A 118791-nucleotide genomic window follows, 5' to 3' on the forward strand; every position below is an offset into this window, starting at 1 on the left:
GATAAGAATGAGAAAATTTATTTGACAGATAATGAAATTGTAAGTGAATCGCATGGTGTATGTAATTTCTTTCGATATTGTTAACGATATCGGTACATCTCAAGTCGTGTACGATGATTGTATCGTGTATTCCATGCTTTTAACCTATAAAACTGCATACTCACATTTCGGTTATACCTCCACTTCCAAAATTTGCTCTGGGCTCTTAGACTATATTGTTTTTTGTCAAAGATACCAAAGATCACTTTCACATTCGCTTTCACTTTCGGTTTCCCAGTTGACACCAAAGAATTCCAATTAACAAAACTCACCAAATCGTAATCACACTCCAACCACCAACCAATAACAAAATTTGTCATAATTCATGAAAAATTAAATCCGAACGCTTACTTGAGTATTGAGTCAAGCTGCCTGATACGGGCTGTACAAAATAATATTTTCTTGAGTCGGGCTATACCCTTCCCCGTTTTCCACAAAATGTGATTTATTTGACACCACAATGATCAAACATTCATATTTTTCTACAGAAAAAAAAACAAAAAACATATAAAAAATGTTTCACAATAATAAAACACTTTGATTTTCAACAAAAAATTGCGATTAAAAAACATTGGTTGGTCTTAGAATGTTTAAAATTCAGAATTATATTTCGTTTTCAATAGTGAATTAGCTATAAAAGAATTAAAAAAAAATGTTTTCTCAGAAATAAAAAAAAAGTTTATGTTGAGCCGACCTTACCATTTATGTGTATGGAAAATAGATGTTGGCTGATTCTCAGACCGACCCGATATGTGTACAAAATTTCATATGAATCGGTCCAACCTAGGGCTGCCAGACGTCCCGATTTCGGCGGACAGTCCCGACATTTGGACCCTGTCCCGATATCTGTCCCGATTTACAAAATGTCCCGATTTTGTCCCGACAATCCGTTTTCATTCGAAAACTTTGGGGAAGAAAATTAAAGTCACTGCTATATGAATTTAAATGAATAACATTTGACATTTCCTTACTAAGAACATGTGTGAAAGTAAAATGATTGGTCCATTATTTTTTTTTTGACTTTCGTGTATTGAAATTTTAAACATAAAAAGCTTTTAGCTTAAATTTTTTCATTCTCAATTATTTATAAAGTCCACATTCAAAATAAAAAAAAAAATCTGTCAAATAGCATACAATTTTTAAAACTCCTTCTTTCAAAAGGGAACTTTAAATATAATGGAATTTGGTGCTTGGTACCTACAGCCAAGAGATCCATCACTTGATAGTTTTTAGTTATTATGGATGAAGACTTACATAGTTATTTTTCTTTAAGTTTAGTTTTCAAAACATGGAATTTTGGTCTATTACTTTTTTATTTCTTTTTATTTTTATAAATTTTCGATTTCATGTATTTTTTTGTCCCGACTTTTAAGACCTGTTGTCCCGACATTAATAAAATTTTATCTGACAGCCCTAATCCAGCCGTTTTGGAGGAGTTTGATAACAAACACTGCGACACCAGATTTTTATATATTAGATAATAATTAATTTCTTATCATTTTATCGTAGAAATCCTAAATCCGAGATATTTAAAAAAAAAAAAACGATTACTTTGGGTGTCATCGCAACTATTTTACTTGTGTTCATTTACAAATTGCTCGGACATCTTTGGTGGTAAAGAGTTGGTTTATTTCCTTAAAATTATAAGGAGCGCTACAAAATCAGTTACCTATAAAAATATTAATCATAATAATAGGGGTGTTTTTTTGGCAAAGCTATCCGCAGTAGGATTTCCCAAATATCAACATTGACCAAAAATTCATATGCACGCACCAAGAGAAAGGAAAACATAAATTTAAACACTTCATTAAATTTCTATCCGCAGCTTTGTTTAGCTTCTATTCCTATCGGCAGCTGCGTGTTATTTTTGAAATGCATGTAAACGCCAACTGCGGATACGGATAGCAATGCCAAAAAAAACTTTTCAAAATAATAACGAAAAGCGTTTTTTTTTTAAGAACTGACTGCCATTTTATATTTGATCACTTAAATACCAATAAATTACACGAAAAAGATAGAAAGTAAAGGAACACATTATTATCTTTATTTTTTGGTCTACATACTGTATATATTTATTTAATTCGTTAAATACTAACGTTACATTACATCTTAATATTAAATTTATATATGTACTAAAAAAAAAAAACATTAAAAGAAAAACATTAGATACAATATTACATATATGTACAATGTACATTAAAATTGTGCATTAAAGATATTTGAAATTCTTACTCTTAAAATTAAAATTAAATGAAGAAATTATAAGATAGTACCTATAAGTTGAAGACTGAAATGAGTTGATTTAAGGGACTATGTAAACCATAATTTGTTCTGCTAAATATTGGACGTAAGATAATTTGTCTACTTAAATTAGCTTGACTGTAGCTGAAATTTAGACGATCCAGAGCTGATGGAGATGTTATTGACCCATTTATTAATTTTAAAATAAAACATAACTGAAAATAGTGCCTATGGCACTTTAATAACGGAAGATTGATTAACCTTAATCTATTTGAGTACGGGGGAAGTGTATAACCTGGAGACCACGGAAGAAAGGGCAGACAAAAACGCATGAACCTTCTTTGGATGCTCTCAAGGCGGTCTATGTGAACTGAGCAGTATGGTGCCCATATTACACAGCCGTATTCTAGAACTCTCACAAAAGACACATAAAGTAATTTTACGACGTAAGGATCCTGGAACTCTCGAGCAAATCGTTTAATTTTTTCAGTAGAGATGTGTCCAACATATAATAGTCATATGTTATTAAGTTCTTTTTGCGTGAAAAACACATTATTTTACATTTCGACTGTTAAACTTCATAACCTCGTAAGTCGTTTTTGCAAGTTTTTCAGAAATCAAAAAACAATATGTTGTGTTTCTTGTTTTTGTATGGGATCTATCAATACGAGCTTTTGAATTTCGTCATTCCTGAAAAATGTTCAAAACAACATTGTTGAACTGAATTTACCAAAAGATAGCTCTGAATTTTCTGAATTGTTTGCTTTAATAATATTTTTTTCGAATTTTTCGACCTGCGAGGTTATCAAGTTTAACCGTCGATTTGTCTAAATTTAATAAAAGACTGTTTTCATTACACCATTCTCTGAATGAATGCAGATCACTTTGAAGATCTAAACAATCTCTTGTTGATGTTATTTTCTTAAAAATTTTTACATCGTCAGCATAGATAAGTATAGATGAAATTTTCAAACTTGAAGGCAAGTCATTAATATATAATATAAATAAGAATGGACCGAGGTGGCTGCCTTGGATAACACCAGAGTTAATAAAGAATTGATCAGAAAGTTAATTTCTGAAATTCACACTATAAGAGCTATTTCCTAAATAAGATGAAATCCATAATAAAAAACGATTCGTTAAAACCCAGAGCTCTTAGTTTAAATATAAGTGTTTTGTGACAAAGCTTATCGAATGCTTTGCTAAAATCGGTGACCACAACATCAACTTGTTTATGATCCTCAAAAGCATCGAGGCAAAACGTGGTTAAGGGGAACAAATTAGTAACTGTTGATTTATTTTGAATGAAACCATGTTGATTGTCACAGATAACACAGCCACACAAAAAAATATAAAAGTTCTGACCTGGGGTTGCGACTAGGTTTTTCATATAGTTTTTGGGTCACTGAAACCGAATCCGAAGTCCGTTTTACCCCATCACGTCAGGTTTTTGAGATAACCTCAAAAAAATGTCAAAACCAAAAAATCAAAAGTTCTTATCTGGGGTTGCGACTAAATTTTTCATATAGTTTTTGGGTCGCTGAAACCGAATCCGAACTCCGTTTTGCCCCAAAAATTAGTCGCAACCCCAGGTCAGAACTTTTATTTTTTTTTTGTATGGCTGTGTAATAGATCTACAGTTAAAAGACAAGACTTCACATATAATGGACTCGAAAATTTTTGGGATGACAGAAAGTTTTGCAATAGGACGATAGTTGGAAATTTCATTCTTAGACCTTTTGTTGTGAACTAGTGTTATAAATGCACTTTTCCGCAATATAGGAAATGTTGAGAATTTAATAGATACGTTGAAAAGAACACAAAGAGGATAGGTTAATTCAGACACAAACTTCTTCAAAACACAAGATGGAACACCATCAGGGCCCGGACTGAAACAGTTCTCAAGATCATGAATTTTTTGTGTTATTGAATTTTCTTGAATGCCAAAATTGATGGAACTAAGGTGCGAAAAACTTAAGTTTGGAGAAAGTGAATACGAGGGTTCTTGAGAACTATTAATAAAAATGCGTCTTTAAAGAAATGAGCAAACATATTTGAAATCTCTCGCGAATCCATGGCTTGAATTCATATTACAACAAAAACATTACTGTTAAAAAAAGAGCCAAGTTCTCCTATGTTGAAATTATGATGGCACAAAAAGTATTGAGATGTAAAAGTGTACCAAGTTCTAAAGTTTGGGTTCAAATTCGTATCAATAGAATTTTGATTGTTCTCTTGACAATTTTTCTTTTAATTACCGATTTTTAAAGTTATTTCAAAAATTTGCCAAGTAAACAATCAAAATTTTATTGATACAAATTTGAACCCAAACTTTAGAACTTGGTACACTTTTACATCTCAGTACTTTTTGTGCCAGCATAATTTCAACATAGGAGAACTTGGCTCTTTTTTTAACAGTAATGTTTTTGTTGTGATTTCACTACTTTTTGTAAGGTATGGCTGTAGAATTGAAAATCTCTATATTTGATGAAAATTCAGTGAAAATGGGCGGTTGCCAAGCCCCCTGGCTGAAATTCTCAAACTTTAAATTTTTTCCTTTGTATAAACTACCAGCTCTACTTTTTTACCAAATTTGAAGATTCTACGATAATCAGAAGTGCTCTATAATATTTGATGAAAATTCAGCGGAAATGGGCGGTTGCACCGCCCCTGGCTGAAATTCTCAAATTTTAAATGTTTTCCTTTTTATAAACTACTAGATCTACCATTCTACTAAATTTCAAGATTCTACGATAATCAGAAGTGCTCTATAATATTTTATGAAAATTTAGCGGAAATGGGCGGATGCTACGCTCCCTGAATGTAAATCTGAAATTTTCGATTTTTCCCTTTGTATACACCACAAGTTTTATCACCGTGTAATATTTCAAGTTTCTACGATATCGGGAAGTTCTCCATAATTTTGATGATCTGTCAGCGAGTCGTTACGGTTTTTGCGATTTCTGAAGCCCTATATCTCAGAATCTACTCATCGTAGGAGGCTGAAATTTTGTGAGGTGTTTGCTTTTTACCAGCTCAACAAATTTAGCGAGTTTGCAATTTCTAGCATCTTTGGTGTGGAAGTTAGAGGGTGGTCGAAAATAGCCTGAGTTGTTTCCTGTAAATAAGGGTTTAGTGCCGAAGTTACTAGAGAACTTGGCTAGGCTAGGCACAACCGTGCCTCTTGATTTAAGCTCATAGAGTTAGGGTATCCGTCAACATTCCGTTTACTACTCACAAAAGACCAAAAGTTTTTTGGGTTATGTTTTAACTCATTTTGAACTTTAAATATATAATTTGTATACAATTCTTTGGAATAGTCAATAAACCTAGTTTTCAGTTCAGAATACATCATAAAATCACCATAAGCTCAGTGCCGATCTGCCTCCCATCGGCAACGCACGCTGCGAAAGCTTCGTCTCGTCTAATTAAAGTTTTCTCGTTGTGTCTCTGTGTTTTTTTGTCAGTTGCTCTGTTTTTAATGTAATAATTTTATAAAAAAAAAAAAAAAAATAATAAACAATAGTCGCCCACCACTCCATCCATTTATTTTATTTAATTTACACAATAAAACCCAAAAAAAAAATCCGCGCCGTGAAATAAAACTAAATTAATAACCAAATGTGCTAGTGCACATACATATACATATACCTACATCGCCCGAGTGCTGCATGTTTATAAAAAAAAAAATAGAAAAACAATAAAAACAAATGCCTAACAACAACACAAACCACTGCATTGCATTAACAGCAACAAAAACCATACACCATCAACCGGTTTTAATGATAAAAAAAATTGTTTGTGTCGCGATAAATAAAATTGGCAATGAGCACAGTGAGTAATCCTTTCATTTCCCTTCCCATCTTCTTTCGCAATTAGTTTTGTATACCAACTGTGATATTGTGGGAAGAAACCCTTTGTACATATTCACAGTTGTTATCAATCTGACTCGGATAGATTATTAATTGTCTTAATAAATAGCCAACAGGGGCGGATCAGTTCAAATTGTCACTAAGGCATAACACTGGCATAGCCGTATTTAGGGGGGGGGGGGTTTTGGGTGTTTAACCCCCCCCCGAAATTTTTTTTCAGAAAATCAAAAGATGCCTATATTATAAACATATACAAGTCTAATATATGCAGCACTAAATAATTTGTTTTTGTATTTTAGTGATTTGATTACCTATACGAAAATCTCCCTTAAAATCACTACCAATTTTGCATCGTTGCAGAAGCTGTCGATGAAGTTTGTATAAAGGAAAACAAAAATTGTTTGGTCCATTACAAAGAGTTTTTATCTCTTTGACCATTTCCTTAAGCACTATGTTAACACCTTAAAATGATCTTTTAAGAACCCTTTAAATACCACAAGTACTTATGCAGGGTTTTTGGTGCCGGGACTAAACTATGCTTTTTCAAAGGGTTTCGGTTGCCGAACTCGAATTCAAAGACGGACTTATTCGATCACATCTCGTTTTTGAAATATTACCCTTAAATCTATTTAAATCTTTCAGACATCTTTTCTACTGTCCGAGATAGCTTCAGTTGCTTATTACCCACTTTTGTTCTATGTTAACCTTAAATCCAGTATGTAAGCGAAAATAAATGTATCGATTTATTCAGAGACTGAAGTACCTATACCAACGCTAGGAAATAACCTCGAAAACTAACTAACTAACCTCGATTTTCTAACGGGAATATCTCAAAAACGCGATGTGATAGAATTTTTCTGAGTTCGGATTCGGCACTGGTCAACAAGGTTTTTGTTACAGAAACCAGGGTATACTTTTCTATAGGCTGAGCTCGAAACCGAAGTCAGAAAAATTCGATCACATCACGTTTTGGAGAAACGTAAAAAGGATATTGGCAAATATTTCGCTTCTACACAGTTCAAATGACTATTTGATTTAGCGGGGTTTAGAATCGACTGCAGTTACATATAGTTGATACAAAGTATTGTGATTTCTAAAAAAAAAAATTTGTTTGGTCTGAGCTAACCCCCCCCGAAATGAAATCCTAGCTACGGCTATGAACACTGGTGACAATTTGTTTTGTGAAGTTTCAATTAGGATTTAGATAAGGGAATCATTATAGGTGTCCGAATAGGTTTTAGAAAGTTTTGAGTTTTTTAATGGTTTGTAAATTCAGGGTCGATTATGCCAACGTTCGTGGGCTAAGATCTAATTTCTGTGACGTGTATATTTACACTGTACAAAACAGGCCAGCTGTTTTGGCACTGAGTGAAACGCAAATAGGTGAAAATACAGATTGTTCTGAATTTAATCTATTTGGGTACAGCTTGGTGCCATTATTCTTTTCCCACCATGGTCTCGCCGTTTATATTAGAAACGATGTTGCATACCAACTTCAACCACAATACGGTCCATGTACAAACACATATTTTAATTTCATGCGGTTTAAATACACGGTTAATAAGCGCATCATACATACATGTTTTATTTATCGGAGCCTCAATCTGGACAGTAATTCAACTTCAAACGAACTTGATGCTCTGTCCGACTCCATTCAAAGGATTGTTACCCTTTATCCTCGCACTGAAATCGTTATTACGGGCGATTTCAATGTACACAATTCTTCGTGGCTTCACTATTCTGGCCAGACAACACCCGAAGGAAGGTATGCCGAGATCTTTGCGGAGTTAAACCATTTAACTCAGCTTGTCGACGAGCCGACTCGAATATCGGACGTTAATGGTCGAGCTGAAAACACTCTAGACTTTTTTCTACCCTATGACCCTGATAAATACACCGTTAGTGTATTATCGCCTCTAGGCACATCAGACCATTGTTTCATAACTGCAAATTTCTCGTGCCAATTAAACCCAGTTAAAGAAAAAGCACCAAAGACAACAGTCTGGCAATACGAGAAAGCCAACTGGGAGGGTCTCAACGATTTCTTTAAAAACTTTAACTGGTCGCTATGCTTCCTCGATAGTGACGTTGATTCCTGTACAGATATTTTTTTTTTTTTTTTTTTTTTTGTCCGTGGGTAGGTGTTGAAATCTTCAAAAGATTCTATGAGGACCGGAAAACGCGTGCTCATAGATATGTGGGACTCTTAACCACTAAAACCACCTCCTCCTCCCGATTGCAACTAAGTTCAGATGGAACTTATCTAGCAATTTATCTTTCTCGAAGTTAAGTTACGTGTTGTAGGTAACTTTCCGATGAAAGTTCCTACTGATGATATTTAAAAATAAATAAATAACTTTTGTTTTAAATTAAATCATTAAGTAATGGTTTAAATTTTTGTTATCAAAAAAATATTTTAAAGGAAGTTAAATAAATAAAATCTCTAAAACATTTAAATTTATATTAATCAATGCCGATATTTCGAAATAAAGGAATTAAATTGAAAAATTTCACTGTACCAAATCGGAAGGTTTAGTCCTTCGCAAACGTCGTACTAAGTTTGTCTCGTCGAGAATTTCTAGTATTGTTCTATTAGTATGTTCGACTAACCGTTTTCGATGTTTTTGGGCAAACGTTTTTATTTCTTCGCGAACCGTGGGGATTCCAAGATCCCTGTGAAGATCTTCGTTTCTTATATGCCACGGCGCATTTACAAATGATCTTAATAATTTATTTTCAAAAGTTTGTAATCTATTTAAATTTGTATCGCGTGTACAACCCCAGAGTTGAATACCGTATGTCCAGACAGGCTTTAGTACCTGCTTGTAAACTAATAATTTGTTTTCGATACTTAGTCTAGAATGTTGTCCTAGCAACCAGTACATTTCTCTCAATTTAATATTTAATTGATCACATTTATTTTTAACATGCGCTTTCCATTTTAATTTCGCGTCGAGAGTCATCCCGAGATATTTTGCCTCATTTGCAAATGGGACTTGAGTAGTATTAATAAAAACAGGTAGTCTATTTATTTTCTTATATGTAAAGTCCACGTGGACTGACTTAAATTCGTTAAGCGCTATTCGCCACGTTTTTGTCCATTCATTGCCATTGTTAAGGGCATTTTGCAATTTACTTGTCGACTCGTTGATTGTTTTGCCTACTGCAAGTATTGCGGTATCATCAGCAAAAGTAGCTACAATTGTGTTTTCTGTTTGAGGTATATCGCGTGTGAATAGAAGGTACAAAATAGGACCTAAAACACTACCTTGTGGTACCCCAGCCACTATTTCCCTAAAGTCTGAGTAATCATTTCCGTGTCTGACGCGGAAAATTCTGTTCTCTAGATATTCTCTAAGAATGGTAAAGAGTCCTTCAGGTAGGACTTGTCTTAACTTGAATTTGAGGCCCTCGTGCCATACTTTGTCAAAAGCTTGAGATACATCTAAAAAGACCGCTGAACAAATTTTCTTTTCTTCGAGAGCTCTCTCAATGACATCGGTGATTCTATGCACTTGATCTATCGTCGAGTGCTTGTTTCTAAAACCGAACTGGTGTTCAGGTATAAGACCTTTTTCTTCTATTATTGGCTGAAGTCGCTGCAAAAATATTCTCTCGAAAACCTTCGATACTACAGGAAGCAGTGAAATGGGTCTGTATGATTTCTTTTCGTGTGATGGTTTGCCAGGTTTCAAGACCATTATTACTTCTGCGACTTTCCATTGATTTGGAATGTATTCTAACCTTAAAGTGGCATTCATTATATAGAGGAGATTTATTAAACCTTTCCGTGGGAGCATTTTAAGAATTTCCGCTGTAATTAAGTCGTATCCGGGTGCTTTTTTTGGCTTTAGCTTCTTAATTTCTTTGTTTAATTCGGCGAGTGTAACATTTCTTGTGATAAAGCTTTCACTTGACGTTAAATTCATATTTATACTATCATTCAATGCTTGCCCATTGAATGGTTTGAATGTGTCCTCTAGGTAATCAGCGAAAACGTTTGCTTTCTCTTTGTCGCTTCTTGCCCATGCATTTTGGTCTTTCATAATCGGAGGTGCTGGAAGCTTAGGTTTTTTCGTGGCTTTTATAGCTTTCCATAGAGAGTAGTTAGATTCTTTACCTGCCGTCAAATTTTCAAGGTAATTTTTAGCTTCGCGGTTCTTGAAATCTGATAACATTTTTTTAAGCAAATTACTTAAGCGATTTGAATTAGATTTGTGTTGAGGAGCACGAGTTTGTTGCCATTTTTTACGCGCTTTTCGCTTTTCTTTAAGTACGTCTTTTATCTCTTGGGGATATTTAGCATCTTTGTACCCTGAAATTTCTCTTTGGCAAGGGGTATTGTTCCATGCGGCTTTTTGAACAACATGCACAAAATTATCTACCGCTTTCTCAAGCTCAAGAGGTGTCTGTAGTGATACCCTTAATTCAACATTATCCTCAATATCTTTCTTAAAGCCTTCCCAGTTAGTTTTACCGTTTGTTAGTCTAGGTGGCATTTCAACTTTAACAAGACTTTCGCTGATTGTGAGTATAACGGGAGAGTGGTCTGAAAAAAGATCAAAGCATTCCGTTATTTTAATTCGATTTGACGGTATTCCCCTGACTATAAAGTAATCAATCAGGTCAGGTATTTTGGAGGTATCTGCCGGCCAATAAGTTGGTTTCCCAGTAGAATGAAAGTCACAATTGTTCTCCATACCGGCTTCGTATAACGCTCGGCCTTTTTGAGATATACATCTAGAACCCCAAAACGTATGCTTTGCATTAAAGTCGCCGCCGATAATTAAAGTTGGTCTTGTACAGATATGATCACAAATTTAATTCTCTCTGGAATGAGAAATTTTATCCCGAACATGGTTAAAACTATCAAACCAAAAGAGAATGCATGGTTTGATTCGAGCTGTAAAGAGGTCATCGGAGTTAAAGAGGTAAGCTTTTGGTGTTACAAAGCCAACCCCACTGAGAAAAACCGTAAAAGGTTCAAGCAAGCTAGAAATGCCAGTAACGCCCAAATTCGACGAACCAAATTTTTACATGATCAAGAATAACGCAAAAAATACTACAATGTCCCAAAGGTAGTAAAAATTTTTGGTCATTTGTAAAAAATATACGTAATACTACCTCGTCGTCGGTTCCAACGCTCGTCTTCAATGACACTCCTTTTTGCAAGGCAGTTTACTGCCAACTTAACACTGTCTGATAGTGTCATGACTCCGCCAGTACTTGAGCGCGTAAACGGATTCATGGGACGAATCTTCTTTCGCACTCGTACAGTGGCAAGAGTTCTTAAAGATCTTGACATACACAAATCCGCTGGCCCGGATGGTATCCCCCCCATCGTTCTGAAGAGGTGTTCTTCTACGCTGGCAAAACCACTGCGTAAGCTTTTTCATCTGTCCTATTCTACTGGTCTCTTCCCGAGTGGATGGAAAACAGCATTTGTCCAACCTATAGCCTGGTACGCTGCTCGCGCTAAATTTTAGCCGAGATAAAATTCCCATACAAGTTATCGATAATTTGTATGGGATCCATTTTAGCTCAGATAAAATTTTTCGATAATTTGTATGGGAGCTAAAATGGGTTGGGGTCAAAATTCTGCCGGGGTCAAAATTCTTTTGTCAAAATTCTGCTTTCAAAATTCTGCTTTACAAAATTCTGCTTTCAAAATTCTGCTTTTCAAAATTCTGTTTTTCAAAATTCTGTTTTTCAAAATTCTGCTTTTCATAATTCTGCTTTTCAAAATTCTGCAAAAAATTAAAAAAGGGTTTGGAAAATGTTAAAAAGCGCGCGCTTTTTAACATTTTCCAAACCCTTTTTTAATTTTTTGCAGAATTCTGTAAAATCATCTTTTTGAAAAATTATCTGCTTATTTGATTACTTACCTACATAATTTGTCATTTTTTAAATGCGAATTAATTTTTGTTTTATAAATGAATAAATTTGAAAATATTAAGAAAAGGTTTTTAATATTAAACATTTCCGAAAATAACTAAAAATTTATTAATTTATCAAATAAAGATGAATATTCAAAAATTTGAATAAGAAAAGGAATACACAACATCGGTTCCAATTAGTATACATATTTTATTTGAAAGAAAGTCAGTATATGCATTTCAAAAAATATTTGCGACACTTAAATAAAAAAATTTAGGAAAGTACCAATGTTGAATTACATTAATGAGGTGTATTTTCCTTTAGCCAGCGCATATGCTATAAAAAAAAAAACAGAATTAGCAGAATTTTTTTGTTCAAATATAATGCTGGCAGAATTTTGAAAAGCAGAATTTTAAAAAGCAGAATTTTGAAAAACAGAATAGAAAAAAAGCAGAATTTTGAAAAACAGAATTTTCGCTGAAAAAGCAGAATTTTGAAAAGCAGAATTTTGAAGCCAGAATTTTGACCCGATCCCAGCTAAAATTTAGCGCGAGCAGCGTACCAGGCTTATCCCTAAAAAAGGCGAATCTTCCTCACCCTCAAACTACTGACCCATTGCACTTACGTCCCTTCTTCCCAAGGTCATGGAAACGTTGATTAACTTTCAACTTAAGAAATATCTTGAGGAACGGAAGCTTCTTAATGACCGGCAGTACGGCTTTCGTAGCAACAGGTCCACTGGTGATAGTTTATCTCACTTTCGTTTTGGAGAAAGTAAGATTGTTTCCCTTGATATTTCAAAGGCATTTGATAGAGTTTGGCATCAAGCTCTTCTTTCGAAAATGCGTGCTTTTGGCGTGGATGAATCTCTTCTTCGTTGGATTAGAAATTACCTTTCGAACCGTTCAATACAAGTCGTATTGGATGGATTCAAGTCTGAAACCCACAAAATAAATGCTGGTGTGCCACAGGGCTCCGTTCTGTCTCCGACACTCTTTCTCATTTTTTTAAATGATCTAATGTCTGAAACTTCTAATCCACTCAACTGTTTTGCTGATGATAGTACCCTCAGTTTATCATATTCGTTTCCTGATTCTTGCCCATGTTCTTCGGATGTGGATCTCGAAAGGCTTAATATAATTAACTCATTAAATTCTGATCTTGATAGCATTGTCGAATGGGGAATAAAAAATCGCGTGGAATTTAATGCGTCAAAAACACAATGCTGTTTACTTTCATTAAAGCGAAACCTTCCTCCCATGCCACTTTCCATGAGAGGTACTTGCATCGAGGAAACCGACCAGCTTTCAGTTCTCGGTATGTGCATTACAAACCACCTCCTGTGGAATGAACACATATTTGACACCGCTAAATCCGCTGCGAAATGTTTAGGTTTCCTCCGAAGATGCAAGAAATTTTTCTCCCCGTCTAATCTAATATAACTCCCACATATGGGCAGGTGCTCCAATAACCTCTTTGAGTTTCTTGGATAGAATACAAAATAGAGCTTTAAAAATGATAGGTGATAGATCAATAACAGATACAATTACGTCTCTCGAGCACCGTCGTAACGTCTCACGTCTCACGTTGTTCTATCGTTATTTTTATAAGCACCCTTCAAGCAAGAAAACGGAGTCCAGAAAAGACAGTCCGACCTCCGACCGAGAAAAGCGGGGTTGCACTCACACACTTTTTGTGTATGAACACAAAGTCTAAGAGAATCGTGGTGAAAACTGAGAAAAGGAAAAAAAAAGTAGACAGACATAGCCAACAAGAGCAAAAGCGTCATTTTGTTATTTTTTGTTGAAGTGTTTAGTCGCGTCGTGTCTCGTGTCGTTGTTAATAAAATATAAGTGTAATTATAAACAATTATATCAAACTATTAACAATATGGAAACAAAAAAAGGTATGTTGTATATATCGCTCAAAGTGTTTGGATTAAAATGATGTGTTTCTGTTTGTGTTGTAGATGTAATCTCTAATGATGAAGAAAAAGGCAGAAGGTGAAACATGCGATTGGGCATCTAAAGAAACACCAACAACAGCATCAACAACAAATAAAATAAAATGAAAAAAATGTATTCTATTTTATATTGTATATATTGTGAAAATTTCGTTTGCCAAAATTAAATAAAAAAAAACAGTTTTAGTGAAAAAAAAAAAAAATCTAGTTCTTTTTTTGGTCGCAAATGCGAAACGTCATCCCTTTTTGATTCCTCTTTCTGGTAGGTTTTTGCTGCTCCGACTCAGGTCCGCCTTCGGCTCCATTTTCTCGGAATGGAGATTTTCACCACACCAATACATATGCAATCGACTTCGCGGTGATTATAATTTCCATACTAATTTGAGCCGCCTTCGGACCAGTTTCTGATCCGAAGTCGGACTCAGCTCCGCCTCAGGCGGAGCGGATTCGGACCGAGGTCGGACCTGTTTGCTTGAAGGGCAATGCTCAGAAGAAATAGCTAGTTGCATTCCTCCCCTCAAACAGTTCACCCGTGATACTCGCACTTCAAGGAATGCTCATCAGTTTACCCTAGAGTCCAATTTCAGACGTACCGTCAGAGATTCTTTCTTCAGCCGCACTACACGAATGTGGAACGAGAGAGAGGGAGAAAGATAGAGAGAAGAATGTCATTTCATTCAGGTAATTGAAAATGATGGAGAAATCATCATAAAAAAAAAAATAGACCATGCCGAAATTTTGCTTACTTTTCTCGTAATGAGCGGAATGAAAAATCTGCCTCTTTGTTTATAAACAAACTATCTAAATTTTACCAATTATAAGACTGTAGAGTGTTCAGAGACGCTTTATTTGCGAAGTATTTTCGTTGATTAGTTCAAAAATGAGAGCTGTAATAGTGTTATAGCAAAAATTCAAAAAATTAAAAACTTCTTATCAAAATAGGGCCAGTAAGGGTTAGAGACAAAAATTTGAAAAAAATTAGAGCATTTTTTTGCCAGATTTAGAACCAACCTAGTGTGTATAGTATTTGTAGAAAAAATAATGTAAGTCCAGAATTTTATCGAAGCGATTTGTTATTCCATTGAATTGGCTGAGTTCGCACGAGGCTAAACCATCGATAATCAAAAATTCACTTGCGGATGAAGGGTATGGTGAAATACTGGAGCTTAGATATTCGCTTATAAGCAAAATATCCCAAACAATGCATTTTAGTGCATAAATCCATTAAAAAAAAATGGTCAGGTGGTGATAAATTGGATTTAAGCCTTTTAAATAGGGCCCTATCGATCTTTGGAATTAAAACTGACATTGGTTCGTACTAATGATCAAATTTAAAGTTCACTTTAAAATTTAACTAAATTCTACATATTTCACCATAAAAATAACCAATTTAATAGTCAGTTTGAAGGCATTGAATAATTAAAATTGTAATTTTTCAATGGTTTGAAGGCTAACGCTTGGTTAAATTTTAAAGTTTAGTTTCCCAACTATAAAATTTAACCGAGCGTTATCCTTTAAACTGACTATTAAATTGGTTTTTAGAATGGTGAAATATCGAGCCCTTCCCGCAAAATTTTCGTAAGCGCCAATTTTAATTATGAACTAAGCGACATGTCTTGGCGGGAAGGGGTAGATATGTAGAATTCAGATAAATATTAAAGCAAAGATAATAGAATATTTTTTCGATTTAAAGCTGCCAGACTTTTGAATTTGTTTTTAAAACGCATAAGGCTATAAAATTGCTTGCTCACATTTTGGTTATAACTCCACTCTCAAAATCTACTGTGGGCTCTTACGACTATCAACATTGAAGCCAAAAAAGTAAAAATCTGATAAAAAAGGAGCTTTTCTTCTTTTCAATTAAAACCTTTTTTTTTTCCAAACTGTTTTGGATGTAAAATTTAAAAAAAAAGTCCCGTAATTATTTTTACACTTTTAACCTGCTTTTTTACAGTTTTTTTGTCGTTGTTTTTCTTGGCATAGGTACTTAGCATTCGGGTTATATCTTGAGTAATAAACGACCAATCTGAACAAAAATACTAGCACCTAAAAGCTGAATAAAAAAGTGAGAAACACTAAGAATAACTTTTCTGTGTGAATAGTTTTTCTTAATTTTCTTACAGTAGGTATAGTTACTAATTTAAAACTTTTTCAAAAGGATCCATTTCTATAGGAAACTTAATTATCTACAAATAATTACATTAAACATTTCAAATTCGGCTTGCTTTTCAAGTTATAGACAAAAATCCGAAACTTAAAAAAAAAACAGTCGAAAATAGTCATATCTTTATAACTTAGCTATTGCCATAGGCCACAACATCGTCAATATATCTGTGTCGTATTCTCAATAATTTGTTATATCTACCAAACTATTACGTAATGGTATTTGTAACAAGTAGCCCTCCCTGGGTTTTAATAAAAGCTTTGTATTTTTTACTCTCACCATCTTCATCATTGGTATGGTAAGGTTATAGTCAATCTTATTCTACGACAGCAACTATTTAGGATTCAATAGAAGTTAAATTAAATTCCCATTGTGGAAAATTAACAATAAAAATTAGCTAAAATTCTTAAGCAATTAATCATTAAACGGCATAAACAAAATCGTTAGATATGTCGCATATACTCTGGTTTATAAGAAACAAAATAAAAATTAAAACAATTCTATAATGTTAGTAAGAATATATTTTGTTCTATTTTCTTAGGTTTATTTCACTGTCCTCAAAACAACTGCTTCATTTGGAAGCAAAATTATTTGGTCTGCATAAGCCCTATCTCCGACTCGACGAATTGATTTTGCTGTGACTATAACATATTCCATTTCGGTTGACAAATTATTAAAAACTGCATGCAAATCAAGCGTCTCAACAGTTTTATTTATATTCAACAATATGACGTAAGTTGGGTAATTTGCTAGTGACCTTTAAGAAACAAAAAAAAAATTAACATAATATTAATAAGACAACAAAGTTAATTAAATTAATTAGAAACGTACCTCTTAATAGCTAAAACATTTTCATTGATTGGCTTGACTTCGGAGTCACCATTTTTAATAGTCTTATCATGACGCAATGCTTGCATTTTTTTATAAACATTAAGATGACTGAGCTGTACTCCACGTTCCTTCTTTACATTTACATCGCGGTACAAGTCTGAAATAGGCAACCAAGTTTTGGAACCAGTTGTGAACCCTGCATTTTTTTCATCGCTCCATTGGAATGGTGAGCGACAAGGATCTCGCGACTTTTCTAAATACACTGATTCGTCAGCATTGCAAGCTTGTGGGTCAACGGTATCATTCCATGATATCCAAACATCGGTCATACCAATTTCTTCGCCTTGATAAGTTACACTACAGCCGGGTAAAGTTAAAAGTAACATGTTCAACAGATCAATTCGTTCGGCCCCCAAGCGAGTACCAACGCGATTTTTGTCGTGGTTTCCCAACTTAAAGATACAGAAAATTTTAAATAAAAAAACATTACTTTGCAAAATAATATGAAGTTAACTTACAACCCAGTTCGCTGTTCGACCTTTGGGCATTTTATCCATCCAGAGATTTATAGTTTCAGCATAGTAATAAGCATTCGAGTTACTATTCAATCGAGATATCATTTGGAAATTGAATGGCATTTGAGCACCTTCAGCAGTTTCATTGCCATAATACTGCATAACAATGTCGATTTCAGACCATGTTTCAATCATTAAAATCCTTAAGCATTTAAAGATTAATAAGTTGAATCATCTTAGAAATATGTAACTTACTTGTCATCTCCTCCATTCTCAGCTGTAAAATCATCTAATACCTTCCTCCACTCATAGACCAAATTTATTGTTTCCGGTTGATCACTAGTGTAGATGTGTTTTGTGTATCCATGATCATCTGGGTCAGTAGCCCCTTCGTTTACGGGCTCATCAGGATAATTACCTTCGGCATCTGGAGCAACTTCAAAAACGTTTGGTACAGCATCGCATCGAAAACCGGCAACTCCCTTTTTCAGCCAAAATCGTAAGATTTCCTACAAGAATATGTTTCCATGCAGTATAAAGATATAACTTTTTTCATCTATGAGCATTGAGCATGAGCAACTTACATTCATATAATGTCTGACAGTAGGATTACGGTAGTTGAAATCGGGTTGTTTATCCACAAATTGATGCAAATAATATTCTTGGCGTTTTTCGTTCCATTTCCATGCGCTTCCCCGGAAAATACTCACCCAGTTAGTTGGAGGTTTTCGAGTACCATTTACAATTTTTCCAGGATGCCAAACATAAAAATTTTCGAATACGGGATCACGATCAACAGACTTTTGGAACCATTCACATTCGTCACTGGAATGATTTGGAACAAAATCTAAGATAATCTTTACACCAACTTCATTAGCTTTCTTTATAAGCGCTTCAAAGTCTTCCATTGTTCCGAACATTGGATCGATTTCGTAAAAATTTGAGATGTCATAGCCAAAATCTGCCATAGGAGATGCGAAAATAGGAGACAACCATGTCGCTGTGATACCGATCTCCTTAAGGTATGGCAACTTTTCTGCGATACCTGCATTAAAATAAATTACGTTATATTATAAATAGGTGGTGCAGGGAACTTACTTCACGGGAACTACCTTCACATGGGAAATAATTTCACATTTTTCTAGTGAAGCTAATTCCCACTGATATGACCTAGATCAATTTATAAAAGCTATAAAAATAGGCATTTTTTACGGTCATTTAGTTGTACCACAATTTTATAACTCTGGGCGATAAGATTAAACTGAGACTTAGTTATTGAAGTTTAACAATCTGCAAAGTTACAGATTTGTTCATCAAACAGTTTTTCTGTGTTGAGGGTTTGAACTTTTGAGATGAAATTAAACACCACATTTTTATAGCTGTAAATGATTTACTTCTAATCACTTTTTATGAGCAAAATAAAATTCTTTTGAGTTTATTTGAACATTTTATTAATAATTAAACGGTATTAATTTTTAGATAAAAATAATAATAATAAATATGGTAGCAACAATGTCGCAATAATTTTATAAATTATGCTGATATGAGTTTAAAATAGATTTCTAAGCAATGGAATAGACATTCTTTGACTTGACTAATGAGATGTGATTCTTATTTACAATTCAATTCACACAAGTTATGTCTTTTGTAAAAAATGACCTTATCATTAGGGTGTCCATCTGAGACCTTTCTAAAAAGAGAACATTTTGTTCTCTAATAGTTTAAAAAAAGAGAACTTTGAAAAAAAGGGAACAAAAAAGAGAGCATTTGATTAAAAATAAAAAAACAAGCAAGCCAACAAACTTATGTTTTTTATAAAGGCAATATTTGTAGATAATTTTATGACGAACAGATTTTCCATAGACCCCTTTTGACCTCCGAGCAACAGGTCACGAGATATGAGCGAAAAACTGATTTTTGTGACCTTTTGACCTCTATAACTTCTAACGCGGACGCGAAACGAAGGTTTCGGAGGCGGTGGGAGCTGCCTTCCAGCAAGTGTACAAGGTTAATGCTAGCATTAACCTGAACCACGACCTGGAAAACAGAGCCCTCCTTCATCACTTCTATCTACGTAATTATATTACGCAATGGCGATCAGAGAATCGCGGTTTTACCGGGTTTAATGAAGAGCACTTGGCAAACGCCATCATCGCCGAGCATGCTGGGGCTAACACTCTGCTAGTTACGAAGGTAGAGCTCAAGCTCATCTTCGATTCATTAAGAGCGGGGCTGCTTATTACAAGCAGATACAAAATGTAAAAATAAATATGTATCTATATAAGAGCATGGGAAAGCATTCCACCATATAGAAAAAAAATTAAAATAAAGTTTTAAATAAGGTTAAAATTTAAAAATAAGTAAAAAATTAAAAAAGTGTAGAAAAAAAAAAAAACAATAAATAAAATAAAAAAGCATGCTTAAGCACTTGTTAGATCAGTAAAAAAACAAAAAATAAAAAGTCCAGTTTCAGTTTCTCTTTTACTATTTCACTATTTACTAATCTTTAGGTCCAAGAGGGCTATGAAATACCATATAGTAGGTTTTTTGTGTGATCTCGCTGTTATTGCAATCAAAAATATTACAATTTTTATTAACATTCCTTAACATTCTCGTAATCGGTTCATTTTTGCCATAATCAGTTCTATGAAGAGCTTGATGAAATTGCGGGGTCGTTCTGAGAGAATGGGAACTTACGTTAAAACTAATTTGCTCAAGGAGGGTGGAGTTTTCAATTACATTACATAAAATTGGGTGTATGAAAATAACATCGGCAACTTCGCGACGTTTTTCTTAAGATTGTAAGTTGATGAGTTGCAAACGTTCTTGATAAGGGGGCAAGTTGAAATTATCAACCCACGGAAGTCCTCTTAAGGCAAAACGGAGGAATTTACGCTGTACTGCTTCAATTCTCTTGATGTGGACTTGGTGATAAGGGGACCAGACTTGGCTAGCATATTCAAGTAAAGGCCTCACAAACGTGGTATAAAGTGATTTCGTAACGTAAGGATCAGAAAACTCTTTAGACCAGCGCTTGACGAAACCTAAAGCAGAATTAGCCCTAGATACAATATTGTCATAGTGGGATCTGAAGTTAAGTTTATCATCACAAATTACACCCAAATCCTTAATGGTTGTTACTCTTGAAACAATACATTCATTGATAAAATAGTCACGTGGTGGAGGACGGAGTCGTTTACGGGAATATGTGATTGCTTGGCATTTTTCAACATTAAGATCTAAGTTATTTTTCTGACACCAAACAAAGAAATTGTCTAAGGCCCATTTTCTTCACTATTGCTCAACTTGAAGCAAACTCCAAAGTTGGCGAACTTTAGAGTTGACTTCAACTCGAGAGTAGAAGCAAAAGTTGAACATTTGTTTTCTTCACTATTTTGTTCTCATCTCTCGAGTTTGAAAAACAAAAGTTGGCCAACTTTCAGTTAAACAAAATATCCCTGGGATATTTGTGACATTTTATTCAAATAAATTTAAAATAAATTTTAAATGTCATTTGTTTTGTTTAATTGTCTAATTTCTATCGAATTTGTTTTAAAACAAATTAAAAATCGGTGGATAAATTTGTTTTTTTATTTGGTGTTGATTTTTTTTTTCAAAAGATTCTATTTGGTAGCAATAATTTTGAAGCGATATAAAAAAAAATTTACGGGATGTGAAATGATCAATATATTCATAATTTACAACTGTCAGTGATTCGAAAATATATTATAATGTACATATGTTCATAAATTAACTAAAAAGTGCAACAATTGCTGAATTGAATGAAAAAGCGAATACAATTTAATATTTTTCTTTAAAAAAATAAAAAAAATTAGAGCCATTTTTTTACTAGATATCTTTTAGTTTAATTTTCCATTTTTAAAAAGAGGAATCATTACATTATCATACAATTTAAAAGAAAAAAAAATATATGATGTTTTCCTACAAAATCTCAAGTTTGCTAGCCCAACTTTAATTTTTCCGAGAGTTGAGAAAATCTCAAGTTGATAAACTCTAAAGTTGAGAATCGAAAGTTGGAACTGTCAACTTTGAGTGAAGAAAAACAAAATCTCAAGTTGAGAATAAAAATCCTCAAGTTGACTTCAACTTTTAGTGAAGAAAACGGCTCTAAATCAATTTGCAAAAGCAAAGGGTCGTTTGACGATGAAATTGTCCTAAAGATTTTCATATCATCTGCGTACGTAGAGACTTCACAATGCTGAATGACTGATTCTACGTCATTGATTGTCAAAATAAAAATTATGGGGCCTAAATGACTTCCTTGTGGGACGCCCGACTTTGCAATAAATGGATCTGAGATTGAAGATCTAAAAAGTACTTGATATTTACGATTATAAAGGTATGAATTCATCCATTGAATAAAACCGGGAGGAAATCCTAGAGCTTTAAGTTTAAACGATATAATTTTATGGGATATTCTATCAAACGCCTTGCTAAAGTCTGTAGCAATGACATCAACTTCGTTCTTATTTTCTAATGATTTCAAAGTGTACGATACAAACTCGGTTAAATTAATGTTCGTAGACTTGCCTTTCAGAAAACCGTGTTGTCTGGCTGAAAACAATGATTTACAATTAAAATAAAGTGTGTCGAAGATAATACTTTCAAAAAGTTTTGGGATGCACGATAATTTGGCAATTGGTCTATAGTTAGCAATATCACTTTTGCACCCCTTTTTGTGAATAGGGATGATGAATGAATCCTTCCAGATTGATGGAAAAAACCCTAGAGTTATGGATTTTTGAAACAGAGTGGCAATAGGTGAGGCTAAATGGGCTTCACATTTTTTTAGTACAATCACGGGCAAGCCATCAGGACCCGATGAGAAATCATTCTTAAGTTTATAAATTTTTTGTATCACGTCTTCAACAGTAATATTAGTTGATACTTAAGATGTTTGGTTACAGTTATTCATGTAGGTGAAGGCACAAAGTTACTATCAGAAAACGCAGGGCTGAAAAAATTGGCAAATAAATTAGTTATAACTTTAGAATCACTATAAGAGTGATTTAAATAATTTAAGGTATTAGGATAACCATCTGACTTTCTTTTTAGATTAATAAATTGCCAAAAACGCTTAGGGTTTGAAATTAAATCAAATTGCATTTGATTGATGTAGTCATCGTAGAGAAGTTTTGAAAGGCTCGAAAATTCATTGCTTACATCCATATAAACAGAAAAATCCATGTCTGATCTAGATCTTAAATATTTCTTCCATAGAGCGTTTCGGGAGTTGCGTAGAGAACGAAGCTCCTTTGAATACCATGGGGGGTGAAGAAGACATATTTTTCTTATGTGAATACGGTACTGACTGGTAAAAACATTCGAAAATGGCTACGTAAAAATTGGTGGTTAAACTATCGATACTATCGTTGACACTATTTAAAATAAGATCAAAATTTATATTAAAACAATATTGTTTTTCAGACAATATTGTTTTTATATGGTATACCTATCCAATATTGTACTATGACATCTACCGCAAGAAGCTATTGACATTTATGCCACCCTGTTCAACAACGCTCTGAATAATGCATTTTATCCAAAGCGTTGGGAAACAGCGGTGGTACATCCTCTACCGAAAAAGGGAAAGGACAACTCCAATCCGGCAAATCTCCGGTCGATAAGTCTCCTTCCAAGTATCATCAAAGTATTTGAAAAAGTTATCAATAGGGCTCTGTCTCAGTGGGCTGAGGACAACAATATCATACCGGATAATCAATTCGGGTTTAAGGCAGGGCATGACACTATTCATGCCGCGTCTAAACTTGTATCTGATATTCAGTGGAACAAATCTAAAAAACAGTGCACGGGTGCCTGTCTTGTTGATTTGGAAAAAGCTTTCGACACCGTTTGGTTAGAAGGTCTCTATCTCTATCTTAAATTAACAAGACTTGGTATAAGTAAACCACTCTTATATATGCTTTATGACATGCTCAATGGTAGAACGCTTGTTGTCAAAAGTGGCAATGTAACTTCTACTTCAGTTTTTAATATAAAAAATGGTCTTCAACAGGGAGCGATGAACTCACCGATTCTCTTTAGTATTTACACCAGCGATCTGATAGGAAGTCTAACTCAGGCAATTGCGTATGCTGACGATCTAATTGCGTACAGAACAGCTCCAAAAGTTGAGGTCATCAGAATTCTCTGGCAACGTGACTTTGACAAAATTCAGCGATATTGTGATGACTGGAAGTTGAAAATCAACTTTCAGAAATCAGAAACGATTCTATTTAGGACTCCCTTGGCTAGGGCCTCAGGGGATACGCGAAGGAACTGGCGGAAGCTGGCGATCACTGGACCACACGGACATCCACTGCCGAGTAAAAGTGTAGTAAAGTATCTTGGCATCTGGCTAGATCAATATCTATATTTCAATAGACATATGGATGCTGCTCTGGCCAGGGCTAGGGGAGCTTTTGCCCTGACGAAACGGCTGTTTTATAGCAGTCGGCTTGACACCAGGGCTAAGGTGATTTGCTACATGGCCCTCAACCGGCCGATGATTGTCTATGGAAGCCCTGTGTGGTTCAACGTTGCTCCATCTCAAATGGAAAAGTGTCGGGTGTTTGAGAGGCAGTGTCTTAGACGTTGCCTTGGTCTGCACAGAACACCCGAATCTGTACCTACGTTCTGTAACTCTCGCATCGAGAAATTTCTCGCATGAAACACGCAAATCGGAACAAAAATAATGTGAATCGACACAAAAATCATTTTCTCACATTCGTTTGTTTCTATAAACAAAATTTTCTCGCCTTGAAACATTTCTGAATCAAAATGCTTGACAGACTGGAAAAATGTGAATAAAACTGTGTCTGTAAGAAAATTATCGAGATAATTTTTCGATTGAACTGCCAAAATTACTCACAAGCAAAAAGGATGCGAGAAAGTAAGATATTTGAAAAAAAAAATTGATAATCATGCATTAAATGTGAGATTTTACTTCTGAAAAAGTGTTCACGGTAATTACATTTTGTATCACTTAAATTTTTAAAATAAAAAAAAAAAGAATATTAAAGAAAAAAAAAAGAAAAATTTACATGCCACAACTGTGACTTGAACTCGGTACCCTCGAACGAAGAACCGTGGACAGGCGACTGCTGTATGACGGGGACATCCTCGCACTAGATCGGACACAGTAGGACTGTGTCCGATCGGGACCGAAGAGATGGGGTAAGGCAGGAGAACCAGTTTTAGTGGCTTCATAATAGTGCAAATAGTTAAAGTGGTCTTTGTTTTTATGCCTTGGCCGGCTTACATAGTTTTAGGTGTTTAGTTTTAAGTAGGGACAGTCGGGACAGTAGGGACAAAAATACAAAAAATAAAAAAAAAAATAATAAATAAAAAAAAAAATAATAAATAAAAAAAAATACAAAAAATAAAAAATTGCTTGCTGTGGCTGTTCTAGTTTTTAAGTAGTTTTAAGTAGATTAAGTAGTTTTAATTAGTTTTTAAGTAGTTTTAATTAGTTTTTAAGTTTTAAAATAAACAAAAAAATTATCAGAATCCAATTTTTTTTTTTAGAAATTATTTCTTGGAAAAAATAAAACCTTGAAATACTATTTGAATTAAATTAGTTTTAAGGCCGAAAGGCATTAGTATTAAGAAAAGTGAAGAATAACTTAGAGTGCCCATATAGGGCCAGTAAGTTAGTTGTAAGTAATTGATAAGTAGGCTAGTTTTTAAGAATTTTTGTCTAGCTTTAAGATAGTTTTAAGATGATGAAAAATAAAAATGAATTAAAAAAAAAAATAATTAAAAAAAAAGGCACTCGCCTCGTAACCCAAGAGTTCTGGGTTCGATCCCCAGCGGCTGCCCATATTTTCTTTTTTTTAATAAATTGATGCTTTTTTTAAAGTTGAAACAACTTCGATTTAAAGATGTTTTATAACGGTAAACCACTTTAAACTAACGATGTTCTACTCTGATTTTAAAATTTTCGTCGTCAACGCAAAATCATTCCGAAAAATAGTTGAATCAAAGTGGTTTTCGTTGCTTTTAAGTTGTTTTTTTCCCTCAGTGTAGTCAAATGACTATTTAAAATAGTTATACCGGTTTTAACTATTAAAATAGTTATTTTTTTCTTTGTGTGTACCTATGTGCATCAACTACATCGGCTACATGAACGAATTTAAACTTCAATATGTCCGTCCCATCTAACCTCCCTCACGGATAACATCAGTCATCACACTTGGAGACCAGCTGCAATTCAAAATTAAGAGTAATCACCTATTCAACATGCTTCGAGCATGTTGAATAGGTGAAGTAATGTAACAGTAGTTTTAATCATATAATTAATATACATAATTTGTTTCCATTTTTATATAGAAAACTTCCGCTCTCGCCTAATTTAGCAGATCCGTGCGTCGGAAAAAGTATTTTGACAAAATGAACATTTTTCTAACTGATGAGAGTAATTTGTAACGGTTAAACATAAAATAAGAAAGTATTTTTTTTTTTCTTTCTTATAAGACCAGACGAGCACAGCTATTCAAAGTACATTATTCCAATAAAAAAACATCCTCTGGTCATTATTGGCTGTTGTACTATCTCAGGGAAAGGATGGAGTTCTTTTTATATTGTGGAAAACGCCATAACTCCAGACCAACACAAAAAGGAGCTTGGGAACGTTTTGACTCTACGATTTCGGAATAGGCTCGAGGCTCTAAGCTTCTATATTCATGCAAGATTGGGTCCTTGCCATAAAGTTAAGAATGTCACGTTATTCCTCGGTACAAGAAATTAAGTATTGGACCGGTCTGGTAATTATCCGGGCGTGAATTCCACAGGGTACGTTTTTTGGAGCTTATTCCCTTTTGTACGTTATTTTTATCAAAAAGTATTAATTTTTAAACTTTTTTCAAGTCAATCCGTATCTACATGATATGTGCAAGTAAATGGGACACAAAAATTCAAGATATTTCGACAAAAACTTTAAAAACTGAGCAAAAACTGAACCGAAAAATTGTATTTTTTTCGCTTCAGCCTAATAATATGGCAAGGTACTGTAATTTCTTAGAGTTAAATTTGATAAGAACAAATTTTTTTGAATTTCTTATCAAATTAAAAAGTTTTTATATTTTGAAATTTCAATGATTAAAAACGTCTTTTTCAAATTTTGTTATTGATTTAAAAATATTCAAACAAAAGCAAAATCCAATATAGTACAGGAAAGTTAGTAAAAAAACAGGCATATTTTGGAACGAAATATAGGACGGCTGAATTTTTCAAATCTAAAAGAGGGGTATTAGAAAAGCTTAAGTCCTGGTTTTCGGGACGCCACCCCCCTGGCGAAATCCGCCATTTTGAAAAACGTAAATCGCTCTATATCTCTAAAACTACACTTAGGAGCAAAAAAATGGAATCAAATTTTGCGTTCTGTAAAAACGATAATTGGTCGTGAAGTAATCGACACACATGAATGTTAATGGTACCATTGAAAAGCTTGAAACAAAAGCTTTAATGAAACAAAAGCAATGCTAAGAACTCAAAAATCCGTTCGTTGGTTCCATCCATCCAACATAAATGAAGTATGTAAGGAAAAAAAAAAACTGAAATTAAAACACAAATTATCTGGAAAATTTAACATTTAAAAAAAATTAAGTGCAATTCATTGACAGACAACACTAATATTATCGTTGCAAAAAAAAGACTGAAATTGAAACGGAGAGTATCTGGAAAATTTAATATTAAAACAAAAATTAAGTGCAATTTATTGACAGATAGCGGTAACACTATCGTATGCTTTTTTATGTTTTTACCAACAATTCAAAGTAAAAAATACAAGCTTTAAAATGAGACCATGAGACTTTGAATAAAAATATTTTATCCATGGCAATTTTTGTTTTTAATATAATATAATTTATTTGATTCCGTTTTTTTGCTCCTAAGTGTATGTGTCCTAGAGAAATGGTTATCAGACCAAAGATCTTGGAAATTTAATTATCCTTTTCTTTGTAGTACATTATTTTTCTGAGCGGGCAATAGTTTTTAGGTTATGTTGTTTTAAATTTTATTTTTTCGGTTTTTTTAATTTTTTATCATTCCCGGTAATAGTAATATAATTTTTGAAACAGGAAAAGTTATAGACCATCAAATTTCCAATAGTTTGGTATATTTTTGAAAGTCATGCGATGTATGAGTCGAAAGTTATTGGTCTGAAAACTATAGTCTAAGTACAGGAAAGTTAGTAAAAAAACAGGTATTTTGTGGAACGAAATATAGGGAGGCTGATTTTTTCAAATCTGAAAGAAGGGTATTAGAAAAGCTTAAGTCCTGGTTCTCGGGAAACCAACCCCATGACAAAATCCACCATTTTGAAAAACGTGAATTGGTCTATATCTGCTACACTATTGACTTGCCCGAATAAGTTACCCAATTAAAGTTGTAGGTAATATAAATATCTTTTCATGTGCATTCACTGTTTTTCAGAGAGGACAACACTTTTGAGGTTATGTTGTTTTATTTTATATTTTTTCGGCTTTTTAATTTTTCTCAGTCTCTATGAAAGAAACAAAATTTTTTAGTACCATAAAAGTTGGATGTTTGACTAAAAAACAAAATATGTGTATCACAATATTCAAAGTTTCATCTTATCTTATATATTTTTTGAAAATATTGAAATATTATTCCGTATCTTTGGTTTGAAAATTCATATAATCTTCAAAAGGATAACAAATTAATGGAAATTTGATGTTCTACAACTTTAATGATGCTAAAAATTACGTTTTATCATAGAGACTGAGAAAATTAAAAAAAAAAAAAAACGAAAAAATAAAACAACATAACCTCAAAAGTGTTGTCCACGCAGAAAAAAAGTGAATACAAAAGAAAAGATATTTATATTACTTTGGTTAAGTAACTTATTCGGTCAAGCCAATAGTTAAGTAGGAAGATATAGACCAATTCACGTTTTTCAAAATGGTGGATTTCGCCATGGGGTTAGTTTCCCGAGAACCAGGACTTAAGCTTTTCTAATACCCTTCTTTCAGATTTGAAAAAATCAGCCTCCCTATATTTCGTTCCACAAAATACCTGTTTTTTTTACTAACTTTCCTGTACTTAGACTATAGTTTTCAGACCAATAACTTTCGACTCATACATCGCATGACTTTCAAAAATATACCAAACTATTGGAAATTTGATGGTCTATAACTTTACTGTTTCAAAAATTATGTTACTATTACCGGGAATGATAGAAACTTAAAAAAAAACGAAAAAATAAAATTTAAAACAACATAACCTAAAAACTATTGCCCGCTCAGAAAAATAATGTACTACAAAGAAAAGGATAAATAAATTTCCAAGATCTTTGGTCTGATAACCATTTCTCTAGGACACATAGTTTTGGAGATATAGAGCGATTCGCGTTTTTCAAAATGGCGGATTTCGCCAGGGGGGTGGCGTCCCGAAAACCAGGACTTAAGCTTTTCTAACACCCCTCTTTCAGATTTGAAAAATTCAGCCGTCCTATATTTCGTTCCACGAAAAAGTCTATCTTTCCTGTACTAATACCAAGAAATCAAGCCAGAGTTATAAGAAAGATAAGTATAAAATTTAAATTATAATAGCAATTCTTAGAATTATTTTTCTTCCTGAGTCCTGAGTCGAAACATCGACGAAAAAGAAAAATTAAAACCAATACAAGACCTATAGCCAACGTAGAAGATAACATTTATTAAAAATTGCTTTTCCTCAGGAACTAAAGGAACTAAACAGACCTATTTGATATGAAACGAAACCCCTAATATTTAAGACCTTATAAAACATCCAACGTACAGAGAAAGGACTTCACCGTTCACCCATTATTATTTTGAACGCCTCATATGTGCAATTAGTTTCAAACGATTAAACAGTTTTCAGGGAGAAAAGTGGTAATCTCCTCGGTAGAGATATTACGAATGTTCTATTTTGTTGACAGTAAAATGGCAGTCGAATCCAAAAATGACATTTCACTGACATTCAACATGAACAACAACAAGTCCAGCGTACACATTTAACTGAGAGTTTGAACGAAAAGCATCTGTCAACAATTGAAAAAAAACGTGTTGGTCAACATAAATAAATAAAAAAATTAAATATTAGGAAGATGTTTTTTTTATTAAATTGAAATCTGAATAGGTGACAAGAAAAACTCTTATCAAAATATGATAGATAATCACTAAAAAAAAAAAAAGCCAAACCTATATCAAAATAAAAAAAAACGGCGGTTTTGCATTGATTTTCTTTAGACAGGTTACTAAAAAAAATGTATTGCCTTAGTTAAATACCTCTTAAATCACCAACACCATCACCACTACTGTCCTTAAAGGATCTTGGATAAATTTGATAAAATGAAGCAGTTTGCCACCAGTGGCTTTTGGTTTCATCAATTAAATTGTTTTGAACACTTGAGTTTGAAAGAGGAACAACAGCAGCATATGCAAATGTTGCAAGTAAATTTCCAATAACTAATATTCTACCGTACTGCATCATGGTAATGCAAACGAAAATAGAACCGTTCTTAACTTAAAATTAAAAACTACTAAAGAAACTTGCGAAATTTATAAGAAACTTTATTAACTGCAAACTGAATGCCAAACACAATTCTAAATTAATTATTTTATAACAAGTAATAAATTAATTTCAACTACTTATAATAAATAATTTTAGTATTATCTTGATTTATTGAACTTAATTCGAAAATACCATTTAAGTTGTTAATAAATTCTTAACCCTCTACTGCATGAATTAATATTAGCGGACGAAAAAATTAAAAAATGCTTTACATGGGTTCTATGGGTTGTTTCAAATTGGTTTACATTAAAAAAATTTGTTTAAATTAATTAATTTAAAAAATTTGTTTATAAGCCAAATTTGGCTTCGTATGCATTAAGGGGTAAGAAATTTTACTAATTTTATTTATTCAGATTAGGTAAAGAATAAAATTAAAATTATAAAAAGATAAATATTTATCATTTAAAAACAAAATAAAGTAAAATAAATACATTGCATTACAAAAGGTTAAGAATTACTTCAAATTTGGCTCATTTTAAGCCATGGAACCGAGAAAAGCAATTTGTTTTTTCAGTTACATATATTTTTTCTGGTTCACATTCTTTCCACTGTCGAAGTAAGTCTTGCTCCAACATTTTCACCCACTCCCAGATCTTAAAAAAACTAAAAAGTAATAAAATGATTGAAAAATATTATAGGTGAGCCTCCCTCCACCTAAATTTTTTGTGGTTACGCCCCTGGAAATGGGGTTAACATTAAAAAAATGTCTCTAAAAGCGAAGGGGCTCCATTTCTGAAGTAAAACATAGCTTCCAAGCAAAGTAAAAATGTAAAGGAACAAAATTTACAACAAAAAAAATTAACAAATTTTGTAGATTTAAAACCCCTTAATGCATACGAAGCCAAATATGGCTTCCGTACTTTTTGCCCTCCGTAGACCAGGCCAATCATTTTTTTTCAATAAAAATTGGTTCATAGCATACATAATAAGACAATCCATCAAAAATAAATTTTTAATTCCAGTTTTCTTTCCAAACAAACACAGTAATTAACACTTAAAGTATGAAAATATTCTACACTTTCGATTTCAATGCACACGACTGATCGACTCACCTGTGATCATAAAATACACCTTTATTTTGTGTCGGACACACGAAAAAACTATCTCTATGGGTTCTCAGAAACACAAAGAAGAGGATTGTATTGAATCTTTACCATTTTTTTGTGACAGAGAAGAGAAAAGTGCATACAAATAGACAAAACCATATTTGGCTTCGTATGCAGTAGAGGGTTAAGAATTAACCTACTAAAAAAAACACTCAAGGCAAAGATCAAGATCAGAAGGAAATATGGAAATAACAATATAACATGTATGTAAGTACATGCATATGTACATACATATATACAAGCATTATATTTCTTTATAAAATGCTTGTGATAACATTACAAGATTAGATTCAAAAAAATTAACTTATCGGGTAGTAAAACCTTAATTATGGGGGTTAAAAAAGGGCGCCTTGCACACGCTTAAAAATCCGATAGATAACACTTTGTATTTACAAAATAATAAAATTTTTTTGAACACCAAATGCCCTTATACTTTTCGTATAGATTTGAGCCCAGAAAGCTCGAAAACCTAATCTAAAATAAGTGTTTATGGATAAGTTTTCGAGTGTTCAAAGTTTTTTGTCTTTGTTTTCCCCAGCATAACTTAGTATACGGGCTGTATCTTGAGTAATGAACGATCAATCTGACCAGAAGAACCGGCCGGCACCTGAAAGCTAAAATTAATTCTGGGTAACTCTAGATGTTTAAGTGCAATGTATCAAAACATTAAAAAAATCGATTTTTTAAAGGAAATCTTTGACAAACTTAATAGCTCAGGGAAATTAGTCAAAATATGGGCGTGAAATCGCATTTTTCGCGGGACAAAATTTTGTTCATGGAATGTGTTCGGGTGGTTGTCCTTATCATAAAAGTCAATTTGTTGGAATGATTGGAGGTTGGGAACAGCTGCCATCTTGGAAAAGAGATTGGTATCGTTTTTATTGAATAGCTCCATTGTTATTCATTTTAACAAAAAATTACAAAGGTAAGACTAATTAACAATAAAATTATCTAAAAAATTATATACAAAACAATTCCGTGGGTTGATTAAATAAAATTTTATAGTTGGTTAAAGTGCGGGTTTGTGTCGCAAGGTTGGGGCAAAATGACATTTGTTCATATATCTGACGAACTTTTGATTTGTTTGGACAATTCTTCAAAAATGTATTTATCTATTGTATTTATAATTATCTATAAAATGAGCCCACAATCGATATTGTAACCATCATATTGTAGAAGTTATCCAACTCCGAAAGTCTCCATGTACTAGTGAAAAGTGAGAAAAAAGCTAGTTTTTTGCTAGTAGGCCGAGCAAATTTTGAGAGTAGAGTTATAACCAAAATATAAGTACGCAGTTTTGCAGCCATACGCGTCTTAATATCGATTTAAATGTCTGACAACTCTAATTTTGTGCTTTATACGGTTTTCGGGGGGTTAAATAACTTAAGTTTTCCACTTAATGTGAATGGGCTAAATTTATACTTTTTGAAATTATAAATATACAAGCTGGTGCTTTAATATTTTTCCTAAATCTAGACACCCCTATCTTGAGGATGTGGCCAATTGAACTCAAGATATAAGCCGTTGATGCGATTATGTTTTAGAGGCTTTTTTGTTTAGATTTTGTTTGTTTATTTGAATTGAAAAGCGTGATATGGTTAGTTAAAAAGCTTATATCGTGAGTTCTATTAACCCGATCGCAGAGATTGAGGTGTCCAGATTTAGGAAAAATGATAGAGCATCTGCTTTTATATTTATAATTGGAAATAACATAAATTTAGCCCATTCACATTAAGTGGAAAACTTAAGTTATTTAACCCCCCGAAAACCGTATAAAGCACAAAATTAGAGTTGTCAGACATTTGAAATCGATATTAAGACGCGTATATCTGCAAAATTAATTATAATTATAGTATAATTATATTTACATAATTATAAATACCTACTATAGTTCATTTTTGAAGAATTATTCAAACAAATCAAAAGTTCGTCAGATATATGAAAAATGTCAATGTCATTTTATTTAATCAACTCACGAAATTGTTTTGTATATAATTTTTTAGATAATTTTATTGTTAATAAGTCTTACCTTTGTCATTTTTTGTTAAAATGAATAACAATGGAGCTATTCAATAAAAACGATACCAATCTCTTTTCCAAGATGGCGGCTGTTTCCAACCTCCAATTATCCCAACAAATTGACTTTTATGATAAGGACAACCACCCGAACACATTCCATGAACAAAATTTTGTCCCGCGAAAAATGCGATTTGATTTACTAATTTCCCTGGGCTATAATTTCTTACTGAAAGAAAAAATCAAATTCTTTCGAATTCTCATAGTTTTAAGATATCAAATACGTCGGTTTTTCTCACTTTGTGAAAGTTTTTTACAATATTTTAGTTTAAAAATTTTTGAAAAGGGTACATGTCGATTGGAAATTCAATTATCTACAAAAAATTATTTAATAAAAATTTTTAAATTCAGCTCGCTTTTCAAATTATACCTAGACAAAAACTGAAAAAGTAACAAATTTTGTACTTTACAAAAATGGTCATATCTTTGTTACTTATCCAAAGATTTTGAAAAAAAGTATACGACACAGACAAAGACAAAGATTTTTTCTTTCAGTTCGAGATTTTGTTGTCAAAAATTTCCTTTAAAAATCGATTTTTTTAAAAATGTTTTGATGCATTGCACTTAAACATCTGGAGTTACCCAGAAAAGTTATTTTAGTCATTCTTGCTTATTTATTCAGCTATCAGGTGCCGGTTCATCTGTTCAGATTAGGAAAGACTGGGTACGGTTGAAATAACGCCAATATCTCGAGAACCGTTAGTGATACAAGGATGGTTGCAAGAGGGTGAAAGAAGAGGTAACAGGTTCCAATGCGATCCTCAGTCTTCTGTCTATAATAGCGCTCTTCAGTTCTTTAACCCCTTGTAACCCAACATCGTAAATTTTAAAATTACTAATGTAAATCGAAAGGGCTTTAGCTACATATAATAAAACACGTATTTTTTAAAAATTCAATAAATTCATTATTTGCTTAGTTATTTCGAAATTTACGCAGTAAAAAAAAAAGTTTAAATAATTTATTTTTGTATATAAATGCAAAAATTCAAACAAAAAGCTATCTAATATTTATTTTTAGGCGCATTCCTAAAATCCAAAAATAAAACCCCGTTAGTTTATGCACGAAAAATATTTTTTCTGAATTTCGTAGTTCTTACATAAATTTGCTTGTTTTCCAAAAAAGCCGAACTTTCAACATTAACTGCCAATTAAAAACTATTGGTGCTATTTATTAGAAATATGGCGCATTATTTCGATAAAGCAATTCTTAAAGATTATGTAAAAAGCTTTAAAAGAATAAAAATATGTTTTTTACAGCTTTTGAGCGATCTTTTTCGGTTTGTTACAGAAATGTCACATGGGGCTACAAGGGGTTAAGGGAGGCTCTATTATATTTTGACAGCCAAAAGTAAATATTTTTGTTCGGAAGTTTGGATATTTTTCTTCGAACTGCTCATATTATTCATGTGAGAGTATTAAAGGTATTTTTTTTTGTTTGAAGTAAAGAACGTATAATACAAAATGGTGTTAAGTTCTGATATTTCCTTATTAATTTTTAACTTTCGATTTTAAACTTGAGAGTTGGTCAACTTCCAGTTTTCTCAACTAGAAGTTTGCCGACCAAACTTGAGAGTTTGCTTCAGATTTTTTTTTTTCAATTTTTCTGTCAAAATTTTGTTGGCAGTTATTATGTTAACGATTTAGTACTCCAAAGCAAACGAAAATCGAAAAAGCAAACAAAAACCCAAAAATTAAACACAAAATAGAATACAATGCCATCGATATGACAAGTTCAAATTTAATTTAAATAAATGAAAGTTTTTATTTCATATTTCATAAATATCCAAGGATATTTTTCAAACTTGAAGTTGGCTAACTTCAACTGGAGAGTTGAGAAAATAATTAGTGAATAAAAAGAAATTACACGGTTAAAAATTCTGGAGTATTTTTTAATACAGCTCTTGTATTAAAGCAATTTTTAATACAAAAAAACATTACATTTTAATACTTCAAAAATATTAAAATTATGTTTAATCTTTTTTGTATTTAATTTCAATATTTAAGTATTAAGTTAATTACTTGTAACACAAAAATTATTAGAAAATAACCCCGTGGGTTAAATTCTAACCTTGTATTGAATTTTAATACCACTGTATTAGAGTTCAATATTTTTGTATTACATTTTAATATAATTGTATTACATTTTATTATAATTGTATTTAAATGTAATACAAATTTATTAAAAACTTATATAAAAATTATTACATTGCAATACAAGAACATTAAATTTTAATCAAACGACGCCAGCAGCCAAAGAAAAAAATCCAGTGTTTGAGGTACCTTTTCTAAAAAAAAAATTAAATCAGAAACTGTAAATTTGTACTAATTTGAAGGCGCTTTGTGTTTTTTCGATGCATTGCAGATGAATTTTGATCGGGAGTAAGATTTCACATGCCACAGTTTGTGAATACATTTTATTAACTTTAATAGCATTTGGTATTGAATTGAATTATTTTTGTAGTATCTTTTAATAAAATTGTTATTAGAAATTAATATAAAAAGATTAAATTTTAATATGCAATACTTGAAATATAATACATTTGTTATTAAATTCTAATATAAACTGTATTATTTTTTAATACAACTATATTAAATTTTAATACATTTTGTATTAACTAAAAAATTTTAATATTTGTCATGTATTAAATTTTAATACATTTCTGGTGTACCCTTTATGTAACACAAAAAATATTAAAAAAAAAAAATCTAGAATTTTTAACCGTGTACAACTTGCGTTTCAACTCTCGAGTTAAAGTTAACTCTCAAGTTGGCAAACTCGAGAGTTTGCTTCAAGTTGAGCATTAGTGAAAAAAATGGCCCTAAGTATGCTGGGAAAAACAACGACAAATCAAATCCACACGGTTAAAATTCTGGAGTATTTTTTCATACAGCTCTTGTATTAAAGCAATTTTCAATACAAGAAATATTACATTTTAATACTAAATAATAAAATACTAAATAAAAAAAATTTAGAAAATAAAATCCGTGGGTTATAAATTAATCTGCCGAAATTTCAATCTTGTATTAAATTTTAGTTCGATTTTAATATTTTGTATTACATTTTAATATATTGTATTACATTTTAATACAATTGTATTACATTTAAATATAATTGTATTACATTTTAATATAATTGTATTAACATATAATACAAATTTATTAAAAACTAATATAAAAGTATTAAATTCCAATACAAGAATATTAAATTTTAATCAAACGACAGCAGCAGCGATTTTAAAAAAAGAAAGAAGTCCATTGTTTGAGGTACCTTTTTTAAAAAAAATTAAATCAAAAATTGTAAATTTTTATTAATTTGAATTCGCTTTGTGTTTTTTCGAAGCAAAATTGCAGATGAAGTTTGATCGGCAATAAAATTTTACATGACAAAAATAGAGACAATAATATCACCTATAGTTAATTTAATAGACCCTTTCGAATGGAACAAATTCGTTCAAGAGTTTTTATTGCTGATTATGATTCCTTGGCATAAAAGAATACTCCAACCAAAAGTGCTACTAAATCCATTGGTGCATTTTTTAGAAAACGGTAACACTGGTCGGTTTTCAGTTTTTTTTATTTAATTCGAAAACCCAGCCTAATTTTGAAATGGTTCAAAGACACTTAGCATAGCAAATTAAATTTTCTGTCAAGTTAAGATGGTTAAAAAATTTTAAAAAATATTTTTGACTAAAATTCTAACCAAGGAAAAAAAAAGTTAAAAAATTGATGATTTTTTTTTTTTTACTAAATCAAGAGGCATATAGTGTATGAAGTCCAAACTTTGTACTAATAAAATAAAGTATAGGTAAAATCCTTTGATAATATACAATATACATTTTTAATTTTTTTGTCAAGAAACGACTTAAATGTACCTTTTCAAAAATTAGAACTTTTTCTACATTTTTTACTTTTGTAGTTAAAAGCAAGTAATGACAAAAAAATTTATTTGATCCTTATGGCCTTGTGTGTAATTTTGTGTATGCGTATTTAAACAAATACGGATCGAATGGATGGACGCACAGCCATTAGATTTGGTCTATTGCATAGAAAAACATTTAATACCAACTCTTTTACTGTTTTCAATGGATTGATAATTAAAAGTGCTATAATTCATTCTTAAAGAAAATCCCAAACAAATCAAACGTTCTTGAGATATTTGAAAAAATGTAATTTTGCCCTAAACTTGCGAGACAAACCAGGACTTTGACCGACTATAAAATTGAATTCAATTAACTCACGGAATTCATTTGTATATAATTTTTTAGATAATTTCATTGTGAATTAGTCTGTACTTAGACATTTTTGGTTTATATTAGTAAAAATCAAGCCCGGGTAGCCGGTTATCTTCATACGTTTTCAAGGCGCCCATAAGAACGTGTATCAAGCAATCGGCTATGCGGGCCGTTTACCTGGTTCCCGGCTATGTGTGAAATGGGCACAAGGGTGGTGGGAAAATTTATCGCCAAATCATTTTTTGTACGTACACAAGTGTATGTATTTAAAATCTGGCTAGCTCGACTAGACTAGACTTGACTAATATGCCGAGTCGGCAAATAAATCGCCAAATAATTTTTTTTTAACGTACATAAGTGTATTTAACATCTAGTTAGCACGTGTCGCGTCTTGTAATCATATTCGATTTGGCTTCCAAATTCTTCACATTCGAATTTTATCCTTTTCGTCTAGCATTTTGATAGAATAGAACCTACAAATGCGTTACATTAAGTAAAGAATTCTGAAAGAGAATTTACCATTCGAACCCTGAAAAGAATTTTGGATTTTGATTTTATCAGTTCCTTATATTTTTGCAAAAATGTCATTTTCCAAGTAAAAAATTTAATAGAAAATCTAAAAGTGTAAAATTACGGTTTTGATGCTTCATTGCTGATTCAAATCACAATAGAATCATTTCTACAAATAAACGATGATGACACTCAAATAAATGCATTTTCATTTGCTGAAAAATGAAATATTAGCCCTGAAAATGATTTTTTGAAACATCATAGAACTCGTCGGTTTCCAAAGAGAATTATTGATGAAAATCCTGAAACCTTTTGTTTTTAATTTGAAAACATTTTATAGGAAAAAGTTCAAAATGGTTCTTCAAACTTTTACATTCAAGCGTTGATGTTAATAATAACGGTCGATTTTTCTGTAATCGATTCCTAACAGTGTTTCTGTTAAAAAAAAAAATAATTTTTTTTAAAGATTTGTATGTGCTAAGCTCGAATTCAATGCTAGAAAAACATCAAGTTTTTGAAATATTACAATGCCAAAACATCAAAAAATTAGTGTTTTTCAAAGTCGTTAGAACCATTCTAATGCTAGATTCAAATTCAGAAGGTCAAAGACCATTAGAAAAGAATAATTTGGTTTCTATGGAAAAATATTTCTAGCCAATATCACTGTCATTCACGGATCGATCTTAAAAATCGTTTTTTTTTTCAATTTTTTTCATTTTTTTCTGAACTAAGCATAAGACTATGAAAAAAAGGTTTCTAAATAACGGCATTCCAAAGTTTTCAAAAATCAAACATTTTTCGGTAACGTTTTTGATTGAAAAACAGGATATTTTTTCAAATTAAATTCCTCAAAAATCTAAAAATTAATATTTTGTTCAAAAAACATTTAAAATACGTAAAAAATAAGGAAGAATTTAATACGTAAAAACGTTATAAAGTAATTTTTAACCATAAATAAGATAAAAATAAAAACCGAAAAATCGTATTTTTGCATTTTTCTCAATGTTTTTGAGGTTATATAAAAAAACGGTTTGATTAAAAGTTGTAGACTTTTTTGCTATATAAAACTTTTGCCTTTAACTTTTTTCGATAGGAGTTCTACTTTTTAAATAGTAAAAACCTTGATTTTTGACACCCGCCCCACTTTTTCTCCCACCCATCCCCTTTCCCCCAATTTGTTTGTGAGCAATTCATTTTTCCGCTTTCATATATAGTAGGAGAGCTAGTGGCACATTTGACTAAGGTAGCTCTTTTAAGGCTGAAAATTCGTACAGTGGTAGTTTTCAGCATGCTTAGTAAGAAAATCTTGGTCTGGCAGGCCTCAGCGGTGCACATCATATATATATTTGACCTTGAAAGTTTAATTTTCAACTTTTTTTGTCCAAAATATGACTTTGAAATCGATTATTTCAAAAAGTATTGATTAAAATAACTTGATTTAAAAACTAATATAAAGTGTAATATTCTGCCTTTTGAAAAATGTATCACTCATAACTGTAGGTGTTGCCGTCGTTTTCAAATAATTTTTTTTTTATTTTGAGCTACTTTTTTAGAAAATTGCCCCTCCCTCCTAAACGGGGGGAGATAGACCCCCCCTTCCCAAAGTAAAAAATGCTTGTAATTATCTCCTCTGCAAGAATCAGTTACTAATTTTCTCCGGTATTTTGTTGTTATGTTTTTGTTCATTATTACATTACATGCAAAAAATGTCACTTCAATGATGTCATTTTGACAACAAATGTAATAGATCTGGTAATAGAAGCACAATTAGTTAAACGCGTGTTTATTTTGATAATTAGTATACACCCAATTTAACGCGACGGTAAGATTTAACTCGACGATACTTAAACGTGCGTTTAGCGATTCATTATTGGTAAGGCCCAGTATATATAGGGATTTTGCGGATGTGGATTTTTTCACATCCGCGGATGCAGATGCGGATGCGGATGTTTATGATAAATATAAATTAATTAAAATAATGATACACTTATAAATTACAATTATTTTTATTTGTATTTAATGAGAGAAATTAATAAAAGGTGTATTAGACTTAATAAAAAGAAATACCGCCACCTTCTCTGCATCAAATCGGTTACACAGAGGTTGGTTAATTAAGCCCCACTTCTAAATAATTGTTCCTTAGGAAGACTGGCTTGTGGAGTGGGTAGAAACTGTCGTTTAGTTCTTTACTGGCACTTTTTGTTTTGTCCGGAAAGAAAGATCTTTATTAATAGCCTGTTTTCACCCCAAATTTTATAATTTCGCAAATGAGGTCAGTTCGAATTCTAAATTGTAAAAAATTCCTATACAATTTGAAATTTGACTTAAGACTCTAGTGAAAACGGACTACATTTAAGACTTTTGCATTTTTTCTGTGTTTTGCCTAAAAAAAACCAGTAATAGACGTATTACTCGGTGTGACTGCCACTAGTACGCGCCATTTACTGGCTCCACCCTTCTTTCTTGTCGTATCTTCTTTGCACCCGCATCCGCATAAAAATCCGCATTGATTATTGCGGATGCGGAAGCGGATGCGGGTGTCTTAAATCTTGCGGAAGTTCCGCATTTGCGGATGCAGGTGCGAATATTCGCAACATCCCTAGTAGGAGATCCCGCTATAAGACGACCTACCCTCATCGTTATACCAGTTGAGAGTTATATTTTCTGACAGGTAGTGTCTAAGGAAATAAATTGCACATGGGTTGCCCAGCGATATACTGTCGGGGCATAGGGTTGCCAAGCCTTTAAGTTAATTTTTCCGTATTTTAGAATACGCGACCCTGCTTATATGGGAAGATATCGTGGGCACAACGCCAAAACCACTAATCTGCAAAATTGTAGTTTCGAGAAAAACGGCTTCAAAGTTTTGGAAATGCATGCAATCTTATGAGTACTCGTGCTACGGAAATTGATATTTTAGGCTTTTAGGCAACAGATGGATGATTGGGGTCGAAACAGTGGATAAAGGGACCGATAACAAGTTAAATGACGCATTAAAGTGAAAATGTCCAAAAATGCAGATTCGCGGTTTCGGCTTTGTGCCGACGATATAATGTGTCGTCATAGGAAATTTAATTTAAAAATTTTAATTTTCAGGATATTTTGAAATTTGAAGTTTGAGTAGGTTAAACAAAGGTGAATTTAGAACAAGTTCTTATTTTCGTATTTCAATACCCAACTAACAATTTTACTTCCACTAGGGTCTAACGAAGCTGTTTCGATTTAAGAAATATTGCTTGTATACGACCATAGAGAAGCCCATCTGGCCCACCCGAGAAGCTTGATAGGCCTTAGAAGAGTCATATGCAAGTTGATTGGAGAGACTCATAACATGTCTTTAATGCCTTATAGAAACAACCAACATTTGAAGTTTGAAAATGTGTATTATTGTTGCAGGCTTTTATTTTTATTTAGAAGCTCTGAGTAGACTTGTCGAAGGATTGTGAAAGTCTAAACGAGGTATATCCCAATAATAATAATAAGAAAAAAAAATATTTTTTTTTCATTTTATTTTTTTTTTGTGTACCTATTACATTTTATTTTTTCATTTTCTTCTTTGTTTTCGATCCAGACAAGTTTTGCTTCTGAAGTTAAATTTCCAAACACAATTATATTGAGAAAAAAACTTCTCACTTACTTGACGCATTTTGCTGGATTTGAACCTCGTACATCCTGATTGATAGTCCGGTACCTTACCCATCGAGCTACTCAGGCATATAATAAAACAGTTTCAAATTTGGACTAGTTGAAACTAGAGCTTCCTAAGGGCTGCGATTTAACTTCCTGATGAGTTGCACTATCTTAAAGAATATGGTGACCAACCATTTGTGTTTTTTTTTTTTCAAAGTTATTATTTTTGGTTATTTTCTGTTATTTTTTTTATCTTGTAAAAAATTATTTAATAAAGACTAAATAATATTATATACTGATTGTCAAACCATGTCATTATTGAGAAGATGAAAGAGAATAACTTGTTACTCAAGAACAATTTTTTCTGGAATATCTGACAAATTCGTTTTTTTTTAGACTTTAGAGGTTTCACACGGATGCCGTCAAACCCCATTTTTCCGAAGCAGATAAAAAAATCTTTAATTTTTTTGGGCTTTTGGCTTTTTCTTAAAAATTAGAGAATTAACTTTGTTTTGAACTTAGATAAAAAATCTAAAATGTCTATCACTATTTTATATTTAAATAAGTGGAGAAGATTAAAATCTTGTTTTCCTTTCTTCTCCACTTACTTGAATATGAACTCCGAATTGGTCAGTAAACCATTTTTAATATCACTATTTTAAACCAATTACCGATATGAAAAGATTCACTTTTTCATTTATTTCTTTATAACAATGAATAAAAAAACCAAAAATGGCCACCATAATGGCACTAATCCAAATATTTCTTATTCTCATGAGTTTGCCTGACAGTTTAAAAAATTTAGCTGTGAAAGGGCTTCTAGAAATAAAATTAGGGAGCCTAACTTCGCTTAGGCAAACTTATAAAATCAAATGCTTTTTACAATGTTTTGCTTGTTCTTAAAGGACTTCTACAAATATAAATAAATATCCCCTAACTTCGCTAAGGCAAACTTATAAAACTAAAAGCTTTTTGCGCATGCGCCTGAAAATTGAACTTCTTTTTTTCTCATACAGAGATACAAAACATACATTTAAGTAAGTCGTTATATTTGAAAGTGATATTAAACATAATTTTCAATCAAAAACAATGATTCAACAATTTTTTAACTCAAATATTAGAATGGATTAACTAAAACACATTTATTTTGTGGAATATTTGTTAAAAAAAAAAACTTGTGTACTATGTACACGCGTTAAAAGTTTTAACTTTTTAAAGACACTTTTTTAAATGCACACATTTATTAGGTTTGTTTTATTTGTTATTAAAAATACTAGCCCTCGAAATTCGAGCGCCAATTTCTTTATTTTTTTTTATTTGCAACAACTTTAAACACAATTATACCAAAATAGTTTCATTATTTTGTATAGTATTTGTTGTTGCGATTAACTACACTTTTTGAAGACAAAATACACAGGTATATTATAATAAACCTGCTTAAGATATTGTTGAACTACGTTTTAACTGCACTCAACTACGTAAAAAAAAGTATCGAAAAAGAAAATGCAAAGTGTAATCGCCTTAATGCATTGTGTTTGCACCTTGCATTTTGCGATTCAATTCAACCTGTTTCATATTCCATTCATTCAAATTCCATCATTCAATCATTCAACTTCCACCAACTTCACTCAAATTTGTCATTCACATTGTAGGTTCTCGTCTTAGCTTAGCTTGTAGAAGTTTAAATTTCCGGAAGGGAGAGGGCGTTATTTATCGCACTTCCAGTTTGGAATGATATTTGTGGTAAGGTTTCCATTAAAATTTTAATGAATGCGTTCAGATACTTATTAATGATTAAAGATAGGTTTACATTTAATAAAGGTGCGTTCACAACAACGTCGCACAACCACAGTACACATAAAAAGTAGTATATTCCGAACTGACATTGGTCGCCAAATTGTCAAAACATGACAATTTGGCGACCAATGTCAGCTACCGAATTCTTAATTGTTTCAAATTACCGACGAGAAACACACAAAAACCGAAAAACCACGCACATCACTAATTTTTCAACAATTATTATGGACCATTTTCCGCGAAGAAACACGAAGAAAATTGTTTTTGCTTCAATTTATAATTTTTTCAAATGACATTTTATAAATTAAAACAAAAACAAATTTTCTGTTTACTGCGATTGAAATATAAAAATTAAAGGCCGACCTGACAGATTGGTGCCCATTTTTGACAAACAAATTTTGACAACGTTCGGAATATATTACCTTATTATGTGTACTGTGTCGCACAACAACGTTTTTTTCATGTTAAAGCCATAACTACAATGACCTAAAAAGTGGGAAATTTACAAAATTAATTTTTTTTTATTTCTTTCTAGCAATATTTGTTTTTTTTTTGGAAACCAAAAAATAAGCTTTTTGCATCATTATTTTTTATTTTGTCGTCGTAAAAACTGTCATAAAATGAGTTTGAAATCTATCACTTTTTGACTTTTTGCAAAAAGTTGCCGTTGTAGTTATACTTTTAAAGCTTTAAGGCTTAACTACAATGACCTAAACAGTAAAAAAGTGGGAAATTTACAAAAGTTAAAAAAAATTATTTCTTTCAAGCTCCATTTGTTTTTGAAAAAAACTACAAAAATTGTTTTCAAACCAAAAAATAAGTGAAAAAGTGGGAAATTTACAAAAGTAAAAAATTTTTATTTCTTTCTAGCGCTATTTTTTTTTTGGAAAAACTACAAAAATTGTTTTTTAAACCAAAAAATAAGCTTTCTGTTGGAAGGTATAAAGAAGAAAAAAGACGTTTTTGTTGGTTTTCCCTGAACCTCATAAGAAAAACGCTTTGCCATGCGGCGATAAAATATTAGTGACTTTTATTCAAAAATGTAAACGTCTAAAAGTGAAAACTTAATAAAATGGTAAAGGAACTGTCAAAGTCAGCTATTACATGAAGCCTCAAGAGGCTTGACTCTTTTTTCGAATTTTCTTTTGATACACAGCTACACAAAAAAAAATAAAAGTTCTGGCCTGGGGTTGCGATTAAGTTTTTCATATAATTTTTCAGTTTTTGGTTCGCTGAAACCGAATTAGGAGTCCGTTTTGCCCCATCACGTCAGGTTTCTGAGATATCCTCAAAAAAATGTCAAAACCAAAAAAACTAAATTTCTTATCTGGGGTTACGTTTAGGTTTTTCATATAGTTTTTGGGTTGCTAAAACCGAATTCGAACTCTATTTTTCCGTATCACGTCCGGTTTTTGAGATATCCTCAAAAAATGTCAGATAAGAGTTTAGACATTTTTTGAGAATATTTCAAAAACCTGACGTGATACGCCAAAATAGACTGGATTCGGTTTCAGCGACCCAAAAACTATATGAAAAATTTAGTCGCAACCCCAGATAAAAACTTTTGTTTTTTTTGGTTTTGACATTTTTTTGAGGATATCCCAGAAACCTGACGTGATAGGGCGAAATTGACTTCGAATCTGGATTCAGTGATCCAAAAACTATATGATTAACATCTTCGCACATCCAGATCAGAGAAAAAAATTTTTTGTTTTCGTGACATTTTATGAGGTTATCTCGAAAACCTGATGTGATTGAGCAAAACGGACTTCGGATTCGGTTTCAGCAACCCAAAAACTATATGAAAAAGTCGCAATCCCAGGTCAGAACTTTTATATTTTTTTGTGTGGCTGCCCAACTAACAATTTTGCTTCTATAATGCTTTAAAGAAGCAACAGTTGCATCTGTAAAGCTTTATAGAACCAAAATTGTTTGCCGGGTGTGTAATCATTCTGTGAGGCGCGTACTATTACAGGATGCCTCTTGAGTCAAGGACTCAAATTTGACATTTATTTTTTGAATTAAAATTTGTTGTTGTTGTATTGCACCAAGAAGCAAAAAGAAATGTGAGGGAATGTTGAAAAAAGAAAAAGTGGAAAAAGAAACGTCAAAAAAGATTCTCGGACTCACGACCCACGACTCTCCGGTCGGATAATTTTTTCTTTCATCTTTTTTATCTTTTGCACTCATTATGTTTAAAAAGAGTCGCGCCTCTTGAGGCTTCATGTAATTGCTGACAAATTCTTATGTTCTTTCAAGAGAGAAAAGGACGAAGATAGACTTCATTGGTATCAAAAGTGTTTACAAAAGATTGGACCTTAGTAATAGACTCGATTTTAATAGAATTCAATTTTAACAAAAAAATTCATGGCAATAAAACAAACATCTTACTTCTGAGCTTAGATTACTAAAACAATGAAAGTTAACCATAGTTAAAACAACACACCAATGTGAAACCACCTTAATGTTTTTTTATTTTCGCTGAATGCTTTCATTCATTCATTCAGTCATGAATGACATTTCATTCCAGTCGATTGGAAATTTTCCAATAGATATTCCAGTTGTTTTTTTTTTTTTTATGGAATGACATTTTGACGTCTGTTCTGTTACAGGGATGTGATGGAGTGTTATCACCTGAATTTAATGATGTTACTTTTTCCGCCTATTTCTGATTCGTAAAATATGAGTTTATGCGGTGCACTAAGTTTAGACTTTTCTTTTAAGTGTGTGAATTTATATTTATATTAAATTGTTCCCCAGCAAACCTTATGTGAACGTTCATGAAACATTCATTTTATGTAAGGAAAAGTTATTCAAAAAATATTATTTTGTGAATCAAATGTGAATGAATAATATTTTAACAATTATTAATATGATTCAGAAAAGAATCGTGAATTATTCATTAAGCTTCCTATCGACATTCACTTAAGTGAATGGAAAAAGAGTTCAAAATGGTTTAGAAAAGAATTCATAAATGAAGGTTTTGTTCACTTATCAGCAAACATTTCCCTTCAGAACTGAATCATAATTGGTTCACATAAGTGAACAAAACCTTCATTTATGAATTCAATTTTGAACCTTTTTGAGTCCTTTCTCCCGGGTAGCGTGGCAACACATTCGAATCATTTTTATGGTTCATAAATGATCAGGGAATTCTCCACTTAAGTGAACATAAATAGGACGTGTACACACCCAAGATATAACTTTTTTGAGGTTTTACTTGTGCGCATTCACATTATGTGAAGGAAAATTTAACCTTTGTTTAGAAATTCATATTTGATCCAGAAAAGTGAATGTTTTTCGAATAAATATTCTTCACATAAACTGGACGTTTAGTGAACATTCACAAAAATGTTTGCTTATGTTCATATGTGAACCAATTTTGAAAGTTCTGTGTCACACTATTATGAAGTTAGTTGGGAAGTGTTTTATTTTTATTCACACTCAAAAATTCTGAAGTGCGTTATTTTAATTATTTATTTTGTTTTAATCAATTAAAATAATATTAAAAGTTAAAATTGGTGTAAAATTTAAAATATTTATCTTTTTAACTATAATAGTATCAGCCTTGCTCCTCGGATAAAATTGATGGTTTGTAAAAATAAGTTTATATTACAATAAAAATTAATATAAATGCAAACCGATTTCATTTCTTTTTATATTTTTTTTTTCTCGTATATATAACATATACATTATGTATTTATTGAATAGCACTATAAGTATTCTTTGGTAGTCTTATAGGAGAGAATAACAATTTTGGTTTTCGATCAGAATATTTACCCGAATTTTACAGTGTACTTCTTTGAGGTTTAAAAGGAGTAAATAAAGGTAACCTAATTAATTCTTACGAGTCTTATATGAGTTTTTCACAAGTGACATCAAGAAGATTTTTGAAAACAATAAGGACCTAGCAAACATTTCCGTTCAGAACTTTCAAAATTGGCTCACATTAAGTAAAGAAAACCTCCATTTATGAACTCATTTCTGAACCGTTTTGAATTCTGTTTCCATTCACTTATTTGAATGTAAATAGGAAGCTTACTGAATAATTCACGATTCTTTTCTGAACCATATTTAACTGTAAAATATTAGCTTTGTTTTATTTTCCTCGTGATCCGGATCAGATCATTGTTTTTATTAGCTTTACAACAAAAGCAGGATTTTGTTTTGTTATTGTTTCGCAAATAAATAAATGATCTGATCCGGATCACGAAGAAAATAAAACACATCAGTTATTATTCATTCACATTTGATTCACAGAATAGTATTTTTGAATAATATTCTTCACATAAAATGAATGTTTCATGAACTTTCACATAAGGTTTGCTGGGGAACAATTTAATCGCGTACATTAGGTGTGCTTTTTATTAAGACCGGGCTTCCCGACTAACAAATTTACTTCTATAAAGCTTTATAGGTGGTAATATAACTCCTGTAAAGCTTTATAGAAGGGATATTGTTTGTTGGGTTAACTGGACAAAAAAAAACGCAGTCAGGAACTAGAGTGTTGTTGTATTTAACAGGCAAATAGCTTAGCCCAGACTGTTTTTTTTTTTTTTATCCATTTAAGACCGGCCGTAATGAAAAACACACCCATTATATTCTCTACTTCCAATATTTTATAATTTCACAAACTTAAAAGAATTGATTCAACTTGTTAGTTTGTGCTCCGCTTAAACTCATATTTAACGAATCAGAAAAAGGCGGAAAAAGTAACCTCATCAAATATCCTCCATCACATCCCTGTTGTAGAATCTTAATTCTGAGACGCAATTAGATAATCCCTTTGACATCCTTGTCAAAAAGTATTTTTTCATACCCATCGCGCCATAAAAAGTTAAAACTTTAAAAAGGCAAAACCGTTCAGCCGTTTCAATATTGAAATTTAAACGAAATGTTTTCATTAATGCTTGTAGAAATTTTTAAATTCCACTTGCACTAGGTTTCTAGGAGGCTTAACGAAAGTTAAGCCTCGGAAGTTCGAATTTTCGATTCACAAACTAAATACAAGCCCTGTAGAGATAATAGCTGCAAGAAATTAAAGATCCTAACCTTGTGGAAGTAAAATTGTTAGTTGGGTAGATTAATGATTAAATAAGAAAATCCATTTTAATCATAGGACGACCTATCCACGTCGTTATACCAGTTGAAAGCTATATTTTCCTTAGGGTAGTGTCTAAAGAAACAGATTTCACATGGGTTGCCTAGCGATATCCAGTCAAAGCATAGGGTTGCCAAGTCTTAAAGTTTATTTTTTTCAGTTTCTTGACTACGCGATCCTGTTTATGTGTAGTAGATTTTTTACATCTTTTTATTTGCATGTGTGGCTTTCATATATTTATAATATCTATCGATTGCAATTTCACTTTTATTTCTATCACGTTTTGTGCAGAAAATAGATTTTTGGCCTTTTTCTAAATTCACCTTTGTTTACTCTACTCAAACTTAAAATTTTAAAAAATCCTGAAAATTAATGATAATGGATTTAAAAACCTTCATGCAAATTTGGTTCCTCTACCATACTTTTAAAGGTTTTTCGGTAGTAAGATTGCAATTATTATAATAATATGGGTTGACAGATGAAAAACAGGTAACTTTTTTCACAGACGTTAGATTGCCTTGATTTTAGATCAGCATTACAAAATACCTTGAAATTATGTATCATATGTGTATATAATACCATCGTCTATTTTTGCTAATTTTGAAAATCCATTTCGTGCTTGAAATCATGTATCATATGTGTATATAATACCATCGTCTATTTTTGCTAATTTTGAAAATCCATTTCGCGCTTTGACCTTGAAAACCGCGACTTGCGGACATGAGATTTTTCTAGACTTTTGAGGTAGGTATGTTACAGAATGCCAAAACGAAGGTATTGAGCAAAAAAAATTTCTATTAGCAAGCACTCCGAGGCTTACCCCTTTTTTCACCTCATTTGACTGTATTATTATTTCTTATTTGATTAATCTCAATCCAAAATAGAATTAAAAAAAATAAATTTTTTAGTTTTACTAAGAAACAAACAAAAATAGGTCGCACTAAAACAACGACCAAAATTATCGTATTTTGTACTCTCTAAATTACAATTGCTCAAATTTAGAAATGATAAGGTCGAATATTTTAATTCTTGTTTATTAACTAAATAATAAATTTTTTTCTATTCAAGTATCTTTACAAATGCGAAAGTTATCTAGCAATTTATAAAAGTTGAGCCGTTTATGTGTATACAGTATATATAGTATAGTGTATATAGTATTGTACTGTATTTGGGTTTTACGTAATGAGTAATTATACGAATACATAGTATGCAAAAATACTATATTTTAATGAGAAGAACGAAATCAATAACAAAAATATACTTTATGTTGATTGCACTTCAATGCTTTATATTGTCCATGTATGTATCTGAACTCGCCTAAACCTAGCCTACTAAGGCCGTATGTCGATTGAGTTAGTATTTGGGTTAAAGTTTTAACCTTCGTAAAAATTTTAGCCTTCTCTCCAGGAGGATACATTTAAACCTATTTTATTGAACGCGCTAGTGTCAAAATTAAACCTAGGTTAAAACTGAAACCTAAATTTGCACGCAATTGAAACACTTTTTGTGGTTTTTCCTCAAAATACTATAATCGGCCCCGAAAATGTTGGGAACCCTACTTCAGACCCATGGAAAAGACAGAGTATCCCATTTTGCACTTAAAAGACTTATTAAAGTTACAACATTGAGACAATCTTTATAAAAGTTTTAAATGCAAAAATATTTACTACGTTTGTTAAAATAAAACTTCTACAAAAATATGTTAGACTTTATTACTTAAAAAGATGACCAGGGCTACGTGACGTCAACATTCCATACAAATTTGCTTAGGTATTTTCTTTTAAAAGGAAACTAAAATGATTTTTAAAAACAAATTTTTTTAATTACATATTTCAATTAACAGTTCGAAGTACAATCGATTCCTTAGGCAACAATGTTATATCATCAGCGAGTACTCTATCACCTTTTCTACTCTGGGATTTGTCAGTTACAACAACATACTCGAGCTCCAGTGGAATCTTATTAAAAACTATTTCCAAATTCACAGACTCAACTTCGTTGAATAAATTCATTAATGTTATATAAGTATAGTTCTTTTTCAAGGACCTCAAATAAAAAAAGTATGTATATTATTTGGTTCACTACAAAATTAAAAAAAAATTACCTCTTAACAGCTAAAACGGAAGGGTTTATAGCTTTCACTTCCACATCCCCACGTTGAAGTGTTTTTACAGATCTCAAGCTTTGTAATTGCTTGTAAATGTTAAGATGACTAAAAGAAATTGCTCGTTCCTTCTTCACATTGACTAGGGTATACAAATCGGATACTGGAAGCCAAGTTTTGTTTGCAGATGAGAATCCAGCATTTATTTCATCACTCCATTGAAATGGAGAGCGACAGACATCCCTAGAAAGTTTCTCATACATTTCTGGACTTGAATTACAAGCTTGAGGATCAACGGTATCATCCCATGAAATCCAAACATCAGTCATACCAATTTCGTCACCTTGATATGTAATGCTGCATCCGGGCAGTGTCATCAACAACATATGCAGCGTATCAATACTACTTACTCCGAAACGTGTACCCAATCGTGAATTGTCATGATTTCCAAGCTTTTTTTAAAGAGTTATATAAAAATAAATATTTAATATTCAAAAATAGGTACATAGGTATCAGCAAAAAAAAATTATCCAACTACTAATTTCAATTTTTCAATTTTAATTTTAATTTATTTCATTACTTACGACCCAATTAGCTGTGTTTCCTTCAGGCATTTTGTCTAACCAAGAACTGATAACCTGTACAAAATGATTTGCATCGGACTCGTGTGTTAAATAACTTAATAGTTGAAAATTGAAGGGAATTTGAGCACCCGGGTGAGTTATGTTCCCATAATATTGCATAACTATATCAATTGGAGACCATGTTTCGATCATAAGAATCCTGGGGAGTTAATATAAATATTATTTTATTTTTCAAGCTTTCTTCACATAGCACTATGAATAAATCGTGTGTTTGAAAAAAAAATGACTAGATTTACCTCTCGTCACCCCCGTTTTTGGCTTTGAAATCCTCCAACAGTTGCCTCCATTCAAGAACCAATTCAATAGTTTCTGGTTGGTCAACAGTGTAAATATGTTGAACATAATTATACGTTTCTGGATCATCGATGAGAAAATTGCGTGGCTCATCAGGATAGTTTCCATCAGCATCAGCAGCAATTTCAAAAACATTTGGAACAGCATCGCACCGAAAACCCGAAACACCTTTCTTAAGCCAAAATCTTAAAACGTCCTATTAAACAAAGCATAAAGTTAATTATGTTATTATCCTCATATAGGGACATCTTAGAAACATCTTAGTTCGAAAAAATAGCACTTTAGGTAGGTACTAATATTTTAAAATATTCTTTCTACAAATACCAGCAGTGGAAAATCAATTTTGCATCTTAAGCCTAGTACGCAGATCGGGAAAAAACTAATTTTATCTCTACAATTTTAATCTCCCCAAAACATTTTTTAATCCCGCGCATTTTGAAGTTGGAGAAATTACCTAAGTAAATTCTACTAATAGTTTTTTTCTTCTTTCAAATTAAATTTGAATTCTTTTTTTGTTTTTGATTTGATTCTGAGTTTTATTTATTTCGTCTTCACTTTCCAAGTATTTTATTAAAGAGTCCATCTTGTTATAGGAAAGCTAAAACATATTTGAGTTGTGCTGATTCTGTTTGTTCCAGGTCATTTTTTTGAGTAAGCATTCGTTGTTCGTAAACAATACTCGACTCGTTTGGTTCTCTGGTCTAGACTAGAAACTAGCAGTCATTTGCGTGTGGAAATACTTTCTTATTGTTACACGTATTCGAAAATGCTTCCAATATAACTATACCCAACGTTGAGAAAAAAATTTCTCCAACTATGACGACTTCATAATAATAAACGATAGCAAACACATAAGAAACATTTTGCTCTTTACAAAACTTAATACAGAATTTAAACTAATGACTTTTGTTTACATTTAATATACATTGAACCAAGAAAAAATATCATTACGTTCATATATTCCTTGACTTTTGGATTACGATAGTTTAAATCAGGTTGCTCAGCCAAAAACGGATGATAATAATATTCTTGACGTTTTTCGTTCCATTCCCAAGCGCTTCCTCGGAATGCGCTTCTCCAATTTGTTGGTGGTTGCCTTGTGCCATTCACAATTTTGCCAGGATGCCAAATATAAAAATCTTCGAATTCAGAGTCACGATCAATAGATTTTTGAAACCATATTGAATTGTTACTAGTGTGATTAGGAACGAAATCTAATATTATTTTAACGCCTACTTCAGTTGCTTTTCTTATAAGATCATCAAAGTCATTTAAAGTGCCAAAAATGGGATCAATTTCAGTGAAATTAGTTATATCGTAGCCAAAATCAACCATAGGTGAGAGAAAAATTGGCGAGATCCAAGCCGCTGTTATCCCGATTTCCTTTAAATATGGTAATTTTGCAGTGATACCTGAAAATAAATTTAATTTTAAATACTATTAGGTATATATATATTTTAAATATGGTTCAATATTATTTATTTAGTAGAACAATGTTGGAAAGCATTAGATAAAGTTCTTTTTGTTTTGTCCCGATTTATTTCCATTTTTAAGGTCTGTTGCATCGATTAGTTTGGTCCAAAAGAACATTTCTTCCATATTCGGTCGGGCCAGCTGCTATATTTGTTCCACTAACGTTTACACACCTACGTTTTGAAATTTCAAGTCACTATATCCTAAGAAGAAGAGGGTGCTGTGCTGATAACAGTTCAATTTTAAGGTTTCTTAGGTAAATCCAGATTAAAAAAAAATATATTTAAGTTATAATAAAATTGTCTTTATAAAACATATTAGTTAAATTATTTTTTTTTTATTGCCGAAACAAAAATATACTTTTCTGGAGGTTTTCGGTGTGTTCGACTAGAATCGGAAGTAAAAAAAAAAATAATCAGCTCCCGTTTTTGAAATATTACCGTTAGGAAAATTGTTTGAACATATTTAGTAACGGTTTCTATTTTCCATCTTTCAAGACCTGTTTTAATCTTTGCGATATCTTTTTTACTGTCCGAGATATCCTCAGTTGTTTGTCATATTATATCTATCACAGAAATTGTATAACGTCATTATCTCTTTTATGATATATGAAGCCAAACCCACTTTCTTCAGTTTAAGATATCTCGGGCCATAAAAAAGGTATTGAAAAGATTTAAACAGGTATTGAAAGATAGAAAACATTTCTTATAGAAATCGTTACTAAATATGATCAAACAATTAACCTTATATAAAAGAATAAGGTCCGAAGTAATATTTCAAAAACGGGAGCTTATTTAATTTAATGACTTCGGATTGAGTTCAGCACACCAAAAAAATTCAAAAAAAGTATATTTTTGTCTCGGCAACAAAACCCTTGTTAACCAGTGTAATTAATAAGCAAAAGTGCAAATTAAAAAGTCAGACGAAATTGACTTGGAAAAGGCGCTAGAAATTATTATTTCGATGAATTTTCAGAATGAGTATAACAACAACTTTCAAGCAATCCTTGTTAGCATTATCTACAACGCGACTACGCCAACGAACTAAAACAAATTTCCCAATCCCATACAATATTTTTCTTGTCTGAGTGCAACCCACACACACCAAATTACCAAGTAGGTATTAGTACCTTCGTCCCGTATAAAAATTTCCAATTTCAGTTTTTTGCCTTCAGATCAAAAACGATCTGTCAAATTTAAAAACCGTTAATAGAACAAACGAAGGTAATAAAAAGATCTACAACTTTTACTACGAACTAGTTTTCAAAAAAAGCTTAAATAAAAGAGATATGACAAAAATAAGAAAATCACCATTTGACGTGTTTCAAAAAAACCACCCTAACTCTCAATCCGAAGAGATAATCGAAAAATCGATAATCGAGAAGGAAATTAAATTATCTTCAAGTTTGCAATACATTTTTTATCTGTGTATTCAAAAATACGTGAGTCAGTGAAAAAGTAAAATTAAAAAAAAAAAAAAATGGCGACCAAATGATTCTATACTCTGTCCGATAAAAATTGGCAGTACAGGGAAGATAGGACATTTGCATCTCACTCTGCTTCACGCCATATGGATATGTCTATCACATCAAAAAGCTCATACAGCGATGCCGTATTATCCAGAAAAAATGTTTCAAAAAGAAACCAGCGTTGCCATCTTGGCGGTAAAATTTCACAAAAACGAAAAAAAAAATAAATTTTTCTTTTTACACCAAAATAACAAAACAAAAACTTCACTCTATTGAGACACATCCCGGCCCCATGCATCCGTAAGAAATTTTTCCTCTAAATGTTAAAATGCATGTTAAAATGTTGACATTAACTTGTTTCCTACACACAAAAAATAAAAAACGAACAGCCACCAACACCACGACAACACATATGATTTTTTTTTGTTCTAAAAGTTTGAAAAAGGCATTAGTCCTGAAAGCTCTGTCAGAAAAATAATAGAAAAGGGAGTAGTCTACGAAGGAAGTTTACCAATGGTAACTCTTATGTATTGTGAATACTTTTAATAAACAACATGGATGATTGAGTTTCATTCTGCCACCGATCGTGTGGCAGATCGGTGATAGGGAGATGTATGTCACTTGATAAAGAAATTACAACAACAATGCCACAGCGCGTCTGTGGTTTTTTTCTGTGTTTCAGGGGCATATTTTTCGTGAATTGCTTTTGGCCAACTGTTAGGTCCCACTGATTTTAAAAAAGCTCGCCTGTACTGCCAATTTTTATCGGACAGAGTATAGGTGCGATTGTGCAAAATGCGATTTTTGACTCGTGTCTTGATGCTCTTTAGAGTCCTGAAGCCGAAATACATGTTGGAATTTTTTCCCAGACCCCATATAATAAAATCTAACTTTCCCGTATTATGCCTACCTACTGTTAAGAATTACTGGTGGATAAAACTCTTCAAACTTTAGACTAGCTATCTAATTTTCCCTTCGATAAAAAGAGTTAATACCAAGGTTGCATTCTCAGGAGTAGAACCCACCCATTACGGTGTCGACAGATCGGCAATTAAAATATTTAAATCGTTTACAACATGGCAAATTGTTCTTTAACGAAATTGCTGATTATGGAGTTGATTCTATTATGTGCAATGCAATAATAGAATCAACTCGGCAAATGTTTCACGAGAAATGCATTGATGGTCCACACGGCTCTTTAAAATATTTACGAAAAATAGATCTTTCCAGGGGCGTACACTCCCTTGGGGAGAGCGGGGCGGCGCCCCGGGGCTCCCGACCGACCCCAGGGCCCCAACTGGAGACAATGCAGAGAAGGAAACTGTTAGCATAAATTGAGTTACGAAGTAAATTAAAATGTATTTGAATCACTTCGTATACAAGGGAGACAAATTATATCATTCAGTGTAATGTATAATGCATTGGTAGCCACACAATATATATTGATTTAATAAAAAGGTTACCCCAGGGGCCCCAAAAAAATAAACTGCTTTTTTAAAAGAAAAAATTATAATTTTATCTTAGGGCCCCAAAAAATATTACTTGAAAAATCTTTGCAACCACAAATAATACATTAGGGGCCCCAAAAACTTCACAAAACACAACTTCAGGCCAGGCAGTGCCGGTTTAACCACTACCGGCGCCCCTGGGCAAGATTTCAAGTGGCGCCTCACAAAAAAAAAAATTAATTTTAAAAAACAATTTTTTTTTAATCACGAAAAAAAGCAATAGCAGATTATGTCTTACCCCTCATATACTTATTAATGCATTTATGTAACAATGGGCAGTTTATTAAAGTACATTAGCTTAACTTAAAAAATATATATATTTATGTTATTTAGGTTCAATTGACAAGTCCACGTTTACCCCTGACTTTTTGTTTAAACACATAAAGAGTAGGTACAGTTGGTTTTATTTGAACAATAGTTTTTTAAAAACTTTTTCAACTAGGTACATTTACGTCGTTTTCGATTGGAAACACTCAATGATTCACTCATTCTGAAATCCAATAAAAAAGTTTGAATCGCTTACACCCAATTCTGAAATTTAATATCTGTATTAGCGAAAAATCAAATAATTTTTTTTTTGTTTTTTTCACTAGGAGAATAAAAAACTTGCAGTAGACTTCTGAATGATTCTGGCTCGCTCCGAATTCGTTGTCAAGCGTTTTTTGTAGCTCCTTTTTCAACCAGAGTTATTTCCTCTGTGTTCGATGTTCGCTCTGTACGCACCTTGAACAACTCTGGGTATTTTGTCAGAGCGGAGGAATTCAGAGTTATCAAAATGAAATCAGCTGTTTAAGAAAAAAAAAAAATTGTTTGGAGTGCGAAAAGTGATTTCTCGTTTGTGAATACAAAATTTGTGTGGTAAATTGTATTTATATAATTTAGTTACACGTTATTATATTAGGCCAGTCATTATATACATTTGGAAATGAAAAATGACCGAGAAAGCTAAATTTTGGATATGTTGTAGAGGATGCTTAAAAAAGCTTAACTTGAAGTTTTCGACCAAGATTTCCTATGAGCTTTTTCCGCCATTTTGAAAAAAAGGATAAATATACTCGACAATAACTCGGCTATCTGACGAGATGCGAACATTTTACAAGAAGCTTTTTTGTAGCTTTTAACGAGTTCTACAATTCATGCATACACATTTTTTGTGTATCATGAACCGTTTTCGAGATATCGATTAAAAAAGTCAAAAATTTAGGACATGCCATTTGTTTTTTGACAAAATCTATTTTTGGGTGATGAATATCGAAAAAATTATGAATATAAAATTTGTAGACCACATTCAGACCTACAATGTCGTATTTTTATATTTTTTTTGGACAAAAATTACGACTTCCAGCCGGCCGCAAAGTCGTTTAGGCCGCGCCCACCGCCAAGCAAGCCGCCCGCGCCCGTTCGGTTGTAAAAAAACAATCATTCATGTTTTTTTTAATGTTTATATTATTATATCAGTAACACATACATACAAATGTATGTATTTATTTAATAAATAATGAGAAGAAGATGGGAATGGTTTTTTTGTAACCGCAATTTTATTATCCAAAATTTTGTAAATACAGTATACCGGCTTTTTGTGTTGATTGTGCATTTTGTAATTTGCTTCAATCTCTATATTATTTAGTTCATCAAAATTGCAATTAGATCAGTGCCAATAATTTTTGAAAATAAAAAAATTATTAGCAGCATATGGGTGGTTGGAAAATTTAGGATAAATGGTATATGAAAGCGGAAAAATAAATTGCCCACAAACTAATTGGGCTAAAAAGAGTGGGTGAATGCCTTGTTCGATTTCACTAGTCAAAAAGTTTTTTTTTTATAGAAATCAAAGTATATTTTTTTAATGATTTTTTGTATGCTGAGCTTAAATCTTTAGTCAGAAAAATTCTATCACATCACGTTGAGATATTACCATGCCAATACATCACAAAAATAGTGTTTTGAACGTTCAAAATTTAATATCTCATAAACTTTGCACGTTAGAGCTATTCTAATGCTAGATTGAAATTAAGAAGGTCAAAGGCCATTAGAAAAGTATGATTTGGTTTCTATGGAAAATTATTTCTCGCCAATATTACTGTCATTTACGGAAAAATCGATCTTAAAAATCGTTTTTTTTGTTTTTTTTTTTCAATTTTTCTCAATATTTTCTAAATCAAAAGTAAAGTTTTTCCATACAATCTTAAATAAAAGGTTTAAATCTAAGTAACTGCATTCCAAGCTTTTCAAAAATCAAAAACTTTTTGGATTGAAAAATAGGTTTTTTTTTTAAATTAAATTCGTCAAAAATTCAAACATTAACTTTTTGCTCAAAAAACATTTACAAAAGATAGAAAACATAACAAAGTAATTTTTAACCAAGATTTATTAAAATCAAACCATTTTGGTAAAAGATAAAAATAAAAAATAAAAAAATCTTATTTTTTTGCATTTTTTCAATATTTTTGAGATTATATAAAAAAAAAGGTTTGAGTAAAAGTTATTATACTTTTATTATCAACAACTTTTGCATTTAACTTTTTTCGATAGGAGGTCTACTTTTGATACAAATCGTAAAAAACCACGATTTTTGACACCAACCCCACTTTTTCGCCCACCCAACCTTTTCCACCAATTAGTTTGTGGGCAATTTATTTTTCCGCTTTCATATACCTACCATTTATCCTAAATTTTCCAACCACTCATATGCTGCTAATAATTTTTTTATTTTCAAAAATGATTGGCACTGATCTAATTGCAATTTTGATGAACTAAATAATATAGAGATTGAAGCAAATTACAAAATGCACACGGGCGGCTTGCTTGGCGGTGGGCGCGGCCTAAACGACTTTGCGGCCGGCTGGAAGTCGTAATTTTTGTCCAAAAAAAATATAAAAATACGACATTGTAGGTCTGAATGTGGTCTACAAATTTTATATTCATAATTTTTTCGATATTCATCACCCAAAAATAGATTTTGTCAAAAAACAAATGGCATGTCCTAAATTTTTGACTTTTTTAATCGATATCTCGAAAACGGTTCATGATACACAAAAAATGTGTATGCATGAATTGTAGAACTCGTTAAAAGCTACAAAAAAGCTTCTTGTAAAATGTTCGCATCTCGTCAGATAGCCGAGTTATTGTCGAGTATATTTATCCTTTTTTTCAAAATGGCGGAAAAAGCTCATAGGAAATCTTGGTCGAAAACTTCAAGTTAAGCTTTTTTAAGCATCCTCTACAACATATCCAAAATTTAGCTTTCTCGGTCATTTTGCATTTCTAAGCCGTTTTTTCCGACATAAGGACTGGCCTATATGACTTCATTTGAGTCGATACACATTTGTATAAATTTAATTTTATAAAAAAATACTACATTTAACGCAAACGATATAAACAAACACGAAACTACTTGAATGCATTTCAGAGCGGGATTTTGGCTATATAGGGGCGCCTTTGCAAAAATTTAATTAGTTGGAGGAATATTAGGATTGCTTGTTCTTGAAAGATGAACGAAGATTTTGGACATCATTGTCCTTCCAGAAGCCAAACAAATTAACACAGAATTCGGGGCGCCTTCATTCTTCAAAAAGTTTAGGACAAATAATACGAGCGCCGTTGAAAAAGTAAAATAGAAAAAAAATTGGGGCGCCTTTGTGAAAGTAAAAATAAATGAAACATCGATTGGCAAAACTTCGTTATTTATTTAACTTTTGTAAAAGTTTTTGCACCCCTGGGCGACGGCCCAGGCTTCCCCCCCCCCCCCCCCCTAAAACCGGTTCTGAGGCCAGGGGCCCCAAAAGCCTTTACTTCGGAGCGTCAATTAAAAATTAAATTAAAAAAAATTGCTTTTTAAATTAAATTACATTTGTTGATGGATTACTAAATATTACTTAAGGAGCCCCAAAAAATATGACTTCGGTCCACAGGAGATGTCTCTGACAGTTTTAAGAAAAGTGTAATACTACCAATTTAAAAAAAGGAGATCCAAAAAACCCCAGTAACTACAGAGGTGTATCGTTTTTAAACACTGCACTGTCACGAAAATCTTCACAGGCATCTTACTACAACGTTTAACAGACTGGATACTCAACAGTAGATGATATCTTCTCTCTAACAAGTATTGCTCGTATGTATTTGGAAAAAGGAAAAAAATTGTAGATATGCATTCTTCGTAGACTAAATTATTCCTTACTTCTTTCAAAAACTCTACGAAGAAAATCAGTCATATACACATGCATGTACCTACAGTTAAAACTATTATGTTCTCACCTTTCAAATCTCCTATACCATCGCCGTTACTGTCTTTAAAAGACCTTGGATAGATTTGATAAAACGACGCTGTTTGCCACCATTTTCCAGGAATTTTACTATCATCAATCTCCCTGTTGACATGCAATTTAACTTCGCGACCAGACCGGATATAAGAAAAAATTTCTACACTTGAAACCACATTTAATAGAAGTACCAATAAACAAGCACTTCTTAAATTCATTAAAGTAAACAAACTCATCGAACCTTTTTAAATTTAATTTTAGAACATAATAAAAGAATTCTGTAGCGTATTGGGAGTTTTATAGGAATTGCGATGTTGTTGGCAGATATTTTGTTGTTTTCGACGAATTCTTAATTAATTTAACAAGTACCAAGATCAAATCATCATGAAATACGCGATAATGCAAACTAAAATTGCTATCGTTATTAAAAAAATATCTATGTACTCGTATATATACATATTTTTATTTTGATAAAAGAGAACGGGGAGAGTACGATAACTTAGGCCCTTAGGCGACGAGAATTGATAACCGTATTTTGTAGAGTAGTCAATACAATCATTTTTTACTATGGGAGGGGGGGGGGGGCTTGTTCTATCTCCCCCCCGTTTACCCCGTTTAGGCGGGAGTTGCAATTTTCTGAAATATCATGTAAAATACAAAAAAAAATATAAAAAAAGGGCAACACAACATAACTTTACAGTTATGAATGATACCTTGTTAAAAAGCCAGAATTGTACACTAATTTCTAGTTTTTAAATCAAATTATTTCAATTAATTGTTCTCGAAATAATCAACTTAAAAGTCAAAATTTGGGAAAAAAAAAGTTAAAAATAAACACATTAAATACTATTTTTACCAATAAGACTGTGAATTTTAATATGAAATTAATCGATGAAATGAATGTCTTATCAAATTCTGAAAACCATATGCTTTTATGCCTTCTAGTTTTTAAGAAAATTGAAAATAAAAAAGTACCTTTTTATCAGATTTGTATTTTTTAGCTGTTTTCGTGTTTACATAAAAATAATGCATGCAAGCAGTATGCCGCTTGCAACCTCCCTGCCTGAGCTCACTATTATAGAATTTGGGGTGTGTGCGAGTTTAGGTGTAGGCAAATTTTCTTTTTCCTTGTTCGAGAAATCTTAAATTGAAATCAACGTGTTTGGTACATGTTCATTTGCTATTAATAATTAATATCAAATCTCGCTCTTTACCTATCGCTTTCAAATTTTGACACAACGTTTCATTTATATTTTCTTGTTGGGAGACGGACAGAAACCCGAAATCCAAAATCCAGAAAGCCCAAAATCCAGAAAACCCTAAATTCCGAAAACCCAAAATCCCGAAAATCCCGAAAACCCAAAATCCCGAAAACCCAGAATCCTGAAAACCCAAAATCCAGAAAGGCTAAAATTCCAAAAATAAAGTAGAAAAATAAAAAATAATACAATTTAAACTTACATTTATTACAACTTAAATATTAAAACTCTTATAATTGTATTGGCCTTGGTAATAGACTGAATTTAGCGAAAGCAAGATTTCAATAAAAAATAAAACATAAATTGCACTTTAAAAAAAAGTGCTGTGATTTTAAGAACGACTTAGTTATGGGTGAACTGCCCCTAAGCCAATTCTTTGTTTAGAAGGCGTGCATATGTTTTTTTTATCATGAATTTTTCGAATCGAGTTTTGTTGGATTCGGGTCCATTACTTAAGTTCAACGTTTTTTCCCATTTAACTCAATCACTACACAAAACTACTGGAAAGCACATTATGAATTCTAAATCATGTTTAAAGACATATTAACGGAATTATAGTATTATACAGTTAGATATATTATATAATCCGTGTTTATACTTATTAACTTAAGATTATTTTTCGAAATCGAAATCCCGAAAAATTTTTCAAAATTTCGGGAATCTGGGTTTTCGCGATTTTGAGTTTTCGGGATCTTGGGTTTTTGGGATTTTGAGTTTTCGAGATTCTGGGTTTTCGGGATTCTGGATTTTCGGGATTCTGGGTTTTCGGGATTTTGGATTTTCGGGATTTCGTTTTTTGGGGTTTTGACCCCAATCCTTTCTTGTTTTCTGACTTTCTCCTAAACCAGTAAAGTAATTTCAACGAAAATGTTTTAAGTAAGCAATTTGAAATTAAGAGAAAGTTTATAAATTTTAATTGCATAATTTTTTTTTAATATTACAGTTATTTTTTCTTAATCAATTTTATCAAAACGGATAAACGAATGTTCTTGAAATTTTGTTTAAATATTAAAAAAAAAATATATTTTCAAAACTACTTCTAATAGATTCAAATGTTCTAAATTCAAATCCGAAGTCGAAAAAAATCTACGACGTCACGTTTTTGAGATATAAGTAGTTCAAATTTAATTTTGAATTTAGAACATTAAAATCTATTAGAAAAGTATATTTTTAATCACAGAAAAAATAGGTTCTCAGTTTTATTGAACATTGAAACTTTTCATTTTATCATGTTTTCTATAATATTTACTTAAAAACATAGTTGGCAACCATATAACCGCAATATTTTTAATTTTCATATGAAACATAAATAGAAGAGATCTCAAAATTGTGCTAATTAAAAAAAAAAAACAATCCATGAAATAGCGTAATAAGGGGTCTTAAAGTGTGTTTTACTAATTTGGCATTTTTTGGACTTTGATTTCAAAATTTTTGATTTTTTTTAAAGAATATGAATCTATGAATCCTAAATCTAAGATCTGACACCTTTTTGTTATGAATTTCGCCCAATTTCTAGCTTCTATACTGTTTTGAAAATAAGAATTCTATTTTAACGCCCATTCTTTCCACCATTTTCGAGCCGCCATTTTGAATAAAAAAAAGTTGGCAGTTATTTCTGATTCTCCATACAATTATCATTCAGTGTATTAAATTTCATAACTTTTCGTCCACAAATGGCCGTGCAAATGAATTTTGACGCCAAAAACGACCAATGGCACCACTGTGCGACAGTGGGTTCATCAGTTAGATCTGTCGTATACTTATTAAGACGCCGTATTTTGGTCGATAATTACGATAAAATTATACAGGGTGTCCCAAAAGTAATGGATCAAATGAAATATGGTGATTGGGGAACTTAAGGGCCCTCAGAATTTGGTAACTTGTTCACCCCAAATCCTTCCGGTTTTCGATTTAATGCAATTATTGTGAAATTTCTAAAAACTCTACTTTGCAACAGTATTTTGCTTCCTGCGCCCATTATTGATTTTTGTTTTTTTTTTTTAATTCTTTTACAAAAACGTTGCCAAATAATTAGGAACAATTAATTAATCAAAATATTTTTTAATCTTTGAACAACAACAACATGTTGAAGGTGCTACCACCAAGTGTTTTATGGCTAGAGTTACAGTACTGTTTCACGGATGCCAATCCGATCATCAGACTCCTTTTATTCCATTTTATGTGTGGTGCTTGGTCTAGTAATTTTTTCATTTGATTTGAAAAACTTCTTCCGTCACACTTGAGTATTGAACCTAGACCAAGCGAGTTCAGAAGCCAGTACACTACGCACTGCGCTACCTCGCCCACGTGATTAGCTTCACCCAATTGCAGGTTTTCTTAGTTTATCAACATGCAAATGAATAGACTTAGCATTTTTACTAGCTCCTTCAAGTATGATTATTGTTGTTCGGCTCTTTCATGTTTTTCTCCATAGTCTTAAGCATAGCAACAATTCGTTTGCATATACGAAAGTAGGAAAGTGATTAGAAAGATGTTAGGCGCGGGCCCTGATTATTTTTCATCATATTATGTTTACAGTTTTTTCGTATGTTTCCATACTTTGCAGTGACTGCTTTTTGTTCCGTCAATTCCATTATAATCTTTGAACAACAACAACATGTTGAAGGTGCTACCACCAAGTGTTTTATGGCTAGAGTTACAGTACTGTTTCACGGATGCCAATCCGATCATCAGACTCCTTTTATTCCATTTTATGTGTGGTGCTTGGTCTAGTAATTTTTTCATTTGATTTGAAAAACTTCTTCCGTCACACTTGAGTATTGAACCTAGACCAAGCGAGTTCAGAAGCCAGTACACTACGCACTGCGCTACCTCGCCCACGTGATTAGCTTCACCCAATTGCAGGTTTTTTTAGTTTATCAACATGCAAATGAATAGACTTAGCATTTTTACTAGCTCCTTCAAGTATGATTATTGTTGTTCGGCTCTTTCATGTTTTTCTCCATAGTCTTAAGCATAGCAACAATTCGTTTGCATATACGAAAGTAGGAAAGTGATTAGAAAGATGTTAGGCGCGGGCCCTGATTATTTTTCATTATATTATGTTTACAGTTTTTTCGTATGTTTCCATACTTTGCAGTGACTGCTTTTTGTTCCGTCAATTCCATTATAATCTTTGAACAACAACAACATGTTGAAGGTGCTACCACCAAGTGTTTTATGGCTAGAGTTACATACGAAAAAACTGTAAACATAATATGATGAAAAATAATCAGGGCCCGCGCCTAACATCTTTCTAATCACTTTCCTACTTTCGTATATGCAAACGAATTGTTGCTATGCTTAAGACTATGGAGAAAAACATGAAAGAGCCGAACAACAATAATCATACTTGAAGGAGCTAGTAAAAATGCTAAGTCTATTCATTTGCATGTTGATAAACTAAGAAAACCTGCAATTGGGTGAAGCTAATCACGTGGGCGAGGTAGCGCAGTGCGTAGTGTACTGGCTTCTGAACTCGCTTGGTCTAGGTTCAATACTCAAGTGTGACGGAAGAAGTTTTTCAAATCAAATGAAAAAATTACTAGACCAAGCACCACACATAAAATGGAATAAAAGGAGTCTGATGATCGGATTGGCATCCGTGAAACAGTACTGTAACTCTAGCCATAAAACACTTGGTGGTAGCACCTTCAACATGTTGTTGTTGTTCAAAGATTATAATGGAATTGACGGAACAAAAAGCAGTCACTGCAAAGTATGGAAACATACGAAAAAACTGTAAACAAAATATTTTTTATTCCATACGCCATTTCGCTGCAAGTTTCAAGTTGCAGTTTCAAGTTTTATAAAAAATCAATTTCTAACTTTTATTTGTAGTTTTCAAAAAAGTATAAAAGTTTCCAAAGTTGCAGTTAGATCGCAAAATATTACAATTTGAATTCAACAAAACAGGGTTTTTCAGAACAAAAACAACCATTTGCTTTAAGTTTAATCCAAAACTAAAACAACTATAAATGTGTTGCTCCTGAAGGTTTCAGTAATAATATCTTTGTCAAATAAGATTATTAGAGAAATAGTCTGAGAGCCCGGTCGATTTTGATATCCTGCACGTGATTGTAATTTTTTTTTTCGGAAATTGAATTTTCAAAAGTTGTTCCGGGTTTTAAAAGTTGTTCCTTACAATGTTCAAAGTTTTTGGACTTCTAAGTTCAATATTTCGAAAGAAAGGGGCTAAAAACAAAAAATTCTAGCCCACCTTTTTTCTATTTTTAAGTTTTTATATTTATTTTTTTAACTTTTAAAAAGTTTTCTAAGTATTGTTCCAAAAAATTGATGTCATAAATTTGTATTTTCAAAGATATAGCGTTCAAAACTTTTTTTCAAAAAATCAAAAAAATTTTTATTTTCCAAAATTTTTTTTCTGAAATTGAATATGCACATATACATATTTTGAATGAGTTTCAGTGTTTTACAGTAAGAGTTATTTAGATTCATTCTAAATTCAAAAATGTACTTATGATTGAAATAAAATCTATTTTCTAATCTAATCTAATCAGTAAGAGTTATGGTTCCCAACTTTCCCGCTTTTGGGAGGACAGTCCTCCTTTTCACTTGTTTGTCCTTCTGTCCTCTTGAGCTTTAACATGTTCTCTTTTTTTCAAAATGAATACATTACATTCATTAAAATTTCTCTATTAATTTTGTTTATTTAATGTAAAAGTATGCTACTTTTGGTCTCAAAAATATTTGAGAATTTGCATTTAAAAACAAATCATACCTTCACGTTCGCAAAACTATCCTTCTTGTTACTTACTAAACGTGCAGTTTTTAAACTGAAATACCTACCTATGAATTCTGTGATTTTATTTAAATCTTTTTTTATTATAGCTAGAAGTGGTAGTTTTTGGTTATGTTTTTTTAAGCCTAGTACGCAGCTGAAGCGATATGTTCCATACAAAAATATCACAACGAAATCTTGAACCAATTTTTTGTTTTTTGTTTATGTTTTAAAACTTGTTTTCTTATTCTTTTTTTCTTGAATATTTGTATTATTTTTATTTTGACTTGACATGTCTAATACTCGATGGTATTTTTTCGTTTCGCTGTTGGCTTTGGAAATTAAAATAAAATTCGTTTCGCTTCAGCTGCGTACTTGGCTTTAAATTATTATTATCAATAATAAAAACTTAGAGCTTCTTAGGCTACGGCCACGTCCTGAGCGTCTGAGCGGCTGAGCGTCAATCCTGAGCGACGAGGTGGCCACGTCCTGAGCGGCGATCCTGAGCGTCGTGTTCGTTAAACATCGATAGTTTAAGATTTCGATAGTATCGATAGTTTTACCAAATTTCCTTAGAAGCGAAAAAAATACAATTTTTTGCTTCATGTTGCTGAATCTTTAAAGTTTTTGTCGAAATATCCTGAATTTTTTGTTGTCTCATTTACTTACTCTTATCATGTAGATACGGATTGACTTAAAAAAATTTAAAGAATTCAAAAATTTTGATAAAAAATAACGTGCAAGAGGGAATAAGCTCCAAAAGAGGTTTTCTATGGAATTTATGACCGGAATATTTCCAGGCGGGTCCAATACTTAAATTTTTGTATCGAGGAATAACGTGACATTCTTAACTTTATGACAAAAGCCCCATCTTGCATAAATAGTGAAGCTCTGATCGTCTGGTTATTACGTAAGATTCTTAGATTTTTGGTAGTTTATTCTTTCGTAGAAGACCAGACGAGCAGACGTTCACAGTATGTTATTCCAACTTTTTTTAAGTCAATCCGTATCTACATGATAAGTGTAAGTAAATGAGACAACAAAATTTAAGATATTTCGACAAAAACTTTAAAAACTGAGCAACATGAAAATTTGTAGTTTTTTTGCTTGGGCCTAGAATATGGCAAGGAACTGTATTAGGTGCATGTATAAATACTAAAAAAGGCCTCAAAAATAAAGTTTAGATGTTACATAAGTAACATTTTACAAACATGGTCGTGTTTTCACCGACCGGCTTGAAAAAAATACTAAGCAAGCAGATGATTTTTTATTTGGTGTTGTCATAACGAACCAAACTATTGCCTTGAATGTATTTATGAAATGATAAAGCTAAAAACAAAATACAATAAAATAAAATTTATTGAAACAAATCGCGCAGTACCGAGAGTAAACAAAATGCAACAGTGACATAGTATGACAAGGTTAACAATTAGTATTATAATTCGGTGGTTTGCCAAACAAAAACTCATTCATTAATAATTGAAATGATAAGAAATGAAGATTTCAATGAAACAAAATCTTCACATATAAACTTTACAAATAAAAAGATAAACAATATTCCAATATTCATTAATAATCAAGCTGTACCTTACGCCAATACGGCCAAATACCTTGGAATGACTTTGGATGCAAAGCTAAAGTGGAAAGAGCACATCAAAAAGAAAAGAGAAGAACTAAACTTGAAATATAGAAAAATGTACTGGTTACTTGGTAACAACTCTGATTTATCAACCCAAAACAAAATAATGCTGTATAATGAAGTACTAAAGCCTGTTTGGACCTATGGTATCCAATTATGGGGCTGTACAAAGAAAACAAATACCAAAATCATCCAAAAATTCCAAAACAAAGTCCTTCGTGGAATAGTTAATGCACCTTGGTACATAAGAAATAGCGATCTACATCGTGACTTACAAATAGAAACGGTTACAGAAGTTGTTAAAAAATACGCTGTATCCCATAATCAGAGACTGCAATGTCATACCAATTCTGAAATGGTATCCGTCTTGAATACTAGAAACCATGTTCGGAGATTAAGAAGAACCAAGCCTCATGAGCTTATGGTCTAAAAAAACATGGGAAAGTATTAAAAGTTTAAACTTCCCCCAAAGTGATTTTACAAAGTTATAAGAAAGAAAAATCTGATGTCGATCTCTCAAGATTGGTCCTGATAAAGAGGTGGTTTTAGTGGTTAAGAGTCCCACACTACTTGGTGTCGAATACTGCCAAGTGTCTTTTAAAGATTTCCTCCCGTAAAAAAAAAAAAAAAAAAAAAAAAAAAAAAACTAAATTTTCAAAAGTTTTTCAGTGTTTTAAGCCTGAACTACCTCAAAACACAAAGTCAGAAAAGTACAAAAAAGTAAACACGATTTTCTTGTTCCCCCTAGTAACTTATTTGTATATCTCTCTTTCATTTTTAAAAAGTATTCGAGTCAAAAAGCTTGAACATGACCAAGCTTTCAATTTTCACAAAGTTTCAAAAACAAATACACTCAAACAATATTTTATATCCTTTCCGTAAGGTCGCTCTGCGATCACATAGTTCCTGTCATTTTCGAAGAAAAGCTCTTTTGACAAATAAATATTTTTTTTTCAAATAGAGTCGATTCCCTCTAAATTGAAGTTCATCCAGGTCAAATTTCCGTCTAAATCGAACTTTTTCATCATTTTTAATGAAACCGCCTGTAGCAAAAAGATTGAATAGATGCCCCTTACTCGAATTTCCTATAAACTCGAACCAATTTTCGTGTCCTGTGAAAATTCGACTTAGATAGAGTCGACTGTATTTTGTTTACTTTTTCAAATTTTTTTTTATTTGAATTTTAAAACTTCAAAAAACAAAAGAGCTTTTTTAGTTATTGTTTTTCCAATAGATGTTAGGTAGATATACATGTGATTTCTATATTTTGTGCTTTGTTTACTTTTTTGTACTTTTTCGACTTCGTGTTTTGATGTAGTTCAGGCTTTAGGAGTTCAAAATTAAAAAGCTGGTGCGTTTCGATCGAAAAGCTTGGGTTAAACTGTTAAACTTAAAACTATCGATAGTTTTGTCGATAGTTTTTTAGAACTATCGATGTACGCGATAGTTTTTTACTATCGATAATATAGATAGACTATCGATGTTTAACGAACACTACCTGAGCGGCAATTTCAAAACCCTACAAGTGCAAAATATTCGATGAGTATTCGGCTCGCACGCGGGAGTCCCAGGTTCAATTCCCAGAAGTGCCTATTTTTTTTATTTTATAATTCTAAATAAAATGAAGTTGGTATGCCATATTGTAGTTAATATAGATCAAAGCATTAAATCTAAATTTCAACAGAATCTAATGACCTGTTTTAAAAAAATTGATTTTTCAAAAAAAAAAGTTCAACATTTTTTCAAAAATGCATTTCTTCAATATTTAATTTTTGATTTACACTAAGACTATATAAATTCTTTTGTATAAAAAATTTTAATAAAATTTAATAAGTTGTTTGAGAGAAATTCAAAGTTTAAAAAAACGGTTCTATGGCAGATATCATTAATAATGACTTTCGAAAAAATCTTTTTTTGTTAAAAGATAGGCCTTGTCCAAAAACCCACACTTAATTTATTTTATTTTAATCGCTAAAAGTGTTTCTGAGAAAAGTGTACTTTTCTAGGATTGGTGCATCACAAGTGTAGATAAGGTTGTAAAAAAATTAATTCCATAGAATTATCTGCACAATCTCCAAAAACTTCTACATACCAATTTTGAAGAGAATTGATCCATCCGTTTAGGCTGTAGCTTCTTAAACAGACAAAGATTCGAGTCCCAGGTTCGATTCCTATTTTTTTTTTTTTTTTATTTTAACGAACAACATTATTTTTTTTAATATTTTTCTTCAAAAGAAACCATAATTTTCACCATTTACTAAAATGTTCGTGGTAATTTAGAATATAATGTAGTTGGTCGCTCAGGAGCGACGTCGCTCAGACGTTCAGATTGACGCTCAGCCGCTCAGGATTGCCACTCAGCCGCTCAGGGTGTATGTGGCCACCCCCATACATTTTCATACGTTCTAATTTAGTTGTGCCGGTCAGGATTGACGCTCAGCCGCTCAGGACGTGGCCGTACCCTTAGGGTAGATTGACGCTCAGCCGCTCAGGACCCTAAGGGTACGGCCACGTCCTGAGCGGCAATCCTGAGCGACGAGGTGGCCACGTCCTGAGCGGCGATCCTGAGCGGCAATTTCAAAACCCTACAAGTGCAAAATATTCGATGAGTATTCGGCTCACACGCGGGAGTCCCAGGTTCGATCCCTAGAAGTGCCTATTTTTTTTTATTTTATAATTACAAATAAAATAAAGTTGGTATGCCATATTGTAGTTAATATAGATCTATACCTAAAACCAAAATTTCAAAAGAATCCAATGACCCGTTTTCGAAAATTTGATTAAAAAAAAAAAAAATTCAACATTTTTTCAAAAATCCAAAAATTCATTTCTTTAAAATTTTATTTTTGATTTATACTAAGACTATATAAATGCTTTTGTATAAAAAAATTTTGATAAAATTTAATAAGTCGTTTGAGAGAAATTCAAAGTTTAAAAAAACGGTTCTATGGCAGATACCGTTAATAATGACTTTCGAAAAAATATTTTTTTGTTAAAAGATAGGTCTTGTCCAAAAACCCACACTTATTTTTTTTTAATTTTAATCGTTAAAAGAGTTTTTGAGAAAATGATACTTTTCTAGGATTGGTGCATCACAGGTGTCATTAGATAAGGTTCTAAAAAAATTAATTCCATAGAATCATCTGCACAATCTCCAAAAAATGCTACATACAAAGTTTGAAGAGAATTGATCCATCCGTTAAGGCTATAGCTTCTTAAAGAGACAAAGATTAGAGTCCCAGGTTGGATTCCTGTCGGGTCCTATTTTTTTTTTATTTTAACGAATAAAAATAATATTTTTTAATATTTTTCTTCACAAGAAACCATAATTTTCACCATTTACTAAAGTGTTCGTGGTAATTTAGAATATAATGTGGTTCGCCCAGGATTAAAAAAAAAATAGAACAGAGCTGAGCGGCTGGGCGACGTCGCTCAGGACTTATAGGACATGTAGGTTTTGGCTTTATGCATACTTGTGCAAAAACTTGAAATCGTTTAGTGAGTTTTGACTGAATAACGGAAGAAACAAGTTGTTAAAAAACACGTTTTTTGACCCTTTTTTAACCGATTTTCATCGTTTTTTATTTTTATCTTTTTTTCTTTAATAGATACAGGAATAAAGTATATTGAGTAATGATAGACCATGACCAAATGTGTGCGAAGTTTTAATCATTTTCGTAAACACAATTTTGAGATAACGGTAAAATAAAATTTTAGAATTCAACAGATTAGAACTTTTGACAAAGAGCAGATAGAAATTTTATTAAACTAATATGAGCATCCTGATACAATTAACTTTCATTTGGTATATCACACATAACGATAGACTAACTACAAGCTTCACAATGTTAAATCAAGAAACTTGCGAAAACCTCAAAACACCAGTGGAGATCTGTTGCCCCCCGAACAGCCACCAGTGTGGGAAATACGAAGTACCGTAATCTCAGTCTGGAAATTCGACATGGTTGACTTTAAAAAATTCTAACTTCTCTTGTAGGCATCTTTGAAATGAGATTGATACGTCATTTGAAAGGTGAAATAATAAGCTTTCACATGGTATTTTTTTTATAGGTTGTCAAGCAAAAAAATTGATTCCATAGCCTGAGAACATAAAAATAAATGTTTTTTTGCTTTTTTTAATGAAATTTGATCGAGTTAAAAAAATTTTAGCTCTTTTTGTAGATGTCTCATAGACCTGATCGATATATATATATACATATTTTGAGCTAAGACAACAAGCTTTCAGGTGATATAAAATTTTGTATAGGTGGTAGGGAAAAAAATGGAATTACTGACGTGAGAAGATAAAAATTCATGTTTTCTTTGCTTTTTTTGATGAAAATGATTGTTTTCAATAAATTATTTTTATACTTTTTGCGCATTGTAAAAATTCAAAAATGGTTTTATTCTTAAGAAGAAATACAAATTAAAATGCATAAGCTTTTAAAATAAAAAAATTAATATAATGAGATAATAAAAAATGTATTTTTTTTAGCTTTTTCTTGTAAATTACGATTGTTTGAAAAAAGTAAACGCTTCAATTGACTCATTTTAAACAAAAGCACATAACCTATTTTCTGACGAAGTTATCACGTAAAATCATCGTCCGTAAACCGGCTTTACAGACAACCTCTTTTTTTCAAAGCTTTTGAAACGGAAACCTAAAGCCGTATACACAAAAACAGATACGACGTAAGTATTTTTGATAGCATATTTTTTGGAGTGATTTCACTTTCATAATTAAGGGCACAATTATCTGATGCTTTGCGGAGCATAGTTAAAGTTAAACAGGAATGCCTAAATCTGCTGCGGGAACATCTACAGGATCTCCAGTTTTTCCAACTATTCCCTTCAATGAAATCAAACAAAACGTTACATACGATTCTTTTTTATTCAAAAGTTTGTATAGTTCCGATTTGTTTCAAATATTGTTAGTTTTTCGTCGTTCGTAGAACAACCGCTTCTTTTGGCAGTAATACTATTTGGTCAGCATAAGCCTTGTCACCTCTTTGACGTTCCGATTTATCAGTAACTACAACATACTCCAAAACATTGGAAATATTGTTGAATACCGAATTCAAATTCACTATTTCAACGTCGTCCATGATATTCGCCAAAGTGATAAAAGTAAAATCGTTTCGCAATGATCTATTAAAGAAAATCAACTTAAACAAAGACTTTGAAACATAGAAATCATCATACCTTTTTACAGCTAAAACTGTTTCACTAACTGCTTTAACTTCAGTGTCACCTTCTCGTAACGTTCTTTCAGTTCGTAAACTTTTCAATTGTTTGTAAATATTAAAGTGACTAAATGCAATACCACGTTCTCTCTTTACATTAACAATAGGATACAAATCTGAAACTGGGAGCCAAGTTTTCGAACCATTTGAAAATCCGGCATTCTTTTCATCACTCCATTGAAACGGCGTACGACATGCATCTCTAGACAGTGGAAGATAGATATCTGGATTCGAGTTGCAAGCTTGTGGATCAACAGTATCATTCCACGATATCCAAACATCAGTCATACCAGTTTCTTCACCCTGATAAGTAACACTGCATCCTGGTAGAGTTAAAGCCAACATGTTCATCATATCGATCCGATCAGTTCCCATGCGCGATCCAACACGAGATCTGTCATGGTTACCAAGCTGGAATATTGTAAAAACAAATGTTATCTACGCATTGACTTAGATAAAAGTTGTGTTCTTTATAAGCTTACAACCCAGTTAGCTGTTTTACCCTCAGGCATTTTATGTAACCACAGATTTATAATTTCAGAGTAGTAATAAGCATCTGAATGTTCCTTTAGATAAGTAATTAATTGGAAGTTGAAAGGAATCTGAGCTCCATCGTGTGTTTTGTTGCCATAATATTCCAAAACAGTTTCAATTGGTGAATAACTTTCAATCATGAGAATTCTACACAATTAAATAAAAAAAAATTTCTTCTTTAATTGCATTGTTGTTTTTCGTTTTGAATCAGAAATTTCATTAAATTTAAATACATAAGTTAGGTAGCCACCATTTGCTTTTGTCATTCAAAGCTGTTTTATATTATGCGTATAGAGTTAAAGATTTTACGTTCTGGTTAATTAAATAAAATTCAAAAGAAAAAAACATATATGTAGTTGTAGGTACATATATAACGCCTTTTTGGTTGCACTCCAGAAACAATTTTCAAAAAAGCTGCTTTAGTAAAAATAACATTTTTGAACCAATATAATATTTTACTCCACCTGTGATTATAATGCAATATTACCTATCCTCCCCACCGTTCACTGCCTTAAAATCATCTAGAAGCTTCCTCCATTCATAAACTAGTTGCACAGTCTCTGGCTGGTCGGAAGTATAAATATGTTGGACATAATTATAAGCTTCTGGGTCATCTACTGAACTATTACGTGGCTCATCTGGATAGTTGCCATTAGCGTCAGGAGCACTTTCAAAAACATTTGGGACAGCATCACAACGGAATCCCGCAACTCCCTTCTTAAGCCAAAACTTTAAAACTTCCTACAAAAAAAGTTACGAATTTTGATTATCCTATTAAAATGGAATAACTAAACAAAGTATTACGTTCATATATTCCTTTACTTTAGGATTACGATAATTTAAATCAGGTTGCTTTGAAACAAATTGATGGTAGTAGTATTCCTGACGTTGCTCATTCCATTCCCATGCATTACCACGGAATGCACTCATCCAATTTGTGGGTGGTTGTCTTTTTCCATTGACCATCTTTCCTGGATGCCACACATAAAAATCTTTAAATTCAGGATCACGTGCGACTGATTTTTGAAACCATATAGATTCATCACTTGAATGATTTGGAACGAAATCCATTATTATTTTAATTCCTATTTCGTTGGCTTTTACCATTAGAGCATCAAAATCTTCCATGTTACCGTAAATTTGATCAATATCAGTAAAATTGGAGATGTCGTAGCCGAAATCAGCCATAGGAGAAGGATAAATCGGTGAAAGCCATGCTGCTGTGATTCCTATTTCTTTCAAGTATGGTAACTTTTCAGTTATGCCTTTCAAAAAACAAATTTAAACATTAATAAATTAATATTCAATCAACCCCGTTCAAGTAGGTATACATAATATTAAGCTCGATACTCAAATTTTAATTTATTTCCATTTAACAGGATTGGATTTAAGTTTTGACTTATGTATTGAATATTATGGATTTGGATTAATTTTTTGGATTAAAATTTCTTTACATCCAGATGTATATTTAAGGGGGGAAATCGCTCTGGATGACGGGTTTTTCAAGAATTTTTTTTGGAAAACTGAAAGCATTAATTAAAATTTAGAAAAATACATGGTGTTATATAAAAAACAAAATGGCGGCTCTACAGCCGTTTAAAATTGATGCCTCGCGTTTGCGCCGTGCAATGCTAAGGTCCAGTTAATTATTATTTATAATATAATCAAAAGAGGAACTTTTTTTCCATTTAAATATATTTATACGCATATGAACCTAAATTTAGCAAAAAAAAAGTGTAAAGTAAAAATTAGAGACCAAAAAAAACGAAAAAACACAAAATTTTTTTTTATTAACAAATTGTTAAAAAAAATATTTATTGTGAAAATTATATTGAACTAAAGGTTCATGCAATGACCAATACATTAAAGAGTAATTTGCAATTTATTTCAAGTCGATAGCTTCATTAGTTTTTGAGTTACATTGCACGGCGCGGAAAAAAACGTGTTTCGAGAAAAATTCGTTTAAAGTATTCATTTTTGTACTGTGGTAGGCTCAGAACCATAGCCGTAGCTAGGATTTCGTTTCGGGGGGGGGGGGGGGGGGGGGTTAGCTCAGACCAAACAAAATTTTGTTTTTAGAAATCACAATACTTTGTATCAACTATATGTAACTGCAGTCGATTCTAAATCCCGCTAAATCAAATAGTCATTTGAACTGTGTAGAAGCGAAAAATTTGCCAATATCCTTTTTAAGTATTTTTTAGGAGAGGAATTCGTAGTTAAAAGTTTAAAAAAGCCCTGCTTACGGTAAACGAATTTAAAAATGGCCGAATATTCAGCGGCATCTCTAGTTTTGTAGGTACAAAGAGTGATAAGTTGGTTGATATAAATTGCGAGCGTTAGCGAGCAAGAAAATTTTTTTTAAGAAACAAATTTTGACCATAATATACAGGGTGTCCCAAAAGTTAACGTCGAAACGAAAACGGTAGATAGGGTAGGTAGTGACAGTTATCAGAAAAATAATAAAAAAAATCGCAGCCATATATTTTGAAAAAAAGTCGAAAAAATGGTCACCCTGTGACGGTTTTTCATGTGCCGTGACTACAAATCTTAATTTTTCTCATTTTTTTCTTTTGTTACGGAACCTTGAATAACCCTGCTATCAAATGCATTCAAAAATTTTAACTCAGCTGTATCAGTTTTAAAGAAAATATTACTTTTTACCCAACTTAGTACTAAAAATTTTTACATGACTCTAATTCAATGAGCCGTAGTGTAAAAAAAAATGCACTACAATGTTTCGGCAAGTTGCCTTAAAAGTTGGTGTGTTCAATTCTCTTTTCAAAATGGTATAACATTGTTGGGAATATTCCATAAATAACCGACTTTTTTATGAGGTAATTTTTCCATGTTATTCAAGTTTTGTACCCTTTCAGAACCTTTCAGAATATTTTTTCGATTTTCTCATCATATAAAAATGCTATTTATATAAAACCGAGTATTGCAGCGACACCCTACTATTTTTTATTAAAGGGGATCAAAAAACAAGAATATTGAGAAGAACAAAATGTCCCGTTACTTTCTCTTATAATTTTTAGAAATAAAAACAAGTTTTTCTTCCATTGCAAAAGTATAATCGCATTTTTTTTATTTTGAGTATGGCCAACAAGGTTTTTGTTACAGAAACCAAGATATACTTTTCTAAAGGTTTTTTATATGCTGAGCTCGAATCCGAACTCAGAAAAATTCTATCACATCGCGTTTTTGAGATATTCCCGTTAGAAAATCGAAAATCCCGCTTTTTACCAGCTTTCGAGGTTATTTCCTATCGTTGGTAGGTACTACAGTCTCTGAATAAATCGATACATTTATTTTCGCTTACATACTGGATTTAAGGTTAACATAGAACAAAAGTGGGTAATAAGCAATAAGCAATAAGTACTTGTGGTATTTAAAGGGTTCTTAAAAGAGCATTTTAAGGTGTTAATATAGTGCTTAAGGAAATGGTCAAAGAGATAAAAACTCTTTGTAATGGACCAAACAATTTTTGTTTTCCTTTATACAAACTTCATCGACAGCTTCTGCAACGATGCAAAATTGGTAGTGATTTTAAGGGAGATTTTCATATAGGTAATCAAATCACTAAAATACAAAAACAAATCATTTAGTGCTGCACATATTAGACTTGTATATGTTTATAATATAGGTATCTTTTGATTTTCTGAAAAAAATTTCGGGGGGGGGTTAAACACCCAAAACCCCCCCCTAAATACGGCTATGCTCAGAACGCATGGTTTTCAGGACTATCTGGGGACTTTTGAGGATTCATTTAAGGCTAAGAGCACTAAAATAGTTTCTTCAGTTGATAAATGATTTTTTTAGGCAAAAAATTTATAATGCAAAAATAAAATAATTCCAGAGAGCCCCCTTAAATTAGTAAAGGTTGAAGAATATTGCCGCCAGAAATGAATTGCCCTGGTTAACACCAAATTTTACCGGGAGAAATATCCGACCAAAAACTATCTTACAAAAACCGTACCCGTACGAAATATCTAAATTTCGTTTTACTCTAAGAACTTAACTTCTAAATACTGTTTTATAGAAATAGGTCAACATGGACGGCGATATTATTAGGTACATTATGTAATTGACAGTTTTTTTTAATTTTTGGCTCTTCAATGTAAATTAATTGAGTATTTTCAAAAGTAAAAGTACCTAATGGAGAACAACTAATAGAAACCTACGTTTTAATTTTAGTTGCTTATTTATTGATTGATTTGTTGAATACATTATGCATGGAGGTTTATATAAATAAATGTTATATGTTATAAATGTTATGGAATTCCTTTTTCTTTTTGTTTCACCATGTTGGTTACATATATGACTACCTACCTTCTAATATTTTATTTTTAAAGCCTGGTCGCAGCTCGCGCTAAATTTAAGCTCCCATACAAATTTATCGAAAAATTTTATCCGAGCTAAAATGAGTCCCATACAAATTATCGATAACCGATCTGTGAAACTGTGAAGTGATAAAAATAATATCTTTTCAATTTTCACAGCGTTTTTTCATTTTATCACTTCACAGGCAACCCTTAATGCGATTCTCAAACTCAATGTGATAAGATGTGTAGTAAAAAGTACTAAATGAAAAAAAAATTTAATTTTTGAGAAAAGTTTTCGTAATAAAAAAATTCGTATTAGCCCAGTGAGTAGGGCGGTTGCCTTTTACTCTATAGGCCTAGGTTCGAATCCGGGTGTAATTGAGATTGTTTATTTTTTTTTAATTGTGTTTTTTATTTGTTTATTATTTTTCACAAGAATATTGGGTTGTGATAAATAATTTATCATGTGAAAAGATTTAGACATTTGTTTTATTTCTTTCACAAATCAAGAATCAAAATTATTATGAAAACGTGATAAAACTTATCACTTCACATTTTCACAGATCGGGAATTGACCCCCAGGCTTAAAGAAGTGCAATTGCATCTGAGAATTCTTTCTGGTCAAGAACGCTTTTATACTTTTAACTTCAATGACTTGAAGTATACAAAAACAGATTCTCTTCTTTATTTTCGCGGAAAGAAGTTTTGCTTTAAACGATTTATTTTTGATCGTACACAAGGCCATCTCTATGCTAGGTTTTGTAAAGCGTTCATGTGACTTTCCCTCTACAATTGTTTAGTACGCCTCCAGCTTGAGTACGCATCTGGCATCTCCAGCCTGGACTCCTTTTTACGAAGTCCATAATATAAGAATGGAATGGAACAACGCAAATTCATTCGATTCGCCTTAAAAAGACTGTTATGGTCCGATCCTTATAATCTTCCTCCTTATGAGCATCGGATTAATCTTCTTCAGATTCCATCTTTGGCTCAAAGGAGGGTAAACAATAGGGTGTGTCACTTTTGTATGGCCAAAAAAAAGTACTCTTATTTTGCAATGTAATAGTGGTCAAGGGTCTAAGGTTTAGTATAATGTTAAAAAAAATCATATAATTACAGTACCTTGCCATATTATTAGGCCCAAGCGAAAAAAATACAATTTTTCGGTTCAGTTTTTGCTCAGTTTTTAAAGTTTTTGTCGAAATATCTTGAATTTTTTTTGTCCCATTACTTGCACATATCATGTAGATATTGTAGATACGGATTGACTTGAAAAAAGTTTAAAAATTCATACTTTTTGATAAAAATAACGTACAAAAGGGGATAAGCTCCAAAAAACGTACCCTATGGAATTCACGCCCGGATAATTACCAGACCGGTCCAATACTTAATTTCTTGTACCGAGGAATAACGTGATATTCTTAACTTTATGACAAGGATCGCAACTTGCATAAATATAGAAGCCCTGATCGTCTGGAAAGTAAAACATGTTCTTAGATTTGGGGTAGTTTTTTTCTTTTTTATAAGACCAGACGAGCACAGCTATTCAAAGTACATTATTCCAATAAAAAAACATCCTCTCGTTATTATTGGCTGTTGTACTATCTCAGGGAAAGGATGAGGTTCTTTTTATATTGTGGAAAACGCCATAACTCCAGACCAACACAAAAAGGAGCTTGGGAACGTTTTGATTCTACGATTTCGGAATAGGCTGGAGGCTCGAAGCTGCTATATTTATGCAAGTTGCGATCCTTGTCATAAAGTTAAGAATGTCACGTTATTCCTCGGTACAAGAAATTAAGTATTGGACCGGTCTGGTAATTATCCGGGCTTGAATTCCATAGGGTACGTTTTTTGGAGCTTATCCCTTTTTGTACGTTATTTTTATCAAAAAGTATGAATTTTTAAACTTTTTTCAAGTCAATCCGTATCTACATGATATGTGCAAGTAATGGGACAAAAAAAATTCAAGATATTTCGACAAAAACTTTAAAAACTGAGCAAAAACTGAACCGAAAAATTGTATTTTTTTCGCTTGGGCCTAATAATATGGCAAGGTACTGTAATTATTAAATTCGTCTTTGGGTCGCTCAAATCGGTTGAGGTTGTTAGGAAAAATACGATTTTATATGAAAAAACTATTTTTTTTTCTTCGCATATTTTTTCGCAACTTCTTTACTAAGTGTTCAATTCCATCAAATACAACCTTAACAGTTTTTTTCTATGTATACATATACCTATTTAATTTATTTGTTTTTGTATTCAAACGGCGCAATTAAAAAAAACATATAGGTATTTCAAAATTTTTTATAAAATCCAAATTTCTTCGACTTCTTATATTTTCCTATATTTTGAGCGAGCCAAAGATATTATTTAAAATGAAAATTGTAAACGCAGGATTTATTTCTGATAAGTAATGCAACTTTTAAAAGCTATTGCATTTGAAAATTCCATACTTTAGCATTTTGACACACCCTAGTAAACAATAAGGTGCAGGGAACTAACTTCATGGGAACTACCTTCACATGGGAAATAACTTCACCTCTAGTGGGAAATAATTTCACATTTTCCTAGTGAAGCTAACTCCCACTCAGTGTGAGAACCAATTTTACTTTTTCGTGGGAACGAAATTCACTTTTGGGTTGAGTTATTACCCACGGAGTGTGGGAAATAATTTCACTTTTTAATACAGTATAGGGTGTTGTAATATACTGAAAGATTAATTTAGATAATAACATTAAGTTACAAAAGGTTTTTATGGTAAACTAAACTCGTTCCAAGTTTCCACATTTCATTTAAAATTTTTTTTTTTTGAAAATCTATAAATTCAAAGCTCCCGAATATTTTTTTCTCTGAATCTTTTCATAAACGTTCGCTTTAAAAATTCAATTCACAGATGTAAAATCTATTTGATAAAAATTGTTGTGAACCAATCCAAATCTAGTGCCAATTTCTACACGGGGGTAAACTTTATTATTTATTTATTTCTCCAAAATTGACTTTTTGTGACTCGGTTCAGTACAGCTGGGAGCACTACATACTTTTTTAATATAAACAATTTTTACAGTTTTCTTAATTTTATGATAAGTTTCAAAATGTTTAACATAATTTGTTTGCAATGTGCTCAAATTTCTTATATTCTTCAAATCCAATTGTAAGCGGGAAATTTCTTCACATAATTTCTCGATTAACTTATTTCTCACTTTAAGTGGGACATAACTCCACCTGGTAAAAATGAAAGTATTTCCCACAAGAGGTGAAGTTATTTCCCATGTGAAGGTAGTTTCCGTGAAGTTAGTTCCCTGCACCAAACAATGACATAACTTTCATTCAGCAATTAATCACAGGTGTTATTGATGCACCGAATTTACTTAATCCCGTTGGTTTCAACAATCGAGGGGGTGGTTATAGCCTTTGATGTTATGGATTTCATGAACCTTTAACACACATTTGCAAACTTTTAACCCTCTACTGCATACGAAGCCAAATATGGTTTTGTCAGTTTGAAAGCACTTTTCTCTTCTCTGTCACAAAAAAATGGTAAAGATTCAATACAATCCTCTTCTTTGTGTTTCTGAGAACCCATAGAGATAGTTTTTTCGTGTGTCCGACACAAAATATAGGTGTATTTTATGATCACAGGTGAGTCGATCAGTCGTTTGCATTGAAATCGAAAGTGTAGAATATATTCATACTTTAAGTGTTAATTACTGCGTTTCTTTGGAAAGTAAAGTGGAATTAAAAATTTATTTAGGATCGATTGTCTAATTGTGTATGTTATGAACCAATTTTTAGTGAAAAAAAGTTATTGGTCTGGTCTTGGGAGGGCAAAAAGTAGGGAAGCCATATTTGGCTTCGTATGCATTCAGGGGTTGTAAATCTACACAATATGTAAAACTTTTTTGTTGGAAAATTCTGTTCCTTTGCATTGTTATTTTGCTTGGAAGCTATGTTTTATTCAGAAATGGAGTCCCTTCGCTTTTAGAGACATTTTTCACATGTTAACCCCATTTCCGGCGGCGTAACCACACAAATTTCAGGGAAAGGGGCGCTCACCTATAATATTTTTCAATAATTTTATTACTTCTTAGCTTTTGTAAGATCTGGGAGTGGGTGAAAATGTTGGAGCAAGACTTACTTCGACAGTGGAAAGAATGTGAACCAGAAAAAAATATATTTAACGGAAAAAACAAATTGCTTTTCTCGGTTCCATGGCTTAAAATGAGCCAAATTTGAATTAATTCTTAACTTTTTGTAATGCAATGTATTTATTTTACATTATTTTGTTTTTAAATGATAAATATTTATCTTTTGATATTTTTAATTGTATTCTTTACATAATCTGAATGAATAAAATTAGTAAAATTTCTTACCCCTTAATGCATACGAAGCCAAATTTGGCTTATAAACAAATTTTTTAAACAAATTAATTAAAAAAAATTTTTTTAATGAAAACCGTTTTGAAACAACCCAAAGAACCCATGTAAAGCATTTTTTAATTTTTTCGTCCGCTAATAATAATTCATGCAGTAGAGGGTTAAATCAATACTCAAACCTGTTTTATTAAGAATTGATTGAAAACTGTCTTACACGGAAAAAATGATCTTTTGAAAACAACGTAAACTCGTGTAAAATTAACAGAGAAGATTGTTAATATAGCACCTGCAAACTAACCCCGGTTAAAATAACACTAGTCAACTCGGTTATTCAAAATTGTTTAAACTTACCTACTGTCTCGGTTAAATATAACTAAAATCTCAAATTTTAACCGAGTTTCTTGACCAATAACCTTCTAAAATGGTAATTTTAAACAATTTAACTTAACCGAGGCGACTACGTTGATTTTAGTAATTTTTAACCAAGACTACTTTATTTTTAATACATTTTCATTAACCCACCACTCTTCAGGTCCATTATTTTTCTGCGTGTAAAAGTTAATGTACCACGCAAATGATTTTTTGTTTTAATTTTCAGTATTTTGTACCTATTTATTTTTTAGTTTTTTTTTACTTCAAACAAATTATTTCGTTTGTATTTCTTTAGTGTATGTTTCAATTTATATACAAGGTAGGTGCTTTGCTTTCACAAAAATTAAATCCTGGAGTAAATTTTCAAAAAGGAAGTTAAATTCGGATATCAATTGATAGATACATAAGAGAAATGTCTATCAAATATGAGATTTGCAAATATTTTAGTATTGATTGTCACTTGAATTTCAAACTATGCAAAAAGATCTTTGTATACAAAATTATAGAATTCATACAAACAATTATGCTAAGCTAGGTGAAATAATAAAATTTACCCTCTTTGTTGTACCTACACCAACTCCATGTTGGTAGGGTGGGTCAAAAAATCGAAATTCTTTTTTTTAATTTGCTAGACACCTCTAGACCTCAAATATCTTTAGAATGGTTAGATAAATGAAAACAGTTAGCAAAACCTTTTTTGTAGAGCAATGAATTTCCTACAAGAAAAGGTCTTGCGCGTTTGATTATTATAATTTTTCAATTTGTTACAAAATTAAGAACAAAAAACGAATTCTTAAAGATTTTCTCGATTTTTGAACCTCAAATATCTATTAATCGGTTAGATAAACGAAAGTGTAGAAGGCCTTTTTGTAGGGCGTTCAATTTCTTACAAGAATATGAAAAGAAATTTGCTAGAAAGTCAATTAATAAGAAAATGATTTTTTTTAGTAGAAGCTTGATGTAAAAATGGAAAATTGAAAAGCGAAGGACCTTCCCATTAATATAAAGAGCTCATATTTGGTGTGTATATTCTAGACGTGTCTAGCAATCGATTTTTCGAAGTACAAAATGACCCACCCTAATGTACAGTTACTCACGAAATTATTGGGCCAAAACTTTGAGTTAAATGTCGAAAAAATGAAAAATAAAAACTGTTTTGAAAAGTGCATAGAAATTTGTATATTCTTCAAACCATTAGTTCTACAAGCGAAATGAAGCAAAATATACTATTTCCTTAAAGAAATAATTGTAAAACGCAGTCGTTGACACCACATAATTACTGGGCCAAACGTTCAAAATCGAGTTTGGGGCACTGTTGTAAGTGGGGAAGTGTTTAACTTCTGTTTCAGTATCTTATTAAATAACTATTGTATATTGTACTGTTTTTAGTCCTCTTCATAAAGTTTAAACCAGGTTTTGCGAGCAATATATTTTATTTTATTCGATTTTCTTTATAGAATAGTATTAAGTGTATTTGTAAAAATAAGTTTTAATTTGTGAAATTTGTAAGCCTAAATGTAAGCCAAAATATAACCACAAAACTGAATTCATCGAAAAAAAAAATAGCTTAATAGGTAACATCTATATTAGCTACCAGTATATTATTGTAAATATTTGTTTTTTTATTAGCATTTGGCCCAATATTTATGTGTTGAGTTAGTTTAAAAAAATTGTTTTGCTTTTTTTTACTGCTAGTCCTTTAAGCTGCGCTGTTTTAATTGATAAGTAAAAAGTATATTTCTATGATTTTAATTTTGTTTGCATATTAAAAATTTACTACGGTAGGTATATTGCAATCTACTTCACTTTTTATTGAAATATACTGCGATCAATCGTCTTTGAAGTCATAAAGTTATTATAAAATACAATAAACTATTTTTTTGTTACCGTCTCACATATTTTGATTACTAAAATATGGTTAATTTTATTTGTTATATTCATATATACCTTTTAAATCCCCTACTCCATCTCCGTCACTGTCCTTAAAAGATCTGGGATAAATCTGATAAAATGAAGCAGTTTTCCACCATGTATCCTTGATAGTTTTTGTTTCAATGTTTGGTGGAATAATAGGGAATGTGTCCCCACTTACAAAAACTATGAGTAAGCTTACTAAAACAAGAATTTTCAACCTCATCGTTAAAAAGAAAACGCACGTAACCACACCAAATTGTAGTTGAAGTCTAATTTCGACACATTAGACACCACTGCTTTTATTTGAATTTTAATCTGGTTGGTTATTTTTAAGATTTTTTTTTACAAAAGCTCAATTGTTTATTTTATTTTCTATAAGATTAAATCAATTTCACGTCAGTAGAAGAACTATCTTGTTTAAAGATAGCATAGAATCAGATACTAAAAACACATTCTTCGTTTGTTTTTGATACCTAAAAATGGTATCATTCTATTTAAAGAGTATATCAAAAAAAAAAAAAAACAGGGGAATAAGGAACTAAGACCTCAATGGTTTTTTTTTTCAGGAATCTTTCAATGGGCTATAAAATTTACAAAAACAATTAAATAAACGTCAATTGATCGATCAATTTAAACATTTAAAAGCAATTAAATAATAGCCGGCTCCAGAAACCAAGAATGTAGCAAGCAAGTGATTTAGTGAAAAAAAAAATCCTCAAGTTTTTAACTTTAAGTTAAGTTAAATTTAACGTTAATCAAAGTGTCCTTGAACCTTTTTAAATTAACGGCCATATTATACACTAGTTTAAAAAACACATCTGGATGTAAAGAAATTGAAATGTCAAAAATAAATCCAAATCATAAAAATATTCACTATCACACAGAAAAACAAATAGTCATTTTTAACTATTTTTTAACTATTATCATATAGTACAGGTAAAATAGTACATAAAATCAAGAAATAAAAAAAAAATTGTTACACCCATGAAACTTGGCAAAAAGTTTTCTTTTGGGATAAGAACCAAGTACAAAAAAGTCTATACAAAAAAGTTGGGTGGAAGGGTGATTTTTCGCGGACAAGAGGGAGGGGGTGAAGGTCAAAAATATACTGAAAAAAAATTTTTGTTGAATATCATCATATGACACATGTTTTCAAAGTATTTTTTGCTGAATCTAATGACATAAAAAATTCTAATAATTAAAAACCAGGGTTGTTGTTTTTTGACCTCAACAGGTAAAATATAACCGAAACCCATGTGAAAAACATGCTACACTGACAAAATTTGGGATGAAGGTTTGAGACAAAACAGGGACAAAGGATTCATTAAGTTTTTAAAAATATTTTGGGTGAAAGGGTGTTTTTTTGATAGGTTAAGTTGTGTGTGAGAAAGGTATCATAACAGCTAACTTATATTTTATTAATTTTTAAAACTTGGTGAAATAGTTTTCGTTGGTATAAGAATTAAGAATCTATAAAAAGTAAAAAAATATTTTGAGTAAAAGGGTGTTTTTTTTTTCAAGAAATGATGAAATTCGGAATTAGTACCACAAAAACTGGGAAAAAATTGTTACACCAATGAAAATTGGTAAAAGTGTTTCATTTATAACAGAAAGCAAGAACTCAAGAAGTCTATACAAAAATTTTAGGTTAAAGGGTGTTTTTTTGGGAAATAGGGAAAAATCCGCGATAAGTCCCATAAAATCGATGGTATAAATGGTACAATTACGAAATTCATTAAATATGTTCTCTTTTCCATGGGAATTACCTACGAATAATGTAAGTCTATAAATTTTTTTTTATCTGAAAGGGTGTTTTTTTATAAGTAAAGAAAATATGGGTATATTTGAATATTTGTGTAATACTAGAGTAATATTAGTGGTACCCTATTGAAATTTAGCAATTATGTTACTTTTAAGATAAGAAACAAGAATATAAAGTGTCTATAAAAATATCATGGTTATGAGGGTGTTTTTTTGAGTGAAAACAGAAATGATGGGTCATCCTAATGAAATTTGGTAAAAACATTTATTTTGGTATAGAAAGCAAGAATAAAGAGTTTTCATAAAAAATTTTAATGAAAGGGTGTTTTTTTCGAAGAGACAGTAAAATCTGCAATCCAAAAAGCCAATGATTCGCGTCAAACGTGTAAGAACTTATTTATAAATTTTAATTTGTCATAAAAACCATAAATAAAATGAATCATTGGCTTTTTGGGACCAATTACAGATTTTACTGTCTCTTCGAAAAAAAAAACACCCTTTCACCAAAATTTTTTTATGAAAACTCTTTATTCTTGCTTTCTATCCCAAAATCAATGTTTTTACCAAATTTCATTAGGGTGACCCATCATTTTTGTTTTCTCTCAAAAAACCATGATATTTTTAAAGACACTTAAGATTCTTGTTTCTTATCTTAAAAGTAACATAATTGCTAAATTTCAATAGGGTACCACTAATATTACTCTAGTATTTCACACTTTCTCAAATATACCCATATTTTCTTTACTTCTAAAAAAAAAACACCCTTTCACATAAAAAAATTTATAGACTTACATTATTCGTAGTTCCCATGGGAAAGAGAACATATTTAATGAATTTCGTAAGGGTACCATTTATATCATTGATTTTATCGGACTTATCGCGGATTTTTCCCTATTTCCCAAAAAAATACCCTTTAACATAAAATAGTTGTAAATAATTCTGTAACAATTTTTTCCCAGTTTTTGTGGTAGGGGAGAGTGGGGCCAAATGTAACACTTTTTTCTAAAATCGATGGTTCTCCTACAAATTTGAAAGTGGGTCAACCAGACCTTTTTTAAATTAAAGACCCATGTTTTAGCTCCAAGATCCATCATAAAAATTTAGCAAAACATAACGGTAATGTTGAAAAATAAAGCTTCCAAAAAAAAAATCGTGTTGTTTCAACTTACCCCACATACGGGGCAAAGTGTAACACATACCGGGGTAGGTTGTACCAAGAACTAAAAATAAGAGAAAAATACCTTTATTTGTTTATATTTATTTATTTTTAATTAATAACAATAAAAACAAACCTCAGTCATGAAATTTTGGTGCAAATTTGTAAAAAGTGGAGCAAATCCAAGATTTCCAGAGAAAATTTGACAGTAGTCTTAAATAAAAGTTATTCGAATTCATAAATTGTTTTATAAGCTTTATGAATTCAAGTGGTGGTTCAAAAATTTGTTTCCAATTTCAAAATAAATACAAATTCAATTACAAGCATTCATATTCAGGGTTGTTAATTATATTAGGTAAACAATTTTTCAGTATAGGTAGGTTTTTACATGGTACAACTTGCCCCGGAAAAATGTTACAACTAGCCCCAGCATGAAATTTGGCACATAAAATCAATTTAAAAAAAAAGCGAAATTGATATAGACATAACATATACACGCAATTTGAGCCAAAACACAGTTGCATATAACAAAAAAACACTTAGCACTCTATCTTTTTCGGGTAAAGAGGTAGACCAAAAATAAAATTAAAAAAAAAAGTTACAAACATGCATTTTTTGGGCACCACTAGTGTAACTTCTCACCCTGTCGTCTAATCTTCATCTTAAGAAAATGTGCCGGTAGATATGCAAAAATTGAGCATTTTTCTCCTTTACGCGTTTCTTAATATTGAAAGGAACATCGCTTTTTTTAGCTGTTAATTCTTACCCCTGTTACATTTAGCCCCACTCTCCCCTACTAATTCCGAATTTCATCATTTCTTGAAAAAAACACCCTTTTACTCAAGATAATTTTGTACACTTTATAGAGTCTTAATTCTTATACCAACCAAAACATTTACACCAAGTTTTAAAAATTAGTAAAATTTAAGTCAGCTGTTATGATACCTTTCTCACACACAACTTAACCCATCAAAAAAACACCCTTTCACCAAAAATAATTTTAAGAACTTTATGAATCCTTTGTCCCTGCTTTATCTAAAACCTTCATCCCGAATTTTATCAGTGTAGCATGTTTTTCACATGGGTTTCGGTTATATTTTACTTGTTAGAGTCAAAAAACAAGCACCCTTGTTTTTAATCGGCAATAACTTTTCTTTGAGCAATCGTATTGACTTTATTTGTTACCGACTTCCAAAAAGGAGGAGGTATTCAATTCGTCTGTATGTTTTTTTTTTTTTTTTTATGTTTTTAACCTCATAACTTTGGACTGAGTGAACCAATTTTGATAATTCTTTTTGTATTGGAAAGCTGGTGGTGCAGTGTGGTCCCATTTCAATTTCGTTTATTTCTAGCCATAGGAACTATTTTAAAAACCATAAAACCCAGTTTTGATCTATGCAAGTCGGTTTTTGTTTTTTGATAAAAATGATTATTATGTAATTAGATTCAGCATCAAAAAATACCATAAAACCCAGTTTTGATCCATGGAAGTCGGTTTTTGTTTTTTGATAAAAATGATTATTATGTCATTAGATTCAGCATCAAAAAATACATTGAAAACATGTGTCATATGATGATATTCGACAAACAATTTTTTTCCGTATATTTTTGACCTTCACCCCCTCCCTCTTGTCCGCGAAAAAACACCCTTTCACTCAACTTTTTTCCCAAAAGCAAACTTTTTGCCAAGTTTTATGAGTGTTACAATTTTTTTTTAAATAGATACCTATTTTACCTGTACTTATTACCAAATTTTTTGTTTTCCCTTATAAAAACTTCATCGACAGCTTCTTTAACGATACAAAATTGGTAGAGACTTTAAGGAAGATTTTCAGATAGGTGATTAAATTATTAAAATACACAAACAAACCATTTAGTGCTGCACATTTTAGACTTGTATTTGTTTATACTATATCTTTTGATTTTCTCAAAAAAAAAAATTCGGGGGGGGGGGGGGGTTAAACCCCATAACCCCTCCCCTAAATACGGCTATGATTATAATGTTGATTACGACAACATAATGTTACTTTTAAAACGGGAACTTTAACCTGGCAACACTATTTAAATAAAAAGATAACACATCACTATATTCGTCTTAACATTGTTGTTTTGTTGTGTTGGAATATATTTTATAACTCATACGAAAGCTAACATACAGCCCTATTCTGCTATCCATCAGGGGGAATAATCTCTAAATATTCACTAATTACTATTCTGCTATTCATCGGGGGGAATCCAAACTCACTATTCACGTGAATGAGCTTGCTCCATACTGTTTCTATCCGCATTAAAAATGTTGCGGATCTGTTACTTTTGGTTGTAAAAATAAATTCACCATCGTTTAAATTAAACAAAATTCCACTTCTTCCAACTTTTTAAGTATTTATTAGCATGTAATGTGTTGTTTTTGTTTTTTTCTATGCAAACAAAAAAAAAAAAACAAAACAAACAGAAAAAATGTTTTCTTTAAATTTACTTCGTCGGCATTTTTTTTTTTTCAAGTTGACGTTCATGACATCAAACAAAGGTAAGATAATACAGTTCACCCGATAGATGGCAGAATGGCAAGGTAGAGTTAAAGTGAACCGAATTTGTGAATCGGATCTGAGATTCGCGTGGATAGCAGAATAGGCCTGATAATAAACAAAAATTATATATAAAAAATTTAGATACAAAACTAATTAATCAAAACTACTAATCAAGTGAAAAAAATAATACTAAAAAATTCATTTTTAAAACAAAAATGTACCACTTTTGAAGAATATAAAAGCAACATGGTTTTTCGGCAGGATATGACCGCACGAAAAGGCAAAGAAACTTAATTTCATATAGGTAGAAACATTTGGCAACGTAAAAATAAGAATCGTCTAGCCGTTCAAAACATAAAAATCGACTGGACTCTTGGACTATAAGCCAAATTCAATACGATTAATTTTAATTACCCAAATAGCCTAATATATATTTTAATTGAATGTTAAGTTTCATTAAAATTGGGCACGTATTCTTATCAGTGCAATTTTTTGCTTGAACTTATCTTTTGCTAACAACGAAAATTTAAAAAAAAAATATTAAAGCCGTTATTAAAATTTGGCCAAAAAGAATATGACGCCAAATCAAATTAAAGAAGACTTCTATTAGACATTGGGGGAATCTGCCCCTTCATATTCCACGGTCAAAAAGTTGACAGCCTTATTTAAACATGGCATACAGAAAACGTCGATAAAGTCCATAAAATGGTGAAGGTTAAAATTGCGAAAAATAAGCAAGACCATGGGGATCTCTTCTGAGCGGGTTTACAACATTTTGACCGAAGAATTGATATTGAAAAAACGTTCCGCAATGTGGCTGCAGCGTTTGCTTAAAAAAGAACAAAAATTCAATCGAGTTGAAATCTCTAGAGAGTATCTAAACTCCATGAACTTCGATTTGGAGTACTGAACCAACCACTTATTCAGCTGATTTGGAATCATCAGACTACTACCTCTTTCCAAACTTAAAAAAAAAATTGGCTGGACGCTAATTCTTCACCAACGAGGGGGTGATTGCTAAGTCGGAGCGGTTTTTTGAAGAGTTGGAGGAATCGGCCAATAAAAAGGGAATAGAAGCACCAGAAAAGAGATGAAATTAGTGTATTGGCATAAGAAGAGCATTTGTAGAAAAGGATTAAAAAAAAGTTTTAAAATTTATTGCGTTTTATTGATCAGGCCGAGAACTTTTCAAACTGCCCTCGTAAAGTCCTTTTTATGAAAATCGGTTTAGAATTGACTGAACAAAATTTAAACCATTTAAACCCTATGCAAGAATGCAGAAATTTCATATAAAACTAGGGAATAGAATGAAGCTTATCCCTTTGTTTTGTTCCCAAATGTTCGAATTTCCGCCTGGGTTGAAACCTTTACAATGTTTTTTTTAGCCAATTCTCAGTTCTCACCAATTTCCTTAAAAATTAGGCTCTATATTTTAAAAAGGTCTAAATTTATTCTTTCTAAGATTGGTGAAAACGTTTTTTGTAGGTGAAATGATATTTGTACATACCATTTTGTAATCAATGCGATAAGTCCTACAAAACATAGTAGGTCCCTAAAAAAGTATTTTTTAAAATAGTTTTTTTTTGTCACATATATCCATACCTACTACCTACCCGAGTAAAAATGGAATTCCGCCGCACCACCGCTGCACCACGTCCGCAGCACTTTTTCACCGCCGCACCTACGCTTCAGCACGCCCGCACTATGATCAAAAATTTCTAAACCGCCGCACCACCGCTGCAGCACGTCCGCACCGTTTCATTTTGAAAAAAATGAAAAATATGAAATAAATTCGCTGTACCAACGCCGCCGCACCATGACTGCAGCACATCCGCACTATTTCATTTTGAATGAAAAATTCGGTGCACGACCGCCGCACCACGACTGCAGCACGTCCGCACTATTTTATTTTGAATGAAAAATTCGGTGCACGACTGCCGCACCACGACTGCAGCACGTCCGCACTATTTAATTTTGTATGAAATAAATTCTATTCTGGTACTTATACAAATGTTTAAGTCGTCTTCAATGTTATTTTTTCTTAAGTAACAACTTGCCAGTTCATGCAAACATGACTTGGTGGTCGAGTGGTTAAAGCGTTGGACTTCTAATTGAAAGTGCTCGAGTTCGAATCTCCTTCTCGTCGGTATTTTTTTTTTTTTAATTTTCCAAATTCTAAAATTATGTATCATGGTGCGGCGAATTTTGCATACAAAATGAAAAAGTGCGGACGTGCTGCAGTCGTGGTGCGGCGGTGGGTGCGGCGAGAATTCCTGCAAACGGCGGTGGTGCAGCGGTGGTGCGGCGCTCAAGATTTTTTTCTTTAAAAATTCAATTTCTATTTTTACTGGGGTACTTTTAATCAAAATATATCTATTAAGATACTTTTTATGTATCTTTAAGTTTCTTCTTAAGTTGAAAGTCATGCACATTGAACCTTATGACGCACTTAAAAGAAATATTATCGTGTTTTAAAATTATAGAAAATTATTATCAGCTTTGAACTTGTTTTTTTTTTTAAGACTTCTTTATTTACGTACTTGGGGGTATAAGTGTTAAATTTAATTGCTTGTTTTTGTTTTTTTACTAAGTGTTTTTCCACTTAAGTTAATAATAGGTAGATATTGGGCACTCATACTAAACGTGCTTATTGTTTATATAATACATATCTATATCTACTTCTATTGGTAGAACAGAGTACCAAAGTTGAAAAATGGCGTCAACATTGACATTGACTCAACAATTGTTTTTATCAATCTATTACTATCAGATTATCAAATCAATTCCGATAAGTTGATTTGTGTATGGCACGTAGCATTACATTTTTTTTTTTTTTTTTGTTTTTCGATCTTATAAAGTGGGCCAGTTAAAACTGAAGAAAATAAGAAAAGGCTACACGAAGAAAAATAATTTTTAACCTAGCGCTTTTTTGGGTGGATAAAAAAAAATGTGTTAAAAATATCGTAGTCTTGGTTAAAAACTACGTACCTACACAGCATATTAGCTTTCAGAGAGAGACTATACGAAAAAATCGTGTGTTTTGTCTTTTATTTTCGAAATTTAACCTTGAATTACTTTTTATGCCCACATGGGATTTTTAAGGATTTTTGACATTTTACTTTTATCGATGTTTCAATACTCTGTACAAGTTTTCAGCTCTATGCGAATTTTTTCCAGGTTTAACGATAGACTAAACTCCTTAATAATAAAATACAAAATACGTGATTTTTTCGTATAGTCCTCTCTCTGAAAGCTAATATGCTGTGTACTAGTGGCTAATATTAATGATTGCTCTGTTCTAAACGATGGCAGCTAAGAAAAAGTACATCTTAATCTTTTTTATGAAAAACATCATGGGCTATGAAATAAATTTAAAATATTTTTCAAAAATTGCATTTTAGAAGAGTTGAGTTAAAAAACTGATATTTTTAATTTTTTTTTGTCCAAATAAAAAAATTATTTTTTTTAAATTACAGCTCTGGGGGGATAAATGAAATAAGTAAAAAACACATAATCTATACATGCAATGAAAATCTGTTTAGATAACACTGACCATTTGACGAAAATAGACAAAAAAACGATATTTCTATATATACCACTCTTTTGAGCGCACTACCTTTAAAACAATAAGTGTTACTGAAGCATATCTTCAGCTATTTTGTAAAAAACGTTATAGTATATGATACGAGTTAAAAATATATGTCAAAAAACTCATATTTTAGGAGCTATGCACAGTGGTAACCGGTTTCTAATAAGGGCGGCCATAGGGGATTATGGTTAGGATAGCAACAAAATATACTTGAATATGTGTGAGAATATATTTTTTTAGCAATAAAAAATGAATTAATTTAAAAACAATTGTTTTATAAAGAAATCTTGTATATATTTAATAACAAAATGTTAAAAGAAGCCTTGAATCTACATACAAACAAATGATAAGCTATTTTTTAAAATTATTTATTTTTTTTTTTTCAATTTCAGTCATAATTTTTATGTTACATTTCAGATTTAAAGCTTGCTTAATATCATATATTTTTATAAAAATATGTGCAAAAACTTAAAGAAAACATAAAAACTTAAAAAAAAAAAGTTTTGAAAAAGTTTTTAATATGAGAAATATGGGTAAAATTGAAACAATGAGTGTGAAAGAGTCAGTCGTAGCCCGTCGCACTTATTCGCAGACAGATTCAATTGTTTAAGAAACTACACGTGCTAGAGAAAATTTATGTATATGAATCATGTATTTATATTGATGACAACATAGTTAAAAGTTTCGGTAAAGTGAGAAGAAAAACAAAAGTATGGAATTTGAACCTGTCCTTTTCTAGTCTGTTTTTTATTGAAAATTTTAAATAAAATAGAATTGTAAACTCTTTAAATAAAGTACATACCTTCAACTTTAAGTTACATAAGAAAAAAAAAACTTTAAAAATAATTTTAACCGAAAAAGTTTAAGTTGATTCGGGACCAAAAATAAAGCATTGAAATCAGAATTTTTTCGACAACTTTTCATGGTCGATATGAAAAGTTCCGTTATTTTCTCAAAATGTCTGTTATGCTATCTTAAAGAATAGGCTTTTTATAACAAATATAACGAAAAACGACGTCATTATATTGACATCGATATTTCGGCCTATGGCCTACTACGGAACCACTGTGCTATGTAGGGGAAAGTGGCCTAAAATGGCACCCCAAGGTAAAATGGCCCCCTTGCTAGAAATCGTAGAATCGAACATAATTAGAAAGTTTTATGAACGCGATTCTTATGTTTATCTGGCAAAACCGACACTTACGTAGTTTTAGCAACTTCAAGTCATTATTTAAAATTCGACAGGTCAAACACTGTCTCTAACCACCTCAAAAAGTACACTCGTTATAATTTTATGAAATTTTTTTTTGCAAAAAAAAGCATAAAAAACATTGCATTTTGGAAAAAGAAGATAATATACGTATGTATGAAGTATTTCTTAATAATTTAATGTAATAAGTTGGCTTAGAACGATTTCAGATTTTTCGGTATAAAACTTAAATTAAAAAAACCCAAAATGGGCAAAATGGCCTACTTAGTACTCGGGTAAAATGGCATACTTACTTTAACATGGCATTTTATACTGACTATCACATTTTCATTTTTTTATTGTGAAAATGGTTGCTAAACATAAACGATCTACAGAGAGGAAGCCCTGGACTGAGGAAAGTCCTTGATTCCGTCCAAAATCTGGAAAAAAGCATCCAAATTATTCGAAGTTCCAAAAACTACAGTAAGGAGATGAGAAACCAACAGGAACAGGGTTTTGAATGTCTAACAGAAATTTTGGGGGGGGGGGGGGATTAAGCACCACTTGTTCCAAGAAAATGGAAAAGGAGCCTTTTGACTCGATTTTTCATTTAAAATCACGTATATTTGGACAGTGTGCCTTTTACCCGGGTAAATTTGATCAGTTAAATTTGTAGACGTCTTGAAAATTAAAAAATTTAAATACTTTTTGGAATTTTTTTAACTCGCAAAGCACAAAAATGTGAGAGTAAAGCTAGAACTACATCGAAACATAAAGTCAAAAAAAGTATAAAAAGTGCCTAAACAAAAGTACAAAATAACAAAAACAATTTTATTGATGTGACATTTAAAAATTTAAATTATTTGAAAAATTATAAACTTTTTGTACTTTTTTCACTTTGTGTTTCTATGTAGTTCAGACTTAATATATTAAACTTTGTAAAAGATATAGCATTTAAGTTTGAATGTTACTTTTTTTCGAGATATGGGACATTTCCCTTAGGGGGGCCATTTAAGGCCACCTTCCCCTACATAAATTCGCAGTTTTTGAATTTTCACCAAATCAAAATTTTTTTTTCTTTTTGAAAGACTACTTTAACAAAAAATAAAAAATGTAGTAATATAAACGAGCACAATATCTACCAGTTTTCAAAGACAACTTTTTGATGGGACTCATAGTTTAAGAGTAAAGCAAAAAACATTTGACACGTTTTAAAACCACTATATCTTCTAAACGATATCTCGTAGAAAACTCTTTTACAACTTTATTTTAGGGAATTACAAAACCTACAAGTCATCCATATACTTTTTTTTGATAGCTTCTCCCGTTTCAATGTTATATATGAAAAACCTAAATTTTCGACATTAAAACATGAATTACTTTTTATGCCCACATGGGATTTTTGGGGACTTTTCACATTTTACTTCAATCGTTCTGTACCGATTTTCAGCCCTATGCGAATTATTTCAGGGTTGGATGTCTAATTTGTCTGGACCTCTGGACTATTAGTTTTAGCATTTTTTAAATTAATGAGACGATGGTTATACCAAGGAGGGTGGGCATCCCTTTTTTACGCCCAAGAGCAACAATTTGATTGACTTTTAACTTAAAAATTGAAGAAAACTTTGAAGAAATCTCACTTCCTGATAGATCCCGGAGTTCACTGATCCAATTTACATTATAAAAAGCACATTAAGTTCATTCATATAGTTTTCACTAAATTTATAAATCAGATTTTTTTAATTTACGAATGAATTGAAATTATTCAAATTATAAGATCTGATTGTAAACTTTGTAGCAAGATGATGAATTGAACTTTTTGAAAAAGGCAAACATTTTTCCAAAACTACATTTACGTTATCTGAAATAAAAATAAAATCAAGTAACCTGTTCAAAGAATAAAAACTATTGTTTTTTTGTACTAAATTTAAAGAAAATAAAAAATCATTGTCATCTCATAAGCTTTGATATCAGATAATAAATTTAATGGTAACATTTTAAAATCATCTTTCTTGTCACATTTTCTTTGCACCCGCATAAAAATCCGCATTGATTATTGCGGGTGCGGATGTCCTAATTCATGCGGAAGTTCCGCCTTTGTGGATGCGAATGCGAATATTCGCAGCATCCCTAACCTACTACTTCCAGTAAATTGATTTCAACTTTCTAAAAAAATAGGGGAGGGAAATTGTGTTCATTTAGTCTAGTTTATTTGGCATACGAGAGCCATTTGAGTTAAAGTAATGATACGATATTTTACAATTATATATTTTACATTATTTTCTGTGGTCTGTGTTGTTGCTTTAACATGTAAATTTCTTAGCTCCGACTGCGTTTTGTTTTGACCACTAATAGCAGTTATAAAAAATACACCTTCTATAGACTTTAATTGCACTGTTATAAATAAATGAATTGTGATAAATTTTCAAGTGCGAAGTGCTTACTCCTTAAGCAACTTCCGATTAGGTATTAGTCGTTGTTCTTCTATTTTAAGCTTTTCCAATAGTGATTTTCCAAATAGCATAACATTAAAGTGGCATTCTTTATTCTTATCGCGGAAACATTTTTAATTTGTTCAATCTTCAATACTTGTAATTTGTTTTAACTAGTTAAATTTAACTCGGTTAAAATCATACGATGTGTTTGATAATAGAAGTGGAATTTAATCAAAAATAAACAACTCTTAAAGGTACTTGTTATTTTTCTAATATTATCTAACCTCGAAGTGATACGAAAATATCAAAGTACTTGACATTGATAGGAAAGAACGTTGTTTTTGATTATATCTGAAGTACATAACAATTCAATAAAAAAAACAATGAATTGAATATGATTTATCAATCTCAAATAAAAAAATAATAAGCATTATATATATGTATATACGGTTTTTCTTATAAAATTATTGGCTTACTGAAGGTTGGTCTAAAACCCTGAAATCTGCCCCTAACAAAATATTTAATTATGACCAGTTTATCATTGAAATGTATCAGCTAGCAATTTAATTGGTGTTTAATCATACACTGATAAATTTATTTTTATTTATTTATTTCCTTGAAAGGGATTATTAATATTTAAAACAATATCAATGATCGCAAACCGACTTTCAATGAAACTTTTCTTCGAAAGATTGCTATTAGAAAAACTTAGTTGTGAATTAACAAAAAAAAGGGGGGGGGGGGGGCAAACTTGGGCCTTTACATATCCAAAATGGGGGAATAGTAAAAATTGTAAGAATTTCAACTTTTTTTTAAAAAAAAATATTTTATGCACACATTTTGCATTGAATCAGTGGCGTAGCAACCGCTGTATCAGCTGTATTCACCATGTAATCACTTTTTCCAATTCGAAGACACGCAAATCTGAACAAAAGTGGGTCTCGCAAGTTCGTCTGTCAGTCTGTATAAGGAACTAAAGTTCAAAAAAAATTATTATCAACATAAGAGTGGTGGTATATGGAACGGAAAAAATAAATTGCCCAAAACAAATTGGGGGATAATAAAAAGATCTAAAACTTTTACCTTTTTTAAATAACCTCAAAAATATTGAGAAAAATGAAAAAATGAGATTTATTGGGTTTCGATTTTTATCTTTTACAAAAATGGTTTGATTTTTTTACCTATTTAAATGTTGTTTTATCAAAATATTATTTTTCAATAAAAGAGTTATCGAAAAAAGTTTTGATTTTTGAAGTATTTGAAATTCCGTTATTTAGATTAAAACTTTTTTTTAGGCTATGTAGAAAAATTTCACTTTTATTTCAGAAAATACTGAGAAAAATTGAAAAAAACAAAAATACGATTTTTAAGATCGATTTTTGCAATAACTCAATTAGGTATACTTTTCTAATGGTCTTTGACATTTTGAATTTGAATCTAGCACTAGAATGCCTCTATCGTGCCAAGTTTTTGAGATATCGATTTTTTTTATTTTCAATGGTCTACAAACCACTAATTCAATTTCAATGAAGTTTTTTTATTAAAAAAGCATTATAGTAAATAATTCCACTTGGGCCACTTGGGCCACTTATTTCACCTATGAGGATGTTTATAACGATGAACAAAAAGCAAATTTGTGATTATTTGATGGCTCATGTACATCCTCATAGGTGAAATATTAAGTAGCTCAATATCTTATAATGAGCGTTACATATTGTACTAACAATCCTATTAATTTGATCCTTTTATCACAAACTGCACAATTATTTTTCATACTTTTACTTTTGCACCTCACTCCTTCAAAATATTAATTTGCATGAAAATTTAATAAAAAATAAAAGCAAGCAATTTAAGTTTTGCATAAAAATTCAATATTCCATGATAAATATAATTCATTTTTTGATTATTTTTGATTCTCATACGATGTATAAAATATATATGCGGTTTAAAAAAATGCAAAAAATTCCCATGTGCTGCAATGGTACCATTTCAAAAGTGTTCTTTCTCGCTAAAAAAAAACACCCTTTGACCGGAAATTTTTTGATGGACATATTTTATTATTTTTTTTTCTATGGTATATGAAACGTCCACACGAAATTTTATCAACCTACCACTTTTTTTCAAGGAGTACTTGGTAATATTCTGACTCTTGCTCTTTGAGTAAAAGACAATTCATAAAGAGTCCAATAACTTTTTACATGATGGTCGAGACATTTTGGTATTGATTTTATTCGATCGGGCGTCAGAAAATACCTAGAAATCATGTATCATATTAATACAAATGTTTCATTGCCTATACTATGATATGCAACAAATCGAGTGCAACACAGAAAAACTCTTGTATCTACCCTCCTGGATGGAATACAAGGTGGCCCAATATCTCAAAATAACTCTTATATTGAGTACTACCAATTATATAAAGTTCATGCTTTTATCAAAAAGTGCACGATTGAACTCTTTTTTAATGCTAAGCCGCCTCACTAAATCAAAACAAATTTTTTGAACTATGAAATTTTTGAAAAAGGGATATTATTTTTATTATTACTTTTTTATTCCAAAAAATTATATAAGGAGGGGAGGGGCCCCCAAAATAATTTAGATACAGGGCCCCCACAGGGCTAGCTACGCCACTTATTGAATTCTTTTGTTTTCAGTGCAGAAAAATTTGTATTTGAAATTCATTTTTTTTAATGCAAATTTTTGTTCACTTTTTCACAATAAACATTTTTTTTCAATGCTTTTTTTTATTTGCAATAAATGTTTTTTTAATCAGTAACGGAAAACAAATGCATTTAGGAAACTGATTTTCCACAACCGAGATCCAGCTGTGAAAATTTGAATCGGGAACGTCCAGTTCTGGGCTGGTGAGGGTATAAACAAACGTTTTTTTTTTCTTAAAAATAGCTTTTTAGTTGTAATTATTATTTGAAAAAATGTTTGTTTACATCCTCACGGAAGCAGATTGACCAATTAGAAAGAAGTGAAAAGCCCCATAGCTATGATGCGTGTATTTAGAACTGGAAAATGTTCTTAAGAAGAAAAAATATTGCTGTAATAAATAAATAAACAATAAATAAATTACATATGCTTACATTACATTTCGTCCCTCTTTCACATTTTCCGTAATTGGATGTAGTTCAGTCAATGAGGAGTCAAATGCAGGGGATTCGAACAAAATTGTGACGTCAGCTAAGTTTGGATGCAGTATTGAAGAGGGGTTTATCCTGAGTATAACTCTCGGTTTGCGTATTGATGGGTCTTGTAGGGCGTCCGCCATTTTGAAAAGCGCATTAGTCTCAATATCTCGAGAACGACTGGTCGGACAGAAATTTGCAAGAACTTTTTAGTCTTGAAATATAATTATCTTTCTTTCTTTACTACATCAATTTTCTCTAGGAGTTATACTTTCAGAGTAAGAGAATCGCAAAGTATCTCATTTTCAATTATTTCCCTCTTAACTCTAGAGAAACATAATGTAGTATAGAAAGAAAGATAATTATATTTCCAGGCAAAAAAGTTCCGGTTTTTTCCCCATTGACTGAACTAATGTAAATGTAGTTCTTGACATGTTAATAAAGGATAGGCTTCCCAAAAGGGGGACGAATGGTAACCCTACACGTTATTTCATTTCGCAATGAATTTCCTCAACGGACATTTGGTAATATTGGCGTTTTATAAACTGTGCACAAAAAGCCGACATTTTTAGAAATCTATGTTTTTTAATAAAAAAAATAATATCATGTAAGCTAATGTATCACCATTGTATATATATTTCTATAGTACTATCATGAAGTCAAATTTAGTATTAGTTCATGTCGCCACTTTTTTGGGTTGGCGGGCGCTCAGTGTGTTTTTTTTTAAACAAATTCTGCTTTTTCAAGTCACCACTAGAGTTCCTAAGATCGTTTCACTTCATGATAATACTATGGAAGTATATATACAATGGGCGCATTCACAAACCTAGGTGCTACGTAGTCGAGTTTCAACTAGCTTTTGGAATGCGAATTTGCACTACAAAGCTAGGTGACAGATGCAATAAAAAAAAAAAATGTGTTTTGAGTGGTTTAAATGGCTTTTTTTCTTTCAAATTCCTCAATTTCCTGATTTATATTCACATACTACACAATTAATTTTATTTTATATGCTTTTTTCATCAATTCCACCAAATTTAAAATTCAAATAGAATTTGTTTCCATCAAACAGCTGACTGAGAAATGTCAGCTAGCTTTGAAGCTGAAAATTTTTCACCTACGTCGGAGGGGAAATTTCAACTAATTTCTTAGCTATTTTCAGCCAATCAGAACGAGTCGCTACGTAGCACCTAGGTTTGTGAATGCGCCCAATGTGTTTCATCCCCTTTTTGTTATACAGGTTGTCCCAAGGTAAATGCTCTTGAACTCTGCCTCAGAGAAAACTTAAACAGAGCTGTAATAAACAAAAAAATTTATATTCTCTCTGACAGCAAGGCCGCACTCCAAGCTCTTAGGAGCAGTGAAGTCACCTCAAAGCTGGTATGGGACTGTATACAACTTCTACACCAGCTTGCCAGTACAAACAGAGTTCAACTCATTTGGATACCTGGTCACAGCGGTCACGTTGGGAATGAAATAGCAGACACACTAGCCAGAAAAGGTTCCGCATCTACATTCATGATGCCAAGACCATTCTGTGGCATACCAACAAGCACTGCAAAACATTACATTAATAAATGGCTAAGAGATATGGCTAATCATTACTGGACGCATACGGAAGGTAACAGACAAGCCAAAAAATTTATACCAAACATCTCCCACGCCAGAACGAAACAACTCCTCACACTCACCAGGAGTCAGATTCGCATAACCACAGGCTTCCTTACTGGACACTGCTCAGTAAAAAAACATCTCAAGACCATGGGCATTACACAAGACGATACCTGCAGAATGTGTAACGAAGACGAAGAAACAGCAGAACACATATTGTGTCACTGTAATTGCTTAATCAATACACGTCGACGTCACCTCGGAGGGTATTATCTCGAAGCGGAAAACATTGCCGCTAGTTCACCCAAAAACATACTAAGTTTTCTAAACTCAGGATTTCTACGTGAACTCTAAAAAGAGGACATCACAATAGGCCCATCAGAGGCCGCAGTGATAAGGCGAATTATTCCCACCTCTCACCCTAATCTTAATCTTAATCTTATACAGGTTGTCCGGTAAAAAATTGATAAGCCTGAAATGGCTGATATCTAAACTTATGACTGTACTAAAACCAAAAAGAAAAAATTTCTATCGCAACCAGTTAAGAAAATATTAGCTTTCTTTCGTTCAGTGTATTTTAAATTTCATCATCTTACGTTTTCGTTCACCACAACCACGAATTAATGAATTTTATAAATTTCTTTTTTTATAATTTTCTACAATAATTGACTAAAACCATGAGCATGAGCATAGCTGTTGCACTTTTTCTTTGAAAAAATATTGAAATTCGTTTTTCGATGCAAAATGTAAAAAACTAAATATTTTATGAAAAATTTTCAACACCTATGGCATAAAAAAAATTTATAGGATCGTTGTAGGTGGCCAACTTTTTTAAAAGTATGGGGATTGCAGAATGGTAATAGTTTTTATCAAATCTAGAGTCACTAGGATATTATTGGTACCAAAGTACAAAAAAAGCTTATTAATTTAATAAATTATTTTAACTGTATAATCTTAAGTGTTTCACATTGCTGCCACAATTGCATGGATTCCAAAGTTGGCCACCTACGATCCTATAGATTTTTTTATACCTCAGGTGTTTAAAATTTTTCATAAAATACTTTTTTTAACATTTTGCATCGAAAAACGAATTTCAATATTTTTTCAAAGAAAAAGTGCAACAGCTATGAAAATTTTTAAATGCTCATGGTTTTAGTCAATTATTGTAGAAAATTATAAAAAAAAAAGAAATTTATAAAATTCATTCGTGGTTGTGGTGAACGAAAACGTAAGATGATGAAATTTAAAATACACTGAACGAAAGAAAGCTAATATTTTCTAAACTGGTTGCGATAGAAATTTTTTCTTTTTGGTTTTAGTACAGTCATAAGTTTAGCTATCAGCCATTTCAGGCTTATCAATTTTTTACCGGACACCCTGTACATATATCTCCACATAACCTTTCATTTATCCTCATCTCAGGGTTGCCATACATCCTGGTTTTCACGGACATGTACTCTTTTTTGTGTTTTTGCTATTACTTAATGAATTTTCTACAGTCTATAGAATATGTTAATAATATTTTTTTTACATATGTAGTTCGAAGATTAACTTTTCTAATTTTATTATAATCTGTCCAACAAAAATTGTCAGTACCAGCGTTACCATCGCCAAGGTACAGTTGCACAATAACAGTTTTTTAAAAGGAAGAAAAATTGTAATATCTTTTTCCACACCATTAAAGCCTAGTACGCTGCTGATGCGAAACCAAATTTTTCGTCGGTCTCCGAGAGGACAACGAAATGCTTGCGAAATATTGACGAAAAAATATTCACAAATTACATAACATATAAAATAAAAAAAAGCATCTCAGAAAGGCACGTAATGACAAAATGAACAACATAAACAAACAAAAAACTCATATGTCGGAGACTCTTCAATTTCGCTGTTTCGAACAGCGTACTACAGAACGTTCAAAGTTGAACGAAATTTTTCGTTTACGATTTCTTTGTGTCATTTTTGTATGGGATTTTTCGTTTCGCATCAGCAGCGTACTAGGCTACCTAATCACTTCACTATTGGCACTTCACTTTTCGAAGACACACCCAGCCGCGATTCGAGAAATTTCCTGAAAGCGCATGTTAAAATGTTGACATTCATGCCTATTACCGAAGACGCAGATGCACTGCGGCGGGAGTGAGAGTCACTTTCACAAGATTTCTCATTACTGAAGCCGCCGCACATAGGAGTATTTGCAATAAAAACCTGGTCATAAGTCGATTTTCTGAAAATCAAAATTGACACCAAAAAGTTTGGCAAAGTGGGTGCAAAATAAACATGTGTCAATATGCTGCACTCATTTTTTTGTTTTTCGATCGTGTCTGGTTAAAAAAGGAGTTCAAAGTTAACTGTTACATCTACCTCATTTTTATTTGGATTCGAAGTATTTTGTTATGTGTTATTCTATATGCGATATCGAAGTGTTGTGATAGAAATCTAAAAAAATTTAAATGGAGAATTCTTCTTCAGTTATTTATTAACGGTATTAATAAAGTTTTGAAAATGTTAGATGGTTTTTTCTATTTTAATTCGGGCTTAGAACTAGTATCTAAAAACTTGATATTTTTGGTAAGTTATTATTTGAACTTAAATGATTTTGTTTTAGTATACCCCGTTATTCTGCGATGAATTGAAACTTATGAGTTAGTTTATATATTCTTTAACACAATGCAACAAAAATTGGGTGCTCTGAGGTGCTCTTTAGAGAATCGAGGGTCAATTAGTTTTTCACTTTCTGATAAAAAATACTCCTTACTTTATGCAACGTTTTTTATTTTTAAATTAAATTTACTGATGTTATTAGTGCATTTTATTTTGGGTGATCTTAATTAAGGTTGGGGAAGAGAGAAAAGAAACTGAGAATTGAGTATTAGGGATGAAGAAAAAATTTTGAGAAAAATAATGTCGACAGGCGGAGTACAGGCCATTAATCAATTTTTTAGTTTTTGGTAAAAAAATAAAAATAACAAAAACTATGTTTATATTGTATTTTCTTGTAGGAATACTCATTTTAAACAGAAATAATAACAAAAACCACGAAAAATAATTATGGCCAGGTTTTTGATGACAATACTCCTATGTGCGCCGGTGCGGAAGTGATAGAATGACATTTGGCTATGTAAGTGTCACCAATGACATATGTCGGTAAGCAGTTTAGTGTGTTTTCGTGGATCGATAATACAGTTCATCCCGGGGAGTTCACAGATTGAAATTTGATTCGTTTGCGGATCGAGTAGATTCCCGGGGACTGAGTCACTGCGTCTTCTGTAATAGGCATGATTAACTCTTTTCCAAAACACACAAAAAACCAAATATCCACCAAACAACACAACAACACTTATGTAATTAAAATTGCTAAAGCTTGAAAAAAGCATTAGGGTAAGGTGCTACAGAGTGCGCATTTTAGACAAAACACCAAATAATACAATAACAAAAAGAATTTAACTACTTTTTTAATATATTATATATATTTTTTAGTTTATAATCAAAGCAACGAAAAAAACTTAAAACTGGTAACAAAAATGTATTAATTCAATAGTTATAAACAAAATACCACACTAGGTCATTTGCGCACTCTTATACATACTATTGTGTAAAGGTGCGCGGCTTAGTTTGTAAGAGTGCGCAGCTGCGCACAGGTGTAAGTTCGCACAAAAGTCGCAAATAAAACTGCCTATCTTTAAATAAACAGAGTATTTTTCGACCTATCACTCCTTGCAGGAGGAACATTCTATTTAGTCTTCGATTACTGGTTCCCATAAAATTTCAACATTTCCTAGTTACTTCCATTGGCTTGTTTTCTGCAAAGCTTGTATTTGGTTTCTTTTTGGTAGTAATTACTTTTTCTAGCTGCTGCTTGCTGGTATATGGACAAATCAGAGCCGGTTTTAGGGGGGGGGGGGCAGCCTGGGCCGTCGCCCAGGGGTGCAAGAATTGAGGGGCGCCGCAGGCGCCCCGAACTTTTACAAAAGTTATATAAATAACGAAGTCTTTCCAATCGATGTTTTATTTTTTTTTACATTCACAAAGGCGCCCCAATTTGTTTCTATTTTACATTTTCAACGGCGCTCGTATTGTTTGTCCTAAACTTTTTGAAGAATGAAGGCGCCCCCCAATTTTGGGTTAATTTATTTGGCTTTCGGAAGGACAATGGTGTCCAAAATCTTCGTTCATCTTTGAAGAACAAGGTGCCCCAATTTCTTTTGAAAGACTAAAGCAATCCTAATATTCCTCCTACCAATTTAATTTTTACAAAGGTGCCCCTATAGTAATGAATAAGGAAAGAGAAGGGAGACGGACAGAATCCCGAAATTAAAAGTCCAGAAAGCCCAAAATCCAGAAAACCCTAAATTCCGAAAACCCAAAAACACAAAATCCCGAAAACCCACAATCCCAAAATCCCGAAATCCCGAAAACCCAAAATCCAGAAATGCCAAAAATTGACAGCTTCTCCATTTCTCATAAGAACTACGTTTGTGTGTGAGAATAAAAAAATAGGTCTGTTCGTTGTTCCCCCCTCCAGGGCACTCTAAGTCATTTCAATTAACTGTGAAAAAATCAGAGTTTCTCGGGTTTTCATTTTACATCGAACACCTCAGAGCTTTAGTTTCATCAGCGAACATCGAACACAGAGGAAATAACTCTGGTTGAAAAAGGAGCTACAAAAAACGCTTGACAACGAATTCGGAGCGACCCAGAGTGCCCTAGAGCTCACAACGAACAAACCTTATACTTATAAAGGTATGTTGTTTTCGATTAGCCGTCCGGAAGCGCCTGGAATCATTAAGAAGCGTGCTGCAAGTTTTTTATTCTCCTAGTGAAAAAACAAAACACAATATTTGATTTTTCACCAATACAGATATTAAATTTTAGAATTGGGTGGAAGCTATTCAAAGTTTTTTATTGGATTTCAGAATGAGTGAATCATTGAGTGATTCCAATCGAAAACGACATTAATGTACCTAGTTGAAAAAGTTTTTGAAAAAATATTGTTCAAATAAGACCAACTGTACCTAATCTTTAAATGTGTTTAGACAAAAAAGTCAGAGATAAAGGTAGTCTTGTCAATTGAGCCTAAATGACATGAATAATTAATTTTTTTTTTAAGTTAACCTTTTTAAGTTAATACACTGCACATTTTTAATAAATGCATTAACAAGTATATGAGAGGTAAGACATAATCTGCTATTGCTTTTTTTCGTGATTTTAAAAAATTGTTTTTAGATGAATTTTTTTTTTAGAGGCGCCACTTGCAATCTTGCCCAGGGGCGCCGGTAGTGCTTAAACCGGCACTGGGACAAATGCCAGTTATTTTGAAGCTTTGGATAGCATTTACTGCTCTTATAACCCGCGCACTCTTATACTTCATCATGGTGCGCACTCTTACACAATGCACTTTCTGACAAGTCTTCCGTGTTCCTCAAATGTTTTCTTTTTGTCGACTTTTCAGTATCCCATACTTTGTTTATTGTAATTTTTTGTTGTTTTGCGGAAAATTTAATTTGTTAGACAAGAAAAGTTAGAAAAAAAAGAGCTACAAAACTTAAACTCTACTAGCACCTCTGTTTACAAACACATTTGCATGAATTTTTGACAGCAGATCAATCTCACTTAGATCTTTCCAAATTTAGTGCATTCAGTCTAATATTTCCTTTAAAATCGCAGAAAATCGCTTTGCGCACTCTTATCGACCGCGCACTCTTATACCATCCTACCCTACTGCTGGAACACAATGGTGTCGGAGCCGGATTCGGAGTCATAACTGGAATAGCTGTCAAAGTATTCAATGTAAGCAAATGCAAATGTACGAACACAACGCGACGCAACTGGAGTCGGAGCCGCAGCCGGAGTCGGAAGAGTTGACCAACTTTTAACTTTTACGTACGACACATGTGAGGTTTGCATTTTTGACGTGAATAACATGGTGATTATATTTATTTTTAATTGTTTTACAATAAAAAAGTGGATAAATATGTATTTAAGAAATAAAAGTGAACAAAAAAATATTTTTTGAGAAATTTAATGTGGTTGTAAACTACAAATATACCAAATAACATCAAAAAGCCGTACGACACATTGTGTGCGTACTTTTTGTGAGACGTACGACTACTTTTGACAGCTTTTCCGATTCCAGTTACGGCTCCGGCTCCGATTTTGCATTGTGTTCCAGCAGTTAAGCCAGCCAGAACTATAATTGTCGGAAGCGTCGGACGAAACGGATGGGAACAGCACTCGTCAAGTAGCACAAAAGTCTAAAATACACCAAAATATTTGCACTTTCGTGATATACATCATAAACAAAAAATACCAAGACTGCACTCAAAAAATTTATTAGTAAAACAGCTACGAATGGCATTCGTAGGAAAAATATTCGTGCTTGTACGCATATTCATAAAATACACGCAGTATTCGTGCAGTGGAATATTTACGAATGCATTAGTGAAATTTTACGAATAACTGTAGTATTATCCACGAATTTATTCGTTCAATCTACTAATTTTATTCGTAAACAAAAAAAAAACAACTTTTATTAGTACATTGTACGAATTATTGCGTACATATATAATAACATTTGTAAATTCTTCGTACGAATACATTCGTAATTTCTTGCATTGTATTCGTAGTATTTAATAATAAATTCGTACTATTTACTAAGTAAATACTAATATTCGTAGAGAAATTTATTCGTAGGGTGCCTGTACGCATTATTCGTAGAATATACGAATAATTCGTTGAGTGGTACCAAATTTGAACCAAAAAGCCGTTATTTCCGTTATTTGTTAATCGTTTTCCATTCCTAAATAGCATCAAAAAAGTTAGTTGCTATACGCGTGTCGTCGCTTGTAGAACGTTTATATTTCACGTTTATATTTCACTTATTATATAAGTTAAAATAAATATAATTTAGAAACATAAAGTTTGTAAAAATAGTGATTGAAGTGATTACAGAACCGAGGATCGACTGAACAACCAGAATCGCAACAAAAATCAGGTGAGTAATCTATGTTTAAATTTAAATCATTGTCCTTTATAGCTTATTTCATTAATCCTAATTTATTTTTTGACTTTTTACTTTCATTTTGAAATATTCTTTTAGGGTTGGCATCAAGAATTCATCAACAATCAGCTTTACCACTTGGCAAATGGCGGACCATATCAAAACCTCTCTGGTTAATAGTACTTTTCTAAAATATTTATTGTAAGTATAGACATTCTTTCGAGCGATTTTCAATGTTAAATGGTTATATATTTTCAGTGGTCTTCCAAGAAAAAGAATATGAACACCGGGGAATACATATTACATATGGGGTCCAAAAACTTATAAATTCAAAAAATGATGCAATAAATTTTTATAGTTTTGAAGTACAGTTATGTATATGCTTGGGTAATTATTTCAACAATTAATATTTCAGGAAATTTCAGGAAAAAAATCAATGGCGGAAAGTTCTACAATAAATAACATTCGTACATTATACGAATAGCACTGTATAATGTACGAATTATTAGTGAAGCCATTCGTAAATATTACAATGCTATTCGTACAATATACGAATAGTGCTGTACAATGTACGAATGAATGAGAAAAGCATTAGTAAATACTACAAATTATTCGTGCAATGTACGAATGGGAATGTAAATCTACTAATAGTATTTGTACAATGTACGCTTGATTTTCTACGAATACTAATAAAATATTCGTAAAAGTACTAATAAACGTCCATTTTACGAATAACATTCGTGGCTGAAAAACACGAATAAAATTCGTAGAATGTACGCAGTCATTAGTACTATTTACATATGAAATTTTTTGAGTGTGGAAACTTTCGTACGTCTTTCCCCCCGAAACCCTTTTGTGTACAATGCTGTCTGTGAATATATGTGAAAGCCACCACGTTGGTAAATGACGTTAACACGCACACATTTATAGATTCACGACATTCACCACACATTTGACACGAACACAACGATAGGTTCACGACATTCACCACACCTTGCAGCTTGTAGGCAAACGTCAGTTGACCGCCGAGTTTCCAGTCTTGGTATTTTTTGTTTATGATATACATTTTGAATATAGAAAATACACCATTATATATAATAAACTCCGGTGGTTAAAAAAATATACCGATTTTGGTGTATAAATGGCGCTAGTGGTATATTAAATGATCTGGTTTTTGGTGAAAATTATCCCTTTGAAATTGAAAAATACACAATAAATCTGTGGATAAAATACACCATTTAAATTATTCTGATTTAAAATTTGAGCCTCAACCTCAAACAGTTTGATGAATTCTAATTCACACCATTTTTTTATTTTTTATTCACTTTCATAATATTGCCATAAGAAACTAATGGTTAAATATGAATTTGTTTGCCTAATTTAAAAACGAAACACATTCTGTCTACTAATTTTAGATAATACTCCCTCTTAAAATCAAGCGCCTCAAAAATGTCAGTGAATTAATGATTTTTTTGTTCGATTTTAAAAATCAGTTTTTTCAAAAATTATAATTTTGTTGTTGTTTTTACATTTTTTTAGAAGAGTTCTTTTATAATATAATATACCGAATCGAAAAAACCAAGAATGCGGGATAATTAGGTCAATAAAAAATATACTATTATAGTAAAAAAATTAATGGCGGCCATTGAAAAATATGGCGTCTCCCACTTATGCATTCTGGTGAATTTTATGTCCACAGGGTGTGCTTCCTACACCGAAGAGAGTGTACAAAATATACCGTTTTGGTTGATTTCAGGATCGAATAATTGTATGCACCATTAATGGTATATTATAAAAACAACTGAATATCGGTGTATTTTTTGCACAGAATCTTAAAAAAATGTTGAAATTTTTTACAGAAAAGACAGTGGTATAATTTTTATACCACTAATCTTGAGAAATACACCATATTTTTTCAATTTCCTCAATTTTACACCAAAATTAATGGATTCACACCAATTTATACACTAGTGTGCGCACTAGACGGATGAAAATTTATCAAAAAGTCAAAAAAACAACAAGAAAAACCTAGGATTTGACATTAGCTTCCGAATGCGTCCCCTAACCATAGTTCTGGATTTGATCAGCTCCTTCACAAAAACAATAGAAAAAGGAGTAGTTTATGATTGAGGTTTACCAATACTAGGTAACTCTTAGACGGTGTGCACATTGGCCAACAGTTGTATAACTTTGAATAAAATATAAGTTTTAAATATACGTACTACGCTTATTTGTGAATATGTATGGTTTTTAATTTTTTGGCATTAAACGTGTAAAAAGCAATTTTTGAAGAAGTCTGAAAAAAATTATTTACTTTACCAAGCTAAATCTCTAAAATTATAACAATTAAAAATGGTTTGGCTGGAATTTAAAATTGATTGAACTAGGTCTAAGAAACCCCATGTTATTCCCATAAGAAACTTCAACCGCTATTTTTTTTAGTTTATTTCCAACCATATAAGATCTTAGGAGCATTCAAATTATAATTATTTTAAAATAACGAACACCCTATTGTGCACCTTGCAATTCACATCATGATTTGCCATATTTCCTAGTTACGAAAAAGTAGCATACACTGAACCAAATCCTTACGTAAATAAAACGAAAAAATTCGTTGAGCCAACGAAAATTTAATTAATTTTCAGCCGATGAAAGTTATAATTGGCTCAACGAAATGGCTTTCATACGTTAATGAAGAACTTCATCAATTAAAGAAAACTGTCGTATTTTAATGAAATTTTTCATAAAAATTTTTGATCGAGAATTAATGAATTTTTACATAAATTTACGAAATTTTGTCATCGATTAACGTAAAATTTAACTGACCACGGTGATATTTTTCGTTAGTCAATGTATTTCTTGATTAGTTTATGTAAGGAACTTTCGTAAGCTAACGAATTTTTTCGTTCATTTTATGAAAATTCGTTAGCTAACGAAACTTTTCGTTATGTAAGTTAATCTTTTAGTAAATTGACGAAATTTTCCGTCCATTTTTACTTGCGATATAGGTACTATATATCAAGTTATGCATTCGTACAAAAAAAAAAAGTTGAGATAACATTTTTTTATGACATTACGATGGTAGACAATGCCAAAAAAGTGGGTCCCGGAAGTCCGTCTGTCTGTCTGTCTGTCTGTCTGTCAGTCAGTCTGTCTGTCAGTCTGTCTGTCTGTCTGTATAAGGAGCTACAGCCTAAACGGATGGACCGATTAATGTCAAACTTGGTATGTAGCGTTATTTGGCGACTTTCCAGAGGGGTTTTTGGAATTAATTTTTTTGGACCAAAAATAACGGTACTTGTCATATACCGATTTTAGTAAAATTGAAATATCTCGAAAACGGCTCTAATGATTTTGTTTAAAAAATTAAGCTAAGGTCTATCTTTCAATGAAAAATTTTTTTTTGAGAATCATTATTAACGGTACCTGCCATAGAACCGTTTTTTTCAAATCCGATTATCTCCGAAACTGCTTATTCGATTTCAACGAAACTTTTTGTGAAGAAGCTTTTATATAATTTAAATATAAGCCAAAAATAAGATTTTGAAAAAAATAATTTTTGGATTTTTAAAAAAATTTTGAAATTTTTTTTTTGAAAAATCAAATTTTCGAAAACGGGACATTGAATTTTTTTGAAATTTTGTTTTAAGATGTTGATTAGTGATTTCTAAAGAATGGCATACCAATTTTATTTTTTAACTTTTTTTCCAAAAAATTATTTATAAAAAATTAGTTTTTTAAAAAACGGCTCTAACGATTTTGAAAATTTTTTTTCTAAAAATGCATCTTAATATATCAATCAAAACTGCATACTTGTTTTGGAGGGCAATTCAATTCCAGATTTTATTTTATTTTTTTTTTAACGAATTCTATTTTTTTTTTCAAATTTCTATATAAAAAGTCTTAAAAATTTTAAGCAACTTTAACTCTAAGAGCAAGTTCGTGCGACCCAGTCGTGCATTTTATTTTTCCTTGATTTAAGAATAAAACCTGAAATTCAAAAAAGTGGAGCGGAGCAAAAATATTTTCCCATTAAAAACAAAAACATTTCTTATTTTGAATTTGAATTTTTATTTTGAATTAAATACATGTTATAAAAGAAATTAATAAATTAGGTATCTACATACAATACAATTTTGAATACTATATATCTACTCCTCATAAGAAGGAGGTAAATGATCTGCTTTTGGCTGGGTGATCAGCGTTTGAGGTGTTCCAGCTTCCCGGGAGTCTTTGATGACGTACTTTATCGTAGACATTTTTCCGTTATTTTCCTTAAGTCAGAATTTAGTACCCATGCATAAGGTTCGTTACGATGAAAGCTTTAGATTCTGAAAGAAAACAGAAATAGAAAAACAAAAAAAAAGTAAGAATATTTTAAGAGACAAAAATATTTTCTTTTTATAAAATACAGAAAGCAATAATTGAATGGTGCTTACTTTTTTCTATGAGATGAAATATTATCAAAATTATTCTGGGTTTACAAAATATCTTACCTATATACAAGTAATGCTCGAATAATGACCCAGGTTTCAGCTAAAAAGAAGTTTTTTTAACTCCACTTGCTTAGAATCAGCTTCTCGAGCTTTGTTTGCTTTTATTGTTTTTAAACACTTTGATAATTTCTTTTGTTTTTTAATCAATTTAATTGCTTTAAACTTTATCAGAAAACAATATACATACATATGTATTTATTCCGCTTGATAGGTTTCGTACTTTCGGAGTATAAACTGTGACTTCGACAGAAACGAAAATACAAAGTGCTCTGTATGCTTCTTTTTAGTGGGTACATATATGATTTTTTGCGTAAGGCAACGATTTATTTTCGTTAACTGACGTATTTTTTCATAAGCCGATGTAGAATTTCATTAGTCTATGAAAAAATTTCATAAACTGATGAAGATTTTCGTTAGTTAATGTTGAATTTCATAAGTTATTAAATTTTTTCGTTACTTAATTAAAACTTTGATAAAGTAAGGAAAAAATTCGTATTTTTATTCTTTAAAATGAGTATGAAATTTTTCGTTAAGTGATGAATCTTTTCATTAAATTGGAATTTTTGGCACTAAAAAGGGAGAAAAAGTGTATGAAACGTTTTCATTAATTGATGAAGGTTTTCATATTACGAAAAATTACATATTTTCGTTGAGCCAACGAAAGTTTCGTTGGGCCAACGAAAATGTAGTGTATGAAACGATTTTCGTAATTTTACGAAATTTATTATTTTCAGTGTAGATTCTTCAGTTTTGGTCAAATTCAATAAAACAATACACCAATTTGTGCCTAACCAAATATTCTTTCAGAATATAACCTAACTTTATTTTTTTTAGACTTATATGTATATGTAGGTACCTACATCATTCGAAAGGTCTGAAAATCCTCTTTCCCAAACCATATAACATATTGAGAATTGTTAAAAAATTACTGAGATATTGATAGATTAAATCGTAAAATCTGTAAAAATGGTTTTTTTGTAAATAAAAATAAAATGGAGGGTTCCAAAAATATAACAAAAATATTTGTATGCATTATTCGACCATACGAACAGCCTACACTATGTAAATTGTCGGGTGTATTTTCAGTGTCGCAACATGTAATGTTTTATTTCCTTCTCAATTTCCATTCTTTATTTTCAGTTTTTCATTATTTATTTAAAAAAATTGCTAATCCTTCTGTGAAAAAGCTTACCTCTGAAGATAAAAATTTAACCGTGTTCCAGAGCCCATTATATTTTTGACACCCGAAAATTTTTGTATTCATCTCAATAGTGTCTAAAATTAAACAGAGGCTAAATATTTAACCCAATTCATAGACGGCCTTAATAACGAAATAACAATAACAATTCTACGGCAAGGCTGTGGTTTTCTTATGTATTTCAAAGGCATTTTTTTTAGGGAATGCTTTAGGGCAATAGTTACATAGGTCCCACTGATTTAAAAAAAAGCTTTCCCATGAGTCATCTCTGTTGTCATCTTTGTTGGACAGACTACCTATACTTAGTAATTTAATACCATTCTTATAAAACACATTGGAATGGCAATTTTTAATTTAAAATTAAATTTTCATTCAATTATCTTCAGAAATGTGAAAGTTATCCACCAATTTGTAAACTTTGAGCCGTTTTTGTCGTGGTACACTCATCCTTAATATCTGAGGGCAAGTGTCTTTCAATTTTAATGGGAAAAAGGGAAAATAGAACAAGGCAGAATATAGAAGAGTTTCATGCAAAGTCAGAACAGAAAACAACAACAAACACATATTACAATTTTTCCAAAATCTGTTCAAAGCTGCTCCGACTCAAAATCAAGTATACAGAAAAACTTGGTCTGAAGTGAGAAGGGAGCGCGAATAGACCATCAAATCAAACGGCAAGATGTGTTTTGCCATTATTTGGGTTTGCATAAGAATTCGGTCACAGTTGCCGGATCTCATATTCTACATACTCAACAACCTCTATAGGCCAGTCATTATGTCGGAAAAAAACGGAAAATGACCGAGAAAGCTAAATTTTGGATATTTTGTAGAGGATGCTTAAAAAAGCTTATCTTTTCGACCAAGATTTCCTATGAGCTTTTTCCGCCATTTTGAAAAAAGGATAAAATTGGTTTTTAACAATAACTCGGCTATCTGACGAGATGCGAAAGTTTTACAAGGAGCTTTTTTGTAGCTTTTAACGAGTTCTACAATTCATGCATACACATTTTTTGTATATCATGAACCGTTTTCAAGATATCGATTAAAAAAGTCAAAAATTTAGGACATGCCATTTGTTTTTTGACATAATCTATTTTTGGGTGATGAATATCGAAAAAATTATTATAATAAAATTTGTAGACCACATTCAGACCTACAATTTCGTATTTTTATATTTTTTTTTGACAAAAATTACGACTTCCAGCCGGCCGCAAAGTCGTTTAGTCTTACGCCTTTGTATATAAAGTTCGTTGAAATAGGGTAACGAGATATTCAGAAACCAAAAAAATTGTTATATGGCAGACACAAAATAATTTATCCCAGCTATACCTGTGATTAAAGAGAACCCTCGTTACGTGCACATGCAATAATGACGTCATTGATAACACGTGTTAATATGTGTTAATGTGTTATATGTTTAACTTTTAAATGAAGTATAGAAGTCTATTGTTTAAACAAACTAAGTGTATGTTTTTTATCTCGAAAAAGTGATTTTTTTCATCAATTTTTTCAACAAGCCACATCCACAAATTGGTGCATTGTTTTATTAAATGTGACCAAAACTTCGGTATCTATGCTACTTTTTCGTAACTAGAAAATATGGCAAATCATGATGTGCATTGCAAGATAGACAATAGGGTGCTCGTTATTTTATAATAATTTAAACTTAATTTGTTTAAACAATAAACTTCTATACATCATTTAAAAGGTCTGAGAACCCTCTTTCCAAAAACACATTGAATTGTTAAAAAAATGACTGAGATATTGATAGATTACTTCGTAAAGTCAGTAAAAACGGTTTTTTGTGAATAAAAAAAATGGAGGGATCCAAAAATATAACAAAAATATTTTTATGCATTATTCGACCATACGAACAGCCTACATTTTGTTACTTGTCGGGTGTATTTATTTTTTTTTATTTTGTAGCAAAGTGTAATTATTATAATAGGTATTGCAGCATACAAAAAACGCTGGAAAAATTATAATTTGTCTGCCTTAAGACTATCTCACTACTGTTTTGCAAGGTTTATTCTACAATAATTCCAATCGAATTTTCGGAAGCCTCTGCATGCATGTAACACGACACACATAATAGTGGATACACAAGATAGAAATCGGTCAAATTATTCAAAACATTATGGACGCTTTCATAAATGCATGGTTGCGCAAGTCTGACGAATGCAAAGCTTTCATTAAGAGGCATTTAATTATATAAACATAAAGAATACACATCCATACAGTAAATTTAATGTATAAAAGAATTCGCTGTGTATTTAAAAAAATATTGGGTTCCGTTATTTTTTTAGTAGATCTCCTGGACGACCTAAAAAAAAGGTGTCTGGCGGTGAGCAAGATATCTCTGATCCAAGTCACTTAAAATTAAAAAAAAACAAAAAGATTCATTTTCAGGATAGACGAATTTAGGTAATGAACGAAGGAATAGTCAAAATTTTGATTTTTGACAAAATGGCGGCTTCCCAAATAAAAAAAAATTGTTTGTTTCACGAAAATTTACACTTTAAAGTGACTTAAAAAATCGAATTATTGTCAAAAACCTTTTTTCTTCGTACATTACTTTACAACAAAAGTATCTAAGAAAATTGTGTACAAATTTCAAGCCGATTACTTCGGCCGTTTCGGAGAAATTTTGCTCACCGCCAGACACTTTTTTTTAGGTCGTCCAGGAGATCTACTACAAAAATAACGGAACCTAATATTTTTTTAAATACACAGCGAATTCATTTAATAAATTAAATTTGCTATATGGACATGTTTTCTTTATGTTTATATAATTAAATGCCTCTTCACAAAAAATCCACAAAAAAGAAGGTTTTTTTTTGCACTTACAACTAGATATAACCCCAATGCAAATGACAAATCGTCGCCCTAGTATTGAAGTGCCGTATACGCCATTTTTACATTTTTGGGAAATCGCATTTAAATATTCGGAAGATAATTGCGAAAGAACTAACCGTTGGTATTTTTTGATATTTTAGTATGATATATAATTAAAATGTGTCTTTTATATGCATGTTATTGGACATCTGCAATTCGTTTAGTTTTCAAAATATTTAAATTTTTGTTCAAAATGAGTTTGCTGTATACGCCATGAAAATCAGAAGTTTCTTTTATTCATATACAGATACACGTACGTCAAAAAAAAAAAACATAACGTACGTCAAAACAATTCTCAAAATTTTCTTACATTACATGAAAAATTTCTTGTTTTTGTCAAAACAATAGTGAATATCTCGGCAACGAAACGGATAGCAGATTTGAAAAGAGCAACTTCGAAAACGTAAGACTGCATACCTAGTTCAAAAATTGCAATTTGGCGTATACGGCACTCCAATACTAGGGCGACGAAATGTCAGATGTTCATAAATGTAAAACGCAAATATTTGCAGCGCAAATGTGCAAATGAAAAAATTCTCATGCGCAATGAATTTAAACTTAAAGAAAGAAGGAACATGACGTAAAAGATGATACAGCTTTTCTTTGTTTCCCAATTGCCAATTCTATCAAAATATTAATTGGAAATTCAAAGTTCAAGTCAAAATAACAAAAATAGCCTCGAATTTCTTGGATATAATAAATTTGTAAATATTGACAGAAATGTTTAAAAAATAGTTTTTTTTTCTTAAAGGATGGAATTAAGATAATATATTGTTATTTTGGAGAAGAGGCTGAATTGCCACTTAAATTTTGACAAAATGACGCAAATCAGAAAAAGTGTTCATAAATTCAAAGTAAAATACATGCGCAAATAGTTTTTCTGACATTAGTCTGATCGCAAATGACCGCATGTAAACAAAGCAACCATACAATTATGAAAGCATTGAATTATTAGCCAGCGACATAATATTTCATCTAAAAAAAAATACTACCTCAGGAGCCTCAAAAAAAATCGTTTTGTTAATGTCGGGACAACAGGTCTCAAAAATCGGGAAAAATCGGGACAGCAAAAAAATACATGAAGTTGAAAATAAAAAAATAAATTAAAAGAATTACGAA

At 31.7% G+C, this 118791-nt stretch overlaps 3 protein-coding genes across 5 annotated transcripts; all 3 read right to left on the reverse strand.

Annotated features, from left to right (window-relative positions):
• Window positions 1-16654: 16654 nt before the first annotated feature.
• On the reverse strand, window positions 16655-30059 carry LOC129916383 (maltase A3-like). Its single transcript, XM_055996283.1, has 6 exons — window positions 29796-30059; window positions 18087-18547; window positions 17758-18011; window positions 17506-17704; window positions 16988-17439; window positions 16655-16913 (listed from the first exon to the last, which is right to left on the reverse strand). The coding sequence occupies exons 1-6, from the start codon at window positions 29998-30000 to the stop codon at window positions 16700-16702; spliced, it is 1785 nt and encodes a 594-aa protein (XP_055852258.1). The 5' UTR covers window positions 30001-30059; the 3' UTR covers window positions 16655-16699.
• Window positions 30060-50231: 20172 nt separating this feature from the next.
• On the reverse strand, window positions 50232-60692 carry LOC129916375 (maltase A3-like). The gene is made up of 6 exons (XM_055996270.1): window positions 60279-60692; window positions 52527-52987; window positions 51518-51771; window positions 51222-51420; window positions 50638-51089; window positions 50232-50579 (listed from the first exon to the last, which is right to left on the reverse strand). Exons 1-6 carry the CDS (start codon window positions 60517-60519, stop codon window positions 50366-50368), a joined length of 1821 nt encoding a protein of 606 aa, XP_055852245.1. The 5' UTR covers window positions 60520-60692; the 3' UTR covers window positions 50232-50365.
• A 12123-nt stretch (window positions 60693-72815) lies between these two features.
• LOC129916390 (maltase A3-like) lies at window positions 72816-92422 on the reverse strand. 3 transcript variants are annotated; one of them, XM_055996302.1, is made up of 7 exons: window positions 91745-92422; window positions 91639-91683; window positions 74504-74964; window positions 74187-74440; window positions 73648-73846; window positions 73125-73576; window positions 72816-73070 (listed from the first exon to the last, which is right to left on the reverse strand). In XM_055996302.1, the coding sequence occupies exons 3-7, from the start codon at window positions 74885-74887 to the stop codon at window positions 72854-72856; spliced, it is 1506 nt and encodes a 501-aa protein (XP_055852277.1). In that variant the 5' UTR covers window positions 74888-74964; window positions 91639-91683; window positions 91745-92422; the 3' UTR covers window positions 72816-72853. The 3 variants fall into 3 exon arrangements, with proteins under 3 accessions (XP_055852277.1, XP_055852288.1, XP_055852269.1); XM_055996313.1 differs by lacking the exon at window positions 91639-91683; XM_055996294.1 differs by lacking the exons at window positions 91639-91683; window positions 91745-92422 and adding an exon at window positions 84720-84966.
• Window positions 92423-118791: the final 26369 nt, after the last annotated feature.

Source organism: Episyrphus balteatus, chromosome 1, assembly GCF_945859705.1.
Source record: "Episyrphus balteatus chromosome 1, idEpiBalt1.1, whole genome shotgun sequence".
Lineage (NCBI taxonomy): Eukaryota > Metazoa > Arthropoda > Insecta > Diptera > Syrphidae > Episyrphus > Episyrphus balteatus.

What these genes read in the sequence shown, in the direction of transcription:
- LOC129916375 (XM_055996270.1), bottom strand. Translation starts at nt 60,519, where the DNA reads ATGAGTTTGTTTACTTTAATGAATTTAAGAAGTGCTTGTTTATTGGTA. An exon ending in AAAAACGGGGGTGACGAGAG is followed by an intron (nt 51,421 to 51,517) that starts GTAAATCTAGTC and finishes TTAACTCCCCAG; the next exon opens with GATTCTTATGATCGAAACAT. An exon ending in GAAACACAGCTAATTGGGTC is followed by an intron (nt 51,090 to 51,221) that starts GTAAGTAATGAA and finishes CTTTAAAAAAAG; the next exon opens with CTTGGAAATCATGACAATTC.
- LOC129916383 (XM_055996283.1), bottom strand. Translation starts at nt 30,000, where the DNA reads ATGATGCAGTACGGTAGAATATTAGTTATTGGAAATTTACTTGCAACA. An exon ending in CTGTCAGACATTATATGAAT is followed by an intron (nt 18,012 to 18,086) that starts GTAAGTTGCTCA and finishes ATATTCTTGTAG; the next exon opens with GAAATCTTACGATTTTGGCT. An exon ending in GAGAATGGAGGAGATGACAA is followed by an intron (nt 17,705 to 17,757) that starts GTAAGTTACATA and finishes TAAATGCTTAAG; the next exon opens with GATTTTAATGATTGAAACAT.
- LOC129916390 (XM_055996294.1), bottom strand. Translation starts at nt 84,909, where the DNA reads ATGAGGTTGAAAATTCTTGTTTTAGTAAGCTTACTCATAGTTTTTGTA. An exon ending in TGGAGTAGGGGATTTAAAAG is followed by an intron (nt 74,965 to 84,719) that starts GTATATATGAAT and finishes GTTTTTTGAAAG; the next exon opens with GCATAACTGAAAAGTTACCA. An exon ending in GTAAAACAGCTAACTGGGTT is followed by an intron (nt 73,577 to 73,647) that starts GTAAGCTTATAA and finishes ACAATATTCCAG; the next exon opens with CTTGGTAACCATGACAGATC.